At 52.4% G+C, this 134,469-nt stretch overlaps 1 protein-coding gene across 2 annotated transcripts; it reads left to right on the forward strand.

The window, feature by feature from the left end:
• The first annotated feature begins 7,357 nt into the window (after positions 1 to 7,357).
• SLCO2A1 (solute carrier organic anion transporter family member 2A1) lies at positions 7,358 to 81,569 on the forward strand. Of its 2 annotated transcripts, none has more exons than XM_002716257.6 (14): positions 7,358 to 7,657; positions 38,904 to 39,041; positions 42,007 to 42,169; positions 59,599 to 59,826; positions 60,551 to 60,649; positions 64,215 to 64,351; positions 65,913 to 65,991; positions 66,437 to 66,601; positions 67,977 to 68,166; positions 70,564 to 70,729; positions 73,231 to 73,394; positions 75,996 to 76,060; positions 78,935 to 79,058; positions 79,747 to 81,569. In XM_002716257.6, the coding sequence occupies exons 1-14, from the start codon at positions 7,562 to 7,564 to the stop codon at positions 79,865 to 79,867; spliced, it is 1,935 nt and encodes a 644-aa protein (XP_002716303.1). In that variant the 5' UTR covers positions 7,358 to 7,561; the 3' UTR covers positions 79,868 to 81,569. The 2 variants fall into 2 exon arrangements, with proteins under 2 accessions (XP_002716303.1, XP_089188372.1); XM_089332246.1 differs by having other exon boundaries at positions 7,413 to 7,657; positions 42,007 to 42,196.
• Positions 81,570 to 134,469: the final 52,900 nt, after the last annotated feature.

Here is a 134,469-nt window from a genome sequence, read left to right on the forward strand (position 1 = left end):
AGTGTTCAGACCTGCTGAGCTGAGTGATTGCCCACTGGCAGTCAGTCCTAAAGCAAAGACCTTTTGCACAACGTTAGCCATGGGGTGACCTTTTTTTTTTTTTTTAAGATTTTATTTATTTGAGATGTAGAGTTACAGACAGAGAGAGGGAGAGACAGAAAGGCCTTCCATCCACTGGATCACTCCCCAAATGGCCACAACGGCTGGAGCTGCGCCGATCCTAAGCCAGGAGCCGGGAGCTTCTTCCAGGTCTCCCGTGTGGGTTCAGGGGTCCAAGCACTTGGGCCATCTTCTACTGCTCTCCCAGGCCATAGCAGAGAGCTGGATCAGAAGAGGAGCAGCCGGGACTAGAACCAGTGCCCATATGGGATGCCGGCACTGCAGGCAGAGGACTAACCTACTGTGCCACAGTGCCGGCCCCTGGAGTGACTCTTGAAAAGTAGGGACATTAGCAGCATCCTCAGTGGCCAGCACCAGCAGGGGGTGCAAATGTCTCCCGGAGGCCTCTGCAGCCCCTCAGCTGCAACACTATTGCAGAAAGTCGCATGCAAATGGACACTGTGATCCTTCTAAGTAAAAACAGGTTTCTAGGAAAGAATGGGAAAAGAAGAGAATTCAGCAAAATTTAAATTTAAGTTGTGGAAGAACAGATGAGTTACACAAACATTTTCTGTCTCCTTGGAGGATAGAGAATGATTTTTGAAAGAGTACAGTGCAAAGATTAATAAGCAATTTAAAACCTAGCATCACAGCAGAGAGATAAGCCACAGCTTTCTGCTTGCTTGGCAAGCTTAGGAGGCCCCACTTGGTCCCAAGTCCAGCACAAGACAGAGGCCACCATAGGTGCTCACTGAATGGTGTCCAGGAACAGCAGTAGGACCAAGAGGCAGAGGAGTAAAGGGCCGGTGTAGCCTAGAACCGGCTGCCAAAGCACCCCTGGGGGCTATGAGCTGAACCTGGGCAGCTGGAGTGCAGCTGGGGCTCCCACACCCAGGGAGGAGGCAGCTCAGGGAACAGACGGGAGAGGGAGGCAGGGCGAGGCCTGCTGGGGTTTCTCCTCCTGCCAAAGCAGCGAGTGACCTCCACTGGGTGAGACTGGGAGCTGGAACCCGAGAGCCAGGCCTTGCAGAGGTGATTCACGGATGACAATGGCAACCAGTCCCTGAGCAAGCACTGGTGGACCCCACGTGGCATGCAGGAGGCAGGACACCCGGCCGCCGTGGCATCCTCCGCAGCCCTTCCCAGGCTGTGCTTTCTCAGGCAGGGGGTGGGGCTCGGGGCCAAGGCTGCCTGGGGTGCTAAGAAGGAGGGGTGGGCTGGAGGAGACATGCAGGGGCTGCTGCAGAAACCCTGCGGGAGGAGTAGACCCCGAAGCTGACCCAGCGAGGGCCCCAGCTGCACACAGAGCCTCATGTAGGGAGAACTCAGAAGGCTGCAGCTTCAGGAGGTAGAAGAGGACCTTCCTAGGGGACAAGGATGGGCGAGGCACCAAGGTGGGCTGCTGACCCCTGAAGGACTACTCTGTGGGTTGACAGTGGCCTTGACCTGCCCCCATGCTGTGGCTGTGTCCCTTGGAGCTCAGATTCCGTGTTTGACGGAGTTGTTTTACCTCCGCATGCCTCAGTCTCTCCAGATGGAAAAACTGATCATAGAAACAACCTCTCGGGTTGGTGTGCTCTGAGGAGGAAAGGCACGCTGCTCCAGTAGCGGGCACAGACTGGCAGCACCGTGTGTGAGAAATAAAACCGGGGGGCGGTGGCCAGGGCAGTTCTCTGGTGGCAGTGACAGAGTGGGGGAACCCTTGGCTGCTGAGCTGCCCTCTGCCCAGAGGGGACACAGTCACTGGGAAACCCCAGCCCCCATACCCAGGGGAGGGTAACACACAAGGATTCAGGGGGCCGGATTCAATCCATGATCACAGCCGGGTACCCAAACTGCAAGGCACATCCACCAGCTGCTGCCAGAATGGACAGTGTAGCCCAGGGACTGAGAAACCTCATGGCCAAATGTAGTGAGAACAGACAAGGCTGAGGCCGAGAGAAAACCAGAAGCCTCAAGGAGGTGGAAGAGATGAGGCTTGTTTTATTATTATTTTTTTTAAATTAAGATTTATTTATCAGTGCCGGAGCTGTGGCATAGCAGGTAAAGCCACCGCCTGCAGTGCCAGCACCCCATATGGGCGCCAGTTCGAGAACCGCCTGTTCCACTTCCAGTCCAGCTCTCTGCTATGGCCTGGGAAAGCAGTAGAAGATGGTCCAAGTCCTTTGGCCCCTGTACCCATGTGGGAGACCAGGAAGAAGCTCCTGGTTCCTGGCTTTGGATCGGCGCAGCTCTGGCTGTTGTAGCCAATTGGAGAGTGAACCAGCAGATGGAAGACCTCTCTCTCTGCCTCTCCTTCTCTCTCCGTGTAACTGACTTTCAAGTAAATAATAAAAAATAATTTTTAACAAAAGATTCATTTATTTAGTTTATTTGAAAAGCAGAGTTTCAGAGAAAGGGGGAGATACAGAGAGAGAAAGAGGTCTTCTATCCTCTGGTTCACTCCCCAAATGGCTGCAATGGCCAGAGCTGGACCAGGCTAAAGCCAGGAGCCCAGAACCCTATCTGCATCTCCCATGGGGGTGCAGGAGCCCAAGCACATGGGCCATGTTCCACTGCATTCCCAGGCACATTAGCAGGCAGCTGGGTCAGAAGTGGAGCAGCGGGATTTACTCCCGTGCTCCAGAATGGGATGCCAGCACTGCAAGTGGTGGCCTTAACCCACTGTGCCAAGACGCCAGCCCCTTAATAAATATTTCTAAGTAATGAGATGTGCTGGGGAAATGCGGGACACCAAGAGAACCTTTGTCCCCAAGAAGCTCACAGCGGAGCTGGAGGAAAAGGCAAGAAACACCACCACCCAGCTCAGCGAGGGCAGCTGCCTGCACCCAGGGCTCACTGCCCCAGGCACGCTATACCCCTTCTCCCATGTGCTGTCATGTAACTCTGTGAGGTGCACACTGTGTGGCCAGAAGCCACTGAGAATCTAGAGGTTAAGCAAGCCGTCTAGGGTAGCACAGCTCGTGTGAAGGATTGTCAGCGTCTTTGACATGCATGCAGCCACCATACGTTTTGTCCTGGCCGTGGCCATAAAAACAGGAGCATACTGTGAGTGCTAGGAGAGTCCCAAGCCTCAGTTTATTCATCTGTAAAATGGAGATGATGACTTCGAGTTTCCTGAGTGACAAGTGGTGATGTATGTGACTGGCCTGTCCCTGCAAGGCATGTTTTGACTGTTGTCATGGGGACCCAGAACAAGCAATAAATGACTTAAGCCATTCCTTAAAGTGCAGAAACCACATCATGAACCAGGCAGTGCAGGCAGCGGGGGACAGTGTGGGCAAGAGCCAGAGACAACTTGGGGCAGAGCAAACAGCCTGAAGCTCTCCATGACTCTGTGCCTCTCCCCTACCTTTTGCAGCCTTGGGGAAGGTGTGGGTGGGTCCTGATGGTCCTTTCTCCCATCCAGGTCCTCCTCAACCCATGTGGTCTGGCTTCCGCTCAGTGTCCAGGTGGAAACACCCTTGCCAAGGCCCTTGGTCACTGCCCCACCGAGGACCACCCTCAGTGTCCTGGATAGGATCCCACCCCCTTTCTCTCTTTGCAACACTGCCCCTGGCCTCTAGCAGCGCTCCCCTTCCCTGACTTCCGCCCCTTCACTATCCCAGCCCCAGGACACCTTTGAGGTTGCTATGGCCCAGCCGGGACCTGCTAGTCACCCAGACGTTCTCACTGGGAGAGTCCCCCCTCCCCAGGCTCAATGACCACCTCCATGTGGGATCCCCAGCCCCCATGTCTAGCCCAACACGCACCCTGAACGCTGCACCCGCACACCCACGTGTCTGCTGGGCATCTCTACTTTTACTTACATGTATTCCAGAGAGTGTGAGCCCCCAAAAAAGCCCTGGGGGACCCACTGGCCTCCCCCAATAGCTGCTGCTCCTCTGTTCAGGGTGGACATCACCAGATGTCCAGACACCAGAGCCAGGCCTGGGAGTCACTGCTGAAGTCTCCTCCCTGACACGTGTGGGCCAGCTCCCCCCAGCACTGCCCCAGCCCTTCTCTGCTTGGCACCAGTACCCCACCGCTGCAGAACAGGCCTTGCTCCTGGGGTTCCCCCTATGGATCACCTGGGCCTCTCTCACATGGTCCAGGGAGGTCCCCGTGACACAGCTGGTTCAGTCACCTTTTCTTTTTCTTTTTCTTTTTCTTTTTCTTTCTTTCTTTTTTTTTTTTTTTTTTTTTTTTTTTTTTTTTTTTTTTTTTTGACAGGCAGAGTGGACAGTGAGAGAGAGAGACAGAGAGAAAGGTCTTCCTTTGCCATTGGTTCACCCTCCAGCGCACTGTGCTGATCCAATGGCAGGAGCCAGGTACTTATCCTGGTCTCCCATGGGGTGCAGGGCCTAAGTACTTGGGCCATCCTCCACTGCACTCCCTGGCCACAGCAGAGAGCTGGCCTGGAAGAGGGGTAACCGGGACAGAATCCGGCGCCCCGACCGGGACTAGAACCCGGTGTGCCTGTGCCACAAGGCGGAGGATTAGCCTAGTGAGCCACGGCGCCAGCCCTCAGTCACCTTTAATAGCTTGCCAGTGTGCCCCTTGCAGCCACCGCCCCCCCCCCCCCCCCACCGCCATTGCTCATGGTTGCACTGTCCTGGGCCTGGAACCTTGGGGACAGATTTACCCTCCTTCAGTCCAGAGGGCCAGCCGGACAGTCAGAACCCCCCAAAATGCCTTCCTGTGACCCGGAGTAAGTTAGGGGCCCTCTTCCATGCACTGATGCGTTTTCTTCTTGCTCCCTATCCTGAGACCAGAGAGCCTTTGAAGTCAGCGGCTGTTCTCCCTGTATGTGTGCATCTGTGTGTGCACATGTGTGTGTGCAATATGTATGTGTACATGTGTGTCTGCGTGCATGTGTGCTTGCACAGGTGTGTGTGTGTGTGTGTGTGTGTGTGTTCAGTGCTAGGAACTATTTGCTGAAATTGAAGGATGGACAGTGTTGAAGGCAGACCTGGTGTGCTCTTATAAGGAAGCGGGTTACTTACTCTGTGTATAGACACTGCAAGATACAAATCTTTTCTCCCCTTTTCCCTACTAGAATCCCAGCCTCGCTCAGGATGCAGCTAGAGTGTATACTCTATTTCCTGACATCCTTTGCAGAGGGAATTTTTGCAACCCAGTGTGGGCCCCCAAGACGTAAGGAAAAGCGGCTGCACATGATTTGCTTCCCCGATGTAAACACTGCCTCTTCCTGGTTCCTGTCTTCTACCTCTTCCCTGGAATTAGGAGAGGAAGCTGGAGGTGGGGCGTAGGGATGAGAGCCACATACCAAGAATTCTGAATGGGCCTAGGTCACATCCCACCCTGGCCTACCTATTTATGATTTCAGACACATGAATCTCATTTCAGTCACCTGTCTGAAGCCAGGAGCTTCCTCTAGGTCTACCCACATGGGTGCAGGGGCCCAAGGACTTGGGCCATCTTCTACTGCTTTTCCACGCCACAACAGAGAGCTGGATGGGAAGTGGAGCAGCCGGGACTTGAACCGGCGCCCATATGGGATGCTGGCACTGCAGGTGGCGGCTTTACCTGCTGTGCCACAGCACCCGCCCCTTCAGTCTCCAGCTGGATCTGTGTTATAGTTAGCTGAGTTCCACTTGGAAGCATTTCCCAAACAGACTCTTCCTTTGGCAGTGATGCTGGCCCTGACCACGGTGGACGGCAAGGTTAAGGCAGCTGGGTGAGGTGAGGGCTGTAGATTCCGATGCTCCCTGGGACTCTGCCAGAGCAAGCAGGAAGGTGCTGCAGCCATGGTGGCCCTGTGTGCCTGTGACCTTGGCCCAGGCCTTCTCCAGTCCCTGGTTGCTTGCACTTGTGAACTGGAGGACTTCTTGAACAACCCTTCAGGTCAGGCTTGGGGTCAGCACAGCTGAGGTCAGGGCCCTACCCCACCACCTACCACACAGATGCACAGCTTGCAGCCGTTGTGTAGGTAGGCTCTCTGGCATCTTGTCCATGGAGCCCGGCCCCCAACAGCACCTCTGACTGCATGGCAGATGCTGGACTGCAGGCATTGGTGCATGTGGGTGCTAGCGCCACGTCTGTTACACTCAGCACTCATGGTGACCCTGGGGTGGTAGCTGTCCTAGGGTCCTGAGTTCTTGAAGCGGACAGACCAGCAACTTCACATCAGTGCCTCTTCCAAATCTGTAGCTTCTGTAGGCCTTGTACCCATCCACCACGCTCTGTGGGTGAGTGAGACCACCAGCTTCAGGATAAGGCCATGTCCTTGCTCCTGGGGCTGCAGGTGGAGAGGAGGAGCCCCTGGACACAGGCCAGAGGCAGAAAGGCATGACGCCCTGAGTGGAAGCAATCGCTTCCTGGAATGGACCAGCATTTTCTCCTGGTGGTGGGGTGGACTCTGCAGGGGACCTGAGGAATTACGGAGCTGGAAAGCGCCTCCAGAACTGGATTCTTGAAGCAATGGCTTTTGGCAGAACCTTCTGGAAAAGCCTCACCTTCTTCCCCGTCAGAATCCTGGTGGGAGAAACTCTCAGGGAGAAAAATAATAATAATAAATCTGCTCTTCACTCCCTCCCCGGGAAGGTCAGTGGGGTGCGTCGCGTTTGTCCAAGGGCTCTCCTCCCCCGCAGCACGCCAGGCCAGACCAGCGACATCGCTGACACTCGACAGCGCCTGCAGTTTACCTTGGCCAGGGGCCAGGGAGTCGGGGCCCAGCCCCGGGCGGCCCCCACCTCTCCACCGTGTTACCCGCCCCCTCTGCTGTGCAAAGAGCAGTGCGAATATAAATCAGTCTTCAGCACAAACAGAGCCTCGGAGCCATCACCGGAACTGAGAGCACAGGTTTGCGGGGCGAGTGCAAACAAGCCGAAGCCAGCTCCGTAAATCTCCCCAGGGCGTCGGGGCGCGGCGGCTCCCCACTGCGCTGGGACCCCCGCTCCCTACGCGGTGCCTCCCCTCCCCGCGTCTGGAGGCCCCTTTGCTGCCCCGCCCCCGACTCTCTCCAGCTCTCTCCCGCCCCGGCACTCCTAGTCTCCTCGCCTGGCCCCGCCAGTCCCGGGGCGACCCCGCCCCTGCAGCCGCGGCCCCCCGCAGCCGCGGGGCCGCTCCCTGGGCCGCCGCCCCGCTCCTCCCCCGCCCCTCGGGGCAGGCGGGTCCTTCCCGGAGCGCTCAGTCCGCGGGTCGCGGCCAAGGTCGCTGGCGCGCGCTGCGGGCCGCCGCGTCACACCTGTCCGAGGGGTGGTCACGGCGGGGGCGGGGGCTCGGGCCTGGGACACCGGCGGCGAAAGGGGAGGAGGGAGCGCGCGTTTCCTCATCGGCGGCGGCGGCGGCCGCTTTATAAAAACTTCTGGGCGCGCACTCCCTCGCTCAGTCTGCGCGCCGCGCTCGCCGCCCGCCGGCCCAGCCGCGCCTGCCCCGGCCCCCCCAGCCCCTGCTCGCGGTAGCCCCGGGCCCTGCAGCCACCGCTTCGGCCGGGACATAGAGGACGCCGCCCGCCACTATGGGGCTCCTGCCCGAGCTCAGCGCGCGCCGGGGCAGCGACGCCTCCGCTGGCCGAGCCGGCCGCTGTCCCCGCTCTGTCTTCGGCAACATTAAGGTGAGTGGAGTCGTCGGGGCGCCGCGGGATCCCGGGTCGCAGCCCCGGGGTCTGGGCGCACGCTTGCGGGTGCGAGCGTTCACACGCCGTCGCCAGGGTCCGGAGCGGGACCGAGTCCGAGTCCCGGCACCCGGCGAGGAAGCTGCGTGCTCTCGGGCTGAAACAGCGCACGGCGCATCCCGAGGAACCCCGTGGCGTCTCCTGCGGGCATTGGCTTGGAGGTGCGAGGGGTGGCATCCCGCCGGGGACACGCTGTGGTCTCTCCCAGACTGCGCGGGTCAGAGCCCACCTCGCCCTGGAATGGGTGGCCGAGGGACGTTTTCCCTCCTGTGCTGTGCCACCTGCCCACCTCTCTGAGAGGCTGGAGAGACCGGCAACCAGCTTGCATGCTTGGACCAGGCTTCCTGGTCTGCAGATGGCCCTTGGGTCCGTTCGGAGATGTGTAAGCAGGTGCCTGACCCGGGTTAGTTATGGGGAGCTGCAGATAGAGAGACGATGAGGTGCTGACCGTGGTGAGGATGGGGTGGGAAGTGCGTTTCCGCTCTCAGGAATGCAAGGGCCCCTGAATGGTTGAGTCCACACTCTGGCTGTTTTGTTGGTTCCTGAGGAGGAACCAGACACAGGCACTGGTGATGTTGCTGGGTAAGAAGTGGGAGGCTGCAGGACTCTCACCAGAGCCCTCTTGGGGTCGGGCTTGGGCTTGTGGGGCACGGAGGTCATTGCCCACAGTCGTGTGGTACCATGGAGCTGGGCAAAGCCTCCAATGATGCATCCAGGGGGTGCAAAGCCAGGAAGGAGGTCTATGTGGGCTGCTTCCGTGTGGGGGACGGAAGAGGGTCTGGAGGCCAGAGTGGACCCCACCATGTCCTTTCTCAGATTGTTCCTGGTGGCGGCGCTGGGCTCCCCACTCCTGCTTCTGCTGTCTCCCCACCCCACGGTAAATAAAGACGGAATGGAGCGCACAGCTGGGTATGCATCAGACAGCAGTTTTAAGGCAGTTCAGAATCTTCACGCTCCTTAACTGTTTCAAGCATTGTAGAGAAGTTTCAGCAGACAGCTGTCGAAATGTGGGTATTTTTAGTTAGGATTGAGGCAAGGGTTGAGGCAAAGGCTGGGGGGGGGAGGGCTGAGGGCAAGAGACAGTCTCCCTCCGTTCTCACCAAGAAGGGGCTTCCAGAGTAGGTGTCTGACGGCTGGAGGAGGACGCTGGAGGAGGCTGGTCCCTTTGGGTGCCCCCACCCGAGTCCCTAAAAATCAGTGAGTTTACGGCAGCATCTATCAATAGATAGATAGATAGATAGAAATCATTTCTCACCTGCTGATGATTTAACCGCACTGAGGTCGGAGGTGCCCAGCACAGTGAAGAGCTGTTCTTAACTCTTAATAACCCGAGTATCCTAGTCCTTACCTCGGTTGATCCGTAGTAATTCTAAGATGGGAGTTTGGAGATATCTGTACTTAGCCCCACTGAAACCAGGTACAAGTTTGTGTAGCCCCAGGCACAGCTGGGCTCTGGAAATCCCATCAGTTAAAGTCGCTGAAGCCTTTCCCTCCTGGGGCCACCCAGTCTCAGGGGCATTGCTGTTGGAAGGGTGAGTTCCTCCTCCCAAGGAGTACCCTGCACCCTCCCAGCGTGCTATGTGCTGCACCGTCTTATGACAGGCGTGACCTGGTGACAACAGAGGACATCCAGCCAGAGGGTCTGCCATTTTCCAGGTTCCTGTTTGCTGGGGCAAACTAACCAATCCGTTTTGTGGACATTGTTGCAAAGCCCCACACAAACTGTGTTGGTTTAAGGTGGGGAGAGTGCACTGGGAGGACGCAGGTCCACTTCCCCCTAGCTGCTTTCTAACGGGGGCAGGCGGGGCAGGGGGAGTGCGGAGAGGAGGTTTTCACCTTTCCTGGGAAAGTGGGTAATAAGAGCGGCTCCACAGGCGGGGCTTTGTTGGATGACACAGGGTGAAGCTCAGGAGCAGAGCTTGTGCACCATGCTGGTCTCTGGGGTTGGCCGGTGCTGGGTCCATTCTCCTCCCTCCCTCCCTCCCTTCCTTCCTTCCTGGCTTCCTAACTTCCTTCCTTTCTTCTTTTTCTTCTCCTTCTCTCTCTCTTTTTAGATTTATTTATTTATTTGAAAGAAGAGCTACAGAGAGGAAGAGAGAGAGAGAGAGAGAGGCAGAGAGAGAGAGAGAGAGAGAGAGAGGGGCAGAGAGAGAGGTCTTTCATCTGCTGGCTCACTCCCCAGATGGCCGTAATAGCCAGAGCTGAGCTGATCCGAAGCCAGGAGCCAGGAGCTTCTTCCAGGTCTCCCACATGGGTGCAGGGGCCCAAGGACTTGGGACGTTGTCCACTGCTTTCCCAGGCATAGCAGAGAGCTGTGGATCTGTTCTTGCCTCAACAAGTGGTCTGGCATGTTCACATGCCCCACCAGTCCCATGAGCCGTAGTTACTAGTGCTCAGGAGAGCAACAGTTCACCCCAATAGCAATGTGCAAAGGACACCAGGGGCAGCTAGCAGGAATTGAGCTGCGTGACGGTTCGGGGATTTTCCTTGCACGAAGTCCTTCCTGCAGCCCTACCAGGTGGGTTCTGCTCGTCTCCACTGATGGGGAAGAAAAAAAGGCTTCGTGATGCCAATCTCGCGTGTGTGGACACGCAAAAGACAGGTGGAGCAGAGAAGAAGCACAGAGGTGAGACTCTGGAACCAGAGGCCTTAACCACTCTGCCACCCTGCCCTCACCATCAGCGTGGTGTGGCTCCCATGGTGGGCTTGTTCCCGGGGCCCTGGGGACACACCCGCACACCCTAGCTGGGACCTAGGGGGCCGTGGTGGCTGCAGGGCACTTGGCGCCACCTGAACCACATGTGGAGAGCCTGCAAGTGTGGGGGCGGGGAGAGGGGTTGCCTACCTCCTCCGGCAGCAATGAGCACAATTGTGTTTAATATACAGACTGCCTCTGTTGCCTGTGTCATTTGGAGGCGGCAGGGGAGCAGGCCATCCCCCAGCACTAACTCTCAATGAAAACCAGGCCTGCCCTGCAGTTATGGGGGTGGAAGGTGAAGGTTGGAGGGAGCCCTTATGGCTGACTTACTCTGGCAGCCACAGGGAGATCTGTTTCTCCTTAAAACTCAACCTTCCTTCAGGGCCAAACTGAGGTTATCTTATAGAAAGAGCGGTCGATTGGTCCCTGCTGTGCAAATGTCAGGAAATTTCCAGAGCCAGGGCCCAGGGGAGGGAGAGCATGGCCAGCCCACCAGCAGCGGGGCAGCCCAGTGGGGCAGGAAGTCTGGGGAAGAACTGGAAACAGCAGCTCTCCCAGCGGCACCTGAGGGGCCCTGCGGACCTCTGCCCTGGGAGAGCCAGTTCCAGGTCGTGGCCCACGGCCCCAGCTTCCTGAACCTCCAACCCTGGGGAGGCATCTTGGACTTAACTTTTCCGTTTGCAGCCACCTGTTTGGAAGTCAGGAAGACAGATGCCTGGGCTGCAGGATTCCGCCACCGCCCTCCTGCATGCGGAAGTGGCATTATTTGGGCCTTGGACTCCAGGGAGCAGCACCTTGGTGTGTGTGTGTGTGTGTGTATGTGTGTGTGTGTGGAGGGGAGAACCACAGCAGCCAGTGGTCAGGCATCACACAGTCCTTCCCCCCGCCCCAGCTGGCGCTCAGAGCCCCCTTGACCTCTCGTGCTCTCCTGGCCATGCTGTCTCGATCCGTTTTGAGTCACAATCACCAACTACCTGAAGCTGGGTGATTCTAAAGAAAAGAGGTTTAGGGAGCTCACAGGTCTGGAGGCTGAAAGTCCATGATGGAGCGGCCTCGTCCGTTCAGCCTCCGGCGAGGGCCTTCAGTCTGCATCCCAGCATGGTGGCGAAGCAGAAAGGGGAACGCAGAAGGGGCGTGTGTGCAAGCGAGGAAGCAAGGGCCAGCGGGCTGGGCGCACTGTTCTGCAACCATCGCTCTCATGGGAGCTAACCCAGTGCTGCCAGAACTGCCTGAACCCCTTCCGAAGGTGGTGCCCTTGACCTAAGCCTTGACCACAGATCTCCCTGTGGTTGCCAGGGTAAGTCAGCCGTAAGGGCTCCCTCCTATGATGTCAGAGCTATGACGTCATTACCTCGCTCGCGGCACAGGGAGCTTCAACACACACCCAACCATCGCCACACTGTCGCACTGACACAGAGCAGACGGAGGGAGCACTTCAGATTGCTCCTTGCATCTCTTCCTGATCATGCTGCTTTGTTTGTGACAGTGGCTGCGTGTTTTTCCCATTCTTGGAGAAGCAGAACTGATACAACGATCTTGTTGAGGCCACACTGTGTACAGAGGAATGCAGGGGGTCAGTCCCCCGGCCTCAACCACACCCCCCTGCTTTGTTTCATCCTGTCCCATGGCTTGAACATACTTCAACCCCCTTTCTGCCTTGGGAGGCCCTGGGCTGCAGAACACCCAAGAGCCAGGAGTGGTGGGATGGAGAAGGGGCCGTGGATGGACCCCTTAGAGCGCCTTGGGTGAGTCTGGGCAGGTTTGGCCCCTGTTCCTATGTTGTGCTTGCCCGTTCCGCCCTTGGCTGCCCTTGAGAAGGACCATGAAGAAACAGCCGCAGGAGTGGATGCTTGTGTGTCTCCCAGAGGCTCAACACAGAAGAGTTGTCACTGCAGTACTTGGGGTCTCCCTTAGGGGGCATCACGGGAGGATCTACTGAGTTCCCAGTACTAGAAGAAATTTGAGTTGATCTGAGTGTTTGAAGGGCTTTTTATTTTGGAACAACTATAGATTCATAGGAAAAGTAGCACTTAGAAGTACTGTGAAGACTCTGCCCAGTTTCTCCCAGTGGGTCCCTCTTACATAACTACAGGACAGTATCAAAAGCAGGAATCAACATTGCTATCAAGTATGTGTGTAGCTCTGGGGCCAGTGCCTGCAGTGCTGGCATCCCATGTGGGCACCAGTTCGAGTCTTGGCTGCTCCATTTCCGATCCAGCTCTCTGCTGTGGCCTGGGGAAGCAGTGGAAGATGGCCCAAGTGCTTGAATCCCTGCACCCACGTGGGAGACCAGGAAGAAGCTCCTGGCTCCTGGCTTTGGATCAGCACAGCTCTGGCCATTGTGGTCAATTGGGGAGTGAAACAGCAGATGGAGGACCTCTCTGACTCTCCTTCTCTGTATAACTCTGATTTTCAAATAATAATAATTTAAAAAGAGTGTGTGTGTGGCTCTGTCACATGTGTAGCTTGTGTAACCACCACCCCACCTCTTCAAGGTAGAGCTGAGCCAACACTGCAGTGATTTCTCTTGTGCCCTTCTAACCGCCGTCCACCGCTCGGCTCTCTGCTCCATCACTGTCACTTTGCCGTTTGGGAAATATCCTATACATGGAATCACACGATATATTCCCTTTTCTGATTAGCCCAACAGTCCTGAGATCCATCCGAGCTAGTGGACTTATTAATCATTCGTACATTTTTATGGCTGAGTAGTATTCCATCGTGTGGCTGTACCAGAATTTGTTGAAACGGTCACTTGTTAAAGGCCAGTTAGGCTGTTTGCACCTTGAGACTGTTACAAACACGTGTGCTGTGAATGACTGTGTCCAGGCTTTTGTATGAACGCACATTGTTGTTTCTAGGTGCCCATAGGATGCATTTTGAGGCTTTTTAAGAAACCGGCAGACTACTTTCGAGAGTTGGTGGTGGTTTTGCATTAGGGCCAGGGTTAGGGCTGCTCCAACAACATGTGAGAGGTGCAGTTGCTTTGTCAGCATTTGGTTTTGTCACTACTTTTTCTTTGAGTTGCTCATATAGATGTGTAGTGACAGCTCACCATGGCCTTAGTTTGCATTTTCCTAGTAGGTAATGGTATTGAACGTCTTCTCATGTGCTTTGCTAATGTTTGTCTTTCCTCTGTTGAAATCTCTGCTCATGTGTTTTGCCTGTTTTCTTGACTTCTGAGTTTTGGAAGTCCTGTGTGTAAGTCAGAGCCAAGCCCGTGGCTGTGTATGTGACTGGCAGACTTGTTCTTCTGGTCCTAGCTCATTTCTTCATCCTCTTGACAGGGTATTTTACAGAGGAAAAGTTTAATTTTGTTGACTTCTACTTTGTCAGTTTTTAGTTTTTTGGGTCCTGCTTTTGGTGTCGCGCCTGAGAACTCCTCAAGCCTTTATTCCTAGTGCTTTCTTCTAAAGGTTTCCTGATTTTACGTTAACATTTGTGTTCCATCCTGAATTAGCTTCCATGCAGGTGAGGTCTAGGTCAAGGCTAGAGCGCTCTGTGGCTGTCCGGTGGTTCTGCACCTGCTGCTGAGATGACTCGGCTTCCGCTACAGAATCCCCTTTGCGCCTTTGTCAGAACCAGCAGCCGTCCCGCTGGGTCTGGTCTGCATTTCCGTGGCGCTGGCCTGTGTGGGACTGCTCTGCCATGACTCCTGGAGCACAGCAGGGCTTACAGCTGGGTAGCAGCTTGGTTTTAGCCTGCACGGCTGCGTTTCTCTGATGGATACCACATGTTATCACCCGTTCAGTTTCCCTTCTATTTTGGCTTTTAGAGAGATTTTAGGGCAGATTTAAAGCTCGCTTTGGGAGCTGGATGGGAGCTCTTGTATTGATGGTTCCGGCCTTTCTTCTGGCCTCAGCTGAGTGGGGCATCTTTTCCCCTGAGCCTGTTGTCTCCTTTCCCAGCCCCCGCCTTCCCATGACACGGGTCCTCTTGCTGTCAGTGAGCCTTAGGGCCTGAGTCTGGGGATCTCTCCAGTCCCTTCCTCAGATATTCATCTCATGCTGTTACGTTGCTGATTGAGGTGAGAGTAGGAGCAGGGCCAGTTGGGCCTGAGCTTTGCTGGGAGACCTGTTCTGAAACTTGGCAAGAAGCTCCCTTGGTTTAGAGGACCTTGATTCCCTGGGTATGCCTCATTGTTGGGATGGATTAAATTTGCCCAGGGGTGGGGAGTGAAACCAAGGCGGGAAGTCTCAGACTTCACTGTACCTGCACAAGGGTTGAAGGATGGGACGTCCTCCTGCCCAGTGGGCAGCTCACCCCCTGCTGCTTATCCTGCAGGGTGGAAATGCTAAGAGACTCCTGGGGAAACACTGGGGGCCCCGATGCAGCCTGGGGGCACCCACTGGAAGCAGGAACCCCAGGACGTGAGGCTTCTGGGAACTGTCTCATCAGCACCCGAGGCTGTCCCCCAACCTCCAGAAATGTGGCAGACTAATAATCCTGTCTTAGAAATTTAGCGTATACAACCGGGAGTCCTGAAGACAAGTTCCACTTTGTTCGCGCTCCATCCCACCTGTTGGGAGACCCCAGGTGCAGAGGCTGGAGGGCCTCCGTTAGGACACAGTGTTCGGCTTGTGTTTGCAAAGAGACTCATTGTGAAATTCCAGGAGGAAGTGAGCAGATTCCACACAGGGGTGTTGGGCTTGTGTTTGCAAAGAGGCTCATTGTGAAATTCCAGGAGGAAATGAGCAGATTCCACACAGGGGTAGAACGAGGGGATGGGGGTTGTGGCTGGGGTGTGGCCTGTGGTTTTGATACAGTCTTGTATTGTATCTGAAAGCCAAATAAATTTTATATTTTTCTGCACATGCTATATATGTGTTTCCAAATGGTATGTCGTATTTCCTCTGAAATATTGGAGGAACGCTGATGTGCCAAGAGGCTGTGCCGGGGCTCACCCGTGTCTCCCAAATGTGCTCTCCCAGGTGGGGCAGACTGAGCTGGGAAATTTGGAATCACAAGACAGGCAGCATCCACGTCGGAACTAGTTTATCTGGTTAGTTCACCCTGCAGCTTGCTGGGCTCACAGGGAAGGGTACCTGGGCAGTTTAAGTGGGACAGGTGTGTGCAGTGTGGGTGTCAGGAGACTCCGAGACTGAGTCTTGTGTGCCACCCCTAGGGAAGGGCCTTGGTGCAGGGAAGGGGTTGGCGGCTTCTGCAGTTAGTGCTCAAGCCCATGGGCTGCCAAGGAGACTGCAGGATAGGATGAGAGTGTTAAGTTTCCCAGACTGCTTGACAAGCCATTCTGCACTCTGCCCAGGCCCTTTTGGAAACTTCCTGCTTTCCTGTGATTCACAGCGCCTTTGGGGGAAACTGGCTGGCAGCTGGGAGCTCTGCAAGCATTTATTGAGTGCCTGCTGTGTGAGGCCCTTTGCTTCGGGTTGCTGTTTGCACGAGCGGCACCTGAGTTTCCCAGACACCATGGCCTGCGAGTCCTCTGGCCCCCGGCGTGACCGACTGCATCCATCTGCCCAGCACTGAGCACGGTCCTAGCACACAGGTCTTCCGGCCTCTAACCTGGAGGAGGGAAGCTCTGGGCCCACTGGGACAAGTTGGTCGCCCTACTGCCTTCCTTATTGAGCATTTTACAGCAATGAAATTCAGCGAGGAGGGCCAGGTGCTGCTGGCAACGGAGATAGACCTTGGGAATCCACGGGAGGAAGAAATGGGAGGTGCAGAGTGCAGGTGGGTGAGAGCCAGGAGGCCCGAGGCTGGGCTCCTGGGAAGCGGCAAGGCTTGCTTCTCCTTCTTGCTTATCCGTGAAGGTTCTCCCTGCACGTCCTGTGCCCATTGCTGGTCATTTTGATATCTCACAAATGCTGATAAAAGCAAAGATGGTGCCTCCTGGTCTCTGAATTACTGAATTTCAGAATGGAGTGAGATGACGAAGTTCATCTGCTCAAAGACGTTGCAATCCTCCATTTGCGTGGCCCCAGTGATGGGGAGCTGGGTGCACTGCAGAGCAGACCCAGACCGTGCTGCAGCGTCGGCTCCCGGCTGGTGTCTGCAGTGGTGAGCTGAGACCTACACTTGCCCTTCCTGTATATCCCCAACTGGGCAAAGCTCACAGAAGCTGTTGTCTCTGGTGGAAAGCAGACTCCCCCTCCCAGAAGCCCCGTAACTGCAGGCCACTATGCAGGGCTGAGACAGAAAGCAAGCCTGGGCCACCATCCTCACCAAGCCGGGCTGTGAAGGTGGGCACCGCTGGATGTCATGTGTGGCCCCAGATCACAGAGGTTTCCTTGCTGGTTCTGGTCACTGCAGCGAACTTGGTCACCACTCACATGGGTGCCTCCTGCTTTGTGGCTGCTATAGGAAGGCAGCACAGGACAGGCAGAGACCTCCCCACCATGGGAACCCCGCCCTCCCAGGCCCTACACATTGGTGGTGCCCTCGTCAGCTCTGTCTTCACCTGCCCCATGTTGCTAGAAGGAAATACCTGAGAATGGTAGGTTTTACAAAACAGGTACATTTACTTACAGTTCTGGAGGCACTAGGAGCACGGTGCTGGCAGCAGCATCTAGCCAGGGCCTCCTGGCACTGCATGGCTGAAGTATGAGAGAGAGGGTACATGGTGATAGCGAAAGCAGGAAGGTAACCCACACCAGCTCTGTAACATCCTGCTGTGCGGGAGCTAACTCGCTAATGCCCTTCGGAGGGCGTCATCGCCATGGCCCACTGCCCCCAGCAGGCCCCACCTCCTAACAGTCACACCTCCTCAGTACCAAGCTACACAAGGACTTCTGCAGACAGACCATGTCCCATCCACAGCAGGTTCCAAGGGCTGCTCCCACCCCAGCTCTCCCACTCCTCCTTCCCATCCTCTCCTGCCTGAGCTCCCACTTCTCCCTGACCTTGGGAGCTTTCCCAGAGTGTCAAGGGCACATCTGAAGGAGCCCTGGACACACAACAGAGTCCATCCTTGCACCATCAGCTGGACAGCAGCTTGTTGCAGGGGTAGAGAAGGGCTCTCTGGGAACCACATGGACTGAGGGCCCAGGAGGGAGCTCTCACAGGGGACATCTGGCCTCACAGTCAGGGGAATGTTCCTGTGGGTCCTGGCCTGGGCTCCAGGGCCGTGCCCCACTTCCTCTTCTTCTCCCACCCCAGACCAGCAGGGCCAAGTTAATGAAGAACCAGTCCTGTCTCTTGAACAGGCTCTGCCTCTGGAACCTGTCCTTGATCTGGGCCGTGAGTTCCCGGGACTCTTGGTTGCCCATTTCATTTTCAGACCCCTCTTGCTCCTGGACTCTGTCCTCCTGTGCTGCCAACACCTTCCTTGTTGCAGCTCAAGCCTCCTCCTTTGAACAGCTGTCAGTGACCTGGGAGCACATGGCCTCACTGAATTTCACAGATGAAAATATATAAAATCTACAAGGACTGAGTACAATCATTGATTAACTCTATTTTGCTTGCCTTAAAAATTACAAAAATTCCGAATCCCTACCTTGGCACCAATGCCTTTTTTTTTAAAGCAGCAATTATGATTTCCTGAGCTAGCATCACAGACACGGGTGCATTTTATGAGGATACATATGTGTATGTATCCTCAAACAAAACACAATGGGGTGTGAATGCAACTGTTTGGGGGTACCCATCATGCTGAAGATTTAGTGAAATAATACAGACAAGGCTGGAAACACTCTCTGACTAAGCCCCCTTGCTGTGCTGGGGGTGCCTGTTGTCCAAAATGTACAGCACAGGGCATTGAGAGGCAGCCCATGGGACCTGCCCCATTACATAGAGCTGGAGCTGGGGCTCTGTGGGAAGACCCTGTCTTACAGTTGTTTTCCTCTCTTGCACTTCACTGTAAGTCCAGAACAATTGAGCCAGAGCTTTGCCACTTCCTTGCTTCATCCTAATAGACGCAGCTGAGTGGCTCATTTATATTTATTGTTGTATTTCCCCAAGGCACATTTGGCACTGACTGTCCTGAAAGTATCCATTCCTTGGTTTCCTGTCTTGCTGTACAGTCCTTCACTCCAACTGTGAACCTAGACCTGCACCCTGGCTGGATGGTGTGTGAACATTTATACCTGCCGTGGGTGTGGGGCAACCAAGGGGCTTAGAAACCCTTGCTTTCTAAAGGAAAGCAGAAATGGAAACCCGGCCAGTGACACTGTGTTGTGTCATGAAGACATCTGCCCAGAAACTTACAGTGAAGAGATAATTTGTGCATCTAACAACTAGAGTGTCAGTAAGTAAATGGGACATCTGTCTAGGGAATATCACTTACAAATGATTTTTTAAACCCTGGGGAGGAGGCCATCTTCTCATGTTAAGTACAAGGAGGCAGAGGGACCAAAATAGGTAGAGATGATCTAAATTGATAAAAGTCAGTGCATGCAGAACAAGAAGACTCCGGGAGCTGAACAGTGCTGGTTCTCTTTGAGTGGGAATCCTTCTTTGGGCATGTCTAGGGTTTGCATTTTTCTACTATAAACATGTCCTATATTTACACTGAGAAAAAACTGACAACTCACCAGCCCTGAAGTCTGTGGTAACAGCCCACTCTACTGTGCCAGGTGCACTGGAACACCAGTATGATGTGTGAAATGCAGTGGCTGCCTCCCGGCCTCAGAGTGTAGACCTGGATGTGGCTGGGACTGCAGCCAAGAGGATGAGGCTGTCTCCAAGTCCATTTCCCGAAGGGCCGTCCCCGAATCCCCTGCATTTCGGCATCCACAATTATATCTGCGTCTCACGGCTCCCAAGGGATGGAGGCACAGTGAGATAACGGTACTTTAGGTCTCAAAGAGGGGCAAGAATGTGGAACGTTTTCTTTTCTGGAAAGATGAGGAAGTGGTTCTGCCCAGGAAGCCCTCTCTGCTCTCCTGATGCCCACTCCCAGGGACTGGCTCAGAGCTCAGGAATCCAGCCCTAAGTGTTGGCCAAACATCTTAGAGAAACCAGTGTATCTGATGGGCTGCTCGCCCTGTAGGAAGAGTGGGCCCGAGGGCAAGGCGGTGAGGACAGAAGCTGGGGCTGGGTCTTCAGACTGGAGATCTGGACCTGAGCCTGGGGTTCACACCTGGGAGGATGTGGGGAGCAGCCACGGGTGGGCTCACCCAGTCATTTGGTGAGCCTTGATTGGGCACCCCCTATCTGCAAGGGAGCTCTCAGTAGGATTGTAAACAGCAGGCTTGTGAACTGGGGATGGCTGCCTGAGCTTCAGTTACTCCTTCATTCATTATTACTGGTCACTTACTAGCCCCACTGGAGATGCCGTGATGATCCAGAGTGGCTAGTGCCCTTGTGAGTAAGAGGGGCAGTGCCTGGATGCACAGACAACCGCAAGGTACAAAGTGTGTCATATGACGGAGAGAGAATGGCTGGTTTCTGTGAGAGACATCAGCAGAGTCTGAACTGGAGTCTGCTTAATACACATGGAGTCAGGAACTCTGAATTTAACTAGTCACTTTCCTGGTTTTCGCATGGAAGCCCTGCATGAAGGATGCACGTGAAACAAAGTCCCTCCTTCCAAAGGCAGTGCCAGATGGAGTAAGAAGGGCCATAAAGAGCTATAGTGGATTATGATTTCCATCAACGTGACTACTTCATGGAACATGGAATACCCTCATCCCCCTGCTATAAATTCCTAGAGATGCTCCATGAAACAGAATAGCACCAAAGATTTAAATGCATGGCTGAGCTTTCAAAAGGAAAAGTGAAATCTTCAGGTGAGAGAAATGAACACCAGAACAATGAGGGTACCAGGGCACCCTGCAGCAGGAGACACGGGTGTGGATTGGATCAGTCAACAATCCTGGAAGCTGGACGTTTGGTAGAGAGGTTAAGGTGCTGCTGGGGGCCAGAGCTGTGCTGTGATGCGAGCAGCAGGCTAAGCCACTGCTTGAGACACTGGCATCCCATACGGGAGCAGTGGTTCGAGTCCCTGCTAGTCCACTTCCCATCCGACTTCCTGCTCATGTGCCTGGGATGGCAAAGGATAATGATCTAAGTAGTTGGGGCCCTGCTACCACCCATGTGGGAGACCAGGGTGGAGTTCCTGGCTCTTGGCTTCAGCCTGGTCCAGACCTGGTTGTTCTGGCCCTCTGGGGAGTGAATTGGCAGATGGAAGATCTGTGTCTCTTTGTGCCCCCCTCTCTCTGTCACTCTGCCTTTCAGATAAACAAATGAATAAAATTTTACAGGGGGAGATTCTGCTTGGAACACCCACACCGCTTAATGGAGTACCTGGGTTCAAGTTCTGGATTTGCTGCTGATTCTTTCTTACTCCCGGTGTACACTCTGGGAGGCACAGGTGACGGCTCAAGTACTTGGGTCCTTGCAGACCCAGATAGAGTCCCCAGCTCCTGGCTTTGATCCGGCTGAGCCCCTAGCTGCTGCAGGCAATTGAGGAATGAACCAACATATGGGAGATCTCTATCTGTCTGTCTCCTCTGCCTTTCAAAACCAAAACCAAAACCAAACAAAACCCTCAAGGAGCTCCTAACCAGAGACTGGGTTTTAGTCATCCCACAGGTACCAAAAACAGCAGGGCGAGGTGAAACTCAGGCCCTTGGGGGGAGGACACCTGAAAGCACTCCATCCACAGCCCAGGGACAGCCCGCGGGTTCGTCTCTAACAGGACCTGGGGAAAGTGTCCCTGAAAATTAAGACCTCAAGACTGTGCCAGATGGAACCAGAAATCGAACTTACACTGTCTAATGGTGTGGTGATGTTTACCTCATGGCACAAAACTAACTCAGATTGAATCAAAGACCTAGATAGAAGACCTAAACTCTAACACTTTTAGAAGAGGGGGCCGGTGCTGTGGCGTAGTAGGCTAAGCCTACCCCTGCAGCATCCCATATGGGCACCGGTTCACGTCTCAGCTGCTCCTCTTCCAATCCAGCTCTCTGCTATGGTCTGCGAAAACAGTGGAAGATGGCCCAAGTGCTTGGGACTCTGCACCCATGTGGAAGACTCGGAAGAAACTCCTGGCTTTGGACTGGTCCAGCTCTGGTTGTTGTGGCCATTTGGGGAGTAAACCAGCAGATGGAAGACCTTTCTCTCTGTCTCTCCCTCTTTCTTTATTTTATTTATTTATTTATTTATTTATTTATTTATTTATTTATTTTTTGACAGGCAGAGTTAGACAGTGAGAGAGAGACAGAGAGAAAGGTCTTCCTTTTCCATTGGTTCACCCCCCAAATGACCGCTACGGCCAGTGCACTGCGCCAATCCAAAGCCAGGAGCCAGGTGCTTCCTCCTGGTCTCCCATGTGGGTGCAGGTCCCGAGCACTTGGGCCATCCTCCACTGCACTCCCGGGCCACAGCAGAGAGCCGGACTGGAAGAGAAGCAACTGGGGCAGAATCCAGTGCCCCAACTGGGACTAGAACCCGGGGTGCTGGCGCCGCAGGCAGAGGATTAGCCAAGTGAGGTGCGGAGCACACCTGTCTCTCCCTCTTTCTGTAACTCTGCCTGTCAAATACATAAATAAACAAGTCTTAACAAAAAACTCTTAGAAGAAAACACAGGGAAAACTTCATGACCTTGAATTTGTCAAGGATTTCTTGGATATGACACCAAAAGCACAGATAGTAAATGTTTAAATAGACAACTTGTATTACACCAACAGTAAAAACAAAAGCAAAAACTTCTGTGCATCAAATGACATAATCAATAGAATAGAAAAGCAACCTACAGAATGGGGGAAGATATTTGCAATCATAAATCTGATAAGGGATTTATATCTAGATTATCTAAAGAACTCTTATAACTCAACAACAGACAACCCTCTTAAAAATTGACAAGGGACTTGAATATACATTTCTCCCAAAACAGTACATAAATGGCCAACAAGACCATGAACATCCATTCAACATCGCTAATCATTAAGGAGCTGCAGTTCAAAACCACAGTGAAATACCACTTCACGCCCAGGATGGCTATTATAAAAACAAAAACAAAGTAACCAGTATTGGCAAAGAAGTGACCAAGCTGTACACTACGCAGGGAAGGGAAATGCTGCAGCCACTGTGAAAAGGAATATGATAGGTCCCCAGAAGACTAAAAATGGAAGCTGTATGACCCGGCAGTTCTGTCTCTGGGTAAATCTCCGAAGGAATTGGGAGCGGAGTCTCAGCATCCCCGGCAGCAGGAGTCTCAGTAGCCCAGAGAGGGAAGCGACTCAGGTGTCCTTCAGTGGCTGGATGGAAACAATGAAAACGCAGTGCAGACACACGGTGGAGAATGACACAGTCTCAAAGGGAAGGCAGTTCTGACGCCTACTACAGAGGGGATGAACCTGAACGAGGTTACACTAATGGGATGAGCTGGACACAGAAAGACAAATCCTGAATGGCTCCACTCACAGGAGGTCGCCCCAGTAGTCAGACTCACAGAGCCAGCAAGTGGAATGGGGGGAGAGGGAGAATGAGGAGTTACTGTCCCATGGGTTTAGAGCCTCCGTTTTGCAAGATGGAAAGCTCTCTAGAGGGGGGTGATGGTGATGGCTGCACAGCATGTGAGTGATGTACTTTACGCCACTTAAATATAGTTCAGATGGACACTTTGCTGTTATGTGCATTTTGCCACCAGTGAAAAAAATATGGGTGTTATGGCTGGGATGGTGAATGTTCCCTTAAGGCTGGTGTGTTAAAGGCGTGGTCCCCCAGTGTGCTATAGGGAGGGAGTAGAACCTTTAGGAGGTGGGGCCCAGTGGGAGGTCCTTAGGTCTCTGGACACACCCTCTGAAGGTTGTTCTCCTGTGAACACTTGAGTTATGGCAAGAAGGCGCTTACAGATGCCTGACTGTTGGCACACCCTCTCCCCTGCTTCCCGGAGTGCCCTGTGACTCTTCCTGAATTGCACTCTGCCAGCCGCCACAGGTCCCTTGGCAGAGCCCAAGCCTATGCTGTGCTGGACTTTAACCTCCAAACCTGCAGACTAAAGAAACCTTTTCTCCTTATAAGTGAGCTGCCTCAGGTGTTTCATTATAGTCACGACCAACAGAATAAGACAGCGGTAGTCATTAAGGCAGAAGACATTGATTGCATACCTTCCAAAGCAATGAAATAGGAGGAGGGTGGAAAAGCAGGGCAACCCCGCGGTAAATAGGAACACGCCTGCAGATGCCCTCCCCAGCCACGCCTAGACTCATGTTTGAATGAACAGGGACGGCAGCCCCGCCAGCTTGACACCTGGAAAACAATGGCCTAGGATCACAGGGCGGTGACATTCAGGGCCTGCGGAGGACAAAATGAGGCAGCAGCAGGCAGAGGGGTGAGCATCCCTGAGCAATAGGGAAGCCCAAAAAGAGTGTTGTGGGGAGCCAGGGGTGCTTTGCTGAAGTCACTGATGGGGCTGAGTACCGACGGGGAGGCCTGGAGTGCGGCTGCCGAGGTCTGCCTCCCTTCCTGGCACCAGCTCTGCCCACCTGACACCCAGCATGGCCTCAGTGACTGGAAGCCCTGTGCCTGTGCTGCCTACCGTCTGTGTTCTGTGGCCCACTGCGAAGGTCGCAGGCCCCTGAGCTGCGGACGTGAATCGGTCAGCAACGTTGGAACAGCGTGGTGAGCTCATGTCTGCTGCTGCCGGGGCTGCGGCTGGTAGGCGTCGGTATTTGCTTAGCTAATCCTTCCTCATCTAAAGGTGCTTATTGACGATTTCATTCATGAGTTTTGAAACATGCAGGGAGAAATCCCAGCCAGAATCCTCCAGGTGTGGATGATGAAACCACATTCCCTTGCACTTGCCTGCAAGAGCTCCAGGTGAGACAAAGTAGTTGGGAGAGGAACCCTCGGTCCATGTGGAGAGTGCAGCCAGATTCTCACCGGTAAGGAGCCCCATGCTCAGACGGCAGGTGGCCAAGGGAAGTGCCGAGAAATCAGGGGGCTGATTCCGTCTGATCCCAGAGGTTGCGCTGGTCGGTAGAACGGATTTGCACATACAAGGGGACTCTTGTAAGTTCGTGGGAAAATGGAATTCAATGAGAATGCAGATTTGTCCATGAACTTTTGGCAGTCCCTTGTAGAGGCTGAGCCTTGAGATTCCAAGAAGGAAGGAATTAGGTTAGAACCCAGGAAGACCTACTCGAGTCTAAGGAAGTGGTTCTCAAAATACCATTCCCGGCCCATCAGTGTCACCATCACATGGGAGCTTGTTGTAAATGCAGACTGTTAGGCCCCATCCCAGGCGGATGGAAAACTGCACGTGGGGCCAGCAAGCTGTTTCAGCAAGGCCTCTGGGCAACTCTGACGTAGCCAAGGTTGAGCTCATCTGCTGTGAAGGCAAGCACTGCTCAGAACAGAGATGCACCTGCGGAGGTGGCTGTGATACGCCTGTGGCCCAAGCAGTCACGACAGTGATTAGGAGGCAGGAGTCTGTATTAAGTTCAGATAGTTACCAAAGAACATGAGCTTCTAATGCAGGAGCTGTAACTGATGAGAGGAAGTTTGGGGAGCATCCCCGACAGGCCAGTGAAGGTGTTCCAGAGCTCCTGCTACGATCCAGGCAAAAGCCACAAGCTGTGAACCCCAGCCTGAGCCGGGAGATGGGGAGCTGGGAGGGCAGGAGGGTGCTGAGGCAGAGCCTTCTCGGCAAGGAATTTGCAGAATCTCTGAAGTGCCGGGCCACGAGAGCTTGCTGTGCTAGGCTGAGTTCCATTCCCCCCAGATAGTTTGGAAATGGCAAATGATGCAGCAGGCTGACGTCAGGAGTGCCCTGGTGATACTTACAGCTTCATGTTAAATCCTGGAGGGAAACCGGGCATTGGAGGAGCTGCTGTGCCTTCCTCCTTGCATCTGCTCTTTATTACCGAGTGCTGTTACTGGAATACAGTGCGACTCCTGGACGCGGGCAGGCACAGATACCCCAGAGTTACATGCTGATAGTGCTAAGAGGAGGGAAACTTGACCCAATCCTGTAAAAGCCTGCCAGCCACTCTCTCTGCTTCTTTGCTCATCTTGTGCACCTGCCCTCACACATGCTCCGTCATTGCCAGGCCAACTGCCCTCATCAAAGACCAAACCCTGGGCCTGCTTCATCCAGGACTTGCGCCTTTGAAACTGTGACCTGAACACGCCTTTCTTTTTAGAAGTCAGTTGTGTCAGTCATCCATTGTGGGAGTGAAAATCTCCTAATATTCCCATGCTCAGACTGCACATCTCATGGTGTTGGAAGGCCTTGAGGCCCTGGGTGGCTCCCCCAGGCACAGCTATGGCTGTGAGGGTCCGGGGGAGTGCTAGAGGGTGCAGGAACCAGGGAGACACGTTTTGGGCACTGCCTTGGACAGAAGCAACCATGCCTGTTTTGGCCTCTACCTTGGTCTCTGCGCCTGACAGTTTCCTTTGCTCTGTCATCTGGACCTGGCGAAGATGGCTGAGAAAGGACTTAGGCGTTTTCCACGGTCCTGGCTCTCACCTTGGCTACAGTTTCTTCCACCTTTCCCTGGCCAGACAAATGTCTTCCTCTTCTCCCTCCTCACTCTTCTGAGGGCAAGAGGGAGGAGGGAGGCAGGCAGGGGCCAGTGAGTGGAGGGAGCGCCTTGTAGGACATCTAGGAAAGTCCCCAAGGGGAGGCTACAGAAGACCGTGTCTGGGCAGGTCCAAGAACAAGCAGAGGTGATGGAGAGAGGCGAGCAGGAGGGAGCCTTCTCAGACGAGCAGCAGGTGCCTCTGCCCCTGTGCTGGCTGGAGATGACCAGAGAAGACCCAGCAGATGACCTGACCCCTGCCCTCCTATTGCTTCCTGAAGCTATGAGCTGGGCAGGAGCCAGAGCACAGACTTCTGCCCACCTGAAGACAAAAGACCCTGCTGGGACCAAACCCAGCGTGCTGGGAGCTGCGAAACAGGCTCTGAGCCCTGGCTCTCTGCAGAGTGAGAGCTGAGGTGTGCTGGAGCTCTGTGCAGTGCTGGTCCCCTGGTCTCCTGGAGTCCCGGGCTGCTTGAGCCTGTGGAGCCCTCTTGGCAGCTGTCTCTGGGGCTGTTTCAGGGAAGCTTTGCGTTCTGCTGAAGCGTGCCCGTGTGCAGAGTCCTGAGGCTCCAGCCTCAGGAAGGAGGAGCAGAAGGGAGTAGGGACAGGAGACAAGACACCTTTTGGGGGCTGCAGTCTTGCTCGGGGAGCACCAGCACTGTGGCAGCCCCAGAGGAGACTTATTTCAAGACCTCGCATGCAGCCAGTGGTTCCCATTTTCATCTGGGGATGGGCCCTTGGGTTCCGCAAGCTCCAGAAGGGGCCCTGTCCTTTCTTTCTGTTGAGAGGCTGGGGTGTTGGCGGAAGTGAGGCTCTTGCTTCCTGGAACCTTTAGTGATTGCTCCCAAGGTCACGGCCAGGCAGCCCCCTGCTCCCCCTGGCTCAGGTCTGTGACTCAAGTTGTCACCAGCTCTTCCTAAGTCTGGAGAGCCCTGGTCTTGCTGCCCTGGTGGGCAAGAGGAGGTGGGCTTCTCTCCCTGTCCCCTTGCCCCCCACTGCCCTTTCTCTCTTGCTCTCTCGCTTTCCACCCTCCGTTCCCACCTCCCTCCCTTCCTCGCTCACTGGCCTCCTCCCTCGGTGTCCCTGCCTGACCTGCCTGGCTGTGCCTCCACACTCCCAGTGCCTCCTGGATGCCTGTGCTTGGCCTCCTCCAGCCCCAGGGCCTCCCTGAAATGCCCCCCCCGCCACACACAAGACTCCTTGGCCGTCAGCCATAGCCTCCCCTGTACCTCTTTCCTGCCGGCGCTCGCTGGCTACTGCTGCTGCCTGCGTGAGGCTTGTCTGCCTGCCCCAAGCCTTGCAGCAGCCTCCTTGCTGTCTGTCCTGTGGCGGGCCAGCTTTCAAAAGGGTGTGGTAAGCCTTCTACCTGCTCAGATGGCTTTGGAGGTGGCCTGATGGTCCCTCTAGGGCACAGTTCCCTTTCTTGACCTGGCGTCCTTCTCCCACCTACACCAGACTTTGGCACATCAGCGAGGTCTTTTTTTTTTTTTTTTTTTTAAAGACATTTATTAATTTGAAAGTCAGAGTTACACAGAGAGAGAAGGAGAGACAGAGAGAGAGAGAGAGAGGCCTTCCATCTGCTGGCTCACTCCCCATTTGGCCGCAATGGCAGGAGCTGCACCAAACTGAAGCCAGGAGCCAGGAGCCTCTTCCGGGTCCCCCATGTGGGTGCAGGGCCCAAGGACTTGGACCATCTTCTCCTTTTTTCCCAGGCCATAGCAGAGAGCTGGATCAGAAGTGGAGCAGCTGGGACTCAATCCAGTGCCCATATGGGATGCTGACACTGCAGGTAGTGGCTTTACCCACTATGCCACAGTGCTGGCCCCACCAACCAGTTCTCCTACTCCTCGTCTTGTCTTCAAGTCCTCCTCAAAAGCCCAGCTCCAGGGTGGACATGGGGCCCAGTGGCTATGACTCTGCTTGGGCTGCCCACATCCCATTTGGGAATGCCTGGGTTCGAGTCCCAGTTCTACTTCCAATTCCAGGTCCCTGCCAATGTGCACTCTGGGGTGACTGGAGCGCTTAGGTCTCTGCCGTCCACATGGGACGCCCCAATTGAGTTCCTGGCAGGCTTTGACCTGGTCCCACCCTGGCTGTTGTATTTAAAGCGTAAACTGTCAGACAGAAGAAAGTCTCTTTTTCTTCCTCTGCCTTTGCCTTTCAAATAAATAGCAGATACTTAAAAATCTTTAAAAACCCCAGCTCCATCTGTGTGTCTCCAGGGATCCCCCCTGCCTATGTCCCGAGCCCCTCCGGCACCATCGCTTGTGCTGCTCCTCTAGCACCTGCCATGTGGCCCAGCAAGCTGTTTCCATTGCGTGTCCTTGTGCGTCATCTTGTTAACAAACTGCCAACACCCATGCCCTCTGTCTGTGCCTTCCCTCGTGGCAGGCGCCTGCTCGCCCAGCTTTCAGCACCTGCTGCTGCGGCTCCTGCTCCACACCTGGGAAGCTTTGCCCTCAGACCTCCATGGTGGCTCGGAGTCAACCAGCTGTGTTGTAGCTTACCAGGAGGTCTTCCTGGGGCTGCAGCTGCTGGGGCACTGAGCCAGCACGTGGCGGGGGGTGGGCCCAGGCCACCCGGGACGGGGTCCCCTGGCTGAAGGCTCTTCCCCGTGCTGCCAGGACCCTAGCTTATTCTCTGGGTGACTCACCAGCGTACCCCTTTTCATGCTCAGAACAATGAGTGTCCAGTCTCCTGTCTGCTAAAAAGGCAAGACCAAGAGTCAAAACGGGGTCCGTGCCTCCCATGCTCCAAATGTAGATGATTCTGTGGGGAGCTGGCCCGGCGTCATTCTGAACAACGTGAAAGAATCTGCTACTTTCCACCCCTCCCGAACTTGGTGTTGTGGTTTTGTTGTTGTTGTTTGGAAGATCATGAACACAGTAGAAGGGAGAAGGGAGAGAGCTCTTTCTACAATGAATTGCCAATCAGATTTGATCATTTTATATCGCCACTCCCTTCTGGCGTGCGAGTGCTGAGTACTTGGCACCCGTCGCTGGCATTTCTCCTTTCCCTTTGATATAGTCACTTGGCATCATTGACCCACGGGCTGCTCTTCCTCATGAAAGCGCCCGCTCTGCCTTGCTGGAGGCAGGCGTGCTCCGGCTGCCAGGACCGCTGCGGGGCTTCAAACGCTCACGGTGGCTGTGAGCGCAGCCTGTGCTTGGTGCCCTTAAGCAGCAGTAGAGGATGTGCAGCAGGACAGTCCCTGCCACCAGGATGATAGAAGCTCAGCAAAGGAGGGGCTGCAGGGAAGACCCTCCCCCCACCCAAGCAGACAGAACAGCCCCTCCCCAGAGACTCTGAGGCCGTGGGTGTTTGACGTGGGCCGTGAATTTGCTGCTCGGCTGCTGATGACCAGAGACTGAGTCTAGGTGGCTTGGGCTGGTGGGACGTACAGCCAGAGCAGGAGGCGGGCAGGGCAGCAGGAGGGTGCCGTGCTCGCATGCTTATCTCAGGGCTGGGAGCTGCTGCGAGCTTTGCCAGCTCTGCTGTCCCTGTGCAGAAGAGCAGGCTGATGTGGCATCCATGCGTGATGCCACCCCTGCAAAGTAGCCAGCAGACAAACTCAGCTGTCGGGGAGCAGGTGGGCATGGACTGAGAGGGGCCCGTGGGGCTTCTGGGACGCTGGTAGTGAGCTACCTCCTGACCTGGGTTCCTTCCCTCAGGCGTACCCAGATTGTGAGATTTTCAAGCTGTGCCTTGGTGATTTATGCGCTTTCTAAATGCATGGTAGACGTCAACAAAGCGTCTTCAAAGGATGACTGCGGCTGTTGGTTAAAGAATAGAGGGGCAGGAGGGCAGCCTGGGCAAGGGAAGCAGCTGGGAAGCAGTGATGGAGGTCAGGGGCGAGCTGCTGGGCACTGGGACTGGGGTGGCAGAGGAGACGGAAACAGAGGGTCCAGCCTTGTGCTGGAGAGAGAGGCCCCGGGCGTGAACTGGAATGGGGCAGCGGCAGTGCAGGCAGCTGTGGTGTTTGGGCGTGGGTCTGAGGCACTGGCAGGAGCTGTAGCTGAATGTGGGAACGCATTTAGTGCAAGGCCTGGGGCTGAGAACTGGGAGACCAGCATCAAGTGGGGAGATAGAAAAGAGCTCCTCTCGGGGTCCCTAAGAAGGAGCAGTCCGAGGAAGTGCGAGAGCGCTGGGATAGAAGGAGCTATCCCAACCAGTGAGGAGCCCCGGGTGGTGCCGCACGCTGCGGGGTGTGGTGGAGGTGGCGCTAGGAACTGGCAATGATGGTGGAAACCATTGCAGCGCCCCCTCCTTCCCCCGACTCTGCGTGGTGAGCCGCATGGCGGAGTGGTGGGGTGGCGTGGTGGCGTGGTGGCGTGGTGTGTGTTGGCTGCTGGCAGCCACCAGTGAACCTGAGCGACTGTGAAGTGCCTCTCCGGAGCCTCGTTTTCCTCGTTATGAACATAAGGAAGCACGTTAGATCTTGGACTGCGCTAGGACTAACTGTACTCCGCCAATATTTACTGAACACATGTTCTGTGCATGCAGACAAAGCAGTGACCAGAAGGGACAGAGCTAGGCAAGTAAATGTGGGGAGCAATCCGGACTAGACTAAGTTACTCGAATTAGGACTTATTCTATGCATCTGCTCTCCTACAATATGGCGCTGGGAGAGGAGAAAACAGCTTCTACCCAGCTGCCTCCAGTTCAACCAATAAACTGTAGGACTTGCTCCTGATTGGAGAGCAGCGTACTCGGCGTGTGGGCAGCCGAGTTAGGATTGGCGGAGGAGGACTATAAAGGAGGAGAGAGACGGCATGCACCGGGAACATCTATGGGGAACATCTAAGGGAACCCGTGCAGCCCCCGAGAAAGCCGGCCGGCGGTGTGCCGCTCCCCTGCGGAAGTGGGGAATGTGGCCAGGGGGAACTGCCCTTCCACGGAGGTGGAAGGGATAGTAGCCAACCCGGGAAGAACCAGCAGCAAACCCGGGGAGGGCCGAGCAGACGAAAGAACAGCGCAGGGTCCTGTGTCGTTCCTCCGCGAAGACGGGGAGCGACAGTAAATAAATAAGCAAGACGATGAGAAGCCATCACCCCCCACCTTCGGGCCCGGGGTCCCTCCCTGCCTGGCCAGTCTCCCTGGGCTCAGCCGCCACTGTGCTCGGTTTTTGCGACACCAGCTCACCCATCCCTACTTTCTCTCTACAAAACTAACTTCCCTTTCCTTGAAGGCAGGAAGGGAAGGGCTTCATCTTCAAACCCTTCCGGGAGATGAGAAAAAACATTGACATCCCATCTGGTTACCCGAACAAAGAATAGGAAGAAGATAACACGGTGAGGTTTCCACAGTCTTGCGGCTGGAATGTTCTTTTCCTGCCACAAATGGATTCAAAGCAAGTTCCCCAGGGGTGCCTCGCTTCAGCCCAACCAAGGGCTCCCAAGCCAAGTTCCCCAAAGACGAGATGGCACTTGCTCTCCACCGAGGTGAGCTTGGCTTAAAACGCACACATGCACACACACACACACACACACACGAGGCTTTAGGAGTTTCTGAAGAAGGATTTAGACACCTATCTGTATAAATTCCAAGGCTAATTTTGTTTTTCTGGGAAATCCTGAGCTGTGTGTTTCACACTAATCTGACAACTTTATTGAGTCTCGCATGCTTATGCTCACGTCTCATACCTGCCAGGATGGTCTTTCCAAACTGTGACTTCTTTTTCTGTGACTTCGTTTTTTTTTTTTCTTTAAGATTTACTTATTTATTTGAAAGTCAGAGTTACACAGAGAAGGAGAGGCAGAGAGAGAGAGAGAGAGAGAGAGAGAGAGAGAGAGGTCTTCCATCCACTGGTTCACTCCCCAATTGGCCACAAAGGCTGAAGCTGTGCCAATCCGAAGCCAGGAGCCAGGAGCCTCTTCTAGGTCCCTGACTTGGGTGCAGGGGCCCAAGGACTTGGGCCATCTTCCAGTGTTTTCCTAGGCCATAGCAGAGAGCTGGATCAGAAGTGGAGAAGCCTGGACTCGAACTGGCATGCATATGGGATGTCAGCACTGCAGGAGGCGGCTTTACCCACTACGCCACAGCGTCGACCCCTCAATCTGATTTCTAAGGGCTGGAGCCTGTGCCATCTCTCACCCTCTGCTTTTCCAAGTCTCACACGTCTACTCAGCCTCCCTCTGCCTTCCCCGTTCTCGGGTACCTGGGAAAGAATCAGAACAGCCCTAGACAACCCCAAGAGAGTGCCTGAGCACTCCAGGGATTATCAGGAGCCAGGAGCCTGGCTACCTCCCTTCCTGAGCATGTACATGGCCATGGAAACCTACGCTTTGTTTTTTTCCTGATCGTTCTTGTCTTTGTACCTCTGAGGGTCCCCAGGGCCCTGATATCTCAAAATCCAGTTTTTCCATAAGCTCATCCTAACCTAAAGTAGAAAAACGGGCTATAACCCCAACCCCACGAGCTTCTGCAGAGTTGGACTTCCTGCGATCCTTTGGTTGTATCTTGTACAGTGCCTTTCAGGTGTGACTCTTTATGTAAGCCGAATATTCTAAGCTAAAAGAATAAAAGTCCAAAGAGCCTGGTCTGGTGCAGCCCCATCAGGCCTCCTGGAGCCGTGCCTTGGCCCTGGCTTCCGTGCCTGCTGGGGTTTCCTGTGGCCTCGGCTGAGAGCAGACAGGCGGGTCTTCCCGGGCCTTGGGGTGGATTTCCTCAGTGGTCAGGGAGCCCTGGCAGACAGCAGGTTCCCTCTGTGGGTAGTGCAGTGAGGCCATCAAGGGGGCACCAGCGGGAAGCAAGGGGCATGCGGGCAGCCTGGCCAACCGACCCCTGGCCGCTCCCTTCCAGGCAGGGCCCCCGCCCTGCTCCCCAGCCCGGCTGCTTCCCCCTGAAGGAAGAAGGAAGCTGGGAGGGAAATCAAAGTGTTGCTTTTAAACTCCTGCTCGTTTTTCTCTTTCCCATCAAAGGCTTGCTGGAGTTCACGATACTGCTAATAATACCGGCAGTACCTGTTACCATGGCTGCTGCAGGCACCACCCACTCTGACCCCGGCCCGGCTATTTTGAATCCCAGGACTTTATCTCAGACAGGCATTCTTCCTGCAGGGGAACAGAGTTGATTTCCCGAATCATGTCTTAAAAGAGACGCTCCCCTTTGGGGCAGGGGCCAGGGTTTTGCATCCAAAGCCACACCCTTGCAGGAGCTGCAGGAGGCCCGTGGGCTGGAGGAGGCCCTCCTAGCCAGGATGTGTCTGATCTGTGCATGCTTCCCGTCTTCATCTGGGGGTACAGGGAGAAGGACCCTGCTCGCCCCTCCAGCTCTCTGCTGGGCTCCCAGGAGCCACCCCGAGTCCCTCCTTCTCCCCAAGTGCATGCATCTCGGCAACACTGGGGCGCTCAAGGCCAGGAGTCACTCTTCTGGGTTCACTTCTTTTTTCTTTTTTTAAGTTTATTTATTTATTTAGGAGCGCCACAGAGATAACTTCCATCTACTAATTCATTCCTCAAATGCCTATGACAGGCAGGGCTGAGCCAGGCTGAAGTCAAGAGCCAGGAACTCCATCTGGGTTTGCCACAGGGAGAGAGCAGGGACTCAGGTACCTGGGCCACCATCCCCTGCTTCCCAGGTGCATTAGCAGGAAGCTGAAGTGGAAGCAGAGTGGGACTCATGATCCCCATGAGAGATATACCAACCACGCGGAAGATGCTAGCCAGAGAAACGGGGCACCGGGATGCAGGAATGCAGCGAGGCAAGAGGAGGCATCTGGGTAGGCTTTGGTCGGACAGTCAGGTCCGCTGACACAGACAGTCCCTGACTTACAGTGATTCAATTTAACATTTGTTTCTACTGCACCCACACAACCGTTCTGCTCTTCACTTCCAGTATAGAATTCAATCAATGCCGTGAGAAACGCAGCACTTTGTTCTAAGAGGCTTTGTGTTAGACGGCTTTGCCCAGCTGGGGGCTGGGGCAGGTGTGCTGAGCATGCCTGAGTCGAGCCAGGCTAAGCCACAGCGCTCAGTAGTTCAGCTGTATTACATGCGTTTTCAACCCAACAGTCGCTTCGCTGGATGTAACCCCACTGTCGGTCAAGGAGCTTCTGTGTGTACTGTTTGGAGCTTTTTCCTTTTCCCATGGAACGGCAGGGACAGAATCAGGAAATAGACCGGGTTTCTAACTCCAGGCTTAAGTGGTGCTGCAGGTCACACGTCGTGGGACATCTGTTCTTGCACCACCAGCAGAGAAGTCAGATTACTTGGGGGGTAAGAGGAGGGAGTGGAGGAAGCCCCTCTCACTAGCATCCACCCAGTGGCCCGCACTCCCTGGTACCATCCTCGCCACAACTCAGGTGGGATCCTGGCGCCCATTTCTATTGGGGGTCGCATTGCGTCGCTGAAGCTCACACCCTTCCTCACTCACAGAGCCAGGGCTTGTTTGGATCCCATCTCCAGACTGTCAGAAACCAAAGCAGTGTGTTGCCTCCATGATAGTGAGTGTGGGCTGCCCCAGCTAGCACACCTTCTCGTGTCCTACCTGTACATCTGCAGGTACCCTCACAGCGGTGTTCTCGAGGCGTGGCCTTCTGTCCGGGCGTTCTTGCTCTGTCTCCATGCTGGCCAGGTAGCGGGTACTTGTCAAGGCTGAGTAGCCCGGCTCCAGGATCCTATCCACAGAGAGCAGTGTGTGAGGACAGTGGCTGGGGCTCCGAGTGACCCTGGCCAGAAACCCCACTGGACCTGCCTGCCCACTGCTTGCTGTCTCCTTAGCATCTTCCCCCTGCCCACAGCCCCGTCTCTGCCCCTTGCTCCAGGGCCCAGGTCCCTGCCAGTGCTGCCACTCGGCTGGGCTGCGGTGGCCAATGACAGGTGTGAGGGGTGGGGGAGTTGGGAAGGTTCCAGCTGGCTGTGGCCGGAGTACCCAGCCCAGCAGCCTGGGGAGGAACTGGAGCCGTCTATGTCTGTGTATAGCAGAAAGAGTAAAGGCGTTGTCTTTCTGGGAAAGAGTGGGGACAGATTTCCTCTCCTCTGTCCCCATCTTCCTGTCGTGAGCCACAGGGGAAGTGGGCAGCTGCCAGGTCGCTCCTGCTGGCTCAAGATTGAGTTGACCAGGAGAAGACGGGAACACACACACACATACACGCACACACACACACGCCCTGTTCCAAAGCTGCCCTCGCTGTCCCCTCTCCATGCATACTCGTCCTCCAAGGGCCCTGGCTCCATGCGTAGCATTCACCTCTTCCTCGTCCCCAGACTGCAACACAGCCGCTTCCCTTCTTGCACGTAGGCTCAGTTGAAAGCCTTGTCAAGTCAACCTCCGCAGGCTCCTGTGATCCAGGTCCTCCCTACGTGACCGTGCCCCTCCAGGCCTCGGATCCTGAGCTTCTCGTCTCTCTCTGGACTGTCATGACAGCCATCACTCCTCTGCTGAATGCTGTGCTTGCTTTGGGAGGCCTTGGTGCAGGAATCAGCAACAGGGGGCTGGCGTTCTTGGAAGCAGCCTTGAACTAGACACACAACGGAGCCACGTGCTGGGCAAGGGTCCTGCCGGAGGGCAGGGGAAGCTGGCCCTGCTGGCTGAAAGCAAAGGCAAAGACGTGGTGTGTGTGCTCTGGGGCACATTGAGCGTGTACCTTTGGTGGCGTTTGAAGGGCGAGGTGTGTGGCAGCCACTAACGCTGCCTGTTCGAGCAGCCCAAAGCTTAGCTTGCTGACAAACCCACAGTCTGTCCAGGACTCAGTGGGGTTCACTCATTTCTGCTCTGCTTGGCATCAGGGGTAGGGCTGGCACCACCTGATAGCTTGCTCAGTAACACGTCTGACAATGGATGCTGGTTGAAAGCTGAAAGCTCAGATGCAGGTGTTGGCGGAGCACCCACAGGGGGCTTCTGTGGGAGGAAGAAAGACCGAGCTTCCCTACGCCACGTGAGGTCTGGGTCCCAGGGGTCCTAAGAGAGGAAGATCCTCTACCCGTCTTAGGTCCAAGCCTCAGAAGACACCTGCTTCCCTCCCCCACTGACTGAAGCACGTAGCTAAGATTGGCCCACATCCAACGGGAGAGAACGCAGGCTCCACCTCGTGATGGAGTGTCGCTGTCACATGGTGGACGTGCATGTGGGAGGCATGGCTGTCTTTGCAAGATATGGCTGGCCTCAACAAGAGGCAGGCAGGGTGCAGGACCTGTAGCCTCATGGATATCACACCCAGGGCATTGGTTTTGTCTTGTAGGAAGCAGGAGCTGGTGGGAAGTGCTGACTGGGGCGTGAGCGGGTGCATCTGTGCTTGTGTGAGCGTTCTCTGGGGTGGTTGGGTGGAAGATTTGGAGGGGGCAGGCAAGACCTATGGTGTCGCTCCCCCTCTTCATGGAGGAATGACACAGGACCCTGCGCTGTTCTTTTGTCTGCTTGGCCCTTCCCGGGTTTGCTGCTGGTTCTTCCCGGGTTGGCTACCGACCCTTCCACCTCCGTGGAAGGGCGGTTCCCCCTGCCACTTTCCCCACTTCCGCGGGGGAGCGGCACACCGCCGGCCGGCTCTCTCGGGGGGGCTGCACAGGTGTTCCTTCAGCTAGATGTTCCCTCAGATGTTCCTGGTGCATGTTGTCTCTCTCCTCCTTTATAGTCCTCTTCACCAATCCCAACTCTGCTACCCACACGCCGAGTACGCTGCTCTCCTCCAATCAGGAGCAGGTCCTACAGTTTATTGGTTGAACTGGAGGCAGTTGAGTAGAAGCTGTTTCTTCCTCTCCCAGCGCCATATTGTGGGAAAGCAGATGCATAGAATAAGTCTTAATTCCAGTAACAGTCTAGTCCGAGTTGCTCCCCACACTATGGCAGGGGGGATGTTGCAGAAATCCGTGGGAGCCAGGGAAGGGGCCTGAGCCGAGGCATACACCTGGAGGTACGGCCTCGTGCAAGGCGTGCTGAGATCACAGGTCCCAGCAATGGGGTGAATGCTGGGGGCGAGATGGCGGGGCCCCTAGCAGAATTCTCAGTGAGAGTGAGGGCGGAAGAAAGACAAAGAGGAGTGGTTTGTGGGGGAAGAGAAAGAGTCTCGTTTGGGAAGCGGTTAGGGATCTCGGAGTGTCCGGGTGGACTTTCCCTAGCCGAGTGAGATGGACCTCAGCGGAAAGCACTGGGGAAGGTTCTGGGTGAGAAACGGAGCTGTGAGCGTTGCCATCCTCGGCACGGTGGGATTGCCCGGGAACAAGCGCAGGATGGGCGTGTGCCCCAGAGGAGGCCGCGGGCTGTTTGGGGGTGGGGGTCAGCCTCTGAGAAATGGTGGGAGGAAGAGGCTCCGGCGAGGCCCCGAGATGAAATCGCTTCCTTCCTGAGTTCAGCCCGGGCCGCGGGCGACTCCCACGTGAAGGCGCTTTGATGCCCAGCGCTGGGGAAGACGATCGGACATTGGCACGTCCCGGTCCGTGGTGCCTGACGTCCCGTAGCCCAGTTCACACACTCGTCCTTTCTTTTCTCTCATGGCCCAAACTCTTACAAACTAGAGGATTTCTGTGATCATTTCGCCTCTTCCCTTAATCCCTCACATATACCCTCTGCACGCAGCGTGTGTCCCCTGCTCCCATAATTGAAGCCCAGAGGCCACTGGGGGACATTTTCCAAATGACTCAGGTGGGGAATCTTCCTGCACCTGTTTTGATTCTCTGGGTCTGGGCTTGGGTGTGTCTCAGGGGCATCCCTGGCTCCAGCATCCCCAGTATTTGCAATCAAAGCTAAGGACCACTGACCTAGCCCAGTTACTTTGCAACTGGGGAGACCAAGGGCCCAGGAAGGTGGACATGGCTGAGGTTGCTCTGCTGAATGGGAGACAGGCCCAGCCCTGGCCTGCTGCAGGCATCTCCCCTCAGCCCACACATGCTTACTTCTTGGGGTCACCTCTCTCGAGCTTCATCTCCCTGTTTGTGCAAACAGCCAGGGACAAAAATGCCTTTCTCACAAAATGTGAACATTGGAATGTATGAAATAAACTCAGTGGGGGCTGTGAGGGGAGGTGGGGCGTGGGAGGTGGGACACAACTCCACCTGAGTGTGTGTGTTGGGGGGGGTGGTTTCCTTCGGACACTGGAGAGGAGTGAGGTGGCCGTGGCCCGAGGTCAGGCAGCAGTCTGGAGTGGCGTCCAGGTTCACAGGTGTGACGAGCATGGACACGAGTGCTGGGCCTGCCGGAAGCACCTGCTGGCCTCATCAAGTCTCTGGCCCGGCAGGTGGGAGACCCCAGTGCCTAGGGTGAGGCCCCTGAGAAGGAGGTGGGCTCAGCTCCAGGAGGAAATAGTAGAGGTGGAGCCCCAGGTGCTGTCCAGAGATGCCAGCCCCTCAGGGAAGGGAAGAGCTCTGGCCCTCTGTGAAATGTGACCACCACTCTCCCGACCTCGAGAAAGAGCTGTGAGCCCAGGAGGCCCAGAGCTCAGCCACTCAACTCCTCCCCTGCCCTCCCTGCTGTGTGCCTGTGCCCTTCAGCCATGGAACTCGTGTGTACTTGGTGCCACAGCACAAGGAGTGTGGGTGGCGTGGGACTCAGAGACAGATGGCTCTGGGAAGGGGATCGTCCCTCTCGGGGAGCAAGCACCATCAGCGATGCTGCCACAAGAGCCGAGATATCCCCATAGGAACAGCTAACAGCCTTGTGAGGGTGTGAGGGGGACACTATTCCAAACCAGCTGGGCTGGAGGCCACACCATGGGTTTCTCACTGAGACATCAGAGCCAGGCCCTGGAGGGTGGTCCTGGGGCTGGAGGACAGGTTCGGTACGGCCTGGGGCATCAGCGGGGCAGGGGGGTGGCACAGAGGGGACAGGCAGCAGCTAGGGAGCAGTCTAAGCCGGCGAGTGCCCCAGAGGCCTGGCTGAGCACAGGTGCCTTTCCCTCGGGGTGGCTTTCCAGCCCTGTCCTGTGGTCTTACTGGGCCATTTGTGCTAACAGTGGTAAGAACACAGCAAAGGTAGGAAAGCTAACATTTCCAAGTGTTTCCTGTAGGGTGAGCACCTTGTGAAATCAGGGTGAGGAGCCCCACCTGGCTGCTGGGCCCCAGCAGGGGAGGCTGGGAGGAGAGCAGGGCTCACGGCGCGCGGAGCTCATGTCCCGTGTGTGTTCTCGCAGATGTTCGTGCTCTGCCATGGCCTCCTGCAGCTCTGCCAGCTCCTGTACAGCGCCTACTTCAAGAGCAGCCTCACCACCATAGAGAAGCGCTTCGGGCTCTCCAGTTCTTCCTCGGGTCTCATCTCCAGCTTGAACGAGGTAAGTACGGGCTACTGACCCATCAGACCCCATGGGGTGCACCTCCCTGGCCATAGGACCTGGGATGTGTGCACAGGGGCCAGGGAGTGGGCATAGCAGAAGCAGCTGCAGCTCCTGGGGCTCTACCTGTGCCAGGCACTGAGCTGACAGCCTGTGAACAGGTGCTCTGCTCATAGCCACCGGACAGGTAAGGATACTGAGACTCGGCAGGACACGTGCATTGGCCCAAGTATGCAAGGGGAGCCCCAGGCCTGGGCATCTCCTGTCTCCTGAGGCTTGTAGGGACTGTTGGCGTTTAATAGCCTTGACAGCTGGATGAGGTCAGGTCTCTGTGATGCCCCCAGCAACCTGGCTGGCCCTGGCATGCAACACGAGTGGCTCAGTCGCAGTTGTCTTTCCTCCAGCATTCAGACACAGCCTCTGAATCATTCTCAACATGATGTTCTAGCCCCCTCTGCTAATCACAACCAAAAGCTTGCTGATAAGGTGACTCTTGTCTTCCACCTCAACCCAGATAAGAGAACCCTAGGATCTCATGAAGCTTGTCCCTAGGCTTGGAACAAAAACATGGGCCCAGGAACAACTGCAGTTTGCACGGGGCAGGGAGCACCTAGCTGGGACTTGTTGAAGACAGGGTGTTGATTAGGCAAATATTTGCCCAGGGCGATAGTTCAATCAAAATGGGGGAAAATATCCATGCAATTTATCAGGAAAGAAGAGAGTGTGGGAAGCCACAGCTAGCCCAGGTTTATTCAGAAGGAGAAAGCCTGGGAGGGGCTCACTCCCAGGGGAACCCACGGTAGAGAGAGAGCCCCCTCCCTTGCAGACTAGGGGTTTATAAAGTCCAAAGTGGCGGGAAGGGACTGGGGGCTCTGCACTCTCTGGGAGCTGCTGAGATAGCGGGAGAGCCTGGGCTCGCTGTAAAGGTCCTGCAAGATCACAGTGCGAGCTGAGGCTGGTCTCTGGGGCTGAGCTGCTGACTGGGGGAGAGAGCCTGGGAGGAGTGCGGAAAGCTCAGGCCGACAGCTGGATTCTTCAGATAGTGGTGTGTCCAGCAGTCCAGGCAGGGCAGGGCTGGTCTTGGCAGGGCGGGGCTGTGTTAGCAGAGCAGAGACATGGGGGCCTGCTTGCTGTATGTAGGTGAGAGGTCAACACAGATCTAAGGCTTTATGTCCTTTCCCTCAGATGGACTTTTTGAGACTCTGACTTTAGATCATGCCATGGACATGATGGGAGAGGGACGTGGTGGGTGAGAGAAGACAGCTGCAGGCCAGGGCCGAGCAGACACGGCAGGTGGGAGGCCTGGGGGCTGCACATTCTGCCTGCCTCCTTCCATGCTCCCTGGGCCTGTCTGGACTGAGACATCAGAAGGGCAGGGCTGTGTCACAGATGCGGTTTGTGACAGCTTTCTGTGGTCTCCCAGCAAGGCCACTCCAAGGCTGCAGGTGCTGAGGCCCAAGATCCACTTCTCAGCTAGATCACTGGATTTGAAAAAGCATCCACTAAGGGAGCCTAGTTCTGGAAAAGGGCTCCACTGCCAGAGAACAGCCAGCCTCAGCGGTCAGACATGTTGGGGTCCCAGGGGAGCCTGGATGGAGCCCACCACCCTGTCCTTCCTGCTGATTTCCGTGGGGATAGGGGCCTCCGCCATCCCTCACACAGACTTTCCAAGCCAGCCCCAGTTAGCATAGCAAAACCATGGGGAGACAGGACATTCACAAAGTCCGTGAACCTCAAGAGCAGAGCTCTCCTTCCAGGCACAAGTCCCAGAAGGTCACAGAGCCGCCTCCGGCCGAGGCTGGAGCAGGTCTCTGCTCGGGCCAGGCCCCCGCCTTGCACACCTGCTCTCTCCCCTCCTCTCGTGGTGGTAGCTTCTTCCTCCTGGCCCTGCGGCAGCGGTGGTCTGCTCAGCAACTGTGTCCTCTCCCCCAGAAAACCTACCATGTACTCATCCATCCATTCATTAGTTCAACAAGTATTTAATGAGCGCCAACTGCATGCCGGATACACTCTCAGTCTTCCTGGCTGCTCCCTCCCCCTCTTCCCGAACGTACAACGTTGGGTGTTCCCAGGAGACAGGAATGAACAGACACAGATCTCTGCCCATGTGTCCTTCTGAAGATAAATAAATAAGATCCATGATAGTCCAAATGATGACACATGCCGGGAAGCAAGATAGAGCCGTGGAGGGGAAGGGGTGGGGCACAGTGATGGGACTGGCAGTGGGGTTGACAGGCGTGTGTAAGTGCAGAGATCAGGGAGGCTTAGTGAGAAGCCGCCCCTCAGCCAGACCTGGAATTGCTGACCCATGTAGGGTGCCCTGTGGACTAGCCCAGGGCAGAGAATGCCTGTGATGTGTCCAACAACAGCTGGAGGCAGAGTGGCGGGGCTGGGGGGGGGGGAGGGGAGAGGAGAGGACAGCAGATCAGAGAGCCAGCAGGATATGGCCCCCAAGGCTCTGGGGAGTGTTTGCAAAGAAATCCCAGCTCATGCCACCGCCTACCCAACCCCATGGACCTGGGTAAGTGACGAAATATTCTGAACCCCAGCTTGGTCATCTATAGAATAAGGGTTGTGGCATGGCTAGATGAGAAACTGACTACAAGCCGGAGTCCTTGGATTCAGGAGCCATCTGGGATCGAAGACTTCTTTGGATTTCTGTCTTGAAGGTTTAGTCCCAGGAAGGTTGAAGGGCAGGCTGGGAGCTCTGCGTGGTCTCTGGATCCTTCGCTTGGCCTGCTCTAGAAGACAGAGGCTGGCGACAGTCTCTGCCAACAGAGGGGAAGCTGAAGCTGCCCGTGATGGCCCAGTGCAAGGCTGGCACTGCAGCTCTGCCTGGGCCCCAGCTAGCCTGCACAGCCTCTCCCCATCTCTGGTTGTCCTGGAGCAGGTGTGCTCAGCTGTCCTCTGTACATGGGTAGGACAGGAACTCTGCTCTCACTCAGCCCCGCTGCTGTCTCCGCAGATCAGCAATGCCATCCTCATCATCTTTGTCAGCTACTTCGGCAGCCGGGTGCACCGTCCACGGCTGATCGGCATCGGGGGTCTCCTGCTGGCTGCTGGTGCCTTCGTCCTCACCCTGCCGCACTTCCTCTCGGAGCCCTACCAATACACCTCAGTCAGCGTCGGTGAGTGGCCCCCAGCCCCGTGTCAGGGTAAGGAATGAGCAGGTGGATCTCCGAGTTGGTGGGATGAGAATGGCAGATGCCATGGTGGGTTAAGCTGTCCTCTCCCGCCAGGAAGTTTCTCTGGCTTTGGTTCTATTTCTCCCCAAAGCCCATGGCAAACTTGAAACCTGCTGGAGGAGGTGGAGCTATGGAGAGACGACCTGAGCCCTGGCTCACTGGGGAAGGGGCGAGCGTGCAGCCAGGCTCGCATCCCGGCTGTGACTCCCTGTGCTCCATGCCAGGCTTGTAAGCAGCCGTGCTTGGCTGGGAGAGAGCGGAAGCACAGGTCACAGTGAGAACTGTGGCTGTGTCTTCACTTGGCATCATTCTCGGGGCCAGGGTGCTCTCGTTCTAGCATCTCATCCGACGCCCAGTGAGGCAGAGAAGAGCTATGCGGACTTGATGCTCGCAGGTGTCCAGCAGCTTCCCCAAGGCCCAGTGAGTTGGGAAGAGGGAGACTCGGGTCTCCTGCTGCTTAGACGAGTGGTGCTTGGGGGGACCAGATCTCTGGGTTGCAGCGAGATGTCCTATAGCAGGGAGAGGTGGGTGAGCCTGCCGCACGCTTCACAAACAGTTTTCACACAGTGCTGAGTTGCCTGGAAAGAGTTCCTTTTTCCTTAAAAATTATTTTATTTCTTTATAATATGAAAAATTTCAAAATAAAGCCAATTAAAATATACTTAAAGTCGCATGTATATAAATGTTGCCATTTTGGGCCGGCGCCGAGGCTCAATAGGCTAATCCTCCGCCTAGCGGCGCCAGCACACTGGGTTCTAGTCCCGGTTGGGGCGCCGGATTCTGTCCCGGTTGCCCCTCTTCCAGGCCAGCTCTCTGCTGTGGCCAGGGAGTGCAGTGGAGGATGGCCCAGGTGCTTGGACCCTGCACCCCATGGGAGACCAGGAAAAGCACCTGGCTCCTGGCTTCGGATCAGCACGCTGCGCTGGCCGCGGCGGCCATTGGAGGGTGAACCAACGGCAAAGGAAGACCTTTCTCTCTGTCTCTCTCTCTCTCACTGTCCACTCTGCCTGTCAGAAAATAAATAAATAAATAAATAAATTAAAAAAACCCATTCCTGTAAGGCTGGATAACATTCCACGGACGACGACATTTTGTTTATGCATCCGTCTGTTGGTGGGCGCTTGGGGTGATGGATGCCTTTGTTCAAAAGAAATGAGACATCGCCTCCCCGCTTCTTCCCCAGAGGCAGCCACAGGTCCACAGTTGCTGTCTCAGGCCCTTGCTTGCTGTGTTCTTTCCCCACTTCCAATGCCCTGTTTTTTGATCCCCACTGATTTGGAAGTTAGACATTATAAGCTATCCCTACATTTTAAATTGTTAAAAAATTACACGGTAAAATGGACCTCCTGCTGTGGGTGATGTACAGTCCTACACATCTTCACCCATGTATAGGTTTATGTAGCCACCAGCCCAGGCAGCATGGAGACCAGCAGTTCCATCCCCCCAAGAACTCCTCCATCTCCATCATGCTGGCCCTTTATGCTACACGCTCTCCCTGGCAACCACACTTATAAATGGAAACACAAAGACCAGCACATGCCTCTGGAAGTCTTCCAAGTTGCGGTGTCACTCAGTAGCTCATTTCTTTTCCTGTCGTGTAGCAGCCCACCATAGGCATTCACCTACCAAAAGCCATTTGCACTGTCTCCAGCCCGTCACTGTTATTAATGGAGCTGCTCTAGATATCTGTGGACAGGTTTTGGGGGGAACGCAAGTTTACGATGTTGAACGTTGTTTAAGGTGTTTATTTGTCATCTGGAAGTCCTCTTTGGTCAAAGTCTGTCCAAGTCTTCTGCCTCATACTGAATCTGAGTTCTCACAAATGCTAGGCACAGGTTCCGTATTGGCTATGAGAGTTGCAGATACTCCCTCCCAGTCTTTAGCATATCTTTTTACCTTCTTTTAGTGGTGTTGTTTGCCAATAACAAGTTCTGGATTTTTATTAAGTCCAACTTATCATTATTTTTCTTTTATGGGCCATGCTTTTGGTGCCACAGTTAAGAGCTCTTTGCGTAATCCCAAGTCAGGAAGATTGTCCTCTGTGATTTTCTAGAGGTTTTATATTTACATTTAGATCTGTAATTCGTTTGGAGCTAATGTTTGTAAGTTCTTTAACATTTTTTAATATGAATGGCAAATTGTTTCAGCATCAATTGTTGAAAAGACTATTTTCTCAAGATGATGAATGTCCATGTTTTCCAAGATAACACAATGAAGACCCTAAGATGTTCTCTTCTCCCATCGTCCATGACTGTTGACAGTACTTTAGTTCCATGGGTCTTAACCTCGGCATAGTGGCAACTGTTATGAACTATCATATTGTTGTTTATAAATAGGTCAGTGGTCTAGTTTCTTTGTTCACCACTGCTTCATGCACTTTACCCACCCTGATGATTCCATTTCCTTTTTCCTGGAGTGCGTCCTTTAGTGTTCCTCTCAGGTGAGCCCATGGGGAAGAATGTGCCGGTCTTACCCTTGCTCTCATGGTCCAGCTACAGATGCAGTTTTGAAGGAGTGATTGTTTGGAAAGTTCTAGATCTCTGACTTCTGGCATCTCCTGGTGGAACTGGGTCTAATTATCCTCTCTAGTTAGGCAGTAATTCCACCTACATCTACAGGGCGTGCATTTTGAGATCTGCAGTGGGTATCAACCCTCAGATAGAACCAGTCCCTGTATATGTGTGTGCTGTTTCCTCCTGTATATGCATGGCCATGGTAAGGTCTAATTTCTAAATTAGACACAGTAAGACAGTAACATCAACCAGTAAGAATAAAGAGCAACTATAAAAATATACAGTAAAAAGCACATTTAAAGCTTGTAAGTTGTTGATTTCTGGAATTCTGTGTTGACTACTTTCAGACATTGGTTGACTGCAGATAAGGGAAACTGTGGCAGAAGGGGTGGCTGCTGTGTTTCAGGTTTCCCCCTTCTCCATTGCTCTGCATGTCACCATAGGCTGAGTACAGACTAATTCTTCTGGATCTGATCAGAAGTTCAGTGTGCTGTTCCTTTTGAAGAGTAGGTTTTTTTTTTTTTTAATTCTGAAAAACTCAAACCAAAATGCATCTCATAGCACACACCTTTGCTTTCTCTACCCTTTCCTCTAGAAATACTTCCGTATACACGTTGGTCATTTTTGTTTCTGGGCTTCTTGTCTCTTAACCTTACTTTTGTAGTTTTCAGTGTGGTGTGTCATCTGGATTCCTCTGTGGTGTATCCTGGGTGATTTCCTTAGATTAAGTCTTTCTGTTCACTTAGCCTCTCTCTAGCTATGGGAATCTGCTGTCTCATCCTCCCTTACGTTGTAAATGTTAATGGCTTCATATATTTTGCTAATTTCTGAAAGTTCTTAGGAGTTTTTCAAATCTGCCCGACTTTCTTGGTTTCTTGGTGTTTCCTTATTCTGTCCGTTTCTCTCTGATGTCTTTAATTATTTTAAATGTATGTGTCTCACGGTCCTTTTCAGGTTGTTCCATCAGCTCAAGTTCTGAGAGTGTTAGTGCTCCCCATGTTTTGTGTCTGCTCGCTCTTGCTTGTAGTGGCTGAGTCCCTGTGTATTCCAAGGCGTTTGCCCACTGAGCCATTTGCCATGGAATTTTTTCCCCTGTAGAAAATCGTATGAAGTCAGGGTGGGGGAACAGCCCTGCAGAGTGTTTTCTTTTTCTTCAAAACATTTATTTATTGAAAGTCAAAGTTACACAGAGAGAAAAGGAGAGAGAGAGAGAGAGAGAGAGAGAGAGAGAGAGAGAGAGGTCTCCCACCTGCTGGTTCACTCCCCAATTGGCTGCAACGGCCAGAGCTGTGCAGATCCAAAGCCAGGAGCTAGGAGCTTCTTCCAGGTCTCCCACATGGATGCAGGAGCCCAAGGACTTGGACCATCTTCTACTGCTTTCCCAGGTCATAGCAGAGAGCTGGAACAGAAGTGAAGCAGCCAGAACTCGAATCGGCACCCAAATAGGACGCCAGCACTCCAGGTGGAGACTTTACCCACCATGCTGCAGCGCTGGCCCCTGCATAGTGGTTTTCTGTGTGCATTTACTTGGCTCCTGGGGGACATTATTGCTTTGGAGCTAATTTTATGTTAATGTACTAGCATGAGGTGTAGTCGCACTGGTTTTTAGAGAAGTAGGAAGAGTCCTTGGTTTGGGAATGAGTAGCAGTGAGAGGCCAAGTTCATAAATGCTCCTCTGTAGTCCACTGGAGTTGAAGGAGTCTGAGGATGGATGAGCCACCCAGGGATGTGCTAGGGGAATAGTTGATTCCAGTTTGCTTGAATACCAGGCTCTCTTTTTGATTTTTTTAAAAATGCATTTTTTTTATTTAGTTGAGAGGCAGAAAGAGCTCACTTCTGCTGGTTCACCGCCTAAATGCCTACAACCCAAAGCTGAGAACCAGCATCACCTGCTGCTTCCCAGGGTGTGCATTAGCAAAGAGCTGTAATTGAGGACAGAGCCAGGGCTGGAGCCCAGGCAACCCCAATTTTAGGATGCAGGTGTCCCAGCTGGTATCTTAACTACCTGGCCAAAAGTCCGCCCCCAGGCTCTCTTTACAGTCGAACGTGGAGACCAGGTTTATGAGATGAATCACCTGGAATGATGGTGAGAATTCCTCTGTAGGTGAGACCTGTGGTGGAGAGAGCTAGGTGGCTGGAACGGGAAAAGAATGGGGCAGGAGCAGGATGCCTAATGGTACGGCGACTGCTGGGGTCCGGGCATGGAGATCTTGCCCACCTTGCCATAATGTGCCTGTGAACTGGACGTATTCCCACAACTGCATTGTGGTCTTGGATCTGTTGGACGGTGTAAGGACAGAGTCTGGCTTCCAAGGAGTAGAGAAAGGAGAGCCTCCAGCCCAGGGGTCCTGCCTGTGCTTCGCCGAGTCCAATAGCCGCTCGGAAGGAGGCGGGAGTCTCTCAGACCCAAGTCCCTGCCCTTCCCCGCCTTGGGATGGCCGGGCTAATGAAATCAGCAAGGGAGCCCGGGGCGCTGGGGCCAGGCCGAGGGGATGGCTTCCTGCCAGACACCACACACCACGGCCTGCTCAGCCTGGAGGGCTGGCTCCTGTGGCCTGGGCCCACATCCTGGTGTCATTAGCTTTGCACAGAGCAGCACGGGAGGGTGGTTAGAGATGGGTTTCACTGGGGCAGTCACTCAGATTGGAAAACACTCCGCCTGCCTGGCCTTGACTGCAGTCCTATTAGCCAAAATGCCCCGAGGAAGACAGAGGGGCTGTGAGAAGGCCCGCCGCTCGCCTCAGGGCTGTGGGGGTACCCACAGGCCAGGAGAGGGGGCTGCACAGTTGGTTGGGTGTCGCCCATTTTATTGGTGCTGATTCTAATGGCAGAAATAGGGCACAGCCGGCTCAGGCTGGGGTGGGAACAACAGCTGGCAGTGTTCAGGGCTGAGCTACCTTGGGGCATCCTCCTGGAGACGGTGGGTGGGCTGGGGAGGACTGTGGCCCAAAATCCAGCTGGGGCTGTGTACCGGGCACCAGGGCAGCATGGGAGTGTGCTGTGCTAATGTGTGCAAACCAACACAGTCATGCAGCTTCAGTTCATGGGAACCGCTTGCCACGTGACTCCGGCTTCAAATGCATTCCTATGGGAACTTTAGTTCTGAGTTATGCAAGGTTGTCAGGAACAAACGCATTGCATGCAGTGTACCACCCCGCACGGCTGTGCGGCTCAGCCGTCTCCTGGGGGTGGTAGGGACAATACATACGGGATGCTGAGTAAACCAGAAGATCCTCCAGAAAGCTCCCTGCGCCCTGTGGAGATCTGGGGTCTGGCAGCCTTCGGCCGTGGGCTGGGCAGCCAGCAGGTATCTGAAGGTAGCCTCTCTCTGGTCTTCACCCCAAGTGCTCTGCTCTGGCCTGGAGTAGGACCCCTCCCTCGGCAGGTCCCTGCTGCATCCTCACATGTGAGGCCGTAGGACGTCTCTCGGGAGAGCCTGGTGCAGGTTGGCACGATGGGTAAAGCATGCACTTTGGCGTTCACGCCCCATCTCATTAGCCGAGTCTCCTTAGGCGAGCTACTTCATTTTCTGAGCCTCGGTTTCCTTACCTGTAGTGTGTTCAGAGAGTGAGGTTAAAAATGAAGTCCTGTAGGTCAAGCACTCGCCTTGCTGTCTGCCTGTGCGTGGGTGTCTGAAATCTGTTAGTCGTGAATAAGCCCCCCCCCCCCGGACTTTTTATCATGTGTCCATTGCCGACTGCTAGAGTGAAGCGGCTCCAGAAATGAGCATGGGAAATGAAGACTAGCCATGTGTTTTAGAAAAAAAAAATAAAGTGAAGAGTTGGACAATGTGGAAGTCACGGAGACCTTTAACAGCTAATTGCTAATTTCACAAAGGCCACGCAGGCATTTATGGATGTTTAGATTTTCTAAATGTCAGTGGGGGCCGGAAATGTGCCCTGGCGCCTTCAGAGAAAAGTCTCGCTGCCCAGCCAAAGCCTCCAAGACCACTTCTGCAAGGCGGGGAGCTCTGCGCGGGCGGGAACTGGGCCGGCAGGGACCAGCACTCCCAGGAGATGAGAGCAGCATCTTCGGGGGAAGCCGAGGCTGGGAGGAATCCGTGGAACCCGTGAAGGGTCTTGGAGCTGAGCCGGGCGGGCAGACAGGAAGAGTCACCTTCCAGTTCTCTGTTGCAGAAGTCGCCAGCTCCTCCCCTCCCCTCAAGGCTGAGTGGTCAGCTCTGTTTTAAGGGCAAATCAGAGCCCTCTCGGCTTGGCAATGCAGCCAAGGTGCCCGGATCCCCAGAGGAGGCAGGGAGGGATATCCTGCTCGCCTGTGCCCCCCACCCTTCGTGGAGCCGAGGTGCTGGCTGTGCCCAGACACCTCCCGTGGCCCCCAGGCCCGAGGTGGGCACCCCTGGGCACATCTGGATGGCCGCCACCCAAGGGGCGGGAAAGCAACAGGCGGCTGCTTCCTCTCGGAAACATAAGGACTTTTCAGAATTCAGAGCTTGCGTGGGCCATGGAGAGGAGAAACAGCAAAGGGAAGTGAGCACGACACAAGATCAACCCCACACCAGGACCTCGGCCGTTGCCGGAGAGGCAGGCTGGCGCCTCCGTGGAGCCCCTTCCTGGCCTGGGGCTGGGGGAGGAGGGGGCTGAGTGAGGGCACTCCCTACCCCAGCCCTGCCCAGACAGGAGCTCGGCCTCGCCTGTTTCTTGCATTGTGCTTTTCTGAAAGCTCTGGCTGCAGGAAGATTTGGCTGCAGAAAGAAAGGACCGGGGCAAATAGCTCCAGCTTGCCCAGCATAGGTGTCCGTGGGAGCCAGCTCTGAAGCATGGGCTGCAGATGCTCCCGCAGACAGCTGGTCAACCCATGGCCACGTGTGTTCCAGTGAAACCTACTGACAGAAGCAAGCTGGGACTGAATGTAGCCCCTACAGTGTCGTTTGCCAACCCCCGGACTGGACTGTTCTCCAGACCTCTGCCAGGCCCACTTCCGCCCCAGGGAACTCAGAACCCAGTCTTGGGCTGGGGAGACTGCCTTGGGGTGGATGGTGTGGATCGCAGGAGTGAGCCCCTCCTTCTCTCCCTCGTGGCATTTCCTACCTAGATCTCCCTGAATGCCGTCTGGCTCTTCTCCACTCTCAGTCCCGGGTCCGCTTCGAAGAATCACTCAGCACAGCGCCACACCCACTGCTGTGGGAAGAGCCTTCCCTCTTGCTCACGAAATCAGGCTGCAGGCCTTGGGGGTGGGGGGCGGGGTGCAAGCTGCCCGGGTCCAGGCAGGTGCCCTCAGGGTGGGCTTGCTGGGAAGAGACAGGAGCCTCTTGACTGGATCTGTGTGTCCTGGGCGCCGCAGGCTGGCGTCGTAAACGTGCGGTCGGAACACCAGGGACTTGGCCCGTCTCCTTTGCTGACCAGTGGCTGAATGCTTTGACGTTAGAGGAGAGCTTCCTAGTTCACCCCCACAAGATTCGTTCTCCCTGGTCGGAATGAGCCAGCTAAGCCCTGGGTCTAATTCCTCGCTCCTGCCGACCGTCCCATCCTCCCAGAGTCCTTTGCGGGGCTGGAAGCCGTCCCCCTGTTTCTGCCCCGTCCTTGACAGCTGTGTCAAGCAGCACACACTTAGGGCCGCCTTCCTTCCTCGCGGACCGCTGGCCCACGCCGGGTGCACCTGGGGCCCGTTCTCCCTGGGGGCCCTCCAGCCGCGTGGCCCCTGTCTTGTCCAGCAGGGTAACATGACAGGCTTTGTCGGCGTGCTTCCTCCTGTCGAGGCACGCCACATTCAGGCTTCCTGCCGGCGAGGAGTCCGGCTGGCAGAGGAAATGATCGTAGTTTGGTATGACCGGCTTGCGATGAACTCATGTTGGCTCAGCTCGCCGCTTTTTTTCCTTCAGAGGTCCTCCTCAGCCTATCGAATAGCTCTGTGATCAGTGAGTTCTGCTCCTCACCCACCGCCCCGAGACCGTGCTAATGGGGCACACATCTCTTTGGCTGTTAAAATTAAAGGGCTTCAGGCTGCCATGCTGCTCAGCCAGGAATATTGTCCCCTCCCATCCATTAAAGAAACGGCTTTAAGCGTCCTGCTGATGCACCTGGGAAGGCAGCAGATCACAGCCCAAGGACTCAAGCCCTTGCCAGCCATGTGGGGACCGGGATGGAGTTCCTGGCTCCTGGCTTCTGCTGGCAGGTGGAAGGTGAGCGGGAAGGGCCGAGCTTTGGAGGGTGGTGCACATCAGGGCTGCCCTCTCACACCCACCTCATCTTCATCCTTCATTAGAAGGAGGCATTTCCCCAGGGCCCCTCTGCACCACGGTAGCTGTGTGGGAAGGGGTTTCCATGCACAACCACAGAACTGCTCTCGAAAACTCAGGCTGCGGGGCAGAGCAGAGGAACACTCTCCCTCCAACTGCCCGAGCTCACTCTTCCCGTGCGGATGGAAAGCTGACCTGGTGCCTCCTTCGTCAACACCCATCCATTGCCCATGACCCACGCTGACCTTCTTAGCTCTGGTTTCTGGACCCGGTCCCCATGTCCTTAAAAGCCTGGGTGAAACTGCCCGCCTCCAGGCTTCTGTCACCCCTTCCCACTGGAGTTTCTCAATGTGACTTATCTCTTTGGGTGAAAAGTGATTTTGCTGCAGGATCACTATGCCCCAGGATATAACACAGCCACGGCTTTTTGATTCTTGTAAGACTATTGCAAGTTGGGCATTCTGTATCACTGGATCTACTTTGGAGAAGAGGACGCTGAGGTTCAGAGGCCCCTGACTGCTGAGCAGTTGAACCAAGATTTGATCCTGGTCTGTCTGGTTTCATGGCGTGAATCTCTTCCAGTGTCCCACCATGTCCCGCGGGCCAGTGTCCCGACTCTGTTTCTTTCTGCTGGGGTGAAAGTCTCTGTCTCTTGTTCCTCGAGACGAAACTCAAGGGTGCATTTACCCGTAGGAAGCATTTCATAAACGGACGCTGTGTAGTTGGAGTAGAGCACATATTATTATTACACGGGCATTACGGATTAACAAGGCTGTGGACTCCACTGGGAACCCGACCGCTTCTCGTTTGCAAATGGCCCAGTTTACACTGGCTTTGAGCTCTCAAGTCCTGAGTAAGCTCGGGACAGCCTGTTCCAGGCCTGCGGGTGGGTGTTGCCAGGGTTTCGGGAAGAAACTGTTGAGTAGCTGAATTTAGGAGGATGAGGAAATCCGTCCTTCAGAGTGGAACATTCTGAATGGGGTTCCAGGAGTTGTGCTGATAGCTCGAGGGCTTGGCACCTTGGCTGCACTTCCAGAGAACTTTCCAGAAGCACCCCTGCCTTTCCCCATTGTTCTCTTGTGGCTGGTTTCCGAGGTGTGGGGTTTGCCAGCCGCCTCCCCATTGGACTCTTGGACTCCCACCCCGAGCCCCCAGATGAGCGGGAAGGTGACAGGCGATGACTCTCAAGAGCCGTGACTGCAGGAGAGCTCACTGTTGCCCTCCTGCTTCCTGGCAGGCCCCCCTCTCTCTCTTTGCACTACCCGAATGACAGAGTCACTGGTCAGAGGAAAGCCCCACTTGCCATGGCTTTCTCACATGGCCTCAGCTCCAGGCTTTTGTGCAGCGACCTCCTGTCACGCCCAACAGCCCCGCCTGGCCACGCGGCAGGGTGGACGCGAGGCCCTGCAACCGCAGAGTGGGTGGACCTCGGCCTGCCCGGCCCTGCCCGACACTGTGGGTGCCACTCCAGAGAATCAGGCCTCAGCCACAGTGTCCACCCACCCCCACGACGGGGTCCAGACATGAGGAGTGGAATTCTGGGTATCTGAACTGTGGCGTCAGTGTGGGTTGATTCACGTGCGTGCAGCCCGGGTGGGGCCGGGGGAGCTGGAGGAGGGCAGAGGTCCTGGCCTGTTTCTAGTTAGCATTTCACAGCCCTGTGCAAACTGGCAAAGCCAGGCCTCCAGTGTCCTGGGGGAAAAGGAATGTGCAGTGATGAACTTGAGCCTTCCAGGAGTCTTTCTGGGGGCGGATGAGAAACAGACTGATGGCTGACTAAGGAACACACTCCTTCCCTTCCCCTGCACCCTGCACCCCCTTCCCTCCTTCGCCTGTACCCCCAGGCTGGTGCCAGCTGGCCCCCCGAGGCTGTGGTGCCTGGGCCAGGCAGGCATCTCTCTGACCTTCCCGCAGGGTTCGGCATGGTGGGCAGGCTCAAAGCTCGCAGCCTCTGAAGATGGAGGGCCTCATGCTTCCCTGAGTTAAGTGGGGCATTGCTGGGGAGGGGCCCGGGCCGGAGTGCCTGAGGACTGGTGGTGGGAAGTGGTCCGGGCTACTGTTGCTTCCCTCACCTGGGTCTGAGAACCTCAAGGAAGCTGGGGACTCCGCCTCCAGGGAAGAGGGGGCTGGAGCAGAGCCTTGCCTCCCAGGTCTGCCTGAACCAAGGCTGCCCAGGGTCCATGTTCCCAGGTCAGAGGCTACCCGTGGGGATGGTCCTTGTGCTAGGCTTCCCCGCCGCCTGCCCCTGGGACTCACCTCTCTCTGTCCTCCTATTTTGAAGCATAGAGCCCACTAATAATCTAACTTCTAGAAGACTGCTCTCAGCAGAGTGAGCTAGCCAGGGCCACCCACTGCAAGGCCACCCACAGCACTGAATGCTTGGGAAACCCACACTGTGTCTGTGTGTGACGCAAACACCTGTCCCCACAGGAGGCCAGGGAGCAGTCTCCTTCTATGGGAAAGGCCTACTGCGTTGCCTTACTCTTCCTGCTTCCAGGGCCCAAAGCTTCCCTGCCCTGGGGACAAGACCCCCGGGGGGCAAGGTAGCCTTGCCCAAGGGGCTTGTACGTGACTGTTGCTGCCTTGTTACGTGACCTGGGACGGGTTTGGGCCCTTGTCCAGGTTGGCGTCAGCAGATGAGTTCCTTGCAAAGACTTGCATCCATTTGGAGTACCAGGTGGGACTCATTAGCCTGGGATGTAATTGGGGCCAGTTGATTATTTTTAAAAAATCCACATGTTTAATGAAGGCAGTTGCTGGCGTGTCCTCTGGCATTTTTAAGTTAATGATAACAGCTAAATGGTCCCCAGCGAGCTTTGTCCCAGGGCGCTTCCTTAAGGGCGACTCTGTTGGGGATTTTCATGTGCGTGTGAAAACTTAATCAGTCAGCATTTTACCCTACTTGAGGACCAGTAACTATTCCTCTAAAAAGGGGGTGTTGTCAGCCAAGTCACTGATGATGTCCTTATAACTGTGAACTTAGTAAAATCGTGGCCATCAGCAAAATCAAGAACTAGTGCTCTAAGACAAAACATGGGTTCTCTGGCCCTTTTCTCCCCGGGGGAGTTTTCTTACACCCTGCTTATGTGCAACAGCCTGGCCTTGTGCATCTTATACCCCTCCCACCCGAGGCTGCGTGTTCACCAGCCCTCCCGCCCACCTTCCTGCCACCCGTGCATTCGCAGCTCGTCCATCTGAGCAGCTCCCGACGGGTCAACTCCCCGCCTTCCAGATGGGCCTTGGAAGCCTGGCTTCATCCAGCTTACATGCTCATACCCTGCCCCCCCCCCCCATTATTGTCACCTTCCTGGGGTTTCCCTCGGGACGCAGGCCAGGCCCCTTCCTGAGCAGCCCTGTGTCCCCGGGCTGGATTCGCACTCAGGTGACACTGAGCTTGGTTCCGTGTGGTGGAGGGACCAGCCCTACCCCGGAGTCCCCACGTGCATTCTCGGCTCCTCTGCTGTCCCTCCCCGCCCTCCTCTCTGTCTCCTGCTGCTGCTGCGTCTTGGTTCCACCAGGAATCTGGTGGAACTCTCGGTGCCTCCCCTGGCACCCTGGCCTGGCTGGGAGTGTGCTAGGCACGTAACATAAAATGTACTGTTTCACCCTTTTCAGGCACACAGCTCCGTGGCGTCAGGTCCTGGCATTGTTGTGCAACTGGCCCAGACTGAAGCTCTCCTCCGCTACACCAGCGCTTCACTGCCTTCTCCCAGCCCCAGACACCTCTGTCCTGCTTTCTGTGTCTGTGCCTTTGGCTGTGGTGGATGCTTGCAATCCACGGAGCCACCCAGCGTGTGTCTTCTCTGTGTGGCTTCGTTCACGCCGCCTGGTGCCCTCAGCCCGTCTGCAGTGCAGCAGGGCTCAGAATTCCCTTCAGCTTTTTGTTTGTTTGTTTGTTTAAGATGTATTTATTTGAGGCCAACACTGTGGCATAGTGGGCTAAGCCTTCACCTCTGCCGCTGGCATCCCATATGAGCACCGATTGGAGTCCCCACTGCTCCACTTCTGATCCAGCTCCCTGCTATGGCCTGGGAAAGCAGTGGAAGATGATCCAAGTCCTTGGGCTCCTGCACCTGCGTGGGAGACCCAGAAGAAGCTCCTGGCTCCTGGCTTCAGATCAGCGCAGCTCCAACCGATGCAGCCATCTGGGGAGTGGACCAGCAGATGGAAGTCTCTCTCTCTGTATCTCCCTTTCTCTGTCTGTAACTCTACCTCTCAAATAATAAATACATCTTTTGAAATACAGCTTTTTCAAAAGATGTATTTATTTATTTATCTGAAAGACAGCATGACAGAGGGACAGAGGGAGGGAGGAAGGTGGGGGAAAAGACAGAGAGAGAGAGAGATGGGACTTCCATCTACTGATTTACTACCCAAGTGGCCAGCAGTGCCCTGTGCTAGGCCTGGCTGAAGCCAGGTGCTTGGAACTCCATCTGAGTCTCCTGTGTGCATGGCAGGAACCCAAATACTTGAGCCATCAGCAGCTGCCTCCCAGGTGTGTTAGCAGGAAGCTGCATCAGAAGCAGAGTAGCTGGGGCTTAAACCAGCATTTCAATATGGGATGCAAGTGGCTTAACTTACCGCACCACAATGTGCGCCCCTGCTCTCTTGCTGCCTCTCTCTCCCTCTGTGTCTTTAGAATTCTCTTGAGTTTAGGGCTGAAGGATATCTCATGGTTAATACCTCTTGGTCATCCACTCAGCTGTTGATGGGTATTTGAGTTGTGTCTCTCATGAATATGGGAATACAGACATGTGGCCAAGTTCCTGCTTTCCATGATTTTGAGCCTATATCCAGTGCTGGATCAGATGGAAATTCCATCTTTCTTTTTTTTTTTTTTTTTTTTTACAGGCAGAGTGGACAGTGAGAGAGAGAGACAGAGAGAAAGGTCTTCCTTTGCCGTTGGTTCACCCTCCAATGGCCACCGCGGCCAGCGCGCTGCGGCCAGCGCGCTGCGGCCAGCGCACCGCGCTGATCCGATGGCAGGAGCCAGGAGCCAGGTGCTTTTCCTGGTCTCCCATGGGGGTGCAGGGCCCAAGCACTTGGGCCATCCTCCACTGCACTCCTTGGCCACAGCAGAGGGCTGGCCTGGAAGAGGGGCAACCGGGACAGAATCCGGCACCCCGACCGGGACTAGAACCCGGTGTGCCGGCGCCGCTAGGCGGAGGATTAGCCTAGTGAGCCGCGGCGCCGGCCGGAAATTCCATCTTTCACCTGTTGAAGATCTTGCTGTTGTCCAGTGGCTGCACCCTTTTACCTGCCCACCACCAGCAGCGCTCAGGGTTCCGGCTCCCCCACACCCTCACCCACACTGTGGTGGTGTTGACCGTAGCTGCCTGATTGGGTGCGAAGTGATGCTGCACTGTGGTTTGATTTGACCAAGCAACACCACGGCTGCTCTTTCAAGCATCTGCAAAGCAGAGGAGCACCTCCCGCCCAAGGACGGTGCTCACCCGACTCCCTGTTGGCCACAGGACTGGAGAACGAATGAAACTTGGCCCAGATGTGCTTTCAGGACCGGGTGCTCTGCTTCTCCCCCAGTGAGGCAGGTGCCATCCGCATTGCCGCTGTCTTCCCGTGGCTGAGCCGCCAGCCCAGCCTGAGCCTTTGGCCCTCCTTCCCTCTATTGTCATTTGCTCTAAACCACGTGTGCACATAACTGCCACTCTGTAGTCTGAGACGACATGTCACAGAGAACCACGATCACACCGAGAGTGACAGCAGTGGCTCAGCCAAGCGACACTTGCAAGTGACAACAGCCAGAGGTTTTAGGGAACTCATGCTTTCCTTGTTCCTTCATACAACATGTACTCCAAAAGTACGTGCATTTTTACGTAGTAATGTCCATTTGCAGAGTTGGTGCTGTTTTATTTAATGGACCAAGTGTGTGTTGGCCCTTCAGAAGGGCATCCACAGCGGAGAAGATGGGAGCTGATTTGAATGACTGGGCAGTAAGCCACGTGGGTCAGGTGGGTTTGAGTGAGCACCTGAACTCTTCTGAGGCCAGGCAGCCAGCTCAGCCCTCATTCCCAAGCAATCCTGGTCTGGAGAGGGGCATAGGGCTGTGGTACTCTCCTGGCTGTCATTCTGAAGCCTAGTGCAGCCCATGGTATGTGGAACGCATCCACCCGGAACAGCAGGCAGCCCAGGCGTCCCGTGTGGCTGCTGCATTGAGGGCGTTGAGTGAGCCCTGAGCCTAACACTCCGCCTGCCTGCGTCAACAGCTGCTGCCTGCCTTCTGCTGTTTGCAGGCTCCCTCCCTGGGATTTTCTGAGGTCTTTGAAAGTCAAGGTCACTGGCATAGGGAGTCTGAGTCAGGCCTGGAAGCTGGGTTCTGGCAGCACCACACCCTTTTCTAATCATTGTACAGTGCTGATGGGAGGATTCCGGAGTGGGGCTGGGGGTGGGTGAGAGCCCCTGTGGGCTGTGTGTCGCGGGAGTCTGGGCTTGCAGACCGAAGGCGCTGTCCTGAGCAGGGCTCCGGCAGCACTGCGGGCCACACCTTCCGTGAAGAATGCCCCAGCCTTCGGCCTGCAGGCTGACCTGCACGCGGAGGCCTCCTCCTGCAACCACAGCCTTCTGGCTCTTCAGGAGCCTGTGGAACATCTCCCTGTCCAGCCACCTAACGGCCTGTGCCCCAAGGGACACTGAGGCTCAGAGAGGCTTAGAAACTTGCTGAAGTCACCCAGCTCCCTGGGGATAAAGCCAAGTTCCTGACTCCCTGTGCTGTGTGCTTTTTCATCTTATTCTTCCGCATTGCAGCACAACTCCCAGCAGGCAGCTCCTCTCTCCAGCACACCTCCACCTGGGAGGAAGTAGGTGTAAGGTCCCAGCCACCTGCAGAGGGTGCTTGTGTTAGGATGAGGGAGGGGTGGAAGAATGGTCCCCAAGCCTTGCTTCTGCACCTGTACAAAAATGTGTGTTGTGTCCTCTGCCACTTCAGACTTGACTTCGGTTAGAATGTTTAGTGGCTCTCGGCCGGGGAGCCTATGCGTGGGAGAGGGGCCCCATCCCCGAGCAGGGAGAGGCGGTGATGGGCAGCAGGGGAGAGGAAGTCAGCCCCCTGCAGGCCTAGGACCTACACAAAACTCATCTGAAAACTTTGCTGCTGTCTTTCGAAAGTATCTTGTGCTTATTTTAAAGTGGAAAACACCACCACTGTGACGCACCCCAGGAGAGATCAGCAGTGTCCCCTCGCCCAGAGACAGCCTGGTCCTCGTTGCACATCCAATGAGTCCCTGTGAGTTTTGCAGGTTAGGGAGCAGGCTCTTCTCCAGACCACCAGATGTCGGCCCTCACCGGATGTTCCAGCTGCCCGGCCACCCCACCGCCACGCTCTGTGCCATTCTAAAAGTTCTTTCCCAGTGTGGTTGGGCCACTTTGAGCTCAGCGTTGGCAAGCAGCATGAGTGGGCATGCAGTGGGAGGAAGGTGCAGAGGGACACTGACCGAAGTCTGGGGGCTGACCACCACCGGAGTGCTGTGTTCCTGGCCCTCCGCTGGTACTGGGTCCAGATGAGCCTGGCCATCCAGTGACCTGGTCCTTCTATGGCGTGGGTGTGGTTACAGTGTGTGCGTCCCCTGAGGGTGCCTGTGTCAGAGGCGTGGTTTTTCTCATGGCGGCTGTGGGGCAGTGGGTCTTAAGGAGGTGGAGGTCCTTGGGCCATTGGGGGCGTTGCCTTCCTAGGAGGTTCTCCCAGGAGGGTTGTTATAAAGCCCCACCCCACTCCCCTCTCTCTGGCTTCCTGTTTGGCCAAGGGACCCCGTGCTTCCCTGTGGTCCCCCTCCCGCTGCCCTGAGCCTGGGCCCTGCTGTGTGGGCCTTCAGCATCCAAAGCTGTGAGCCGACTAAGCCTGTTCCCTGGGTGAGGCCAGCCTGCCTCCGCTGCTCCACTGGAGCGACGAAAGCTGCCGGAGACGCCGTTTGCGTGTCCTGGGCTGATGGGGAGCCCCTCCCTGCCAGCAGGATTCAGTCATGTCCTGTACAAACCTCGGGGTAGAGGACAGCAGCGGCGGGGGCGGCTAGACCAGGCACGTGTGACAACGAGCAGGGCACCGCCCTCCCCAGAGCACGCCTGGCTCACGACTGTCGTTTCTCTTCCCCGTGGGACTCTGAGGCTCACCTCGGTCAGGGTCGTACTTCCTCCAGGAGCACCACCCAGGAGAATGACCCTCAGTTCTGTTAGTCCCGGATGAAGGCTCCTGCGCTCCTTAATGGGTGACGGCTCTGGGAATGATCACCCAGAGAGGACGCAGCCTGGGCTGCAGGTGGCACTGGCTTCTAGGGGGCAGAGTGACCTCTGTCCTGCAGAAGAAAGCCCTGGGTGCCTCTGCAGACCCAAGAGCTTGCGTTTCGGTCTTGAGTCCCCCTCTCCAGATGGTGACCCTTCTCTTCTGGGAGGGAGGCAGTGAGCCCCTTTATGCTGGGCTCCCTCTGCAGCCGCAGAGGAGAAAGAATGGGCACCCATGCCCTCTCCACCCAAGTAGGGTTGCTGCTGGAGTCGGGGTGCACGCTCTGCCCTTCTCCCACCTTTGTTCCCAGAGTGTCCCCTGCCTGCCACACACCAGGAAGGGCTCCTCGGGGAACTGTGGCCCTGGGCTGGCCCTGAGAAAGGCCAGACTTGGAGGCCGGGGTGGTGGTGACCCGGGTGTGCTCTCCTCGCAGTGAACAGCAGCCGTTTCCAGGCCGAGCTCTGCAGGAGGCATGGGCAGGACCTGCCCCCCAGTAAGTGCCAAAGCGTCACTCAGGACCCCCGAGGGGAGACCCACAGCATGTGGGGGCTGATGGTGGTCGCCCAGCTGCTGGCCGGCATTGGGACCGTGCCCATTCAGCCATTTGGCATCTCCTACGTGGACGACTTCGCGGAGCCCAACAACTCACCCCTGTACATCTGTGAGTCAGGAGGGCTGGGGCGGGCGTGGGGGTGGGAAAGGGGCTGGGGAGCGACTGTACCCTCTGTGCCTGTGATACTGCCATGCGTGCAGAGGCCTGGAGTCATGGAGGCCTGGTTTGCTTGCCAGCTCTGACCTCCCAGCTGGGTAGCCCTGGGCAAGGGGCCGGATCCAAGGCCCCGGGTTCCCCACCTGCTGAGCAGGTACTGTGTGCTTGGTGGCTGTGGGATGACCTGGGATGATGCGTGCCAGTACTAAGCCTGTGCCAGGCACAGGGTAGATCCCATACCAACAGCAGCTACTGCTGCTGGCCAGCCCTCCAAGACACATGTCTGCCCAGAGCGCAGGTTACCGTTGGAATACCCAGCTCCTCCCCTTAGAGCAAGACACAGAGCATCCTCAGGGCCTATCCCAGACCACACAGGCCACACCCTCGGGCCCTGTGACCCCAGTAGTCCTGCCTGCGCCACCAGCCTGGACGCCTAGGAGCTTTGCCCATCAGCACACCCTGGGCTGGCTTGTGGAGCCCAGCCCGTTGGTTGTAGCAGCGGCCACCTTGCGGCTGCACCTGTTGGAGTCTTGACTGGTTCTGGCTGTGTGTGGAGACACCATGGGCATGGGGGGCAGTGGGAAGACAGCTCAGGAACCGCCCTCTGTGTGGGAGCCAGGAGCTGCCGGACCCTCTCGATTCATCTCAGCCCCCTTTCCTCTGCTTCCATTGCCAGCCATCTTATTTGCCATTGCCGTGTTTGGGCCAGCATTTGGGTACCTGCTGGGCTCTGTCATGCTGCAGATCTTTGTAGACTACGGCAGAGTGGACACAGGTAAGCATATGCAGGGGACATGGCTCCCAACAGTGGCTGCACGGAGCAGCCCACACACACACACACACACACACACACACACACCAGTCCAACCAGCACAGACAACAAAGCCTCAATTCCCAAAACTCATGGTCGCTTCCCTCCCTTCCTCCACGCTCCTGCAGCCCCTCATACAGCCTGGAGCAGACCCTGTGCCCCTCCTCTTGCCAGGGGCTGGAGCTGTGGGGAGTGAGCTACTGAGCCCACTTTCTGAGAGAGATTGCTCATCTCCTTGTTCACTCTGTAACACCTGAGGCTGAGCCAGGCCAAAGCCAGGAACCAGCAACTCAGGAATGTGGTGGCAAAACAACGACTCGAGCCATCACCTGCCGCCTCCCAGGGTGCACCTTAGCAGGAAGGTGGAATCAGAAGCAGGGCCAGGACTCAGATCCCAGAAGTGTACCTTAACCACTGTGCCAAATGCTTGCCTCGGTTCCATGGCTCTTTGGTTCTAAACTATTGCTGATTTTTCAAAAAAAGATCTGCAGGCCGGCGCCGCAGCTCACTAGGCTAATCCTCTGCCTGCGGCGCCAGCACCCCGGGTTCTAGTCCTGGTTGGGGCACTGGATTCTGTCCCGGTTGCTCCTCTTCCAGTCCAGCTCTCTGCTGTAGCCTGGGAGTGCAGTGCAGGATGGCCCAAGTGCTTGGGCCCTGCACCTGCATGGGAGACCAGGAGGAAGCACCTGGCTCCTGGCTTCGGATCGGCGCAGCGCTCCAGCCGTAGCAGCCATTTGGGAGGTGAGCCAACGGAAGGAAGACCTTTCTCTCTGTCTCTCTCTTTCTCACTGACTCTGCCTGTCAAAAAAAAAAAATCTGCAAAGATGGAGCTGGTATTTGTGGTGCAATGGGTTATGCCTCCACTTGCAACACCAGCATTCCATACTGGAGTGCTGGTTTGAGTCCTGGCTGTTGTGGCCATTTAGGGAGTGTCCTAGTGGATGACTTGCTCGCTTGCTCTCTCGCTGTCTGTCTCTCTCTGTGTCTCCCCCTGTCGGTGTCACACTGCTTTTTTTTTTTTTTTTTTTTTTTTGACAGGCAGAGTGTACAGTGAGAGAGAGAGACAGAGAGAAAGGTCTTCCTTTGCCGTTGGTTCACCTCCCAATGGCCACTGCGGCCAGCGCACTGCGCTGATCCGAAGGCAGGAGCCAGGTGCTTCTCCTGGTCTCCCATGCGGGTGCAGGGCCCAAGCATTTGGGCCATCCTACACTGTACTCCCTGGCCACAGCAGAGAGCTGGCCTGGAAGAGGAGGAACCGGGACAGAATCCGGCGCCCTGACCGGGACTAGAACCCGGTGTGCCAGCGCCACAGGCGGAGAATTAGCCTATTGAGCCACTGTGCCGGCCTTTGCCTTTCAAATAAATAAATAAATCTTTAAATAAAAAATTTCAAAAGGGACTGGCATTGTGGTGCAGAGAGTTAAGCTGCTGCCTGCAGCACTGGCATCCCATATAGGAGCTCCAGTTCAAATCCTAACTGCTCCACTTCCAATCCAGCTTCCTTCTAGAGCACCTGGGAAAGCAGCAAATGATGTCTCAAGGGCTTGGGCCCCTGCCACCCATGTAGGAGACTTGGATGGAGCTCTTGGCTCCTGGCTTTGGCCTGGCCCAGCCCCAGCTGTTGCAGCCATTTAGCGAGTGAACCAATAGATGGACGATATCCTTCTGTGTCTCTGTAACTGCCTTTCAAATAAATAAATACGGCATTTAACAAAAGATATAAGGGGCCGGCGCTGTGGCACAGAGGGTTAAAGTCCCAGCCCGCAGTGCCAGCATCCCATATGGCCACTGGTTGAGGTCCCGGCTACTCCATGCCCAATTCAGATCCATGCTAATATGCCCGGGAAAACACTGAAGGATGGCCCAAGTCCTTGGGCCCCTGCACCTGTGTGGGAGACCTGGAAGAAGCTCCTGGCTGTGGATCAGCTCAGCTTCAGCTGTTGTAGCCATTTGGGGAGTGAAGCAGCAGATGGAAGACCTCTCTCTCTCTCTCTCTCTTTCTCCTCTCTGTCTCTACCTCGCTCTGTAACTCTGTCTTTCAAATAAATAAAATAAATCTTAAAAAAAAAGAAGTAAGAACCCTTTTAATGGAAAATGTACCTGTGGGTTCTGAGTCACATCCAGAAAGCACAGCGTGGCGTTCCGTGTGTGGATGCTGGTGCTGGGCCGCCTGCGTCCAAGCCGAGTGGTCTGAGGCAGGTAGCTGCATCTCCGTGTGCCTCAGTTTCCCCACCTGTGGAGTGGCAAAGTGAGAGTAAAATAAGGAAAGATTAGGCCTGAAACACATTAGGAAGTCCACAGACGCAAGCGCAAATCCTGCCAAAAATGGTTTGCACTACCTCGCGGGGCATCTTAGAATGAGAGAACAGAGCACAGATGCAGGCTTCAGTGCCGAGGCAGCCCTGCAGGGAGCCAGCCCCAGGACGAACCCCACAGGGACTCGCCACCCTGAGCAGCCTCCTGCACTCAGGGCAGGCCAGCACCATGGCAGGGGACAAGAAAAGTGCAGTGGAAGCCCAGAGGCCAGAGAGAGCACCCTGCACGAGGCAGTCTGGGAGGGCTTCCTGGCGAGGTGGTGTCTGAGTGGGTTTTGCAGGTAGTGATGGCAGGGAACGTCTTCTCACATGGACGCAGCCTGAACACAGTAGGGGAGTGTGGTATGTGGCATTCCCACCTGCAGATGTGCTGGGAGGTGGGACTGAGCCATACCCACCCTCTGACGTGCCAGTCAGTGGCTGGCACACAACCTAGGGCCTGTCCCCTCTCTCAGAGCAGGGCTGGCACTGACCCCCCACAGGGCATGTTGGCCTGTCCGTCATCTGGGTGGTGTCATCTGCTTGTCCCTCGATTCAAAAGAGCCAGCATTCTGCTTCGCGATCAAACTGTCTTTGCTGCTTTGCTGGCACTTCCCGTGTTGCCCATAGAGGTCAGCAACTGAGCTCCCAGCCCGTCCAGGGAGCCCCCCTCCCCCTCTCTGTGCCCAGGTAGTTTCTTCACACAGAGAAGTACGTTCAGGATCAAGGGGGCTTCCTTCCTTAGGGATCAGTGATGTTGGGAAGCGGCAGCAGATCACTAGGATCGAGAGCACAGAAGTGGGCACCAATTGAAGTCGCCCAAGGAACTGGCACTGTAGCAGCCTTAACCTTGGACGAGGGACTTGATCTCGCAGGTCCTCAGTGTCCTGTCTGTAAGTCCGGCCTATCCGATTTGTCCAGAACACCCGGTGGGATCATTGGCTGGAAGTGTGTGGTCTAGGGCTGGGAATAAAATAAGGGCAGATGACGGCACCGGCCCCTTCAGCCTGGGGGCTTTCTGATGCTCTACTTCATACACATTGGCTTCTGTCCTCTGGGGAGACTAGAAAGGCCTGCAGAGGGCGTAATGTGTTGACTGAGGTTCTAGCCCACGGCTGGCCTCCTCACCGTCATGGGAAGAAAGTGAAACTACCAGTGGATCGGAGCTTCTCTCTGCAGTGAGGTGAGATCATCATTCACTCAGCAAACGCCTGTATCCTTTGGTTTCTCTTCAGCTGCCGTTAACCTGAGCCCGGGTGACCCCCGATGGATTGGAGCCTGGTGGCTGGGCCTGCTCATTTCTTCAGGCTTCTTGGTTCTCACCTCGTTGCCCTTTTTTTTCTTCCCCAGAGCGATGCCCCGAGTCGTAGAGGTAAGATTCTGAGAGCTCCTGGCTCCGGCAAGACGAGCTAAGGCGTGCGGGTGGGAACTCGGTGCACCCGAGAGGCCGCGGCGGGCTGAGCAGGCTGTGGGTGAGATCTGGACGGGTCCTACAGCGCAAGGCTTCCAGCAGCTCTGCGGGTGAGGGTGCTGCTGGGTCTTTTCCATGCTGCGCTGGCACTTCATGGCTCAGGGCGCTCCAGGAACTCAGTGCGGGAGCCGCTGAGTTAGAGAGCCAAGGGCAGCCTGGCATTGAGTGGGGTGCAGTGAGGTCTGACGCTGCAGGAGGGAGGAAGGAGGGGCTGCCAGTCCTGGACCGGGAGCACCGTTGGAGCCTCCTCCAGTCCTGCCTTGGATCTGGGAAGGAGGAGGATGGGACACGGGGAAGGGAGACTGGCTGGGGACTCTTAAGCTTGTTCTGATCCCAGGACTGGGGGCAGCGCCCAGCCAGGTGGAGGTTGGGTGGCTGGTAAGAAAGGCACGCTGGAGGTGTGCAGGAGCCGGGGCAGCGGCTGATGCCCAGGGCCACAGCCAGCGGAGAGTGGGGGCGAGGGCAGGCCGGGCACTCGCTCTGCAGGGGTGCCTGGAAGGACCGCATGCCAGCCGGGTTGGAGCACTAGAAGGAGACTGGGTCTGTTGCTTAGGTGTGTGCTGGAAACAGAGCTCGGCGTTTGGCAACGAGGTGTAAGAAATCCTGGCCCAGCTGTGGGAGGAGGGGCGGGGAGTGAGGACCTCTGCTTGCCCTGGGGCCAGGCTCCAGGAGTTGGCAGCACATCCTGGTGGTTTGGGGTCAGGCCGACCCAGGATTTAATGTAGCTATGCTGCGTACAAACTAGCCAAGTAATCGTAGGAGCATTTGTCCAGCCAAGTAATCGTAGGAGCATTTGTCCAGCCAAGTAATCATAGGAGCGTTTGTCCGTCGGCTTCCTCTTCTGTGAAACACTCGAGATGGTCTGGGAAGGAGGCAGTGAGGAGTGAGACGATGCTTGTGCAATGCCAGGCACCACCCAGCACAAGGAAGCACCTGTTCCTGCTGATGCGTGCCCCCAGGGCTCGGCCAGGCTCCGCATGGGGCAGAGCCAGGGGCTCCAAAGAGGCAGGTGAACTGGCTGAGGCTGTGTGCCCAGGTGCAGGCCAGGAACTGCCCCCCACCCCCAGAGCCTTGAGCAGGCCTCATCCTTGGGGACTCCAGGGAGGAGACAGAAAGGGAGACGTGGAAAAAGAGGGCACTCGAGACCAGAGTGTCCCAGAAGCCAGTGGCGCTGGAAGCTGAGGGCAGGGGAGAAGTGCAGCTGTGACAGACAGACAAGGGGCGAGACCCAGGAAGGTAGCCTTGGCCTTGGCCTCAGAGAGGTTAGATATGCAGTGACAGGTGCAGTTAGTACAGTGGGAGGTGTTGGTGTCCAAGCCCCAGGCTGGCTGGAAGGCAGGTGGGGTTTGCTCCAAGTGCTCATTCTCTGATGCACCCCCCCCCACCACGCCCATGCACACACGCCGGCCCTGAGCCGTGGGGACCAGGAACCATTAACGCTCACTCCCTTTGCTGCCATCAGAGGTCTCCTGCCACAGCGGATGAAGCAACGAAGATGGAGGAGGTCAAGTCCAGAGGCTCCCTGGTGGATTTCATTAAACGTAACTGACTGAGCAGGCAGCCCCCCGGGGTGGGCAGAGTGCGGGGTGGGGAGGGGCAGCAAGAGCAGGGGGCTGTACTCTGCCATCAGGGCACCTGTGCCTGCAGCCCAAGAGGGATTCTGCCTGGGATCCTGTGTCCCAGAGGCAGGCGAAGCCAGGGGCCGCCCCCTCCACCCAGCCCCCAGCCCCTTTGTGTGGAGCGGGTGGTCCCCTTTCAGCCCTACACCTGCCCTATCTCTTTGGGGCACACCCTTGCTTTCTGGAGCCCACATGCATGCTGAGTGGGTATCCCGGGGGAGGGGGCTCTGTGCCCCTAGACGGGCCTCTGAGCAGCAGGTGTGATTTGGGGGTGGCTCCCGCACCCCGGACCCCAAGGAGGCAAGGAAAGCCTCCACGATGGGGGGAGGCCTGGCGGGGGCCGTGACGCCCCGGTGTCTGCTTGCAGGGTTCCCACGCATCTTCCTGAGGCTGCTGATGAACCCGCTCTTCGTGCTGGTGGTGCTGGCCCAGTGCACCTTCTCCTCCGTCATCGCCGGCCTCTCCACGTTCCTCAACAAGTTCCTGGAGAAGCAGTACGGCACCTCAGCCGCCTATGCCAACTTCCTCATCGGTGGGTGCCTTGCGGGCGGGCATCCCGCCTCCCAGGCAGGGCCCCGGGGGACCAGACCGGACACAGGCAGGAGACAGGGGAGGACTTCCTCGGAGAAAGAATTTCAAGGACATTTTTCCTGGTTGGCAATCTGGGCTGTTCTTGGCCGGTCGCTGGGGCTCCTCTCATTCCCGGCAGACGAGGGAGGAGGCTGGGGGCGTGGGGTGGGGGGGCGCCTTCCTCCCCGACGAGGAACTGGCAGCCTGACAGCCTCCCAGAGGCCCTGACGTCATCCGGGGCTGCAGAGAAGGGGCACATGGGACCGCCGCTCAGGCCGGTGCTCCTGGGCTCTCTCCTCCTTCTCGAGGGACTGGTGACATTCGCTTCGCTAAGAGCGTGTGGCCCAGTGGGCCTCAGCTCAGCTGCACTCTGTGGGGTCTGACAAAACGCAGAGGCCCGGGCCCACCCCAGGTCAATGGAGGCAGCTCTGGAGGGGGCCCAACAGCATTGCTTTTGCAGCTGAGGTTGACAACCACTCGTGTTGGTGCCCCTCCAAACCCCCAAACCTGGTAACAAAGGGAATGATCTGGCCCAACCCACCGGTGAGCTTGACCACAGGAATTCAACTGTGATTTGAGGGTGGCTCCTGCAGCCCCAGCCTCTTGTGTGGCCCCTGGCCCTGACATTGCCCTTCTGGCCTTCACTCTGCCTGCTGCAACAAAGGTCATCACCCATGCCTGGCCAGCTCCATGCGGTCACAGTGAGGTGGTGCACTGTGGCCCCAGGTAATGAAAGGTGCTTAATAAACACACATTATCCCACATCCCTCTGACTGCAAGGGCTCTGCTTTTTTTAAAAAAAAATATTTATTTATTTGAAAGTCAGAGAAAGAAGGAGAGGCAGAGAGAGAAGTCTTCCATCAGCTGGTTCACTTCCCAATTGGCTGCAGTGGCCGGAGCTGTGCCAATCCAAAGCCAGGAGCCAGGAGCTTCTTCTGGGTCTCCCATGTGGGTGCAGGGGCCGAAGGACTTGGGCCATCTTCTACTGCTTTCCCAGGCCACAGCAGAGAGCTGGATTGGAAATGGAGCAGCTGGGTCTAGAACCAGCTCTCAAACCATGTGGGATGCTGGCACTGCAGGTGGCAGCTTAAGCCGCTATGCCACAGCGCCGGCCCTAGGCTTTGCTTCTTGACTCGTTGCCCAGCTAAGGCAATCCTCTATGTCAAGGGAGCTCTCTGGGTGTGCCTGGCAGTTAATGCCAGCTGCTCCTATTGGAGTGTGACTCGTCAAGTGTTCTTCCTGAAGCCATGCTCCATCCCCAGCGGTCCAGCGCCGAGCCTGGGGCCCGCGCACACCCAGGACCACGAGCCCACGCGGCTTCCTCTCCCTGCTCGCAGGTGCAGTGAACCTGCCCGCTGCGGCCTTGGGCATGCTGTTCGGAGGCATCCTCATGAAGCGGTTCGTGTTCCCTCTGCAAACCATCCCCCGGGTGGCTGCCACCATCATCACCATCTCCATGATCCTCTGCGCCCCGCTCTTCTTCATGGGGTGCTCCACCCCGGCCGTGGCTGAGGTCTACCCACCCAGGTGAGGGGCAGACGGGGTGCAGAGACCCTTCCCAGAGGGCCGGAGCCTGGGGCTGGCTGCCGCCGGCCTGCCTTCTTCACGCCTCTCTTCTCTTCACTTTTGGTCTGATCTTCAGGCTGTAACTTGGAAAATCAGGTCTTCAACGTACTACAGCATGAGGAGCACTCAGAGGGTGCTGGTGGACCACCAGCCACCAGAGGTCGGGCCTTTTTTGTTCGTTGAGAAGCACCAGAAATGAATCAGTTTGGTCTCAAGAATCTGTAGGGCTGTGAGCCCCAGGAAGGCAGGCACGAGGCTTGTGTGTAGCATCAGCTCTGGGCTGGCGTCCCGTTTGTCGCTCCCCCTCTTCGTGGAGGAACGACACAGGACCCTGCGCTGTTCTTTTGTCTGCTCGGCCCTCCCCGGGTTTGCTGCTGGTTCTTCCCGGGTTGGCTACCGACCCTTCCACCTCCGTGGAAGGGCGGGCGGTTCCCCCTGCCACTTTCCCCACTTCCGCGGGGGAGCGGCACACCGCCGGCCGGCTCTCTCGGGGGCTGCACAGGTGTTCCTTCAGATAGATGTTCCTGGTGCATGTTGTCTCTCTCCTCCTTTATAGTCCTCTTCCACCAATCCCAACTCTGCTACCCACACGCCGAGTACGCTGCTCTCCTCCAATCAGGAGCAGGTCCCACAGTTTATTGGCTGAACTGGAGGCAGCTGTATAGAAGCTGTTTTCTCCTCTCCCAGCGCCATATTGTGGGAGAGCAGATGCATAGAATAAGTCTTAATTCCAGTAACTTAGTCTAGTCCGAGTTGCTCCCCACACCGTTGAGCTGCTGAAGAGAGAGGAGAGGAGCGCGGCAGAGATCTGCAGGAGGAGTGGAAGCCGAGGCAGGCTGACAGCACGAGGGCAGGGCACGCGCGGCTCGGGTCTGCAGCCGGCAGTGCGGCTCCTACGGCTCCAGGCAGGAGGCCGAGGATGCTGAGCTAGGGCGCGTTCCGTCTTCCCGGGAGCTGCCCTTCAGCAACTGTGCCTGTGTTCAGGCTGTGGCTCCTAGGGGTGCCGCGTCTCCGCGTCTCCTCTGCCTTCGCTGTGAGATGCAGTCCTCTGTCTGCTGGGCAAGGGGGAAACGGGGTCCTGGCACCGGGAGGGCTGCTCAGCATGGCGAATGCCCCCTGACCGTGCACCAAGGGTCCTTGCTGTGACGTCAGCGCCAGCTCCGTCCTCAAACACGCGTGAGGTCTGGTCTTGGCCCTCTGTGCTGCCTGGGGGAGTTGTTTCTCCCTTTCAGGCTTCCGTTTTCTCAAACAGACAAGGTGAATAATCAGTGGTCGACTCCTGTGTTAACCGTGCAAGCAGAGACAGCCACCGTGGGGCTGCGGCTGAGGATTGCTAGTGGAGCTATCTCCTGGCTGTCAGCCCCACCCCGTGCCACCTCCCACCCCCAGACCAGGACCGTCAGGTACCCGGGGGCACGGTGGGAACGGGAAGGTCAGTCGTGAAACCTGGGGGTAGAGCAGCGTCTATGGTGACCCAGAGCACGGGCCACCAACGAGAGCCCAGCTTGCCCCACGGAGTCCCGCTGCTCCTTCCATCTGAACCCAGCTAGGAGCAGAGGGAGGGCAGCCAGGGGAGAGCCTCAGAGAGTTCCTGAAAAGGGTGTCTTATGAAAACGCAGCATGGATTTCACTTGTTTTTGCACCAAAATGAACTTAAATTTTCCATTTTCTTTATTTATGTGAAAGAGTTACACAGAGAGAGAGGCATAGAGACAGAGAGAGATGGTCCACATGCTGCTTTACTCCCCAGATGGCCACAAGGAGCCAGGAGCTTCTTCCGGGTCTCTCACACGGGTGCAGGGCCCAAAGACTTGGGCCATCTGCTGCTGCTTCCCCAGGCGCATTAGCAGGGAGCGGGATCAGACGTGGAGCAGCTGGGCCTCGAAACGGTGTCTATATGGGATGCCCACGTGACAGGGGGCAGTTTAACCCACTATGCCACAACTCCAGCCCCAAATTTTCCATTTTCTGTGAACTTTCTGTTGCTCCCTTGCGTTGTCTGAAACTTTTCTGTTACATCTTTATTTCTGTCCTGGGAGTCGTGGTTGGCTGGTTTGGCTGGCTAGTTGGCTGTCCTGACCCCATCTTGTAGTAAGGGGTGCTGATGGGGGCTTTCCAAGGCAGTCATTAGTGGGTTTGGGCTCCAAGTAGCAGAAGAAACAGGGAGGTGCTGTGACTACCCAGCAGCGGTGGACTCACCATTGGCTCCAGCAGACACAAGGCAGCCTAGGGTGGCGCTGGCCCAAGACAAACAGAGACGCATAGGCCCATTAACCAGGAACTCACGCTGGGCTGGAGCCCCGAGTTTTTTCTTCGGTCTCGCTTTGTTTGATTCCTCATTTCCTGTTTTGCTGGCAGCACATCAAGTTCTATACATCCGCAGCCTCCTGCCTGCCGCAGGGACTGCGCGTGCCCGGATTCCGTCTTCTACCCGGTCTGCGGAGACAACGGCGTCGAGTACCTGTCCCCTTGCCACGCCGGCTGCAGCGACATCAACGTGAGCTCTGCAGCCTCCAAGCAACCGGTGAGGGCAGCAGAGGATCCGGGAGCCCTGCGTGGACCCTGGAGGGTAGCTCCTAGCTCCAAGGTGGGCGGGGCTTGGGCGGGGCTCCCGACAGGCTCATTACCAGCATCCTGGCCTCCCGGAGGCCGCACCCACACCCTCCACCTCCCCTCCGGTCGTGCCTGCAGCTCCAAGTCAATTAGAGATTGGCCGAGGCCCAGCACACATTCTTGAGGCCTAACGATAAACAGTCAAAGCACTCCTTCAACTGCCCCGCACCTCTGGGTCCCACGTGCTGGCCGCATTGCACGGGGAGTAGACTGGCCCTGGTGAATCCAAATCTGGAAGGCCAGAGCCAGAAGTGGCATTCAAAGGCCTGTGGTTCAACAACTCAGCCCCCAGGAAGCCGGAGGCCGTGCAGCTGTTTGGGGGCAGATCTGGGACCAGGAGCTGGGGCCTTGCCTTACTGTGGGGCACTTCTGTTGAAGCCTGTGCGTCTCCAGGCCACCAGCCTACCACTCGGGCAGCCACGTTCCCTGTGCTCTCTCTCGGCAAGGTCCTTTCCATCCCCCTTTGAATGCTGCGGCTCCAGGCTTTCCAGGCTCAGCCAGCTGCAAACTGACTCGAGTCATTGGTTTAGCTTTCAGCAAAGAGAAAACCCCGGGCACAGCCATGGGTGTAGAGGATGTGGCGATGGGTCCAATTGATAAGGTCCCTGGAATTCTGTCCCATAAATGCACGAGAGTTTTGGAAAAGTAACCCATACACCACACAGAGACTTATTGGGACAGAAAGTGCCTGGAGGCCTTCCCAAGGAGGTGTCTAGAGCTGAACAACCAGAAAAAGAACCAAGACCTGGGAGCAAAGCATTTCAGGTAAAGGGAACAGTGTTAGGTCTGGCATAGCTTGGGGTTCTGGTCTTTCGTACCCCCAGAAAGGAGATGGAGACCAACCTCAACAGAGACAGCTTGCTTTATTGGACGCAGAGAGGTTGGCACCAGTCTGTTCTTGTGAAGAGATTGTGTGCAGGGCGCATTTGGGACTCAGGTTTTATCTGGTTAGAAGAGAATTTGGGGGTGGGGGTGTAGAAGGCAGCTGATGGAAAAGTGGGGGACTCTTTGAAGTCTCCAGGAATTTCCCCCTTATCTGTTTCATAGCTGCCCTGTGCAGCTCATCTGCTTTGCCATTTGCATTGCAAGGCGTTGAGAAGGGTCTGGTTAGGCACCAAGGATCTCAGCTAAAGGAGGATGTGGGGTGGGGAGGCGGAGGGAAGAAGACAGGGAGGAGGGGAAAGGTGCCACCAGTCCTTTAAACAGCAGGTGCAGGACTTTAGGGCATGTATATGCTGGGAAGACTGTCAGAGAAAAAGGAAAAGACCAGGGTGGGCACTGAGAGCAGGGGTGGGGGGTGCCAGGGAGCAGGCAGGGGCCAGAGCTGGGCAAGCCAGGTTAGGGCCACGTTTTCTCCTAAGAGCAGATGGCAGTCTGTGCTGTAACCAGGAGGATGGCCAGAGGACGGTGATCCATGTGGAGGGCACAGGCAAAGCCAGCACCCACGGACCACCCCGCTCTGAAGGGCCAAGGCAAGGCCGCCCCTGGCCCGCAGGCAGAGGGAAGACAGGATGCTCTCTTGGTTACCTTCTGCTTGGAGGAATCCGTGGTGGCTTTTGTGGTTTTCTTATCTTTATTTACTTACCTCTGACTCATCTACTTTCAGAAATAATCTTGACAAGTTTCCAATAAAAGCATAAGTGCATCAAGATAAAAATCCAGTAGCATTATATCAAGGAAAAAATAGTAAGTTATAAGGGGAAAAAAATCTATTAAAATCCGGACTGAGAGAGATAAGAGTAATTTGTGTACAAATCACGTCTGAGCTTCCCAGGAGCCAAGGTAAAGAGAGGACGGAGTTCGCCATGTCTGATAAAAGGAAGCAAGCCCGTTGACTAGTTCTAGAATGGGCCCCATAACTGCTGTGACGCTTCGTGGTCATGGGCTGGGCTCTCAAACACCCTAAGAGCGTAGGCGATGCCCACCAGACGTCAGTGGTGGCCGCCGTATTGACTTGCAGACTTGAGACGGGGGCCTTGTTCTCTGGAATTCTTCCTAGACAGGAAGCTGCACTGAGACCCGACAGGCACAGAGCTCAGGGACCCTGCTGTGTCCCCGCTTCTCTCCCCTGTGTCTGTCTTCCCTCGCAATAACACACACGGCAGGCAGACAGCCCCCTGCAAAGCCAGCACAACTGGGAACAAGGTGGCCTGGCCCGGCAGGGAGCCCCCTCCCCAGGGCCCTGGTTCCTTGCTGGGTGGGCCTTGCCTGGTGGTGGGTTCTCGGCATTCAGGTGCAGGTGTAGAGTCAGCAGGTGATGACGGAGGCAGGATCCTTGGGCCATCTTGAGCCTCTCGCCTGCTCTCCTCTGCAGCCTGCACATCCAGTCTCACCCAGCTGCAGGGGCCGGCATGGATGTGTGGCGTGCGTGGAGATGACATCCTAACACCCTCCCCCCTTTTACTCTTGAAGGTCTACTTGAACTGCAGCTGCGTGAGCGGGGCATCGGCGTCAGCGAGAGCGGGACCCTGCCCCATCCCCTGTGCCCACTTCCTGCTCCCCACCATCTTCCTCATCTCCTTTGCGGCCCTGATCGCCTGCATTTCCCACAATCCCCTCTACATGATGGTTCTGCGGTGAGTGGCGCCTCCAAGGCCTGGGCTCGCCCTCTGCTTCCCCTCGTGTCTCTGCCGGATGCCCCGTGGCCCTCGCCTCCTCTCCCTTCTGTGCCCCTGTGAGTCCCATGAGCAAAGTCCTGTGTGGATAACGGGGAAGCTTGATCACGTAGTGGCTGAGCGTCCTTGGGTGTGGCCTGACCTCCCTCAGCCTCAGTTACTTCGTGTTTGAAATGAATGTAGAGAGTTGACGTTACAGGTCGTTGTCTGGAGTGCATGGTAAGCTGCTTTGTAAGTGCAAGGTGCTCTACACTCTGGCTAATGACCACTGCCAACCAAGTTCTAACAAGTACCTGGGTGCCCATGACCTGCCTTGCCTAGCTTAGCAGAGGCACCAGGAGCAGCAGCAGCCACTTATTGAGACCTGTTGACAAGTTAGCATCCATCAGCTTGCTGGGATGCAAGCTGCCATTTCTCCCACTGTTCCAAGGATGCTGAAGGCAGGAGATGGGAGTCTCCTGGGCCACAAAGAGCTCTGTTACATACGGAGAGCAGCGAGGACCTTTGGCTGCATTGCTTATTGGTGTCCCCCAAGGCCTCCCGGGGTGACCCAGAAGGACCCGGATGTACGCTTTGCATGTCGTGGATATCCATCACAGCTTGGGAGAGCCACGCCTGTGCAGGGAGCAGCAGGCAAGCCTGCTCCTGGGCTAGGGAAGACCCCAGCTGGTGCCCCACAGGTGCTCCTTGCAACTAGCACCCTGAGAGGCGGCCCAGGGAGACAGCGTTCCCAGCACTCAGCAGGAGTGCGTGGAGCTGCTCAGAGCTCCTGCGCGTCACCCCCTTCTCGACCGCTCCCCGTCCTGTGCTGGCACTTTGACCTGAGGGGCTCCAGTGGGGGTCAGGTGATCCGTGCAGCGCGGGCCAGGTGGGCCACAGTGGCCCCACTAACCCTGAGACAAACCTGCACGAGGCCGCGAGTGGGAGCGTGACAGCATGCAGAGGTCCCACAGGGAGCCCCTGAGCAGCAGGGCACGCAGGGCAGCCGCTGTCCCATGGCCACCCTGAGGGCAGGGGGTCACGGAGAACGGAGCTTCGTTCCAGCCACACGATGGGCTTCTCTGGAGAACCTCCCGTCCCAAGTCTGCACAAGGAAAGGCTGGAGTGAAACTGGAGAGGAGGCCCCAGGAGCCCGCAGTGTTTGAAAGAGGAGTTGCACCGGGCAAGATGAGAGATGCGATTTATGTCAAGGAGGCGGGGCTTAAAGATGGTGCTTCAGGGCCCCCAGGCGTGACTGGCACCCATCCTGGCCCCTGAGCATGAGTAGGACTACTGGAAACACTGGAGATGTGGAAGGAGATGGGGTAGCCAGAAAGCCAGGGCCAGACTGTGCAGAGACCAAAGGGGGCCCAAGAGCCCCAGCAAAGGCCCAACAGGGGTGCAGTTGAGGGTCTGGGGGAGTCTGCCCAGGACAAGGACCAAGACCAGGGGAGCAGCTTTAGTGGGTGGAGCCAGCAGAGGATCTGAAGGTATAAAGGGAACATCCCTTCCATCCGGTTTGAGGCCCTTTCTGCTGGGGGAGCCCAGTGGGTATCTCCCCTGCCTGCACCACAGTCTTCCCATCACCGGGCCATCCCTTGGGGGATGCAAGAGGGGCCCTTCCCATTTGCCAGCAGAGCTGTGGTGGTGATGGTGGAGGGATGAAGCCAACCAGGGGCAGAGACCTGGGGGCTTCTTCTGAGATCCCTTCCCCACTGTGCCTCAGCCTGGAACACCTGCCCTAACACACACTCACCTGAGCCCGTGCATCCTCGGGCCACACAGAAGCCTGGGGCCCAGTTGCTCAGCAGGTGCCTCTGCTGGCCGGCCCCTGGGGCGCACCCTCCCTGTTCCACAGCCTGGCTGGCTATCCAGTCTTCTCTCTGCACTTCTTCCGTCAATTGCATTTCCCCTTCTGCAGGGAGGAAGTGTAGTGACAGCAGTGGCCACACGAATTGTAATTGAAAATGTAAAGCTGCAAATGATTAAGAAATGTTGCAGAGAGCCACAGCAGAGCATTAACCCAAACCCGAGGCCTTTCAGAGGGTGGAGCCCAGTGCTGCTTTGCGGGTCAGGAGCCCGCAGCGCTGGCCTGAGGCAGGACCCTCCTTCTGCTGTGCACAGAAGCCTGCAGCCCAGGGGCCCTGATGGCACTGCGTGCCGGGGCCGTCTTCCCGGTAGGAGACACAGACAGTCCCTGCCTCCGCAAACACACCTGCCAGCTCCCCACTTTCAGCTTCTGGCATCTTCTGCCCTGCACTCCTGGAAGGGGGGTCCCTGGGCCATCCTGAGGGTCACACCAACCACGTTCTCCAACTCGCACCTGTGTCAGAGCCTTCTGGAAGGCTGGGTCACTGGGCCCCACCCCGGAGTCTCTGACTCACTGGGGAAGGGTAAGAAGGTGCGTTTCTGACCATTGCCAGGGGTCTCCTGCTGACCCAGGGACCCTGCTTTGAGAGCCACTGACAGCATTCGGCCCACGCCAGGGCAGCCTCTGACATGCTGTGTGGCTGGCTGCCCCTCGTCCCCAGATAAGGGGCACTGCAGTCCCAAACCCTGCTGACCTCCTGCTTTCCTTCTCAGTGTGGTGAACCAGGAAGAAAAGTCGTTTGCCATCGGGGTCCAGTTCCTGCTGATGCGCTTACTGGGTGAGTGTGGAAGACCTGCCTGGCCTGCTGAGGCTCCAGGGCGTCTGAGAGCTATTGTGGGGCGGGGAAAACCGGGAGACGCGCAATGGATAATTCAGGGCTGGTGCTGACATCCCACATTTGGACGGCTCCTCCCAGTGCCCCAGGGCAGGACAGGTTTCATCTAGCACATTAATCCCAAATCTAAGATATAAGAGAAGTGCAGGGCCCGGCGCTGTGGCGTAATGGGTGGAGCAGCTGCCTGCAGTGCCGGCATGCCATACGGGTGCTGGTTCAGATGCCAGCTGCTCTACTTCTGATCCGGCTCTTTGCTATGGCCTGGGAGAGTGCTGGAAGATGGCCCAAGTCCTTGGGCCTCTGCACTTGAGTGGAAAGATCCAGGGGAGGCTCCTGGCTCCTGGCTTCGGAACAGCGCAGCTCCGGCCAATTGGGGAGTGGACCAGCAGATACAGGACCTCTCTCTCTCTGCCTCTCCTTCTCTCTGTGTAACTCTTTCAAATAAATATAAAATAAATATTTTTTTAAGAAAGGGAGAGAAGTGGAAAGTGGACATAGCTGAGAGCACCCAGTAGCGCCGTATATGCAGGTTCTTTTCTCATCTTTTCCCAAGACCTCACCGTAGACACAAAACCTTGCCCTCCTGCCTCAGCAAGAACAGCAGCTGAGCCCAGCCCTGGCTTGCTTTCTGCTTCATGCGATGCATTCCTCCCACCGTTACTCAGCACATGTGTCTCCTACGTGAGGCCTTCGATGCACAGGCCCTGGATGCCTGGGGGAACAGGGCTGTGCACAAGTGATTGGCAGGGCTCTGACACACGCACACACAGAGGGAGGACCAGGCTTTCCCTGGGTGCATCCACTGGGGAGGGGACATGGCGGGCTTTCCCTGCTCTGCTCATGCCAGGCTGTGCCTTGTACTACATGGAAACAGGAGCCACTCACCAGGAAACCTCAAACATACAGAAGCTGAGACTGATTCAACTGAGGGTGTGTTTCTTTCTTTGCTTTTTTTTTTTTTTTTTTAAGATTTATTTATTTATCTGAAAGGTAGAGTTACAGAGAGAGGGAGAGAGAGAGAGAGACAGAGAGAGAGAGAAAGGTCTTTCATCCACTGGTTTACTCCCCAGATGGCCACAATGGCTGGGGCTGGGCCAGGCCGAAGCCAGGAGCCTGGAACTCCATCCAGATCTCCTCTCTGTGGGTGGGAGGGGCCCAAGCAGGTGCACCATGTTCCACTGCTTTCCCAGGTACCTTAGTAAGGAGCTGGATTGGAAGTGGAGCAGCTGGGACTCAAACCAGCCCTGGTGTGGGCTGCCAGCAGCAGCTTAACCCGCCGTGCCACAACACCAACTCTGACAGTGTATTTCTTTATTTCTTGAGGAGCCAGTGTGCACTGCAGTGGCACATGGGGAGTCCAGGGAGGGGACTTTGGCCACCAGCAAGTGCACTTCTGCCCTGAAATGCTGAAGTCTGGGAGAGCCCGCGGCGTGGTTTGTCAGGGAGCTGGGTCCACCACACGTGCCCCTGCCACGGCTTCCTCGTAGCCCAGGAAGGGCGGTGTTCTCAGGACCAGCCGACAGGAACCCCTGCTGGGCACAGTCCCACCGCCTGTTGGGGGCTGAGGAACAAACCAGCCCTGGACCTACTGTTCTTCGAGCTCTGTCAGACCTTGCTGCCATGCACCGAGGCCGTGGGGAGTAGGCTGTGCCTTGGGCTCTCAACAGAGGCTCTCCTGTCACCACCTGTCTTCATCTAGGACCCACGCTGAAACCTCCCCTGGAACCTCGCCTTGCTCCCAGCCCAAGCAGCCCCCAGGCAGGCCCCTGGGCGCCTCCCTTCTTCTTCCAGTGGCCTTGGCCTTGAACACCGGGGCGCTGCTGCAAGCACCTGCTGCTTTTGTTCTTCTGCAGTGCTCAGATAACTCAGTGGGTACCACAGCTGGAACCCCCGGGCCTGGGGGCTTCCACGAGTCCCCAGGATGCAGTTGCCCTCTGGGGCAAGAAATAGGCTTCCTGCAGGAACCCTGGCAGGTTTATTGCTTCCAACCAGGATGTGGCTGCATCCCCAGAGGCCAGGTGTCCAGCCAGTGCCCATCTTCCGCTCACCTGGAGACCCAGGAGCAAGCAGAGCCTGGAGTGGAGAACTGTCCCATGTGTGGGTGGGGCCCCAGGTAGAACATTGCCTTTCCTTGGAAGCAGCAGCTCACAGGGCCCTCGCAAGAGACTCTGGGAGGCCCCCTCTGCAGCCAGTGGCCCTAAGAACGGACAGCCCAGTCCCCAGGCAGTGGCTGCCTAGAACAGCCTCTAACAGCATGGAGCAGGCCACGTTGGGCAGAGCCCCTGCTGAGCTGGGACCAGGGGCTGGAGTGTTCAGGGCAGCTAGGTACAGGGGAAAATGTAGGATGTGCACCTTTGCAAAGCATCTTAGATTGCAGCCCTGAGCCCTCGAGGCTGCAACTGTTGCTTAGCCCAGCTCCCCTGCCTCCTGGTTGCAAAGATGGCACCTGTACACCTGGGCCCTGGGTGAGGCATCCTCTCGCCCACCCCCCAGTGCTTCCTGCCATATGGTGGAGGTCAGCGTGTCTCTACCTGGGACCTGCCTCGGGCGTGAGCACCATGTGGTGTGTTTCTGAGTTGGCGCCCATGTCACCCTGTGGCTCACCCTGGCCTTTCCTGTTCTGAGCGGCTGCTGAGAGTGCAGCTCAGGCTTTCACTGTGAGCTGTGCTACTTTCCGGAGTCCCTGCAGGTCCCTGGGGCAGGCAGGGCACTGCTCACACACTTGAACCTGCAGGGGAGTAGGGGGCTGGCCCCGGGCGCTCTTCCTGCAGCTCTGTGTGACCTGGGATCTCTGGCCTCTCTCCCCGCCACTGCCAGCCTGGCTGCCAGCTCCAGCCCTGTATGGCCTCACCATCGACTACTCCTGCGTCCGGTGGAGCCTGCAGTGTTCAGGGCGGCGAGGAGCCTGCATCTACTATGACAACGATGCCCTCCGGGACAGGTGAGACCCCAGAGCAGAGCACCGTGGCCATGGCAGGGCTGTGGGGCTTCCAAGACGGGGGCAGACCAGGCACTGAGACCCAGGGGCCATGCTCGGGGTGGGGGGTGGGGGGCTGACAGTGTAGTGTCACTCCCTGCTCCCTCAGTAGGGATAACAGCAGGAAGTGGAACAAAGAGAGGGGGGATGCTGGAGGCTAAGGGAGAGGCCGTGGCCGTGCAGTGACGCCAGGCCAGCGCCCCACAGCTCAGAGCCGGGGATCCCTTCCTTCTGTGGCTGCTGGCAGCACTGTTGGGATCTAACCCCTTGTAGCCACCTGGCCAGAAATGGTGGTTAAGGTGGGGCCTGGGGAGCCAGGCGGGGGGCTGGGACTGCTGCGGGTGCTGCAGAGCAAACTGGGAGAGGGACAGACTTAAAGGGCAGGGAGCAGATGCCCGCGGCTCAGGGCTGTCTGGAGCTGCAGGGGCCCAGCAGACAGGTGAGGATGGCTGGGTTAGGAGCACCCTGCTCTCCCTTGCCTTTTGCATGAAAGGGAGGAAGAAAGTGGTCCCCAGTTGGGTGATGGCTGGTGCTTACCTGGGTGGTGATCGCTGCCATTCTGGGCCACTGAGAAGGATGCTCTTCCTTGTGGCCCTCACTCCCATGTCGCAAAGCCCCTGCCTCACGGGCCCTGTCCTCTCCTGCCCCACAGGTACCTGGGCCTGCAGCTGGGCTACAAGGTGCTGGGCACGCTGCTGCTCTTCCTGGTCAGCTGGCGGGTGAAGAGGAACAGAGAGTACAACGTGCAGGAGAAGGCCGCCGGCCTCATCTGACCACAGCCGGCCGGCCCTGAGCCTGGCCGACCTCCGCACTGCCTTATTTACTAGTGTTAACGCACCCTTTCTTTTGTGTTCTTTAAGTTAGAGAGAAAAACCCTGGTCACCATTTGCCTTCCCTGTCTCTGCCTCCTGGAGGACCCCACTGTGCACCCTGGCTGAGAGCTGAGAGCCACTGTGCACCCTGGCTGGGTGAGCACAGAGCTGGCAGGCCCCATGTGCCCAGGTTCCTCTCAGTGCTGGATACCCACTGAGGCAGCCCTATCTGCCCCTCGACAGGCCAGCCCGGGAGCAAAAGGCTACCTCCCCTCCTTTTCTTCCTTGTCAGGGCACCCAGCTCCCTCTCCAATGCACACACCCTGCAGAGGGGCAGGGCAGAGGAGGAAAGGAGACAGAGCTGGGGGTGGGGGAGGCCTGGTGGTAGCCCCTTTGCGTCTGGGTTCAGAATCAGCATGGAACCCGTAGGAGGCAGGCTCCCTCCCCCGCCAGATCCTCACTCCCAGCCATCTTAGAATCTGCTATAGTGGGAGGTTGGAGCGCACTGATTAACCACCTGCGGAGTCCAGACCGGAACCCTGCACCTCACTGCCCTTGGATCTGGCTGTGTGTAGCTCCGTCTTCCTGGGGCACCTGTCAATCTGAGAAAGCCACTGCCTGGTGAAGACCAGAGCGGGGCCCGTGGACCGGTCACCACGCCCAGCCTCCCAGCCTCACGATGTGGGTCTGGTGGCTCCTCTCATCTCAGAGTCACGGTGAGACCCTCCCCATGTTCCCCTGGGAGGGATGAGGTGGCTTCATATGGACTTCCCTGTTGGACTTCCGCCCGTATACTGAGGAGTGAGGCGACACGGCTGAGATGGGCCCTAGGACGAGCGACAGAGCCATGCGGGTGTCGGCTGTCACCCACCGAGCAGTCCAGCGGGGCTGGCTTTCCAGGTTCCAAAGCACACAGGTGTCCAGCAACATTTTCTCAGCCTCTTCTCCCTGCCCCCAGCGAGGTGGGCACCCTGTGCGCCTGGGGCAAGAGACCCCGCTGCTGTGTGACGGCAGTCAGAGGTGGGAGCCCACGAGAGAGACCTGTTGGCGATAAAGACTCGAGGCCATTCTAACACGCCCTTCTCCACATGCCTTCAGCTCTTACCTCGCCTCCTCCACCCACACGAAGGCCTCCTCCCAGAACAAGGGACAGTGGGAGGAGGGGTGAGGCTCTCAGAACCCAGAGACTGGCAAACCTCCCCGCCCGCTGCCCCACCAGCCTGGCTCTGCACCTGCCCACCCTGCTCGCGGGAGCAGCCAGATGTTGGCTCTTGAGCGCCACGCCTCCAGGCAGACCCTTCCAGAAGTATCGTAGAAGCCACTCTGCAAAGGCCTCCTGTGGTGCTTCGCTGTGCGGGTCGCTGGCCAAGCTGTGAGACTGGAGCAAGTCCCCGTGGAAGCCTTCGGTGCAGACCTCACTCGGGCAGCGGGGTCCGGCGTAACCTCAGGGGCCGGGATCGGCGATGCTTCTGCTTCACAAACATTTGCCTGCAGCTAGCCCTGGACTTTCTCACTGCAGTTTAACCAAATCCTGAGGGCACTGCCTTCAGCTGAGCTGAACAGTGCACGCCAGCCATCACCTGGAAGGCTGGCTGCGCGCTCGCCCCTCAGTCTGTTCTATTATTATAATGATGTAATAATTATAATGTTGCTATTGACATAACTTGCTCATGAGTTTGTGCTCTCACACACATCTCCCAGCCTCCGGGGCCCGTGGCCGTGGAGATCTGGAGGCACTGGCACTCTTAGCCTGTTGGCACAGCACCAGGGGCAGCAGGAGCTTCCTGCTCTCTGAGTGCTATTCTGCAGGTCAGCGTCTCGGCCCATGGAGCTTGGCTCTCAGAGGCCTAATCACTGCCCTGGAGTTTAAATCCAGAAGTGGGGTTCAACACGAGCAGCAAAGACCATGAGACAAAGTCCATGAATGAATATCCTAACCGTAAGTGGTCTCAGCAAACGCTCCTACCTTCAGCCACCAGATCTGCCCTCATCTGCCAGCAGGGAATAGCGGCGTCGCTTCCATTGCTCTTCTAGAGCAAAGCTTATTAACAAGCTTCTGTGAATGTCAGACACTCACAGAGGAAGCTGTCAAAATGCAATGCCGACACCTTCCTCTCCACCCCAGAGGCCGTGTCTGTGGGCCTGAGGGGCTGAGCAACGGCATTTGGAACTGGCCCCCCCCGAGTGAGTCCAGCAGAGCAGCAGAACACAAGGTGTGCACCTGCCCTCTGGCCACTGAGAGACGTGAGGCTGCATGGGCCCTTGGTAGATCCAGCCGTGAGCAGCGGATGGCACGGTGGAGCGGAGTCCCAGAGCCGGATTCCTGCATGGTTGCAGGCAGGAGTGAGCGGGCTCGAAAAGCCGTCCAAGAGCTCACATTTCTCTCAGGATCTGGTCTGGATGGAGAGACGGTTCTCCTCCTGCAAGCCACAGTCACATCTTTAAATCAGCAGAACCCAGTTTCGAGCCTCCATCCTGCTGCCCAGCTGGCTGGAGATGTAACCCCACCTCTGCTTGGCTCTGGCTCCCGTGCACAGGTCCCTGGGTGCCGAGGCATTCAAAGCCACTGGGGGTCCTTGGGCCCTTCCTGATCTGAGGCCTCTCCCTGCCCCCACCTCTGCCTTTCCCCAAGCCAGAAATCCTGTGGAAGTAAACCCAGGGCTGGGGTCCCCTGCCTGCACACACCCACATCTGTGCCATCCAGCTGCCCTTCTCTCCTCCCCAGTCCCCCAGTCCTAGGGAGCCTGCCCCTCACCACCTGTCCCCCTCCCCACACAATCCAGCCCTTCAAGGGCTGAACAAAGCTGCAGGAAGGGGAGAGTCTGCAGGGAGCTTCTGACGCCATCTTTCCTTGCCCCACCCCCCCCGAACAGGCGAGGGGAAAGGCAGAGTGAACCAAGCACCACAGCTTCCTCAACTGCCCTTTGGCCCAGAGGCCTCAGCAGTGGTCCTTACCACAGCCCCGGGCCACGGAAGGTGGGTGAGGAGAACCAGGCACCGACCCACTTCCATTCAGGTAGCAGCACCTTATAGCTGCTCATTAAACAGGGCTGACTGAGCCCCACAGCACCATGAGTTAGAAGAAAGTCACAGAGGGGCCGGCGTTGTGGTGTAGCAGCTTCAGCCGCCACCTGCGACACTGGTGTCCCATGTCAAAGCACCTGTTGAAGCCCTGTCTGCTCCATTTTCCATCCGGCTCCCTGCTAAAGCACCTGGGAAGGCAGCACAAGATGGCCCATGTACTTGGGCCCCTGCACCCATGTGGGAGACCCCAATGGGGTTCCAGGCTCCTGGATTCAGCCTGGCCCAGCTCCTGTCATTGTGGTCATCTGGGGAGTGAACCAGCAGGTGAAAGATCCTCTCTCTATGTGTGTCTAACTCTTCCTTTCAAATAAATAAAATAAATCTTACAAGAGAGAGGGAGTCAGGGAGGAGGGAGGGGGAGGGAGCATTTTTAGGAAGAAACAGCCTTGAGAATTCGGCATCAATCAGATCTTCATGGGAGCCCCGCCCACCTGGTGAGGGCCCCAGTGAGAAACAAAGCTACATTGTGATTCTCTTGAAGGTGGAGAGAGACATTTACGTTGGGGCCTCAATCCCATCAGCACCAAACTGATATGAAAATATTATGTTACAGACTTCCAGAGTGTCAGTGGCTGTGTGTGTATTGGGGGGGGGGAGGGGAGGGGAAAGGAGAGAGAGCACAAATCCAGGAGAAAATCCTATCTTTCACAACCAGAGGAACTCAATACCTGGGAGAAGCATCCATCCGTCTCCTGCCAACAGCAGCAGGCTCAATGTAACCTTTCAGCAGGAATTAAATATGTACACAGGTCCCGGGCAAGCCCTTGGCAAATCATAAATGGAAGGAAGTTTCTCTGCACAGCACGCCCTGCCCATTTGTCCCCTCTGCACCCCTGCCTTGAGCCCTGTGCTGTCACCACACTGCCCTGGGCTCACCCAGCAAAGTCCCTGCCCCCCAGAGACCTGCTGCCCCTGGATAACAAGAGTAAAGCACACACCGACCTCCACAGTCCCCAAGCCATCCAGTCAGTCCACAGGCTCCTTTCATGGGCAAACCAGCACAGGCTTGGCTGTGCCCTGGAAACAAACCTCACCAACCCCAGAAACTTGGCTTGGCAGAAGTTCCTGTCTCACTTACATCAAGTCCATGGCGGGTCTGGGTGACAGTCCAGTGCGGTGACGTCCAGAGGTGGCTCAGTGATCCCGACTGCCTGGACCCCGAGCCTCCTACATTTGGTCATGCTGCCATGATGGAGGTGGGGGGTGGGGGGGGGTGGGAGAAAGTTCTGGAAGGTCTGCACGAGGAAGTGGCTCTTTGCCTAAAAAGAATACGCTTCACTCTGCTGTAAGCTCATTGGCCAGAGCTTGTCACATGGCCACACCTGCCCACCAAGAGGGCAAGAAAGAGCATCCCCTGTGCTCAGAAGAAAGGGAGAGCAGGTGTGGATGGGCACTGGAATCCTCTCCACAGGGAGCAAATCTGGGAGGACATGGTGGCTCACGGGGACACCTGAGCCAGCCAGGGCAGGTGTGGGGGTGGGGAGGGGGGAAGACAGTCCGGAAAAGTTTCTCCAAGGAGGAAGCACGGATGGTGGGTCCCAAAAGGTGGGGAGTGAGTTCCAGGCAAGGCCAAGGCTGTTTGTAGGAGGTGGGAAGAAGATTGGCTCAGAGGAGGAGGAGAGGTGGGAGTGACAGCTGAGGGAGATGCGTAGCCAGGTGGGGTCAGGGGCCAGAGGATGGGCAGGTGGAGGGGCCGAGGAGTGGGGTGGAGGAGGCGGGCTGACGGCAGCCGGGGATGGTGCCCGGCGCTCACCAGCCCTGTGACCCTGTAGGAGCAGGCCCACCCTGCAGGTGCAGGACACATGGCCCCATCCAGTTATTGTGCACGCCCTCTCCATTCCTCACCTAGCGCCCTGCAGGGGCGGGTACTTCAGAGCATTGCGAGACCTCTGACACGGGCGAAGTACAGGTGCCCTGAGCTCGGAGAAGCGGTTTGATTCCAATCTTGGGGGATGAGCCTTGCCAGCTCTGAGAGCTCGCTGGGCCCAGGCCTGGAAGGGATATTGGAACAACTGCCCCTTGGCAGCCTGCCGCAGCCCTGGGCGCAACGGGAGCTGCTCCAGCCCCTCCTGCCCTCTAACTCCAACTTTCTTTCTCTCCTCCGCTGTAGAAGCAGGTGCCCCAGGTATGGCACTGCTACTCAGGAAGCCCTGGTGTCAGGACAGAGCCATGCAGCTCATTTCAAAGGGACCCCGTGTGTTACTCACCCCTCTCCCCCATCCCTGGTAAATACTAAAATCCCCAAATCCATGAAAGTGACCGTGGAGGTCCTTACACCTGGAGACCACCTGCTGAGGAAGAAGCAGACGCTGCCCCTCAGTCCACACTGGGACGCGGCAGGTGCACCTTTCACACCGTTCCCGTCCGATGCACGCGGCCCCTGCAGACGCAGATGCCGGATTCCACAAGGGCTCTCCACAGAGTGCCCATCAATAGCTCGTGGGCCTGCACGGCTGAGCGTGTTCCAGACATCCGGCGTGCTTGACATGCCTCTGCCCATCGAGCCTTCACGGGAGCCCTGTGAGATGCCAGTTCAAGGCACTCTCTCAGCCAGGAACCTGGGCCGGCCTCCCTCCTCCTGTTTTCCTGAGAGAGAGCTGTGCACCTGGCCTGACCGCGGGCGCCCAGGTCTGCGGAGCGCTAGTCCGGCTGGGCCTGGCCCCAGCGGCGCCTTCGGTCGCAGTCGGCCAGCAGGGGGTGCCGCCGCGCTCGGCCGTGCGACTTGCCAAAGCTGCTGCGCTCTCGCGGCGGACTGGGGGCACCTGTGCACGCGGCCCCTGGCGCCCCACAGCAGCCAGGCTGCCTGGTCCTGCGGGTTACGACGCGCCACCCCACGCCCGTAACCCCTTCCCCCGGGCGAGGAAGGGGGCTGGAGGCTGAGCCTTCCGGCGCCGGCTCTCTGAACTCGGCCTTGAGACATTTTCCTCCGTCCCTGCCCCAGGACAAAGCACCATTGGGTCTGTCTGTATCTTCAGTACCAGAGTGTAAAGGAGGCATTGAAGAACAAGGCCAGTGGACAATCAGGTGCCACGAGGACCCGAGAGCACTCGGCTTCCCCGAGGCGCCAGAGGCGCCCAAATCACCTACCACAGAAGGCGGCCATTAGCCAAGAGGTGCAGCAGCACCGCCTGGAGGACCCCATCCAGCCGGGGTAGGTGGTTCGGGAGCCTACGCTACCTCCTTCTCCAATCCCCAAACGTTTACCAGGGCACCTGCCGCGGCTGGCCCGACATAGCAGCGGCCACAGAGACAGAGCTGGGTCAGTATCCAGGCACCATCCACCTTGCCCAGATGGGAGCAGTGAGGCAAGTGCTGGGCACCAGGCTGTGGGGGTGAGCAAGACAAGCGGAGCCTCTTCCTCCTTGGGATTTAACGGTTTGGGGAGGAAGACAGGTACATAACCAAAAGGGCACAGCTGCTGCAGGTCTCCCCTAGCTGGGCAGTTAGAGGTGCAGCAGCCCATGAAGGCGAAGCACAGAGAGACAGACAGACCTGCGTGGAAGTGCGGGGTGCGGGGAGTGTATATGTGGTGGTACTACAAAGGTGATGGAAGCGAGCTCCCCGGGGTGCTGGGGGTGGGGAGCAGGGGTGAGTCCCCCCAGTCCTGAGTGCTAGCCCAAGTTTGTGGAAGGTGGTATACCCAGTTACAAGCTGTCTGAGGTAGAGAGGATGGCGGACACACCTCCTTACAGAACTGGGGCACACTGCCTGCCTCTCGGTGATGGGGAGCCCCTGGCGGGCTTTAACGGAGGTGAGGTGCAAACAGATTTCCGGATAAAGAAGGCCACTGGAGTGCGTGTTTTACTTAGGAGAGGGAACCTGGCTGTCATAGGCAGGTTTTTAAGAGGGGGGCATCTTGCTTGTCGTTAAGGCCATGGCGGGTGGAGAGGATCAGACCTGGGATGCCATGCTAGGCCCACAGCCCAGGCAGGACCAGCATGCAACCAGACCTTCCCCTGCACCCAGGGACTTCTGGGTCTTGCTCAGATGGCTAAGAGGTTAGCATGTGGCCATGCAGGGGCCAGTCCTGGAGCCAGACTTGCCTTGTTATAAAGCAGATGCTGACACGTGGGTTCTAATTGGCCTATGTGACATCTACATGTTTTTTTTTTTTTTTTTGTGAGCTACATTCAGAGAGTTTGGATCTCGGGTTTTCTCCTGCCAAACTCTGGGCCGTCCCTCCAGCCCAACAACGATGGATTGGAGCTAAGTAGAGGCCACCTCTTCCAATGTTCCCTGCATCACCGGCCTGGCCCCATGGGCATTCACATTTTCATGCACACACCCACATCCTTTAAGGGTCCAGCTAAGCCGCGGGATACCTAAGTGTGGGGAATGACAGCCCAGGAGGGGGCGCTGGAGAAGTGGAGCAAGGGCCTGAGAGATAAGGGCCAGGGGACCAGGCAGCGCTCAAACACACAGCGGAGCAGGCATGAGGAGTAAGCGGTGATCACCTGCTAGAGGACAAGACCCAAGATGGAATGCTCTTCCTCCCCAAACCTCCCATCACTTTTCCGTCCCATTTCGTGGTGTTCCAGCCTTAGCTGATTGGACCAAAAACCTGGAGACAAATGAAAATAGCCAGAGGCTAGCACTGTGGTGTAGCAGATGAAGCCACACCTTGCAGTGTCGGCATCCCATATGGGCCCCAGTTCCAGTTCCTGCTGCTCCACTTCCGATCCAGCTCTCTGCTATGGCCTGGGAAAGCAGTAGAGGATGGCCCAAGTCCTTGGGCCCCTGCACCTGTGTGGGAGACCTGGAAGAAGCTCCTGGCTCCTGGTTTCGGATCAGCTCAGCTCTGGCCATTGCAGTCATTTGGGGGAGTAAACCAGTGGATGGAAGACCTCTCTCTCTCTCTCTCTCTCTCTCTCTCTCTCTCTCTTTCTGCCTCTCCTTCTCTCTGTGTATAACTCTTTCACATAAATAAATAAATAAATAAATAAATAAATAATAAATAAATCTTTTAAAAAGAAAAAGAAAATAGCCAGATGCGGAAAGACAAATACCTGTTCTCTCTTGTATGTGGGAGCTAAGACTTAGAGGAGGTGGGGGAAGGGGAGAGGGGAAAAGGAGGAGGGGGAGGTGGGGAAGGAGGAGGAGGAAGATAAGATGGAGAAGAAGAGGAAGAAGAAGAAGGAAATGCCTGTATCAGTTTTCCTGCAAATACAGTCTTTTGTCAAATTTTCAAACTTTGTTTTAAATCTTTGTCAATGGATCTGGCACTGTGAGTTGAGCCTCCATCTGCACTGCCAACATCCCATATGGGCACTGGTTTAAGTCCTGGCTGCTCCACTTCTGACTGAGTTCCCTGCTACTGTACCTGGAAGGGCAGTGGAGAATGGCCCAAGTGCTTGGGCCCCTGGACCCATGTCTGGGACCCTGAGGAAGTTCCTGGCTCCTGGCTTTGGCCTGGCTCAGTCTGGCCAGTGCAGCCATTTGGGGAGTGAACCAGCAGATGGAGAATCTCTCTGTCTCTGTCTGTCTTCTCTCTCTCTCTCTCTCTCTCTCATTCTTTCTCTGTAACACAGCATTTCAAATAAAGAAATCTTTATAAATAAATAAATAAGTAAATCTGTCAAACAGATAGGAATTATATACTACTATAGATTTGTTAAAATTTTGAAGGTAGTTACATACATTAACCCTTCCCATCTCATTTTTGTTATAGACTTCCATTTGCTAGTCTGTATTTTGTCTTTTGAAGCTAATTCTTTGTTTCTTGCTGGCACATGCCAACCTTTTGATTGTGTATGCTGATCTCATACCCAGTTATTTTTCTGAAGTCTCTTACTAATTGGTATGTGTTTTTGGATTATATTGGATTATCTCTGTGTACAATAGTGTCATCCACATATATTAATGGGTTTCTGCTTGGAAGTTGATCTGAATGGCTAAAAATTTAAATAAAAGATTATAATAAATAAGCTTAATTTTTAAAAAGTCTACTTTATTGACATGGAATTTACATGCAATGAAAAGCATTCATGTTAAACCTTCTTACTGGAAAAATGGAGAGAGTGCAATCTCAGGTAAAAGTTAGGGAGAAGGCAGGCGCTGCGGCTCAATAGGCTAATCCTCTGCCTGCGGCGCCAGCATACCAGGTTCTAGTACCAGTCAGGGCGTCGGATTCTGTCCCGGTTGCCCTTCTTCCAGGCCAGCTCTCTGCTGTGGCCTGGGAGTGCAGTGGAGGATGGCTCAGGTCCTTGGGCCCTGCACCCCATGGGAGACCAGGAGAAGCACCTGGCTCCTGGCTTCAGATCAGCATGGTGCGCCGGCCGCAGCATGCCTGCCGCAGCGGCCATTGGAGGGTGAACCAATGGAAAAGGAAGACCTTTTTCTCTGTCTCTCTCTCTCTCACTGTCCACTCTGCCTGTCAAAAAAAAAAAAAAGTTAGGGAGAAAACCCCAGAGGAAGCTCCACGCAAATTAGAGGGATGCTGTGGACCTACGTGGAGGGTGTGGATGCACACAACTCAGGACCCCAGCAGCTTCAGCACCAGCTTTGGAGAGTGAGGTGAGACCAGACTGCAGGAGCCCAAGCCACTGGCTATAAAACTGCAGGAAGAGCCTGGCCCGAGTCTGGCTTAGAGCCCTGTGGGGGACAGTGTACCTGCCAACCTAGAGGATAAAAAGGGGGACGCATTTCTCTCTCCCCAACCACCCAGCACCAGCATCCTGTAACTAGCCGAGAGGAGGTGGGCGCCATTTTGGGCCTACAAAGCAGTTGCACCAGCTTGTGTCTCTGCCCAGCAACCAGCCGGGAGGAGACACTTGAGTCTGGCTGGGAAAATTGACAGGGGGCTGGGTGCTCGCAACAGTGGAAGCCTTGTGTGCTGGGACTGTGAAAACACTGTGGCTGCGTGGGAGGATGCAGGGTGTGGCTGGGTCTTTGGGCAGCCGTGGTGGACGGCTCCCCATGCTCAGGGTTCCCTGATTTCCTGGTGAGGGTCATTGCTGCAAGGTCTGCGCTCACACTGAGGACTACATGGATCCTTTGTGTGGTTCTTGTGGACGAATATTGCACACACTGGGGCTAACACCCAGGCACTGGTCTCCTTTGAGAAGAGGTAAGCATGAGAATACACCAACAGCGCAGAACAAACCTCTCCTCTGAGAAGAAGAAGAGGGAGGAGGAAGAGGAGAAGGGGGAGGAGGAGGATAAGAGATTACCACGCCCAGTTGGTGTCACCTTGGACACTCCCCTCACCCTGGAGCACGGAACAGAGCTCCCTGGCCACAGCCAGCACAAGCCTCCGGGTGTTCACGGGAAGAGCAGACACCCTACTAAACCACAGAGGCATAGTCCAAAGAAAAAAGCCATCACAGGGAAAAAAAAAAAAGAAAGAAAACAAGTTTCTCCACAAGTGCACAAATGCCCAATAATAAACACAGCAATTCAAGAAACAAGAACAAGGAAGACAACATGCCTCCGCCCCCAAAGAACACAACACTTCAATACTAGAATGTGAGGATGAAGAGATGGATGAAGTGCCAGAAACAGAATTCAGAAAATTGATTGTAGGATTACTTAGACATAATCAGAAGTAAATCCACGAACCAAATAAATAGGTACATAACATGAATGAAAAATTTTCTCATGACATTGAGATTTTAAAGAGAAATCAAGGGGCTGGTGCCATGGCGCAGTGGCTTAATCCTCTGCCTGTTGTGCCAGCATCCCATATGGGCGCTGGTTCCAGTCCTGGCTGCTCCTCTTCCAATCCAGCTCTCTGCTGTGGTCTGGGAAAGCAGTAGAGGATGGTCTAAGGACTTGGACCCTTGCACCTGCATGGGAAACCGGGAGGAAGCTCCTGGCTCCTGGCTTCAGATCAGTGCAGCTCTGGCCAATGTGGCCATCTGAGGAGTGAATCAGAGGATGGAGGACCTCTCTCTCTCTCTCTGACTGTCTGTAAGTCTACCTCTCAAATAAATAAATAAAATCTTAAAAAAGAGAGAAATTAAAATGAAATATTGGAAATAAAGAATTCAAAAGAACAAATAAAAATGCAGTGGAAAGCCTTAAGAATAGACTCAGGCAGAAGAAAGAATATCCAAATGAGAAGACAAATCTCTGGAAATTTTACAGTCAGACAAAAGAAGGGGAAGGAGGAGGAGGAGGAGAAAAAGAAGAAATAATAATTAGAAAACTAAAAAAAAAAATAGACCCGATCCAATATACAGGTCTTAGGAGTTCCTGAAGGTGTAGAATGAGAGAATGGATTAGAAGACTTTTTAAGTGAAATAACTACAGAAAACTTTCCTAATTTGGAAAAAGAAAGAAACATCCAAGTACAGGAAGCTCACAAAACTGCTAATAGACAACCAGAAAAGATCTTCACCACAGCAAATTGTAGTCAAACTCTCCACAGCAAAACATTAAAAAGTGATTCTAAAATGTAATGAAAGAAGCACCAGATTACTTTTAGATTGGACTCATGGCTGACTTCTCATCAGAAACCCTACAGGCTAGGAGAGAATGGTGAGATACACTCCAGCTCTTAAGAGAAAAAAGCTGTCAACCCAGAGTACTGTACCCTGCAAAGATCTCATTGATGAGTGAAGGTGAAATAAAGACCTTCCATGACAAACAGAAATTGAAAGAATTTGTCACCACCCATGAAGCCTTATAAAAGGTGCTTAAGGATGTGCTGCACACAGAAACACATGGTCATGACTAGGAAAGAAGGTGGAGGCAGAAAATCTCCCAGTAAAAGTATGAAGGGAATCCAAAGTGAACAGTAGGAATATTTTTGAGAAAATGGCAGGGCCAAGTCATTGCTTATCAATAGTCACCTCGAGTGTAAATGGCCTCAACTCTCTGGTTAAAAGACACAGACTGGCTGATGGATTAAAAAACAAAACCTATCTATTTACTGCCTACAAGAAACACATCTCACCAACAAAGATACACACAGACTGAAAGTGAAATGATGGAAAAAAATAATCTGTGCTAACCAAAACTAAAAAAGAGCTGGTGTACCCATCCTAATATCAGACAAAACACAAAAACTGTTAAAAGAGACAAAGAAGAGCATTATGCAATGACTAAGGGAACAATTCAACAGGAAAATATGACTATAATAAATGTATAGGCACCTAATTACAAGGCACCTGTCTATTTCTTTTAAAGATTTATTTATTTATTTGAAAGTCAGAATTACACAGAGAAAGAAGGAGAGGCAGAGAGAGAGAGAGAGAGGCCGTCCATCCACTGGTTCACTCCCTATTTGGCCTCAATGGCCAGAGCTGCGCTGATCCTAAGCCAGGAGCCAGGAGCTTCTTCCGGGTCTCCCATGTGGGTGCGGGGGCCCAAGGACTTGGGCCATCTTCTACTGCTTTCCCAGGCCATGGTAGAGAGCTGGTTTGGAAGAGGAGCAGCTGGGATATGAACTGGCACCCATATGGGATGCCAGTGCTTCAGACCAGGGCATTAACCTGTTGTGCCACAGAGCCAGCCCCGCAGAGCACCTGTCTATTTAACACAAATGTTAATGTATCTAAAGGGAGACAATGATTCCAATACAATAGTTATGGGGGATTTTAATACCCCATTTTCAGCAATGGACAGATTAACCAGACAGAAAATCAGCAAGGAAACAACAGAGTTAATCAACACTGTGGACCAAATAGACCTAACAGATATTTACAGAACTTTTCCATGCTACAGTTGTGGAATATGCATTCTTCTCACCAGTACATGGAACTTTATCTAGAATAGACCACAACCTAGGCCTTAAAGTAAATCTCAGCAAATTCAAAAATATCAAAATCATACCATGTATATTCTCTAACCAGAATGGAATGAAGCTGGAAGTCAGCAACTCAAGAATCTCTAGAATATATGCAAACTCATGGAGACTGAACAACATGCTCCTGCATGAACAGTGGGTCATAGAAGAAATCAAAAGAGAAATAAAAAAAAATCTGGAAATGAATGAAGATGACATTACAGCATATCAAAACTTATGGGATACAGGAAAAGCAGTATTAATAGGAAAGCTTATAGCAATTGGTGCCCACCTCAAGAAATTGGAAAGGTACCAAATAAACAAGCTACCAATGCATCCAAAAGACCTGTAAAAAAACAAATCAAACCCAAAACTAGTACGAGAAAAGAAATAATTAGAAAAGAAATAAATAAAATTAAAACAAAAAATACAAATGATCCGCAAAACAAAGAACTGTTTTTTTGAAAAAAACAAACAAAATTGATACACCATTGGCCCAACTAACCAAAAAAAAGACCCAAATCAATAAAATTAGAGATGAAAAAGGAAATGTAACAACAGACACCACAGTAGCAAACAGAATCATCAAAAATTACTACAAAGAGCTGTATGCCAACAAATTGGGAAACCTAGAACAAATGGATAGATTCCTGGACACATTCAACCTACTTAAATTGAGCCATGAAAACATAGAAAACTCAAACAGACCAATAACCAAGATGGAAGTTGAATCAATAATAAAGACCCTCCCAACAAAGAAAAGTCCAGGACTGGATGACTTCACTGCTGAATTCTACCAGACATTTTAAGAACTAACTCCAATTCTTTTCAAGCTATTCAAAATAATTGAAAGGGAAGGAATCCTCTCAAATTCCTTCTATGAAGCCAGCATCACTTTAATTCCTAAACCTGAAAAAGATATAACAGAGAAAGAACTACAGACCAATTTCCCTGATGAACATAGACGCAAAAATCCTCAATAAAATACTAGGCAATCGAATCCAACAACACATCAGAAACCTCATTCACCTGGACCAAGTGGGATTTATCTCTGGTATGCAGGGATTGTTCAACATTTGCAAATCAATCAATATGATACCTCACGTTAACAAAATGAAGAACAAAAGCCATATGATTATCTCAATAGATGCAGAGAAAGCATTTGATAAAATACAACATCTTTCATGATGAAAACTTTACGTAAATTGGGTAAAGAAGGAAAAGGAACATTCCTCAACACAATGAAAGCAATTTATGACAAACCCATGGCCAGCAACCTATTGAATGGGTAAATGTTGGAAGCATTCCCATTGAGATTCAGAACCAGACAAGGATGCCCACTCTCACCATTGCTATACAATATAGTCCTGGAAGTTTTAGCCAGAGCCATTAAGCAAGAAAAAGAAATCAAAGGGATACAAATTGGGAAGGAGGAATTCAAACTATCCCCATTTGCAGATGACACAATTCTATATATAGGGGATCCAAAAACTCCACTAAGAGACTATTGGAACTCATAGAAGAGTTTATATCCTGTGGCAGAATATAAAAATCAACACACAAAAATCAATAGCCTTTGTATACACAGACAATATCATTGCTGAAAAAGAACTTCTGAGATCATAATAGCTACAAAAAAAAAAACTTGGAATAAATTTAACCAAGGATGTCAAAGATCTCTAACAATGGGAATTAAAAAACATTAAGGAAAGAATTAGAAGAAGACACAGAAAAATCTTCCATGTTCACGGATTGGAAGTATCAATATCATCAAAATATCCATTCTACCAAAAGCAATTTACAGATTCAATGTGATCCCAATCAAAATACCAACAACATTCTTCTCAGAAAAAATGATGATGAAATTCACATGGAAACACAGGAGACCCCGAATCATTAAAATAATCTTATAAAACAAAAACAAAGCCACAGGAAATGCCAGATTTCAAGACATAGTACAGGGCAGTTATAATCAAAACTGCCTGGTACTAGTATAAAAACAGATGGATAGATCAGTTGAACAGAATAGAAATGCCAGAAATCAACACATCTACAACCACACATCACATCACACATCTAACCATCTTATCTTTGACAAAGGATCTAGGACAGTCTCTTCAACAAATAGTGCTGGGAAAACTGGATTTCCACATGCAGAAGTATGAAACATGATCCCTACCTTACACCTTATACCTTACACAAAAATCCACCCAAAATTGATTAAAGACCTAAATCTACAAACTTATACCATCAACTTACTATAGGACATTGGGAAAACCCTGCAAGACATTGACATACACCAAGATTCCATGGAAAAGACCCCAAAGGCACAGGCAATCAAAGCCAAAATTGACAAATGGGATTGCATCAAATTGAGAAGCTTCTGAACTGCAAAAGAAACACTCAGGAGCTGGCGCTGTAGCGCAGCAGGTTAATGTCCTGGCCTGAAGCACCGGCATCCCATATGGGCAACGGTTCTAGTCCCGGCTGCTCCACTTCCCATCCAGCTCTCTGCTATGGCCTGGGAAAGCAGTAGAAGATGGCCCTAACCCTTGGACCCCTGCACCCACGTGGGAGACCCAGAAGAAGCTCCGGGCTCCTGGCTTCGGATCAGCGCAGCTTCAGCCATTGCGGCCAATTGGGGAGTGAACCAGAGGATGGAAGACTTCTCTTTCTCTGCTTCTCCTCTCTCTGTGTAACTCTGACTTTCAAATAAATAAATAAATCTTAAAAAAAAAAAGAAACACTCAGCAGAGTGAAGAGGCAACCAACAGAATGGGAGAAATTATTTGCAAATATGTAACTGATAAAGGATTAATAACAAGAAGATATAAAGAGATTAAGAAACCCAACAAGAACAAAATAAACAACCCAGTTAAGAAATGGGCAAAGGACTTAAATAGGCATTTTTCAGAAGGAAATCCAAATGGCCAGCAGATACATGAAAAAATGCTCAGAATCACTTGCCATCAGGGAAATGCAAATCAAAACCATGAAGACATTCTTCACCCCAGTTAGAATGGCTTTCATACAGAAATCAACAAACAACAAATGCTGGTGGGGATTTGGGGGAAAAGGTACCCTAATCCACTGTTGGTGAGAATGTAAATTGGTACAGTCACTGTGGAAGACAGTATGGAGATACCTCAGAAATCTGAATATAGACCTACCATATGACCCAGCCATCCCACTCCTGGGAATTTACCCAAGGGAAATGAAATCGGGATATGAAATAGTTATCTATACCCCCATGTTTATTGCAGCTCAATTTACAATAGCTAAGATATGGAATCTACCCAAATATCCATCAACTAAAGATTGGATAAAGAAATTATTGGATATATACACCATGGAATATTACACAGTGGTAAAAAAATGAAATCCTGTCATTTGCAACAAAATGGATGAAACTGGGAAACATCATACTTAGTGAAATAAGCCAGTCCCAGAAGGACAAATACCATGTTCTCCCGGATCTGTGATAACTAATAGAGCAGCTAAAAGGTAATCTCTAGAAGTGAAATTGACACTTTTGATGTAATGACTTTGAACAGCCCTTGTCTGGACTATTGAGGAACGTTTTTTTCATAGTATCTTTTGAACTCTTTACTTAGTATGGAGTTAATCACATGTGTATAAAGTTAATTGAAAATAGATCTTAATAAAAAATAAGAATGAGAATAGAAGGAGGAAGAGGAAAAGGGGTGGGAGTATAGATGGGAGGTTGGTTACAGCAGGAAGAATCACTGTTTCTAATGTCCTTATGAAATGCATGAATTTTGAAGAGGGAGCCACTACTGTGTTGTAGTAGGCTAAACCTGTGGCACTGGCATCCCACGTAGGCACCAGTTCATGTCCTGACTGCTCCTCGTCCCATCCAGCACTCTGCTATGGCCTGGGAAAGCAATGGAAGATGGCCCAAGTGCTTGGGCCCCTACACTATGTAGGAGACCTAGAAGAAGCTCCTGGCTCCTGACTTTGTATCGGCTCAGCTCCAACTGTTCAACTGTCGTGGCCATTTGGGGAATGAACCAGCAAATGGAAGACCTCTCTGTGTCTTTCCCTCTTTCTGTCTGTAACTCTACTTCCCAAGTAAATTTTTAAAAGGATTTATTTATTTATTGAAAGTCAGAGTTATGGGGGGATGGGGTGGGGAGAGGGAGAAAGAGATCTTCAATCTGCGGCTGCACTCCCCAGATGGCTGCAATGGCCAGGGCTGGGAAGCCAGGAGCTTTATCCAGGTCTCTCACATGGGTGGCAGGGGTCCAAACACTTGATCCATCTTCTGATGCTTTTCCCAGGCCATTAGCAGGGAGCTGACTGGAAGTGGAGCAGCTGGGATACCAACCAACTCCCATATGGGATGCCAGCATCAGAGGTGGTGGTTTAACCCCTTGCACCACAACAATGCTCACTGCCCGTCAATTTGTTTTGATAAATGTAGGCTCTGTACCTCAGTGAGACATAGAAGATTTCCATCTCCCCTTGTCCTCTCACAACCTCTCCTTGTGGCCACACCCCTGCCCCTGGGGAACCGGTCAGCTCATGTCTACCACCACAGAATACTGTGTCTGCTCTAGAACTCAGCAGAAGTGGAATCTTTAGCATGGCCTCTCACCATAATGCTTTTGAGATTCTTTTATGTTGCATGAATCAGTAGTTCACTCCTTGTGCAAAATGCATCTTATTTTAACTTTATAAAATATTTCTCAATCTTTACATTATGCACATCTTAAAGAGTCATGGGATATTTTCCAAATGACTTAAGCCCATCATTTTTCTTTACAGGCAGAGTGGACAGTGAGAGAGAGAGAGACAGAGAGAAAGGTCCTCCCCTGCCGTTGGTTCACCCTCCAATGGCCGCCGCGGCAGGCGCACTGCGGCCGGCACACTGCGCCGATCCGAAGCCAGGAGCCAGGTGCCCCTCCTGGTCTCCTATGGGGTGCAGGGCCCAAGCACTTGGGCCATCCTCCACTGCACTCCCTGGCCACAGCAGAGAGCTGGCCTGGAAGAGGGGCAACCAGGACAGAATCCAGCGCCCTGACCAGGACTAGAACCTGGGGTGCCTGCGCCGCCAGGCGGAGGATTAACCCATTGAGCCGTGGCGCTGGCCAAGCCCATCATCTTACATCTGTGTTTTACTGCTTCTTCAACGGCTAACAAAATGTACACTTCTAAAAGTCACATATTTGTAGAGTGAACCTAGTCCAGGCATACTTGAAGACCACTTGCTAAATATTTCGTTTCCCAGAATATCCATGGGTGGTGTCGTAAGTGGGACTAGCTATGACAATCAGATCATCTAGGTTTCTATGAGGCATAAATTTAGAATCTGCTTTTTTCAGTCTTGCGTGGGAATGCTTATATGACTGAAAAAGTGGAAATATGTCTTAACTATCTTGCACTTGGTTCATTTTCTGTAGGATATTTTCATTGAAACTTTTATTGGGATAATTGCAGATTCATATGTGGTTGTAAGAGAAATCCCTTTTGTAACTTGCCTAGTTTCCCCTAAATGTAACAGTTCGCAAAATTATAGTTTAATTTCCTGTTATGTTGATATTGACCAGAATATTGACATTGATGTGGGCCACCTATCTTACTCGGATTCCCTTGGCTTTATCTGCATGTGTGTGTATGTATATGAGTGCGTGAATGTGTATGTGTGTATGTATGTGTGTATGTGCGTGTGTGCATGTGTATGCCCATGCATGCATATATGTTTATGTGTATGTATGTGTGTGTATGCTCATGTGTGTATGTACGCATGTGTGCATGTATGTGTATGTGTATGTGTGTGTTCAGTGACATACATTCCATTAGCTATGGAGGTGTGAGTGTCACCTCCACAGAGGTTATACTATAGAGACCTTTCCTGTTGCCCTTTCCTGAACCGCACCTGCTCCCTCCCTTGCCCCTCGCAGCCACTCTAACCTACCCTTCATTTCTAATCTCTCGCCATTTCCTCGATGTCATATGTATTATAGAATCAGGTAGTACATAGTGTCTTCACACAACACAATTTGCTGGACAGTCTCCCATGTGGGTGGCAGAGGTCCAAGGACTTGGGCCGTCATGCGCTGCCTTCCTGAACACATTAGCAAGGAGCTACGTCAGAAGCGGAGCAGCTGGGACTCCCCCTGAGCGCAGGTACGGGATGCCAGCATTGCAGGTGGCTGCTTAGCTTGCTCCATGACAACAGTGGTCCCTAATGACACTGTCTTTGCTCCTGCTGCATTTTAGAGTTCTTCATGAATCCTACATGCTAGTCTCCTGTTCAATGTGTGGTTTACAGATGTTTCTTCCCAGTCTGTCATTTACCTTTGCATCCCAGCCTCTTCACATGGGCTTTCATTAGGCAAAAGTTTTTAATTTTGATGAGATCCAAGTCATTAACATTTCCTTTTTTGGATGGTGCACTTGGTGCGGAGTTCATTCCTTTCATTGCTCTGTAATGCAACACGTATATCTCAACGTTTTGTCCATGACCTGCTGAGGAGCATTTTGGAGTGTTCCAGCTTGAGGCCATTATGATAAAAGCTTCTATGAGCGCTTGTGTGTCTTACAAACGTATGTTCTCATTTCTCTTGGGTAATACCCAGGAGAAGAATTACTGGATTATATGGCAAGTATGTAATTAACTTTGTAGAAATACCAAACTGTTTACCAAAGTTATCAAGTTAGACCTGGGTTGCTCTTTATTTGCCATTTTGGGCCTTCTTTGTTCATTTCCATCTGGAATCATTTACCTTTAGTCTGAAGAACTGTCCCATGAGAGGATTTCAGGCATGGAAAGCCAAGACACCGTGGCAAAAATGTCCTACATGAAGGATCTCTGAGAGTGAGACCCTAGTGGAAAGAAGTGGCCATCAAAGAAGGATGTACTTTTCTCTAAAGGGAGGAGAGAACTTCCTCTTTGCTTATGACCTTTTCTAAATACTGACAGAGTTTGTGTATTCAAAAGGCTTCTATATCCTAGGCAGCTCATCTGCCTCAGGTGGTCACAGACATCACACATAAGAGTATTAACTGCTAAATAAGTAACAACAGGAGTCACTGTGCACTAATTCCCTGTGCAGGACCTCTGGCCTCAATGAGTTGTATTTATTAGAGTTAACTGTAATACTAGTTCTCAAACAGTTTGTCCGTGTGTGTCTCTGTATGTGCAAATTGCTGAAATATTTACAGAATGTTAATTTTTGTCCTAATAGGCAGTTCCCTTACTGGCCGATTGCCGTGTGGGAGGCTTGGCTTTGTGTATTTTGTCAGGGTAAATCAATGCCAGCCCCAAGGTATGTGCCGAGCCCCTCTGATTTAGTGACACTCATCCAAATTCTGCGTCCTCTCGGAATCTCCTCAGGGCTCAAGTTTAGGCATTTTAAAGGCAGGTGTCAAGTAGACCTGTTCTAGAACATGTTCCCACCCCTCTTCTGATAGCACTGGTTGAGAAGGTTTGCTGCTCCAGGCCAAGGCTTTCATTCCATGCAAGATCAGGAATGGGGGGGGGGGTAGGTGGTGTTTCAGCCACAGCCCATCCCCTCCTGGCCATCTATGCCACCAAAAAGAGCCTTGTTTGATCTCTGTTCTGCCCTGCCTTTCTCATGAGCACCGGGGAGACCTGCAGAGAAAGCCTTGAGGATCCATGTAGGCGCCACTTGAGCCTGAGACTCCCAGTTATTCTTCGCAGGCAGACCAGGCTAAATTCGGCTCTGAGTCTTTTATTACAATATCAGCTAATTTCTTTTCCTGCTTAGATGGTGGCCGACGCCTCCTATGCATTCAACAAAGGTAAAAGGTTTTGTGTGTCCTGTTTCTCCTTGGTTGCCTTCTAGCCTCAACTCTCTGATGGATTCATGGAAAGTTCTACCTCTGCAGGTTGTCCAGGCTTATTGCTGTTGGGAGCAAAGTTTTCTTGCAGCTTTGTCCCTCCCAGGTGAAAGCAGAAGTCCCCAGGAATTATCTCTCTCTCTCTCTCTCTCTCTCTTTTTTATGATGATTTATTTTATTTATTTGAAGGGCAGAGTTACAGAAAGAGAGAGAGGGAGAGACTGAGAGAGAGATCTTCCACCCACTGGTTCACGCACCCAAATGGCCACAACAGCCCGGGCTGGGCCAGGAGCCTGGAGCTTCATCCAGGTCTCCCACGTAGGTGCAGGGGCCCAAGCACTGCTTTCCCAGGTGCATTAGCAGGGAGCTGCATCAGAAGTGGAGCAGCCAGGACTCAAATCAGCATGCATAAGGGATGCTGGTGCCATAGGTGGCCATTTAACCCACCATACTACAACACTACACACACAACCCCTCCCACCCCACAGTATTTGAACTACATTAAAATGAAATAGTTTTATCAAAAACATCATTAAAAAGTGAAACAGGAAGCCATGGAGAAGATCTTCAAAACTGTAATTACAACAGCATACTCACACAAATGTGTTACACACAAATCTTAGTATACTGCAGACTCCCAGATTGCTAACCTGGGCAACTACGTTAACTTCTTTTTATTGCAAAATAGTACAGAACTTCCTGTATAGATTGTCAACACAAATCTTCTGTCTTTTAAGTTAGCAATCACTTTGTCTTCTCCTCTGCTTCTGCTTCAGCTTCCTGCTAGTGCACATCCTGAGAGGCAGCAGGTGATGGCTCAAGCAGTTGAGTCCCTGCCACCCACGTGGGAGACTTGGACTGAGTTCCTGGCCCAGCCCCAGCCATGGTGGGCATTGGAGAGTGAACCAGCAGATGAAAGCTCTGTCTGTCTCTTTAATTCTTGATCAAATAAACAACCTACTATTCTTTTTTTTTCCTTTCTTTTTTTTTTTATTTGATAGGCAGAGTCAGACAGTGAGAGAGAGAGACAGAGAGAAAGGTCTTCCTTCCATTGGTTCACCCCCCAAGTGGCTGCCATGGCCGGAACTATGCCGATATGAAGCCAGGAGCCAGGTGCTTCCCCCTGGTCTCCCATGCGGGTGCAGGGGCACAAGCACTTGAGCCATCCTCCACTGCCCTCCCAGGCCACAGCAGAGAGAGGGACTGGAAGATGAGCAACTGGAACTAGAACCCGGCTCCCATATGGGATGCCAGCGCCACAGGCGGAGGATTAGCCAAATGAGCCACGGCGCCGGCCCCCAAACAACCTACTTTTAAGAGTATTTAATATCATTGGTCATCAAGGAAATGAAAATTAAACAAAACACAGTTCTACAATACTTCAACCAGAATGGCTAACGTTTAAAAGAGTGTTGGGAGCAGGTATTTAGGCTAGTGGTCAAGACACCCACATCCTGCATCAGAGTGGCTGGGTTCAACTTCCAGCTCTGGCTCCTGACTCCGGCTTCCTGCCACTGCAGACCCTAGGAAGCCGCAGTAAGGTTCAAGTGGTTGGGTTCCTGTCCCCCATGTGGAGACCTGGGTTGTCTCCTCAACTCCTGGTCCAACCCCAGCCCAGCCACAACTGTTACAGGCATTTGGCAAGTAAATCAGCAGATGGGAGCACACTCTCTCTGTTTAGGAAGGAAGGAAGGAAGGAAGGAAGGAAGGAAGGAAGGAAGGAAGGAAGAGAGAGAGAGAGAGAGAGAAAGAAAGAAAGAAAGAAAGAAAGAAAGAAAGAAAGAAAGAAAGAAAGAAAGAAAGAAAGAAAGAAAGAAAGAAAGAAAGAAAGAAAGAAAGAAAGAAAGAAAGAAAGAAAGAAATTACTAAGTGTTGCCAAGAATGCGGTGCAGGGGCTGGCGTTGTGGTGCAGTGGGGTAAGCCGCTGCCTGCGATGCCAGCATTCCATATGAGTGCTAGTTTGACTACTGGCTGCTCCACTTCCTGGGAAGACAGCAGGAAATCATCCAAGTGTTTGCACCTCTACCACCCATGTGGGAGACCCGAATTGAGTTCCAGGCGCCCAGCTTCTGCCTGGCCCTGCCCTGGCTATTGCAGCCATTTGGGGAGTGAACCAGTGGATGGAGGATCTCTCTCCTTCTCTCTCACTCTACCTCCTCTTCTCTATCTGTAACTCTACCTTTCAAAAAAATAAATAAATCTTTAAGAAACTAATTTGGGGCCGGCGCCGCAGCTCACTAGGCTAATCCTCCGCCTTGCAGCGCTGGCACACCGGGTTCTAGTCCCGGTCGGGGCATCGGATTCTGTCCCGGTTGCCCCTCTTCCAGGCCAGCTCTCTGCTGTGGCCAGGGAGTGCAGTGGAGGATGGCCCAAGTCCTTGGGCCCTGCACTCCATGGGAGACCAGGATAAGTACCTGGCTCCTGCCATCGGATCAGCGCGGTGCGCCGGCCGCAGTGCGCCAGCCGCGGCGGCCATTGGAGGGTGAACCAACGGCAAAGGAAGACCTTTCTCTCTGTCTCTCTCTCTCACTGTCCACTCTGCCTGTCAAAAAAAAAAAAAAAAAAAAAAAAAAAAAAAAAAAAAAAAAGGAAAGAAAGAAAAAGAAACTAATTTGGAACTGTTATGATTGCTGGTGGGAGTATAAATTGGTGTAATCCTTTTGGAAATATTTTTGTAATTTTCCACTAAATTTAAAGACCTGTGTATCACCTGACCCAGAAACTCTACTCCAAGGCTCGGCCTCAACAGACGCACTGCTCATGTGCACCAAGAGATGTGTCCTCACAGTGCTCTTCCTAACAGCCCCTCGCTGGCAAGCTCACGCACACACACTCACAGACACGTGTACAAAACTTACAGCAGTGGACACCCATGAACCGTGGTGACCAAAGCGTCACAGATCAATCTAATAGACATTTCACTGTGCAAAAAAACAAACACAAAACAGAATACATACCCAGTGACTCCAAAAACAGGCAAAATTAAACCGTCACCTTTAGAGACCAAAAGGTAGTTAGCTTTGGAAAGGAAGGAAGGCTCCGTCCGGGGAGGGAGCAGGAGGGGCGCCCGTGGGTGTGACAGTGTTCTGCTTCCTGAGCTCACGGTAGATATGCAGTTTTGGCATAATTCCCTGGGTCCTATGCTCATGCTTCACGTGCTTCTGTGTTTAAAAGTTTGCAGTATGACACGGTACCATGCACACACATTCCTCAGTTGTACCCTGTTGTAATCGTCTCATCACCCAGGGATAAAACATAAATCACCCTTACAGTAAAACTCAAATGTCTAATATTTGATATTCCAAAGGTTCATTTAATTAGGGATTTTTTGAGTGCATTTTAAATTGAACTCAACACCATGGTCTCATTACACATAGCATGCCACTGCCTTCTTAAAGAAACGATTTTTGTAACAAAACGTCCGCCAGTGGAAAGTATTTCCAATTATCAGACATCTACCAGCTGACATTGGTGTTCTCGAAGCTGTTTTGCACGGGGGCTGCTATTACCAGGTTGGGAGGCAACACCCGCCCTGTGAATTATTTTAGCCAGAGATGGCGGCAAGCCAAAAGTCTGATTTTATTGTAACTTAGTAAAACAAAGAAGGGAGGCACGATTTCCTTCCCCACTTCCTCAATTGACACAATTTGATAGGGAGAAACAGGTCACACGGTGGAGGGGAAAACGGGTTACCACTCTGAACACCAGCACAAATTGTGATAACACTTTAGTCTTTATTGTTTGAAACGCATCTGGAAGGCAAAATGTTATCACTGAATGTTTTCATCCCTGGATATCTGCATGTATTTGTTCTTTCTTGTCACAGCACAATATTGACTTGTTAAATGAAAGCTTAATCATTAAACACATAATTCTGTTTAGGGTCACAAGGTACCTCTTCCAAGAACAACTTTTTTGTTTCTTTTAAAATTCAGGTTTTCAATTCGCGAATTAAAAAAAAATCATTTAATATGCATACACCCTTCTCAGTGTTTAAAAATCCCAGTTTGGCACGACGTGTTTTGCAGTTCTGACAATTGGCCCCTGGGACTGTAGGGACAGGTGCAGGCGAAGAGAAGAAACAAAAGGTTCCTCTGCGTGTGACAGCAGCGAGTCGCGAAGTCCCGAGTCACTCCTACCCTGAGATGCTCGTCCACACCTTGGGAGTGACAGCCTCACGGCCTGTGCTGAGCAGGAGAGGACCCCACCCACTTAACAGAAGAGAGGCCTGGACCCTCCTGGGGCGGGAGAGCACCAGGGGGCCCCCCACAGCTCACGCTGTGCTGCCAGGACTTTGTCAAGTACATTTGGAGATTTTTTTAGGATGCGAAGCAGAAGCCACATGTCCAGAGAAAGACTGTGCTCCCTGACACACACAAGGAAGCATCCACCCTTTTTGTGGCTCGTGAGCTGTGGGCCCTATTTCAATACGAGTGATACGACCCCCATGAGTGTCCCCTGTATGATCAGGCAAAGGGACACTCTTGGCCAGAGCTGACTGCTGTGCACCAGGCAGGGGCTGGAAGCATGCAAGTCACTCATGGAGCAATGCACCCCTTGTGTGTGATGCGGAGGTTACAAAGCAGAATCTGCCCCTGCCAGCCTGCAGCTCCCAGCAGCAGCAGACAGAGCCCCAGGGACACCCTTCCCCGCTTCCCATTTGCATCTGAACCCTGGCTCCTAACTGTCATATAAGACATTTTTTCTTTCATGTAAAAAAATCAGCTACAAATGCTTACAAAAAATTTTAAAAGGAATAGCATTTCCCATGAAGCTTCTTTAAAAAAGAAAGAAAAGTTCGGGGGTTAGCACTGTGGTACAGTGTGTTGGGCCACCATCTGCAGCCAGCATCCCGTATGGGTATCGGTTCAAGTCCCATCTGCTCCATTTCCAATCCAGCTCCCTGCCGATGTGCTTGGGAAAGCAGCGGAGGATGCTCCAAGTGCTTGGGCCTCTGCACCCACATGGGAGACCTGGAGGAGGCTCCTGGCTCCTGGCTTCAGCCTGGCCCAGCCCTGGCCATTGCAACCATCTGGGAAGTAGACCAGCAGATGGAAGACCTCTCTCTCTCTCTCATTCTCTCTATATATACATAGCACTGACTTTCAAATAAATAAATATTTAAAAAATTCTGTTAACATAATTGTATTTATGGACTCACGTAATATTTTAATACAGGTATACAATGGATGCCGACCAAAACAGAGTAATCAACACGTCCCCTCTTGGACTTGACTTTGTGGTTGGAGGCTTGGAGCTTCTTTCTTCTATTTGTACAACGTCCACCAGATGATGGAGGCCTATGGTCAGCCCGCAATGCTGTGCAACCCTAGGAGCTCACTCCTTTGAGCTCTGGTTTGGAGCCCGTTATCCAAGCTCCCTCGGTCCCCCATCCTTCCTATCCCAGTAATCACACTCTATGTTCAGACTGAGCTCCCACCCACAAGGGAGAACGTGCGGCGTCTGTCTTTCTGTGTCTGGTTTATTGCGCTCAGCATGCTGTCCAGATCTAGAACTAGACAAGGATGTTCACGTTCAGCACTCTTACAGTACTGGAGGTATTAGCAAGAGTGATCTGAAAACGGGGAAATTGAGGGCACCAACATTGGAATGGAGGAGGTCAAAAATCCATGCTTCCAGATGACATGATTTTGTGTGTGGAAAAATCTAAACACTCCTGCAAAAAGCTGTTAGAACTAATAAACCAGGTCAGGCACCACGGCTCAATAGGCTAATCCTCCACCTAGCGGCGCCGGCACACCGGGTTCTAGTCCCGGTCGGGGCGCCGGATTCTGTCCCGGTTGCTCCTCTTCCAGGCCAGCTCTCTGCTGTGGCCCGGGAAGGCAGTGGAGGATGGCTCAGGTCCTTGGGCCCTGCACCCGCATGGGAGACCAGGATAAGTACCTGGCTCCTGCCATCGGATCAGCGCGGTGCACTGGCAACAGTGCAACGGCCACAGCGGCCATTGCGGGGTGAACCAACGGAAAAAGGAAGACCTTTCTCCCTGTCTCTCTCTCTCACTGTCCACTCTGCCTGTCAAAAAAAAAAAAAAAAAAAAAAAACAAACAAAAAAACCCCTAATAAACCAGTTCAGTAAAGTCACAGGAGTCACAGGACACAAAATCAACATACAAACAGCAGCATCTTTATACAAGAATAATGACCTTGCTGAAAGAGAAATCTCATTCACAATACCTACAAAAAATTGAAATATTTACAAAAAAAATTTAACCAACAAAGTCAAAGATCTCTACAACGAATATTATAATAAAAAATTCATCATGGTGCACAAAAAAATGGAATGCTATTCCTTGTTCCTGGATTGGAAAAAATAATATCTTTAAAATGTCCATGTTACCTAAAGCAATCTACAGATTCAGTGTCATCCCTATGAAAATACCAATGACATTCTTTATGAATTAGAAAAACTTGCTGGGCCAGTATTGTGGCACAGTGGGTTAAACCATCACCTGTGATGCTGGCATCCCATACAGCACAAGTTGGAGTCTTGGCTGTTCCACTTCTGATCCAGCTCCCTGCTAATGCGCCTGGAAAAGCAGCAGAAGATCACCCAAGTGTTTGGGCCCCTGTGCCCACATGGGAGGCCCAGACGGAGTTCCTGACTCTCGATTCAGCCTGGCCCACCCCTGGCCATTGCAGCTGTATGGGAAGTGAATCAGCAGATGGAAGATTCTCTCTCTCTCTCTCTCTCTCTCTCTCCTTTTCTCTCTGTAACTCTGCCTTTCAAATAAATACATAAATCTTTTAAAAAAGCAAACTACCAAACTATAGCAATGAATCATGAAGTTTCCTATTCACCAAAGCCTACACTTAGTTCCACTTAGTTTATAAATTCTAAGTTTAACTATGGCAAGACCAGAAGGGACATTGACAGGGATTGCTTGTCAAGTGGCTGGAGAGCAAGTTCAATTTCCTAGCCCAAAGACCTTTCACAATGCTGGTGGACAGTCACCAGCTTTACAATAAGTGTCCTAAGAGCTTCGCTTTTCTGTAGCAAACATGCCCAAAAAACAACCATCACAATTGCCAGTCTCCGGCTTCAGCGGCACATTCCCCAGAGAACTAGAAGCAAGCCTGGAGTTAAATTCTGGAAGGTTGCAAGAGCACTCTTGCAAACAAACGACTAAAGGTCATGATGACAAGATTAGAACAAGCAGAGAATTCATTTTCCTAAGTTTTCTCTTTCATGTAAAGAAAAATCAGTATGGGCTTTGTAAAAGGAAAGCCTGCTTCTTATAAATTATTCAAGTGCTGCAAAGAAGTCAAAATATTCAAATGCCACCACTCATAAATAATTAGCATTTACATTAGCAGGCCTCATTCTACACATCTTTCTGTGCATGTGCTCAGAAGGGCCACGTGATATATTGAAACAGTTTTACAAATATTTGATTGTTTTGTATGTGTTATTTGAAATATATTATTGTATTTAATTTTATCTGTGTTTAAAACTTGAAAAAGAACCAAAGAGAATCTGAACGAATTATAAAATTCCAAATAAATATTAATGCATCTCAAGAGCTTTTTTTGTTTTGAAAAAAATGATCCTTCTATAATTGCAGGAAAAAAAAAAAAACACAAAAATCCTTGCAGTACAACCATTATGGAGGACAGCATCAGGGTTCCTCTAAAACCTAATATCAGATCTAGCATCTGATCCAGCTATCCCACTTCTGGGTGTAAATCCAAAGGAAATGAAATCAGCATATGAAAGAGAAACCTGCACTTTGGTGTTCACTGCAGCAACATCATAATAGCCAAATGGAACAATCTAGAAGTCCATCAATGGATGAATGGCTGAAGATAATGTGGGGTATCCACACAGTGGAATATTACTTTAAAATATTGTTAAGTATTATTATCATTATTCTTATAATTTATGTAATTTACAGATAAAATTCCTAAAAATAATAAAATCCTGACATCTGCAGCTAAATTGATAGACTGGAGACCATTATTACATGGTATGCTCTCCTTTGTATGTGGCAGTTAAAAATGGTTGATCTGAACTTAGAATAGTGTTTGCTACAGGCTGGGAAGGGAAGGGGGAGGGAGGACAGAAGTAGGTTGGATAATAGGTACCAAAACACAGACACAAGAAACAAGTACCTTTGAAAATGTATGTTTCTTATGTGAATCAAATATTTTACTGGGCCAGCATTGTGGCACCGCCTGGGACATCGGCATTCCATATGAGCAGTGCTTTGAGTCCTGCTAGTCCACTTCTGATCCAGCTCCTGCTAATGCACCTGGGAGAGCAGCAGAGGATGGCTTAAGTGTTTGGACCCACGTGGGAGGCCTGGATGAAGTTCCAGTCTACTGTCTTTGGCCTGGCCTAGCCCCAGCTGTTGCAGCCATTTGGGGAGTGAATCAGTGGATGGAAGATATCTGTCTGTCTCTCCCTCTCTTTCTCTGTAACCCTGCCCTTCAAATAAATAAAATAAATCTTAAAAAAGAAAAACTAAAAAGTAGTTAATTTAAAAACTTCACATTAGAATAATTGTTTTTACATCCATATTTCAATTTAGGCATCATCATTGAACTCCCTTGCTTTGAAAAATGAAGACATTGGATTCAAAGCCATTCTTTCTCCTCTTTTCCCTGTTTTCATATATTGTGAAATTAACTTCTTACATAACTAGTATTTATATTTTATTTTGTAATAACAGTTTGTAAAGTGTTTTTGCACTAATATAATTGTATAGTTCATTGTTTCTAAGTCTTAGCATTACATACCTTACCACAGCTCTCAGCTCCTGCTTTGACTGACAGAAATGTAATTTCAGATGAAACCCTCAACTAATGATATTTATTCTTTGATTTTTAAAAAATATTTATTTATTTATTTGAAAGGCAGTGTTACAGAGAGGTAGAGGCACAGAGAGAGAGAGGTCTTCTATCTGATGGTTCACTCCCTAAATGGTCACAACCGCTGGAGGTGGGCCTATCTGAAGCCAGGAACTTTTTCCAGGTCTCCCATATGGGTGCAGGGGCCCAAGGACTTGGGCCATCTTTTGCTGTGTTCCCAGGCCATAGCCTGGGATTGGAAGTGGAGCAGCCAGGACTCAAACCAGGGCCCATATGGGATGCTGGCACTGCAGGTAGTGGCTTTACCCATTATGCCACAGCACCAGCCCAGTATTATTTGATGTTTTCAATCTCAAAAATATTTTCAATATTTTTCCTTTAAAGTTTTCCCTGCAATGTGTGCCTTTGTTTTCCTTGAATCTGTAAGTTTTGCCCAAGCTTAGAGAAATGACTCAATGTCACATATGCAACCCGCGTGCAGATCAGGATGCAAATAATAGGTCTGTCGCTCCCCCTCTTCATGGAGGAACGACACTAAGTCCTGCCTAGGCTTCATATCCGAGTCACGGCACCATTATGTCGCTCCCCCTCTTCGTGGAGGAACGACACAGGACCCTGCGCTGTTCTTTCGTCTGCTCGGCCCTCCCCGGGTTTGCTGCTGGTTCTTCCCGGGTTGGCTACTATCCCTTCCACCTCCGTGGAAGGGCAGTTCCCCCTGGCCACATTCCCCACTTCCGCAGGGGAGTGGCACACTGCCGGCCGGTTCTCTCGGGGGCTGCACGGGTTCCCTTAGATGTTCCCCATAGATGTTCCTGGTGCATGCCGTCTCTCTCCTCCTTTATAGTCCTCCTCCGCCAATCCCAACTCGGCTGCCCACACGCCGAGTACGCTGCTCTCCTCCAATCAGGAGCAGGTCCTACAGTTTATTGGTTGAACTGGAGGCAGCTGCGTAGAAGCTGTTTTCTCCTCTCCCAGCGCCATATTGTGGGAGAGCAGATGCATAGAATAAGTCTTAATTCCAGTAACTCAGTCTAGTCCGGGTTGCTCCCCACAAGGTCTAATTCCAGACTTCCTTCTGTTATTTGTCCATTATCATCCACTCACACAATTGCTTGTTATCCATTTTCGCCTTCTATCTGTGTCCATCTGTTATACCATTCGTGTATCAAACATCCATCTACTCACTTCCTCATTACTCCATTCACACATATTAGTACAGACTTGCATTTATATAACACAGCCATTCACTTCTCCAGACCTTCCACCTAAACCATGTATCAGTGCTCCCAACAACCTTCTCTTCCCCTACATATCCATTTATTTATCCATTCACTCCAATATCCATCCAGCCATCAACCCATTCATACATGCATACATAGACACAACTGTTCATCTAGATTTCCACCTATCCATCTACCCATCACCAAGCTACCCATCCACAAATCATTCCATGCCATCTCCCATCCATCATTTATTCTTTCTATTAATTAATCTACTCATCCAACCAATTCATCAATTTATCTGATTTCCTTGAAACCAAGCTCTTCCATAGAACAGAACAGAGTCTTGTTCCATGACTCTCCTGATCTCATTCCATTTCCTGGCTACCAAGAGAAGACTACAGCATTCCATGAACATTAGAAGATCTGTGATCTCAAACTCTAGTCGTCTCTCACCCAAATAAGAATCTTGCAACAGGCGCCTGCATTGTGGTGTATAGGATGCCGGTGACACTGGCATCCCATATGAGCAGCAGTTTGTGTCTTGGCTGCTCGACTTCCAGTTCAGCCCCTTGCTAATGCACCTCAGAAAGCAGTAGAAGATGGCTCAAGTACTCAGGCCCCTGCACCCACGTGGGAGACCTGGAAGCAGTTCATGGATTCTGGCTTCAGTCTGTTCCAGCCCTGGCCATTGTGGCCATTTGGAGAGTGAACCACTGGGTGGAAGATTCTCTCTCTCTCCCTCCCTCCCCGCCCCTCCCTGTAACTCTGCCTTTCAAATAAATAAGTAAATTTTTTAAAAAGAATAGAATCTTGGAACAGAAAGTGTGGGTCTTATGGCATCCTATATACATTGGATCCTCTAACAATAATCTCCTTACAGAAGCCATCCCCACTATAAAAACTACACAACAAACTGAACATAATGAATACCTCAGAAAGATATATGGTGGAAAATACACACAATAAGTATTACAAATATATTTAAAGATGAACTAATAGTAAAACAAAGGAACACAATGTCATATAGAAAAACTATATTCCCCTTCTGATGGAAGAACAGAGAATTCATTCAGGACATCAAGAAAAAACTAGGCACAAGTTTTGAAAATACACTTGAAGGTACTGGACAGATACCAGGTAGAAACAAAAAAAAATTGTAGGCCTAGATCTTGAAAGACCGGGAGACCAGGAAACTTCGGGCTACTAGCGTGGGAGCACTTAATAATTCTGGAAGTCACCTGGAGCGTCAGCAGTGCTTTGGACAGACTCAAAGGAATGGGGTAAAAAGGCATAATGTAGGACTCACCAGGGGAAATGGCCTAGTGCTGGGATGAGAACCCAAAAGCCTGCAGCATGGTAACAAGGCTAGGACAAACAGGGCGGCTCTCCCGGAGCCTTCAGCCTAGTCTCAGCTCAGCTCAGCTCTGAAACCAGATTTAGGCAGCACGAGTTTGCTACAATTCCCTGGTGCCTGCCATTGACAACTGCAAACCCTCCCAGAGGAGGATAACATCTTCTAGGCTCCAGCTTATTTCTGTTTTTTTTTTTTTTTTTGTTAAAGATTTTATTTATTTGAAAGTCAGAGTTTATAGTAAGAGAGGAAGAGACAGAAAGACAGACCTTCCATTCATTGATTCACTCCCCAGATGGCTGCAATGACTGGGACTGAGCCAGGCCAAAGCCAGGAGCTTCTTTGGCAACTTCCACATGGGTTTAGGGGCCCAAGCACTTGGGCTATCTTGCACTGCTTTCCCAGGCACATTGACAAGGAGCTGGATTGGAACTGGAGCAGCCAGTACATGGTCCTGTGCCCATATAGGATGCCAGTATCTCAGGCAGCTTTATCCTCTATGCCACAACGCCACCCGTCCCCCCACAACTTATTTCTATTCATGCAGTTTCTCAAATACAATGCCAATAAAAATGATATATTTTAAAAGAGTATATTAGATTTTAAAAACAAATATACAAAGATTCAGTCAATTAGGAATGCAGGGCCAGTGCTGTGGCACAGCAGGTTAACACCCTGACCTGAAACACTGGCATCCCATATGGGCGCCAGTTTGAGACCCAGCTGCTCCACTTCTGATCCAGCTCTCTGCTGTGGCCTGGAAAAGCAATAGAGGATGGCCCAAGTCCTTGGGCCCCTGCACCCGCATGGGATACCCACAAGAAGCTCTTGGCTCCTGGCTCCTGGCTTCGGATTGGAGCAGCTCCAGCTGTTGAAGCCACCTGGGGAGGGAACCAGTGGATGGAAGACCACTCTCTCTCACTCTCTCTACCTCTCCTTCTCTTTCTGTGTAACTCTGACTTTCCAGTAAATAAATAAATCTTTAAAAAAATTAGGAATGCATTGGAAGAATTTTAAAAGATTAAACGCACCTGAAGAGAAAACCAGCAAATTAAAAGGTTAATTAGAAAAATATTTATAATGGAACAAGAAATGATGAAAGAACTGGAAATAAGAGGTGTATGGTATACAGTACAAAGGTCTAACCTAGCTGGTAACTGTAGTCCCAGAAAGAGAGAAGTGAGAAAGTGAGGAAGAAGACATACTTTAAGATAATGACTGGGAATTTTCCCAAACTGATGAAAGACATAAAGCTGCAGACTTAAGAATGCTAAGGAGGCCAACATTGTGGTGCAATAGTTTAAGCTGCCGGTTACAATGTGGCAACCCATACTGGAGTGCTGGCTGGAGTTCCAGTCACTCCGCCTCTGCTCCGGCTTTCTGCTAGTGAACTTGAGAAGAGTGCGGGTTAGCATGCCTGCATCCCCTGTCAGAGTGCCTGGGCTCCAGTCGAAGCTCTGCTCCTGATTCCAGGTTTCTGCTGATGCGACCCTGGGAGGCAGCAGGTAATGGCTTAGGTAACTGGATTCCTGCCACCCGCATGGGGATCTGGATTGTGTGCCCAGATCCCAGGCATTTGAAAAGTGAAGCAGTGGGTTGGAGGTCTGTGTCTGTCTCTGTCACTCATAAGATTTTTTAAGAATTCCTTTAGGGGCCAGTGCCATGGCGCAGTAGGTTAATCCTCTGCCTGCGGCACCGGCATCCCATATGGGCACCGGTTCAAGTCCCAGCTGCTCCTCTTCCAATCCAGCTCTCTGCTATGGCCTGGGAGAGCAGTGCTTGGGCCCCTGCACCCACATGGGAGACCCAGAGGAAGCTCCTTGCTCCTGGCTTCGGATTGGTGCAGCTCCGGCTGTTGCAGCCATTTGGGGAGTGAACCAGTGGAAGGAAGACCTTTCTCTCTGTCCCTTCTTTTCACTGTTGTAACTCTACCTCTCAAATAAATAAATAAAATCTTTTTTAAAAATTCCTTTAAAAAAAGTGGGGCTGGCATTGTGGCATAGCTAGTAAAGCCGTCTCCTGCGATGCTGCCATTCCATATAGACCAGTTTGTGTCCTGGCTGCTCCACTTCTGATCTAGCTCCCTGCTAATGTCCTGAGAAAAGCAACAGAGGATGGCTCAAATGCCTGGGCCCCTGCGACCCACGTGAGAGACCTGGATATAGCTCCTGGCTCCTGGCTTCAATCTGGCCCAGCCCTGGCTGTTGTGGCCATCTGGGAAGTGAACCAGCATGTGGAAGATCTCTCTCTGCCTCTGCCTCTCTCTGTAACTCTCTGACTTTCAAACCAATACATAAATCTTTGAAAATAAATAAATAAATAAGCAAGCAAGCAAGCTATGTTAAAAAGAAAGAATGAAGGCAAAATTTTTTTTCATAGAAAATTCATCACTGGCAATAACACAGTAACACTTAAGAACCTCCTCACACACACACACACACACACACACACACAAAGTGATTCCAGAAGGCAGATTCAGGAGTGTAGAAAAGCAAGTTGGCAAGTACAACTATGCATAGATTTCAAAATGTTTTGCACCAAAATAAACGTATCTTTTAATTCTGTTTCCTATATTTCTAAAGTATGTAAATAACCCAAATGAGCACTGAGCAGCATTGTCTAGTGGAAATAAAATGTGACGCAGTTTTACATTTTTAGTAGCCACATTAACAAGAATAAAAACAGGGGCCAGCAATGCAGCCCAGCCAATTAAGCTGCCACCTGCAGCACTAGCATCCCGTATCTAAGTGCCAGTTAGAGTCCTGGCTGCTCTGCTTCCGGTCCAGCTTCCTGTTACTGTGCCTTGTGCCTCAGAAGGCCCCAGAGGATGGCCCAAGTGCTTGGGCCCCTGCTACCCGTGTGGGAGATGTGGATGGAGTTCCTGGTTCCTGACTTTAGCCCAGCCTTGCCCTGGCTTTTGCGGCTATTTGCGGAGTGAACCAATGGATGGAACATCTCCTCTCTCTCTGATGCTCTACCTTTTGGATTAATTAATTATTTACAAAAGGAAACAATAGGGAGATAGATTATCTTTCCATGGGAGGACTGTCACTGACATTTAAAAAACAAAAGATAAAAATCACAGGGGGCCGGCACTGTGGCATAGGGTGTGAAGACTCTGCCTACAATGCCAGCATCCCATATGGGCACCGGTTTGAGTCCTGGCTGCTCCACTTCTGATCCAGCTCTCTGCTGTGGCCTGGGAAAGCAGTAGAAAATGGCCCAAGTCCTTGGGCCCATGCACCCACGTGGGATACCTGCAAGAAGCTCCTGGCTTCGGATCCGCACAGCTCCGGCAATTGCAGCCAATTGGAGAGTGAACTATTGGATGGAAGACCTCTCTCTCTTTCTCTGCTTTTCCTTTCTCTATGTAACTCTGACTTCCAAATAAATAAATAAATCTTTTTAAAAAACACAAGGAAAACTAATTTTTAAAGCTTATTTAACCTGTTATTTCAGCACACAGTAAACATATAAGGAATTATTAAGGAGAGATTTTGCATATTTCTTCATATTAAGTTCTGAAAATCCAGGGTTCAGTTTACATTTATAGCACATTTCTATTTCGTGCTTCATTTCCATTAAATTTATGGATTAAACAGTAGGCTCATATATTTAAATTGCTTCCAAAATATATGAAAGTGCTTTAATAATGGAATTATCAAATTTTTCCCTTCAAAATTATAATTTTATTTTAATATGTGCATGCACACTTAAACAAAACCCATTCTTTTTTTTTTTTTTTCAATACAGAGAGAGAGAGAGAGAGAGAGAGATCTTCTGTCTCTTGTTTCCCTCCCCAAATGGCCACAATGTCCAGGGCTGAAGACCAAGAGCTTCATTTGGGTCTCCCACATGGGTGCAGTGGTCCAAGCACTTGGGCCATCATCTGCTACTTTCCCAGGTGCATTAGCAGGGAGCTGGATTGGAAGTGGAGCGGCTGGGCCATGAAACTGTGCCCATATGGGATACATGTGCCTCAGGCTGAGATTTAACCTTCTATGCCACAGGGCTGGTCCCCATTTGTTGTTTTTAGAATTGGTTTAACCTGAGGCAGAAGCATACTGGCTTCTAAATTACATTTGTCTGAGTTAATTCAATAACCTATGTAAAATCACTATTATTAATATCACATCGAAGAGGTATTACATAGTTGAAAAAGCAATTTGAAGCTTTTAATATTAACAAAGCATTCTTTAAATTTTTCTCATAGTTTTGCAGCCAGTTTACATAGTGGAGACAAGTACAAATGAAATCTTCTATGTATTGATCCATTCTAGAAAAATGTGTCAAATCATTGCTATTGGTTTGTATTATGAAAAGTTGTACTTTCATAATAAATTCTTGTACCTATTTAGCTAGTTAATAAATCAATGTTTTTCTTTCTTTCTTGTTCTATCTTTAGGTCAGCCACATGCATTGTAAATCTGGTAAGAAAACTTAAATCCCACTGATGTTCTTATCTTTGGTTATTTAGCATTAGGTCAACATTTGCTTTGTTTCAAAAGATCTTGACATATCAGTCCTGAGTGTTAACTTCAGTAAGTCTGGAGTCTTTATTTAACACTGATGGAGCAGCTTCCATGGTGATGAAACCAATTCATATCTAACAGAAATTATTTTTTGAAAGATATAAAATATTTAAAACATTCTTGCCAAAAATTCAGTTCCATCTTTTGGGCCCCAACAAATAGCACTCCCTCTTTATAAATTTGGGAGTCCTTTGAGACAAAACATACCAAAATGTTAACTGGGCAGTGCCTCTTACAGAGCATGATTTATTTAAGCTAAAGAAAAATACTTGTGAGGTTTCCAAACTGAATCAATTGCTCTTTGCTATTATTAGAAGGGTCTTGTATTCTATGGACAACTTTCTGTTGCCTTAACTGGAGATCATATTGTGTAAAATATGTTAATTTTCTTCATGATTTTAAAAATTACCATAACCGAAGTTTCTCCATTTAAAAATAATATCCATTTTTAAAAAAGATTTATTTTTTATTTATTTGAAAGTCAGAGAGAGGAGGAGAGGCAGAGAGAGAGAGAGAGGTCTTCCATCTGATGGTTCACTCCCCAGTTGGCCGCAACAGGCGGAGCTGAGCTGGTCCGAAGCCAGGAGCCTGGAGCTTCTTCCAGGTCTCCCACGCGGTTGCAGAGGCCCAAGAACTTGGGCCATCTCGTACTGCTTTCCCAGGCCATAGCAGAGAGCTGGATTGGAAGTGGAGCAGCTGGGACTCAAACCAGTACCCATATGGGATGTGGGCACTGCAGGCAACGGCTTTACCCGCTACGCCACAGCGCCCTTCCCATAATTTCCCTTTATGTTCAAGAAGCTCAGTTATCTCTTGGCCAACATTATAGCTTAGGTCCTGTGAAAAATTGCCTAAATTTTTATCACATATTTAATTCTGATTTCAGAAGAATCATTTTATCACTTCTTATTTCACTTTACAGTCAGGAAAACATCAATTCACTGTTTGCTGAAAATCGCTGTGAATATTACTCATTTTTTACATAATGAGTAACTTTGGTTTTGCTCAGCTAATCTCAAACTGCATTTGTCTTCATTATGAAATAGCCAATCTCTGCTACTACCCTGGTCATAGAACTGGTGTTTCTCCCAGATTCTGCATCTGTGAAGATACTTCAAAAAGTTCATGGAAATGGAATGAAAAGATAGGTTTATTCTGGCGCATAAACACCTTGGAATCCACGTATAGCTTCTTCATAGTATACATTTTCAGTGCTAGGAACTGTTGAAAACCTCTGTGGATTTCAAAAATGTTTTGTGCCAAAGTGAACCTATCATTTAATTCAACTTTCCAAGAACTTTTTTGAGTATCCTTGTATTTCTTTATTTTAAAATTAAAAATCTTGGAGCTGGCGCCGCGGCTCACTAGGCTAATCCTCCGCCTTGCGGTGCCGGCACACCGGGTTCTAGTCCTGGTCGGGGCGCCGGATTCTGTCCCGGTTGCCCCTCTTCCAGGCTATGGCCCGGGGAGTGCAGTGGAGGATAGCCCAAGTCCTTGGGCCCTGCACCCCATGGGAGACCAGGATAAGTACCTGGCTCCTGCCATCGGATCAGTGCGGTGCGCCGGCTGCAGCACGCCGGCCGCGGCGGCCATTGGAGGGTGAACCAACGGCAAAGGAAGACCTTTCTCTCTGTCTCTCTCTCTCATTGTCCACTCTGCCTGTAAAAAAAATAAATAAATAAAATAAAAATCTTGAGGCCTGCACTGTGGCACAGTGGGTTAAAGCCCTGGCCTGAAGCGTCGGCATCCCATATGGGTGCCGGTTCTAGTCCCGGCTGCTCCTCTTCTAGTCCAGCTCTCTGCTATGGCCTGGGATAGCAGTAGAAGATGGCCCAAGTCCTTGGGCCCCTGCACCCATGTGGGAGACCCAGAAGAGGCTCCTGGCTCCTGGCTTCAGACCAGCTCTGCTTCGCCCATTGCAGCCAATTGGGGAGTGAACCATCAGATGGAAGACCTCTCTGTCTCTACTTCTCTCTTTAACTCCATCTTTCAAATAAATAAAATAAATCTTTTTTAAAAATTAAAAATCTTTATAGTTATTTTTAAATTAGGAAAGCAATTTCATTATCAATTGCAACTTATTTAGATACCCCTGTGTGGGGAGCAATCCGGACTAGACTAAGTTACTGGAATTAAGACTTATTCTATGCATCTGCTCTCCCACAATATGGCGCTGGGAGAGAAGTAAACAGCTTCCGCACAGCTGCCTCCAGTTCAACCAATTAACTGTAGGACTTGCTCCTGATTGGAGAGCAGCGTACTCGGCGTGTGGGCAGCCGAGTTGGGATTGGCAGAGAAGGACTATAAAGGAGGAGAGAGACGGCATGCACCGGGAACATCTATGGGGAACATCTAGCTGAAGGAACACCCGTGCAGCCCCCGAGAGAACCGGCCGGCGGTGTGCCGCTCCCCTGCGGAAGTGGGGAATGCGGCCAGGGGGAACTGCCCTTCCACGGAGGTGGAAGGGATAGTAGCCAACCCGGGAAGAACCAGCAGCAAACCCGGGGAGGGCCGAGCAGACGAAAGAACAGCGCAGGGTCCTGTGTCGTTCCTCCACGAAGAGGGGGAGCGACATAATGGTGCCGTGACTCGGATAGGAAACCTAGGAGGGAAGAAATGACTCGGATAGGAAACCTAGGACGGATAGCAAACTTAGGAGGGAAGAAACGGGAAGAAACGGGAAGAATTGGGAAAATATCGGAGAGAGAGACTAGCAAACAGCCTAGGGAAAAGCCGGACGAAAAAGGAGCCGGAAGAAGCTATTGAAAGCCTAGGCATAGACTCGGATACGGACTACGGGGGGAAGCTGGGAGAAATCTCTAAGGTCGAAAGCGAAAGTGAAAGCTAGAGCAAACAGACTCGGACGCGGACTGTGGGGAGAGGCCAGGAGAAATGAGGGAGGAATATCGTTGGAGGAAAGCTTGGGGAAACATACCGGGTAGAGAAAAATGTTAGGGAAATTGAAGCCGCGGGGGGCAGGCCAAGGCGGAAACGAAAGCCACTTTGGGGTTCTCAGGTTAGCCCGGGAATAGGGGGCGAAAAGTTGAAACCAGAAGCTGAGACGTAAGCCAGATTGGGATCCGTCTGATTAGCCCGGGGAGCAAAGGACGGGAAGCCAAATCGTGGGGCGGAGACGTACGCTGGGTTGAATTCGCCAGGCTAGCCCGGGGAACTTAGATTGAATCCTAGTGGCGGAGACGCAAGCTACGCTGTGTTACTCGCGGAAGCCGCCGCGTGCAGAGAGAGCACGGGGCGTGAATAGATAGGGAACGCTGGCGTAGGCCGTGGTTCAGACGCGAAAGGGTTAAGCGTGGAGACCGCGGACCGCGCAAAGCCGGGAAGCCGCGCAGAGAGGCGCGCGGGCTGAAGCGGCGCAGAGCCGGGAACCCGCCGGCGGGGCGAGGTGCCGGAAAGCCGCAGGGATAAGAGAAACAGAAGTTTGGAAGTGAAGTAAAAGAGAAATGGGAATGCTGGAAGATAGAAGTGAAATGGGAGAAATAGAAATGCCCGGAGATAGAGAAATAGAGAAAAATAAGGCCTCCCCTCAACATGCCAATTAGGAGGCTTGGATTCGGTCTGCCTGATTTAAGGCGGTAAGCGCCAGCAAAGCTCGACCAGAGTATGAGCTGCAGGTCACCGAAGATAGGCACAAACCAACACTAATAAGTCTCCCCCACAATACGGCAATGAGAAGGCTTGGATTCGGTTTGCCTGATAGGTTTTGTAAACACCTGCAGGCAGTTCTAGCAGAGCAGAGCATGCGCTGCAGGGCACCGAACACAGGCACGCATCAGCGCCTAAAAACCTCCTCACAATGGCGAAGAGAGGACCCGGATTCGGTTTTCCTGATTGATAGGACTTGTAAGAGCCTGTGGCAACTCTAGCAAGTACAGCAGAGTGTGTGCTGCGGGACACCGAAGACAGGCGCGTATCAACGCCAAAAAATAAAAAGAAAGGGGGATCTGTGGGGAGCAATCCGGACTAGACTAAGTTACTGGAATTAAGACTTATTCTATGCATCTGCTCTCCCACAATATGGCGCTGGGAGAGAAGTAAACAGCTTCCGCACAGCTGCCTCCAGTTCAACCAATTAACTGTAGGACTTGCTCCTGATTGGAGAGCAGCGTACTCGGCGTGTGGGCAGCCGAGTTGGGATTGGCAGAGAAGGACTATAAAGGAGGAGAGAGACGGCATGCACCGGGAACATCTATGGGGAACATCTAGCTGAAGGAACACCCGTGCAGCCCCCGAGAGAACCGGCCGGCGGTGTGCCGCTCCCCTGCGGAAGTGGGGAATGTGGCAGGGGGAACTGCCCTTCCACGGAGGTGGAAGGGATAGTAGCCAACCCGGGAAGAACCAGCAGCAAACCCGGGGAGGGCCGAGCAGACGAAAGAACAGCGCAGGGTCCTGTGTCGTTCCTCCACGAAGAGGGGGAGCGACACCCCTGTTACTCTGTTATCTGTGTAAAATAATACAACTTACATTCATGAGTAGAAAAAAAAATTCACACTGAGTCCATCCATTGACACTGACTAGAAACATGATGTGTGTATGTATAATTCTAGAAGCTACTGCTCAACAGACACTGACACAAACATAGTATATTACATAATGTGACAGCTAAAAAGCTAGAGGTCTAACAAAATGATAAAGTTGTATTTAATAAGAAAATATTCTCCACAGCTTCAGATTTTTAAACTCTCACACCAGCCACATTTGTTTGACCAACACACTTGTTAAGAAAAGAGTTTGGTAACTAATTTTTAAATTTTTTCCTTGATATTACATTATTTGAAAGAGAGAGAGATACCATCTGCTGGTCACTCCCCAGATGTCTGCAACAGCTGATGTTGGTCAGGTGGAATTAGAAGTTGGGAACTCAATCTGGGTCTCCCACATGGATGGCAGGGACTCACCCACCTGAGCCACCACCTGTGGCCTCCCCGGGTGCACACCAGTAGGAACTGAGACTCAAGAGTAGAGGCGGGACTCAAGCCCAGGCACTGCAATATGGGAGGCAGGCGTCCTGAGCAGGGTCTTAACTGCTATGCCAAATGTGCACCACTGGTGTCTCCTAGAAACGTAAACCCACACATACTGTAGAACTGATCCTTAAGTTAACTGAAAATGTATGTCAACACCAAAACCTATACGTAAATGTATACAGCAGTTTACTTAAGTGCTATAAACTGATACAGCTAAACTGCTTTTCAACTGTTGAATAAAGAAAAATTAGTAGAATCATACAATGGAGTACTGCCCAGCAATAAAAAGGAATGAATTATTTCTTTCTCAGGCAACAACATAAATGAAGCTTAAATGAATTTTTCTAGTTGAAAGAAGGTAGACACATAAGGTTACATATTGAACGCTTGCGTTTATAAGACATCTAGGAAAGACAACACCATAGGGACAGAAAGCAGGTGAGTTGTTGCCCAGGTTCGGGGTGAAGGGAAGTGTGGACTACCGTGGACAGCAAAGCAGATCTCAGTAGTAGTGGATAACTCAGTGCACTTGTCAAACTCCATAGAACTGTACACTACAAAGAGTCAGTTCTACTGTGTAAAATTTTAAGAAATCAACTAGGATGTCAAGAGAACTCAATCTGGAATGCAGGCTGTGAGAAATGAATCTAACTATATTACAAATTTAAAACATAATCATGGGAGCAGGTATTTAGCATAGCAGTTAAGACAGCTGAGTTCCATATACCAAAGTACCTGGCTCTGGCTCCTGACTCCAGCTTCCTGCTAATGCAGACCCTGGGAAGCAGTGGTGATGGCTCAAATAACTGGGTGTCTGACACCCACATGGGTGGCCTGGATTGAGTGCCAGGTTTCAGTACCATACCTGGCCATTGCAGGCATTCAGAGAGTGAACTAGTGGATGAAATCTCTCTCAGTCGCTGTCTCTGTCTCTCTGTCTCTCTCTCTCTGCCTTTCAAGCACATAAAAAGATAAACTTTTTTTAAGTTTATGGAAAACGTGTATTTGAAAAATGCATGCATGGATTTCAAATGCATAGATTGGAAATATAAAGGAAAAAGAAAGAAAAGCAAAGATGAAGGTGTATCAAAAGAATGGGAGCCTATCTGGGGGGAAGCCCTACTGCCAAAGTGAAGCAGTATGAACAACAGAGTGAAAAACAGTACTGGAATATAACCCAAATAATAAAATATTTACCAGCAACATTTATAACAAGGGATTTGTGAGTGGACTAACCTATTACAATACATATGTGAATTTAGCATGATAATTCCATGTAAAGTCAATGTAGGAAAGTCATTTATATTTTTCTATCCTTCAAACAATTATTTATCAATATGTATTATATGATGCAAGTTAAACAAGATCAGAAAACAATAAATACCTTTCAATAAGTTCAACAAAGATAGACACGGGCTGGCTAATCCTCCGCCTGCAGCGCCAGCACCCCGGGTTTCTAGCCCCGGTCAGGGCGCCAGATTCTGTCCCGGTTGCCACTCTTCCAGGCCAGCTCTCTGCTGTGGCCCGGGAGTGCAGTGGAGGATGGCCCAAGTGCTTGGGCCCTGCACCTGCATGGGAGACCAGGAGAAGCACCTGGCTCCTGGCTTCAGATCAGCGCGGTGCACCGGCCACAGTGCGCCGGCCGCAGCGGCCATTGGAGGGTGAACCAACGGAAAAAGGAAGACCTTTCTCTCTGTTTCTCTCTCTCACTGTCCACTCTGCCTGTCAAAAAAAAAAAAAAAAAAAAAAAAAGATAGGCATGGCCTCTATATAAATTTATGAAATACTGATTAGTTTATAACTTGAAGGAAATTGAAAAAGATTCCAATAAATGGAAGCACATATTATGTTCATGGATTGAAACAACATTGTAAAGATGTAATTCTCCCCAAGCTGATTTATAAATTCAATAAAATTTCAATCACAATCCTCTCCAGGGAGTTAATAGGTGTGCAGGTGTGCTTGAGTGTGTCTGTGTCTGGGAATTCGTAATCTGCTTCTTAAATATATGTAGACAATGTAAAAAGAAACAAGATAATTGTTGAAGAAAAAATTACATAGTCATAATAATTTAGAGTATATAGTGTTGAGCTAAGGAAAACCAAATAGACCAAAGGCAAAGAATGGCAACTCCCTAAGCAGACCACTTATAAATCATCATGGCTGATGAAGAAGGCGCAATTGTGGTACCATGTGGAAAAGATGACTTGTCAATAAACACTGTTGCACCAATTAGATATTCATATAAGAAAAATGCATCATCACACACAAAAATCAGCTCTGGGTGCTTTGTAGGCTTAAGTGTGAAAGGCAACACAGTGCTTCTTCTAACAGATAACAAATAATTTCTTCATGATGTTGGAGTAAACAAAGATTATTTAAACAGGACACAAAATGCCTAAACAATAACACAAATGATTACTACATTGACCATATTGAAAATAAGATCTGTTCATCAAAAGGTACCATGAAGAGGGGCTGGCATTATGGCTTAACCCACTACACCACAACGCTAGCCCTCTTCCGGATGGCCCAGGTGCTTGGGACCCTGTCACCCAGGTGGGAGACCTGGAGGAAGCTCCTGGCTCCTGGCTTTGGCCTGGACCAGCTCTGGTCATGGTAGCCATTTGAGGAGTGAACCAGTGTGTGGATGATCTCTCTCTGTAACTCTTTCAAATAAATAATAAATAAATCTTTTTTTTTTTTTTTGACAGGCAGATTTAGGCAGTGAGAGAGAAAGACAGAGAGAAAGATCTTCCTTCCATTGGCTCACCCCCCACAAATGGCAGCACCGCGCTGATCCGAAGCCAGGAGCCAGGTGCTTCTCCTGGTCTCCCATGTGGGTGCAGGGCCCAAGCACTTCGGCCATCCTCCGGTGCACTCCCGGGCCACAGCAGAGAGCTGGACTGAAGAGGAGCAACCGGGACAGAATCTGGCGCCCTGACCGGGACTAGAACCCGGGGTGCTGGCGCCACAGGCTGAGGATTAGCCTAGTGTGCTGCAGTGCCGGCCAATGAATCTTTTTTTAAGAAAAATATATCATGAAGAAAATACAAAAGCCATCCATAGACCAAGAGATTTGTCATACATATAATGAACAGAATCTGGGAAATGCAATGCATTTCTACAACCCGATAAGAAAATGCCAGAAGACTCAATAAAAAAGGAGGGAAATGTTTGAGCCTACACCTGCTTATGAGCAGAGCTAACTGGGCAGTGAACACCTATAGGCTGTGCAGCACCATTAGCCAGCGGGAGCACATGTTTTTTTGTTGTTGTTGTTGTGGTTTGTTTTTTTTTTTTTTTTTTTTTTTTTTTTTTTTGACAGGCAGAGTGGACAGTGAGAGAGAGAGACAGAGAGAAAGGTCTTCCTTTTTCCGTTGGTTCACCCTCCAATGGCCGCCATGGCTGGCGCGCTGCGGCCGGTGCACCGCGCTGATCCGATGGCAGGAGCCAGGTGCTTCTCCTGGTCTCCCATGCGGGTGCAGGGTCCAAGCACTTGGGCCATCCTCCACTGCACTCCCGGGCCACAGCAGAGAGCTGGCCTGGAAGAGGAGCAACCGGGACAGAATCCGGCGCCCCGACCGGGACTAGAACCCGGTGTGCCGGTGCCACAGGTGGAAGATTAGCCTATTGAGCCACGGCGCTGGCCGAGCACATGTATTAAAACTTCTGTGAGACATCACCGTTAATCTGCTGAAGTATCTAGAATTAAAATGCTGACCCTCTTCTGCAACAATGTCTAAAAGATGCTCAGTATTTGATGCGGGCTTTCCTCCAATGTGGCCCCTAGTGAAGGTAGGCTGTCCCAGAACCCTGGTCATAGAAGTATTTTCCCAAAAGGAACAGGATCTGCATGCATGCTGGGAGACCTACAGCTCTCATGAGGTCATCTAAAACGAAAACACGTCAGCGGGGCCTGGGTGCCGCCCTGCGTGCTGTGCCTGTGACTGCCGCAGGGGTGCTTTCCTTATTGAGGAGCAAAAAAGTGTTGTGGACGTATTGAAGGCACAGACTCAGGAAGCTAAAAGCAAAAATGGAAGCTTCTTGAGTAATTAAAAAATTCAAGAGGCAAGAAAAAAAAGAGACCCAAAATATCAAGTCCTGGCAAGAATGTAAAGCACTAACTAGTACTTTTCTTTAAGATTTATTTATGGGGGCCGGCGCCGTGGCTCACTTGGTTAATCCTCTGCCTTCGGCACTGGCATCCCATATGGGCGCTGGGTTCTAGTCCCGGTTGCTCCTCTTCCAGTCCAGCTCTCTGCTGTGGCCTGGGAGGGCAGTGGAGGATGGTGCAGGTGCTTGGGCCCAAGAAGACCTTTCTGTCTCTCTCTCACCGTCTATAACTCTACCTGTCAAAGAAAGAAAGAAAGAAAGAAAGAAAGAAAGAAATTTATTTATGGCCCCAACAGCAGGAGCTGGGTCAATCGAAGCCAGGAGCCAGGCGTTTCTTCCAGGTCTCTCATGTGGGTACAGGGGCCGGCCTGAGCACTTAAACCATCTTCTGCTGCTTTCCCAGGTGCATTAGCAGGGAGCTGAACTGGAAGGGGAGCAGCCGGGACTTGAACCAGAGCCCATATGGGATACCAGTACTGCAGGCAGTGACTTAATCCACTGCAGCCATAGCACTGACCCTTCACTGGTACTTGATAGGACCAGTTCGTTAGACCAGAAATACTTACTAAATATGAAGATGCGTTTTATGATTCAGCAGATCTACACTTAGGTACATACCCAGAAGAACACAGTGCATATGTTCATACACACACACACACACACACACAAGATTTTCTTAACCATAGTATTTGTAGTAACCAAACACTGGAGACAACCTAAATGTCCCTCTACAACAGAACGGGTAAATAGAACTGCAGCACGTCCATGCCACAAAACATGACATAGTGATGAGAATGAACCTACTGCACCCCTATGCAATACCATAGGTGATTCCTACCAACTCAACACTGAATGCAAGAGCGGGATGCTTTTGTCTGATTCTCCCTACATAAGACTCAAAATATGGACAAAACCACTCTATGTTGGCATATCTGAATGGTTTTTCCTTTTTGAGAAACACAGTTTGATGACAGGAAGGGGGTGATGGATGGGGTGCTGGTACTGGCAGTATTCCTTGTTTTGATTGGGGTAGTGGTTATGTAGATATGTTCACTGGTGATTTGTTGACTTTTATGCATGCATGTAGTTTTATATTAAAATATATAGGTATAAAGGCATAGTTTTTCCTATTCTTCTTACCAAATTCAGCAGAATACTCTGGGTATTATATATCAACAAAGAAGCAAAAAAGTCTAGAAGGAAAACAGAAAGCAAACTAGGTAGGTATCTTCGGACTCTAGGAATCACATGGTGGTGAGCTCTCTGGTTTTTTGTTTGTTTGTTTTAAGATTTATTTATTTGAAAGGCAGAGTTATAGAGCAGCAGAGGCAGTAGAGGGAGAGGTTTTCCATCCCCTGGTTCACTCCCCAGATGGCCACAATGGCCGGAGCTGCGCCAATTCAAAGCCAGAAGCCAGGAGCTTCTTCCGGGTCTCCCATGCGGTTGCAGGGGCCCAAGGACTTGGACCATCTTCTACTGCTTTTCCAGGCCACAGCAGAGAGCTGGATCGGAAGTGGAGCAGCTGGTACTCAAACCGGCGCCTATATAGGATGTCGGCACTGTGGGTGTTAGCTTCACCAGCTACGCCATAGCGCCGGCCCCATCTGGGGTTTTATTTTGCCTCACGTATCCACTTCTTGGAGCTGAAGAAGCTGACAACTCAGAAACCTCAAGAAGCACAGACAAAAATAAAACCCTTGAAAGTTCAGCTCTCTAGTCGAAGGACTAAGGAAGGCAAGCTAGTAAGACAGGTTACTAACCACTGTCCTTCATCCAGACACCATCAAAGAAACCCTGCTGAGCTCCACTCCCTGCCCATCCACCTGTGCCAGCTGGTGAGCACGGACTTCCACCAGCACAGCCCACACCAAAGCGTCTGATTTAGTCCATTTGCTGTTTCTGTAATGAAGTTGCTGAGACCGGGCGACAGATAAACAATAGCACATTATTCAGCCCCTGGTTCCGGAGGCTGGGAAGTCCAGGGCATGGTACTGTGCTGGCCTGTGATGAGGGCATTCTCTCTGCATCCTAACACAGTGGAGATCATCACAAGTTGAGATGGCAAGCTTGCCAGGGCCAGGTCCACGGTCACCCCTTCAGCTAATATGGCTCTCCCCTCATTGCCCAGTCTCCTGTCTGAAGTCCACCAACATATGGTCCAGGAAACTAAGTTTTCAGTAAGTGAATTTGCGGGGATGATTCAAACCATATAGTGCCTGAGCCCTTCGGCTCTGATAGGAATGTCGGAGATGATCAAAGTACGGACCAGGACTTCCGTCCCCCAGCCAATGCTGAGGGCGCCCACCTGTCCTATCAGGGCAGACCACATCCGGGGCTGGACTGCCAGCACCACTCTGCAGCACCAAGGCCCAACAGCGTCTACAAAGCCTCAAAAAGCAAATCAGCAGAGAAAATGTAGCCATTTCTACAAGTGGTGCTGAAGCAGCTGGCATCCTTAGGCAGTGCAGTCACTCATGGATTTCATTCATTCATTAAGTGGACCCTCACCCTGAGTCTCCCAACTGTTTCAAATGTAACTCCAAATGGACCATAAACTTAAATAGAAAACACAGAAGTAATTTTAAAATTTTTTAAGAAAAATTTATTTATTTAGTTGAAAGGCAATTACAGAGAGAGGAGAGAGAGAGAGAGAGAATCTTCAGTCCCCTGGTTCACACCCCTACCTAAATGGCCACAACAGCTAAGCCCAGGCCACGACAGAGCCAGGATCCAGGCATTCTATCCAGGTCTCCCACAAGGGTGGTAGGGGCCAAGGTACTTGGGCCATCTTTTGCTGCTTTCCCAGGAGCATTTGCAGGGAGCTGGATGGGAAGTAGAGCAGCTGGGATTTGAACTGGTGCTCGTATGAGTCCCAGCAGCACAGATGGTAGCTTAACCCAGAGCATCACAATACTGGCTCCTTTTAAAAATCTTAGAAAAATAATCTGGCCATTATGGTTTATTGAAAATACTGTGCTTTCTCCAATGTATGTTCTTGGCACCTTTGTCAAAAATCAGTTGGTTGTATGTATATGGATAAATTGCTGGGTTCTCTATTCTGTTCCATTAACTTATGTCAGTTTTTATGCCAGTGATATATGCTGTTTTAATTACCATAGCTTTGTAGTATGGTTTGAAATCAGGTATTGTGATGCCTCCAGCTTTATTCATTTATTTATGTGTCTATTTACTTTTGGTCAGGATTGCTTTGGCCATTCTAAGTCTTGTGATTCCATCTGAATTTTAAAATTGTTTTGTCTAAATCTGTAAAGAATGCCATTGGTGTTTTGATAGAGAATGCATTGAGTCTGTAGATTGCTCTAGGTAGTATGGACATTTTAATAATATCAATTCTCCTAATCAATGAATAGGGAATATCTTTCCACTTTTTGTGTCCTTAGTGATTTCTTTAATCAGTGTTTTACAATTTTTAAAAGATGTATTTATTTATCCACATATTTATTCATTTGAAATCAGAGTTACAGAGAAGAAGAGACATACAGATTTTCCATTTGCTGGTTCAGTCCCCAAATGACTGCAATGGCCAGGGCTGGGCCAGGCTAGAGCCAGGAGCCAGGAGCCAGGAGCTTCTCCTGGGTCTCCTATGCTCCCATGTGGGTGCTGGGGTCCAAGCACTTGGGCCATCCTCCACTGCTTTTTTAGGCACATTAGCAGGAAGCTGGATTGAAAATGGAGCAGCTGGGAGTTGAACTGGAGCCCATACGGGATCCCTGCATTGTAGGCTTAACCTGCTCCGCCACAATACTGGCCCCTGCAATTTCCATTGTGGAGATTTTTCACTTCTTTGGTTAAATTTATCCCCAAATATTTAATTTTTGGGTAACTATTATGAATGAAATTTCTTTCTTGATTTCTCTTTCAGCAAGATCATTACTGGTGTATTAAAAAACTGCCATTTTTTCCTGTTACTTTTGTATCTGATAACTTTACTGAATTAACTTATCAGCTCTAACAACTTTTTTTGGTGGCATCTTTAGGCTTTTCCATGTACAAAATCATGTCTTCTGAAAACATGGACATCTTGACTTCCTCCTTTCCAATTTCCATGCTCTTTATAAATGATATTGGCAAAACTGGATATCATATGTAGAAGAATGAAATTAGATCCCTACCTCTTACTATATATAAAAATCAATTCAAGATGGATCAAAGAAATAAATGTAAGACTTGAAACTGTGAAAATGCTAGAAAAAAATTGGGAAAACACTTTAAGGCACTGGTGTAAGCAGAGATTTTTTGGGAGAAGACTCCAAAATGCAATCAACAAAGCTAGACAAATAGGATTATATCTAACTCAGAAACTGCTATACAGCAAAAGAAACAATCAACAAAGGGAACAGACATCCGATAGAATAAGAGAAAGTATTGCAAGCTACTTACTCAATGAAGGATTAATATACAGAATGCTTCTCACCCATTTGGGAGGCTGGGATAGAGTTCCAGGCTCCTGGCTTCAGCTTTCCCCAGTGTTGGCTGTTGTGGGCATTTGGAGAATGAATCAGTGGGTGGAAAATCTCTCTGCCTTTCAACTAAAATGAAAATAAAGCCATTAACATTTTAAAAAAAGATTTATTTATTTATTTGAATGGCAGAATTAGAGAGAGGCAGAGGCAGAGGCAGAGAGAGAGCGAGAGAGAGAGAGAGGTCTTCCATCCACTGGTTCACTCCCCAAATGGCCACAACGGCCACAGCTGGGCCTATCCAAAGCCAGGAGCCTGGAGTTTCTTCCAGGTTTCCCACTTTGGTGCAATCTTACTCTGCTTTTCCAGGCACATTAGCAGGGAGCTGGATCAGAAGTGGAGCAGCTAGAACTCGAACTGGTACCCAATATGGGATGCCAACACTGCAGGTAGCAGCTTTACCCACTATGCCACAGTGCCAGCCCCTAAATTTTTTTTTAAATTTAAATTTTACTCTGCAAAAAGTCTTATTAAGAGGATGAAAAGGCAAGTTTGCACAGTGGGAGAAAATATGTATTTTGCAAACCACATTTCTGACAAAGGACTCATATAGAGAACTCTCAAAACTTAACAGTAAAACATCCCAAACAATCCAAATAAAAAATGGACCAAAGACACAGCCATGTCACCAAGAGGTTTGTGGAGGGCAAATAAGCCTATAAAAATGTCATTGGCCATGAGAGAAATGCAGATAAAACCCATAAAGGTATAGCACTGTATACCTCTCAGGATTGCATCAAAAATAGTGACAACCTGAGACTCTGGTCACACCTTGCTGGAGGGAGCATGGAGGGTGGTGTAGCAGGTCCTTTAAAAAACAAACACGTCCATGAGCCAGCAATTGCATCCCTGGGCATTTATCCTAGAGAAGTAGCAATTTAGTTTCACACAAAAACCTGGACGTGAATGCTGATTGAAGCTTAATTTCTAACGGCTCCAGACTGGAAGGAACCTAGATGCTCTCTCTTCAACAGGTGCATGGCTGAACAATATGTGGCTCACCTGTACTATGTGGAACACTCAGGGCTTGGTAATGCTTGAGAGTGAACTAACTACTGATGCAAACTCTCACCTGGGTCAATCTTCATCAAATCAGGATGAGTGAAAAAGCTCACCGCCAAAGGTTACGCACAGGGTAATTCCTCTTACGTAAGATTCTTGAAATGACAAATGTGCTGAACTGAAGAGCAGATCCATGATTGCCAGTGCTCAGGAAGGTGGGGGGGATGGTGGGGTGGCTGTCAAAGGGGAACACGCAGGATCTTTGTGGGGATGGACGTGCTCTCTACCTGGGCTGCCTGAATGTCAGTACCTGCTTGTGGGCTTCGCAAGATGTTACCACTGGGGAAACTGGATCAAGACACACAGGATCTGTCTCATTTCTTACCGCTGTTTGTGGAAAAAAAAAAAAGCTTAACTTTCATAAAATGTGTATATAATGGCAAAGGACCTAGAATAGCCAAGACCCCGAAGAAAATGGAAAATATAGGTGAAGATGTTGGGCTCCGTGACCTAACAACTATCTTTGGAAAACAGGTTGGCATAAAATTAATGATACACTTGGTGCTATCCCACAATTTATCTCTTGATACAGATCTTAGAAAACCTTTTCCCAGGTGCCATCAGGAGATACAGAAAGTCCACAGCAGCACTGTTTGTGTTCACAGCAAGCAAGTTGGGTGCATTTTCCAATATTAACTTCCTGGCTTTGCTAATGTGCCACAGTTATGTAAGATGGTTAGAGTGGGGAAGCTGGGTGAGGATACACAGAAACTTCCTGTACTATTTTTTGCAACCTCTCTGTGAGTCGAAAAATTACTTCACATTTAAAAACTGGACACATTTTACTGAAAAAGACTTAAAAAGTGGGGCATACAGTGGGCTACTAAGCAGCAGTGGAAATGAAAGATCTGCAGCTATGTCTATCAACAGACCACTCCCAGGAACATCATGTCACAAAAAGTGCAAGTCATAGCACACCTGATACCTTTCATAAAACAAGATGCAAAACAAAGAGTTGTCGAAGGACACATCCAAATGGGATAAAACACAAAGAAAATCAGCATCCTGGACTTCTGAGTCGGAGAGGGACTTGAAGAAAAAATCTTGGGCTTCTGTAACATTGTAACATTTGATTTCTCCAGCTGCTGGGGGGATGAGTGGGCATGGATGCAGATAAGAGTTCTCTTTATAGTTATGCATACATAGCATATACTTAATTAACAGGAGGCTTTATAGAGAAACAATGGACACACAGTGTCGGAACGACACTAGACCCTGTGCTGTTCTCTTGCCCGGCCCTTCCTGGGTTTGCTGCCGGTCCTTCCCGGGTTTGCTGCTGTTCCCTCACTTGTTGGAGGAACGACGCCGTCCCAGGTTAGCTGCCGGCCCCTCCACCTCCGTGGAGGGGGCGGCACCCCCGCCGCTTTCCCCGCTTCCGCGGAGGAGCGGCACACCGCCGGCCAGCTCTCTTGGGGGCTGCTCAGATGTTCCTCAGGTGTTCCTTCAGATGTTCCTCGTGCATGTTGTCTCTCTCTTCCTTTATAGTCCTCTTCCACCAATCCCAACTCTGCTACCCACACGCCGAGCATGCTGCTCTCCTCCAATCAGGAGCAGGATCAGCTCCTGCAGCTTATCAAACTGATGAGGCAGCTGTGTAGAAGTTGTTTGGTCTCTCTCTCTCAGCGCCATATTGTGGGAGAGCAGATGCATAGAATAAGTCTTAATTCCAGTAACTTAGTCTAGTCTCAGCTGCTCCCCACAACACAGGTACTATGTAAAAGAACCTGACTCTAATGGGTTGCTGAACAGAGGTTCAGAGTGGTCACATCTTCTGTCACCTGGAGAAAGGCTGCCTTGCTCTAGGGCAGCTGGAGGACAAGACCCAAAACAAGGGGAGATAACGTGACAACAGGTGGAGAAGGAGACTGGCAGTGCGGCACACCTGGTGTCCCGGCAGCTCTGATCTCTACAGCGCCAGGACGGCTGTCCATCCAGCCACAGGAGCCAGATCCCGCAGTTGGAGTTGTTGTTTTTTTAAGATTTTTATTTATTTATTTGAGAGGTAGAGCTACAGACAGAGAGAGTGAGAGACACAGAGAGAGATCTTCCATCTGCTGGTTCACTCTCCAAATGGCTGCACCAATCTGAAGCCAGGAGCCAGGAGTTTCCTCTGGGTCTCCCACGTGGGTGCAGGGACCCAAGCACTTGGGCCATCTTCTACTGCTTTCTTCTACTGCTTTCCCAGGCCATAGCAGAGAGCTGGATTGGAAAAGGAGCAGCTGGGACTCAAACCAGTGCCCATATGAGATGCTGGTGCCACAGGCAGAGGATTAACCTACTGCACTACAGTGCTGGCCCCTGGAGTTGTGTTCTTATCATCTGAATTGGAAGACTGTCCATAGCAGGATGCCCTGCAAGACCTCCGGGCCCACAGTCAGCCCAGCTAGATCTGGTTAGCACATGGGGCTTACTTGGAGATACCAGAGGGGCCCGTGTCCCCATCCCTCCCTCCCTTCCTGCCAAACCAGAGAAGGCGCAGGAGGTATTTGGGTTTACCTGAAAGACTGTCACAGGACCTCGGGAACGTGTGCGAGGGGGCGAGAAGGCTGCTCCAGGTACAGGAGAGGGTACAGGTTGGAGGAGTGTTGCCCTGGTAGGGTGCCGCGGAGGGCAGGAAGGGCTAAGACTTGAGAGAATCCTCTCCTAGAGCCTCTTCCCCCAGCACCACCCTGGACATGTTCTCCTGAGCATAAGTGCGGTGGGGTGGGGAAGGTTGCCCTGGGCCTGACACCAGGTGCAGTGAGACAGGTGTCCTGGACTCATAGCCTATAGCCCTTGGGCTTCTTGCCAAAGGTGGCTGTGAGAGTAGGACACTGGTGCAGACATTCAACAAGGATGTCCTGAGCTCTCAGCTGGGGCCTCAGAATCCAGTGTCAGAGCCTCACTGCTGCTTCTGCCAGGTTCTAGCAAGCAGGGAGACAGTCGTGGTGTGCACAGCTGGGCGGGAGCTTGAGCAAGCCCAGGCCTTCAAAAGGAGGCAACAGAGGCGAACTTTTGGACTAGCAGTTAAGATGCTGGTTAGGATAACCTGGTAATGGGCTTGGGCTCCTGATTCCAGCTTCCTGCTAATAGAGACCCTAGGAGGCAGTGGTGACAGGGCCTAAGGGCTTGCATTCCTGCCATCCCTGTGGGAGACATGAATTGAGTTGCCAGTTCCTGGCTTTGGCTTTGAACTAGTGGATGGAAGCTCAATCTCAGGCTCAAATAAATAAAGTAAAAATTATAAAGGGGTAGGGGAGCTGAAACAAGTGTCCCCTCAAAATCTGGAGTGAGGGTTGTCTCACCCCTCTACGTTGGAGTACACGCGGCTCTAGGCATGCAACACGCAGTGCGGTACAATCCCAAG

This window comes from Oryctolagus cuniculus, chromosome 4 (assembly GCF_051225735.1).
Source record: "Oryctolagus cuniculus isolate XC-2025 breed Fujian yellow rabbit chromosome 4, ASM5122573v1, whole genome shotgun sequence".
Classification (NCBI taxonomy): Eukaryota; Metazoa; Chordata; class Mammalia; order Lagomorpha; family Leporidae; genus Oryctolagus; species Oryctolagus cuniculus.

Excerpts from the sequence above, each read along its gene's own strand:
- SLCO2A1 (XM_089332246.1), top strand. The coding sequence starts at position 7,562 with ATGGGGCTCCTGCCCGAGCTCAGCGCGCGCCGGGGCAGCGACGCCTCC. Across the intron at positions 66,602-67,976 it reads CTATGCCAACTTCCTCATCG|GTGCAGTGAACCTGCCCGCT; the intron begins GTGGGTGCCTTG and ends CCCTGCTCGCAG. Across the intron at positions 70,730-73,230 it reads CTGCAGCCTCCAAGCAACCG|GTCTACTTGAACTGCAGCTG; the intron begins GTGAGGGCAGCA and ends TTACTCTTGAAG.